This window comes from Ursus americanus, chromosome 13, assembly GCF_024610735.1.
Source record: "Ursus americanus isolate L20-20 chromosome 13, mUrsAme1.1.p, whole genome shotgun sequence".
Lineage (NCBI taxonomy): Eukaryota > Metazoa > Chordata > Mammalia > Carnivora > Ursidae > Ursus > Ursus americanus.
The window spans coordinates 11,368,694-11,512,872 of NC_142139.1; positions in this window are offsets into that span (position 1 = coordinate 11,368,694).

The following is a 144,179-nucleotide window of genomic DNA, read 5'->3' on the forward strand; positions in this document are numbered from 1 at the left end:
TAGAGATACAGTTTCTTTGTTTGTTTGTTGGTTTTTGTTTTCTTTGTTTGTTTTTTTAATAATAATTTTTTTATTATGTTATGTTAGTCACCATACAGTACATCCCCAGTTTTTGATGTAATGTTCCATGATTCATTGTTTGCATATAACACCCAGTGCTCCATGCAATACGTGCCCTCCTTAGTACCCATCACCAGTCTATCCCAATCCCCCACCCGCCTCCCCTCTGAAGCCCTCACTTTGTTTCCCAGAGTCCACAGTCTCTCATGCTTCATTCCCCTTTCTGTTTACCCCCTTCGTTCTTCCCTTCCTTCTCCTACCGATCTTCGTGCTATTTCTTATGTTCCATAAATGAGTGAAACCATATGATAATTGTCTTTCAAGAGATAGAGTTTCAAGTGCACCTTTGCCAAACATTGCCAAATGCTCTGAGGCCAAGAACAACTTTTTAAAAAATAATAAGTATAATCTATAAATATCAGTTCTCCAAATTGTAGACTTGGGCAGCATTGACAGAAATTGCAATATGGAGCATTAAAATTCCTACCTACGTCCAGAAAGCTTTCATACTCTCCCTTCTGAAGTCTCTAATTGGTGCTATGGGCTCTGGCAGCAATCTGAGGCGCAGAGAAAATGATTTTGTGTTTATTTATTTTTTTTGAATATTTTATTTATTCATTTGAGAGAGAGAGACAGAGAGAGCACAAGCAGGGGGAGAAACAGAGGGAGAGGGCAAAGCAGACTCCCTGATGAGCTGACAGCTGAACAAGGGGCTCGATCCCGGGACCTGGAGATCATGACCTGAGCTGAAGGCAGATACTTAACCATCTGAGCCACCCAGGTGCCCCTGATTTTATGTTTAATTCTTAAATCTGTGAAAAAAAATAATTTTTGAGAGAAGAAAGTATGTAAATAAGTATAGTAGAAGTCAAAATGAAAAGTGAGGGAGGAATTAATGCTATTGATTTGAGTTTTTTAGCTACTAATGGTGTATTGTATAAAGGCTGATAGGATGAAATAAATATTCATTGCTGTGTTCCCACAGAGTGGAAGGGGGCTGCAAAACAGTAGGCTTTCAGTGTGCTGTTTACCTGTCAAATGAATTAATAATGAATGAATAAAGGAATAAAGAGCCCTTTTTATATTTAGAAAAATGATTATTTCAAAACACATACTGGAAAGAATGTTGAGCTATAACAATTTGAAAAAAATCTAGCTCTTTTGTGACTTTAAATGAGGGAGAATATCACTCGGAAAACAAAATAACAGATTTAAACATCAATCAGTATCATCTGTAAAATGTACTCAGTTGAAAAAATGTGCTTACATTTTGGCAAATAATTTGAGTTTTTTAAAATTATAAAATAACTTTGCAAATATCAAGTGCTAAACTTTAGCAACAACACTATTACATTATTAGAAATAAAACAATGTTTTTCAAAATACAAACTCTCACTAAAGGCCCCACTCTTGGTCATCATTCTTTTAAATGCTGTAATGTCCTTTCTTGCTTTTTTCCATGTTTGGCAGAACATAGTAATATGCAGTAGCTGGAATGTCTGTTCTCAGTTTGCAGTTTTTTAGATACTGAGCATATTTAATTTTAATATAAAAAAGATTTTAGTATCAAAATGTGATTTGAAATACATTGCTGACATAAGGAATGTATGATAATATTTTAATTAGTTTGCTTGCCTGCTAGAGATTTTTAGGTAAATGAATCCTGTCATTTTCAATTAAGTAAAGCTCTTTTCATAAAAGCATGCTAGATTTACTTGAAATTAATGACCAAGCTATTCAGGATACAATGAAAATTGGGCATGCTCTTCCCTCAACAATTTTTCTTAGAGGTTACAAGTTAAAATAACAGCTAAAAGACAGTATCATGTGAAAGTCTTTAATAGTTTGTAGATGTTCTGTAATATTTCTAAGTAAGAATTAAATGAGTGTTCATGAAATATATTATTGTATATATTATATATTATTGTAGCCAAATAAATAAAGAGCCAAATAAATAAATAAAACATATAGGTCAAATAAATAAAAAATATAATTAACCTAGTGATTTTAAAATTTTACAATTGTGTACCAATTTTAAAAAGAAAGTGTTGTGTACATTGGATTCAACCATTAAGCAAAGAGAAAATATTGTTCAGTTTGTGGCCATACCAAGACCTCAGTCACTCGGTTCTTTCTACCTTACCCAGTCTTCTGCTTGCATTTTGTGACCCAGTCTAAAGCCCTTTGCCATCCCCATGTGTCCATGCCATTCTTCATCTCTGTACCAGTCCCAAGAGGAGGACATCCAGTAATAACTAGAGAGACAAACAGAGGTCTCATCTTTCTCTAAGGTACTTGGTGCAGGCAGCTGAGTCCACTTGGTTGCATATCTGGTCTCTGCCATCTCAGGCTCATGAGGCAGGCTGTGCTAAAGGAGCCTTAATTCCCTAAACAGAAGGCCCCGAATGAAGTCAGTCTTGCTTTGTGACCCATTTGGACTTTATGGTCTACATCTAGTATTTAAGTTTCAATCTTGTTCCCTTTTTCCTGAATTGTGTAGGCACCCATCAGAGGTTCAGTCACCAGGTCTCTGAAGTGTTCTTTATGTCTTCCCTGGCTTTGTCCTATGCCATGCTCCAGTCCTGCCTGGTGTCCTGCTACCTGCTGAAAGAATTACATAATATTTCCTCTCTCAATCTTAGAATACTTTCATATTTCTAAGTATCACCCATGCAAAAAATCGGGGAAATTTAGTTTAAGATCAATCTATGTAAGATCTATATTTAAACATTTTAAATGAGACAGATTTTATCCATTTTATAAGCAAATAAAATGTATTCCACTTAAAATCTTTCAGAGACCTTTCACAATTTAATACATAATTTGGGTTTTGATAGTATAATGCCTTCAACTTATATATAAATTATTTAAATGTCATGCCATATTAAAATAATTCTTAAATAAATTTTAATCTGCCACCATTTGTACATCCCCTACCGTCTATTTCAGTACCAGTGCCATGTTTTTAACGAATCTTATAGTTATTGGATTTCTAAAGAATTTGTGCTATAGGATTTTTGACATTTTATTTCAATAATTCGGTTAATATATCTTGTCTTCTGAAGTAACAGTGTTATTGCATTTATGTAATAAAAATAACAATTTCATTAATCAAATTTCTATTACCTTGATAGCTTATAAAGTCATTTTTCTGTTTTGTTCTAGATGAATATCAGTCTCTCTTATATAATGACGTGTATCTGGCCACCTTGCCAGGCGGTCACTACCATTTCTTACCTCTCCCCAATCACAGCAGCTGTTTTAGGACTTTTCAGTTCCCACATCCTCCTATAAAATGAACTATGTGTGTAATAATCAGAATTTCACTTCAGGAAACACCCTTAGGAAACACATTACCTTAAATATGATTTCATGAATTGATTTTTCCCCGTATACTGTTTGCGTGCGCGCGCACACACACACACACACACACACACACACACAGAGTCATCCTCTGGAGAGCTGTATTTTCTTATATATGTAGTTGTTAAATATGAAATAATGATTCAAATGCCATCACTTTTGGAGAAACCCAGTTGAAAATCAAAGCAACATTACTTTTATCTAGATATAACTTCAAAAGTTACCACAATATGCAAACATTTAGAAAATTTATTTTATATTCATGTAATTGTGAAGGTAAATTCTCTGTATTGTGAGGTTGTTAACCAAGGCATGGATTTCAGTCTCTCCTATTTTTAGGAACTGCAGCATTCTAATGAAAGTGATTTGTTTCCCTTTTATAGTTCAGTGAATCTGCTTAACTTCCTGTCATTGTCATGACATTTGTTTTCAGACTATATTGTATACAAAATATTGAAATATTTAATAGCTTTTTTCATCAATAGAAATTTAATAAGTTTTTTCTTCCTAAAAAATGTGAAATGAAAAAAAGATGTGTTAAAGTAAAATAGTACTTTTAATTACTAGGATGAATTTAAATCAACCCTCCCCCCAAATTAATAAGGATAGTGACAAAGTGATTTATTTAGTAATGATGTTTAATGTGTTACTCTAAGCAGATGAACATTAATTTTTTTCTTTCATAGAATATTAATAAAAATATTTTTTAAGGAAAAATGGCACCATTTTTTGCTTCTTGAAATTGTATTCGTCATAAATTCTCTATTTAGAAAATATTTGATGTACAATCTAGAAAAACAATGCAGTGTTTAATTTTGTAAAGTAACTTAAATATATAAATGTCTAAAAAATGAAATGAAAAAATTCAACTAGGGTCAAAGGCATCATCTACCTAATCATTATACAAGCATTAAGGTTTCTTTGTAGTTATTCAGTAGCTATTCTGCATATAAATTGGCCTGTTAATTTTACCAACATAATTGAATAAAGGAAGAATAGAACAGAGGATGGAGGCTATGAAATCAGTTTTGTTCAGAAATATTTAGTGCTTGTTTTTGACTGAGACCTGAAGTTATAACAACAAACAAAACAAATGCACTATAAACTTTCATGTATCCTACTGTTCAGTGAGAAAATCAAAGAATTATGTGAAGAAATATCCATTGATATACTATACTGCATACTTGAAAGACAAGAATGACATGAGAAGTTGAATGACAACGGGGAGCTAATTTAGAATGGGGTTGGTTTTTTATGTAGAAATGCAGGAAGATTAAAAACCATCAGCACTACAACTTTCATAAAAATCTTTTAGGATTAACTTTTTAATAATGCACATTTTCTACTATTTTATATTTCTCCTATTACAAAATAAGCATTTATTGTCAAATTCAAAAACTCAGAAAAAAACTAAGAATGTATGAATACACACACACACCCACACACCCCTTATAAAACATGGTAATCAGTCTTGTAGAACAGTCAAGCTTCAATTTAGTTTAACTTTTTCTGATGAAGTGATATTTCAGTTAGTTCTCTTTGGTACTGGATGCAAATCTTGGACTAATTTCTGCAGTCATTAACCAAAACTCATGTTAAAGTGGCTTCCTGTTAACATTCTATTTTGACAGCCTAAGAACTGCTGATGTTACCAGTGAAGGGGACTGGGGTCAGAGGAAGGCGTAGTGAACCAAGGAAATGGCTTGGGAAATAGGGAAAGACACACATCTTGTCAAGAGTGGACCAGTAATAATGTAATATCTTCCTCATAGTGGAGAGCTAGCAGATTTGTAAGATATTAGTGAAAAAAAGCAATGGAACAAATAATGACAATAATAGGTAATATTTATTGATATTTATCATGTGTCACGAATTACACTTGTGGCTTTATATTCTTTATTTTATTTGTCATCACTATAAGGTAAATACTTTTATTTTTGGCACTTTATAGAGAAAGATACTAAGATTTAGAGAGTTTGAGTAACTTCTCAAAGTAAGTAAGTAAGTAAGGTGACTTAGGTGGTTAGTGGTTGTGGTAGGCTGAAAAGTGCCACTCCAAAAGATATCTACCTCCCAAGCCCTGGAATCTGTGAATGCTACTTTAAATGGCAAAAAGAAAGGTCTTGGGAGATGTTATTAAGTTAAGGTGTTGACGTGGAGATTATCCTTTATTATCCAAGTGCAATCGCATGTATCCTTACAAGAGGAAGGCAGGGTGATGGTTTATACCCTGACACACAGAAGCAGAGATTGGAGTGATGTGGCCGCAGGTCAAGGAATGCTGGCCTGTGGGAACCGGAAGATACAAGGAACAGATTCTCCCCTAGAACCTCCCCAGGGAGCACAGCCTGTCAACACATTGATTTCAGTCCAGCGATACTAATGTTGGACTTCTGGTCATTAGAACTGTGAAAGAAAAAAGTATTCTGCTGTTTTAAGGTTAGAACGTTGTGGTAATTTGTTGTCATAGCTATAAGAAACTGGTAAGATACAGTTGTGAGATAAACCAGATGATGCTTCCAGAAATAGAGCTTTCAACCACTTACCAGATCGTACATGTACCATAGACATTATCGGTTTTTCCTTAGCACCAAAAGCCAGAAGGAACATAATTAAGGAAAAGAGGTGTGTGTGTGTGTGTGTGTGTGCGCCCCGTATATGTGTATATATAAGTGTGTGTGTATAATATATTATATACATGATAATTTATGAAGTCTCAACGTCTTAAAGGTAACCTTTTTTTTTTTTTTAAAGATTTTATTTATTTATTTGACAGAGATAGAGACAGCCAGCGAGAGAGGGAACACAAGCAGGGAGAGTGGGAGAGGAAGAAGCAGGCTCATAGCGGAGGAGCCTGATGTGGGGCTCGATCCCCATAATGCCGGGATCACGCCCTGAGCCGAAGGCAGACGCTTAACCACTGTGCCACCCAGGCGCCCAAAAGTAACATTTTAATTTAATAATTTATGTACACACATCTGTTCACAAATATTATTTAGTTAATCCAAAGTAAGGGAAATTTCTATTCAGTGCTGTACCATACATTTATTATACTGTATTCCTGAAGATACAGTTAACTTTTATAGTAATTAAAACTAGTTTGAATGTTAATCATTCCCTAAAGAGAAATACTTTCCTCCAAAGTTGGATTGGTACTTGCAAGAATATTAAAATTTATCTTCCCTTAGTCTTGTTACTTTAAGTCTTTCATAGCCCTTTAAAAGATTAGTTAACCTGTTAGCTGAGTATTTTCATTCATTTTCCATGGCTTAAGTCTACTTCCTTTCATCTGCTTCATTATCATTGCACCCCATACTGTACCCTTTGTAGACAAATCCTGCCCTGAAGTTTCCCTGAAACACACTGTGTGTTTGTGCAATTCTAAGTTTGGTTCTTGGATAATACAATTAACCTTGCTCTTTTTTTTTTCCCTCACCCTTCAGAAATACTTGTGGGGTTCCCCTCCCCTCTAATACTACCCAACCCTTTCTCCTAGCAGCGTCGTTGTTGTGTTTTTCCAGGATTATCAGCTATGACTGACTAAGTGAATAGAGTTAACTAAAATAAGAGGGAAAAAGCATTTCAAATAAAGGGAACAATAGATGTAATGGCTGGAGCAGAGACAGGAAGACAATTATTAGAAACTGAGGGTGTGGTGGCTGATGAGACATAGCACATAGATAGGTTGAAACATATCTTGTTATGTGAGAATGTCCGGATTGTAAGTGTCATCCATTTTTCCTGTGTGTCTGAGTGCTTCATACACTTTCCTCCCTTCCTGGTGTCAGGTTCAAAAATAAAGCCAGCCACATTCTTCCAATATTCTACATCAGTTTGTGCAGTTTCTCCAATTCAGTGATTTTTAACAGCAAGACACCTCAGTGGTCTATATATGAGATGGCTCTCTCGATGCACAAAAACCAATATGAGTTAGACTTTCGATGACAATAAAACAATATAAAATAAAGGCTGAAAAATAAAAGGGATCATTCTGAAGAAAAAAAAAAGTATTCATAGAATACTGATAACCACGGGAGTACTTCTTATGGAAAACATGTTCCTTCTCTTTTGCCTGTGTATTTTTTTGTTACACCAAAGAGGATATATGATGGAGCATTTTTGGGGAAGAAAATCAATCAAAAATTATATGAAACTCTTCACCACCACTGTCACAACCACCACCACCACCACAAGAACAGCAAATCATTTTTAATACTTTTAGATACAGCCAGATTTGTTATTTGGAGTGACAGGACCTGATGGGGGTCATACGAATAGAAGCAGCATCATGACACCTGATAATTTATGAGCTTAGAGTGTGTGTAGTTTTGAATTCTTATCAACTGTAATAGTTTTATGGTCACTTTTTTTTTTCAAATTAACTAAATTCTCAGATTATCTGGCACCTTGAGAAACTCCTGCTTTCATTAAGAGAAGGACTTTTCATTCAAAGAAAATTATTCTATGGAATCTGACCACACTATCCAATTTCAAGTTTGTACTTCTCCTGAGTGAGGCAACATTGTTTATTACTGGCCCATATGCTAAGTGATTAACTGAAATGTGATAAACTTGATGGCAAATGGGAGGTGGGCAAAATAAAATTCCATCGGAAAGCCTAGTATACTTGGAGTGTGTTCTGCTTCTCTGGTAGATACTTGTTTAATTTTGTGAGGATTGCATAGGTTTTTTGAAGCAGGTGTTTATCATTTATTCCACTGAAATTCTGAGCAGTGGAAGGAATGTGGGAGCTGAGACAAGGATGTGCTGAATGGGAGATACTTCATTCTCTGAAGTTACTGGGCTTGTTTCCAACATCGAGCCTGTTGGAATATCTATGATGATTCATGAAGTCTAGAGTCTTAAAAGTAACACCTTAAATGTACCATGTAACTAAGTAAGAACTAGATGTATTTACAGTGCGTTTGAAAATCCTGGGGTTGGGGCGCCTGGGTGGCGCAGTCGTTAAGCGTCTGCCTTCGGCTCAGGGCGTGATCCTGGCGTTGTGGGATCAAGCCCCACATCAGGCTCCTCTGCTATGAGCCTGCTTCTTCCTCTCCCACTCCCCCTGCTTGTGTTCCCTCTCTCGCTGGCTGTCTCTATCTCTTCAAATAAATAAAAATAAAATCTTAAAAAAAAAAAAAAGAAAATCCTGGGGTAAAAATAGGGTTACCCTTCGGCTAATGCTGCTCAGTGTTCTGTGGGGCCTCGCTTGCCTGTGGCCCTGACATGTAGGCTGCCTATGCAATAATGATCAGTGAGTGTCCTTTTCACACAGGCCTGGGGAGGGGATTTTGCTGGTGTCATAACCTGGGGAAGATGTGTCTGATGGGAAATTGACCAGACAGAGGAGCCTAGACACTTGGTGCTGCCTTTTGCAAACATTTGCAATGTTTAGAAAATAAAAAACATTAAAAATTTCAACAGTATATTTGAACATATATCAGTTGCAATTGAGTTGTGGTTAGGAGTGTTGTGTGGACAGGAATTAGGGAGAGGATTTTATAGAGAAGAAGCAGCAGCAAAGCTAAGACATTATTTCTTTGGGTATAGCTTAAGGGGGTTGCCTCATTCGGGAAAGCCAAGTTGACTGTAGTGGGTTGTTTCTAAGTTTCACTTTCTTGAATTCAAGTGCATTGACTCTGACTTAGGTTTTGGTTTGCTTACAAAGGATACCAAGGCCTTAGAGCCACCTGGTCTAATGGCCTCCCTGTTTAATTACTTTGGCAGTAATTTCCTATCTTGGATGGAAGCCCTCACGGTAACCATATATGCGTTTGCATACTGATAGTTCAGTCTTACGTCTCAGCAGAATTAACAGTGCTTCCTGAAGGTCACAAGATGACTGCCTCCAGGGGTGGTAAAGAGACAGATAAACCGATGATTAGGCTTTCGAGTTTCCAGAGTTGGCCACATCTTTCCTTTCAAACCTGTGAACCCTGTGTTAGGGAGGGCTTAGTGGTAGTTCTGAGTGCATCAGGAGCTCCCAGCCAGATGTGGGACCAGTAAGCAGTGTACATTCTGGGAGGGCAAAGCAAGGACATGCTCACTCTGTCTGCCTGAGTGATTTACCATGATAATGCAAGACCCTCTTCTTAGGAATTAGTTAACAAAATTCAAGCTTTCACAAGGTATTATCAGTATGATACTGTACCATACTTTCGCAAGATGTTACCCCTGGGGAAAACTAGCTTAAGAGTATAGGAAACATCTCTATTATTTCTTTCAACTGTATGCCAATTGACAATAATCTCAATAACATTTTCAATTAAATAAGTATTATCAGACCATCTGAATGCTCCTTACAAGCTGGCATCAATAAAGTGAGCAGACTCCAGGTGAGATTCTCTATCTGTAGTGAATCTGAAAGCAGTCAGCGGGAAGAAGCAGGATAGCCAAAACCCAGGGAAGATTTGCTAGGTGTCCTTTGTAGTAAAATCATGGTTCTGAGATTGCCTTTTTCCAACTCGGCAAAGCCTAAACAAGGTTTCTATCCTATGATATCACGATTCAGTTAAAGAATTTATCCTAAGGAAAAAGAAGACAGAATGGGGGGATGGGGAACCTGTATAATGTAAATACTGAGTGTTGATTATAACAGTACATCGTAATTAAAATGAAGAAAGAAGATGGAACATCCAACTGTAGGTAACTGTTAACTATATTGCGTTTGGGAAGGTGGACTGAAATGGAGCTGGGAGGCCGTTAAGGGTGTGGGCATTATGCACATCTTCACCAGGTGGGACCATGAACTTCTGAACGGGGCCACATCACAAAAATTCCAAGGATTTAGGAAGAATACCTGCAACTTGCTACAGCAAAAGACTTTTACTTAATGTGAGCTTTAGCAACCAATTACGTTCAGCCAAGATTAGCTTTGAGATACCATCACCAATCAAAATGCTTTGTAAACATACAGATGTTCCCTTTTTGCTTTAAAAACCTTTTGCTCCCTAGTGGCACATGGTTTGTGTTGCTGCTCAAATCTGCCCCAAACTGCAATTCTTTGTTCTCAAATGCTTTTGCTTAATTATTACCTCTTCACAATTTCATTTATTTATTTATTTATTTATTTATTTATTTATTTAAGATTTTATTTATTTATTTGACAGAGATAGAGACAGCCAGCGAGAGAGGGAACACAAGCAGGGGGAGTGGGAGAGGAAGAAGCAGGCTCATAGGGAGGAGCCTGATGTGGGGCTCGATCCCACAACGCCGGGATCACGCCCTGAGCCGAAGGCAGACGCTTAACCGCTGTGCCACCCAGGCGCCCCATCCTCTTCACAATTTTAGGTTGATGTTTGATATATTTGGCAGAATGCTATGCAGAATTTAAAATTTATGGCTAATAATAATTTAGTAATATGAGATAAGGGCATATATTAAATGAAAAAAAATTTAAAACTTGTATATGCAGTAGTATCAAAGTTTTCTCTAAAAATACACATAGACTGAATGCTAGAAAGAAAATCACTAAAAAAAGTACCAGCGGCTATCTGTGGAAGATGGCAGTTGGGCATATTTTTTCTGCTTTTGTGTAGGTTACAACTCTTTTAAATGAGTTTCCATCACTTTTACAATAGGAAAGGAAAGATAACGTCAAAATCATTACACCAGATATTGTGATTAGCAAAGTAGGACCAATCCATAACAATTGTGAATTATTTTTTTCAAACAGTTTAAGTCCATACGGTAAAAAAAGGACTCTAGTTCAACAATACTTTAATACTTAGAATTTATTCTCCTTTCACAAGATTTACTCATTCTAAAATTCCAGTTAAAAAATAAATCACTGATAATATTACCTCATCTATCTATAATTCTGTTTTTGCTACTTCATGGAATGTAGCCTATGCTGAAAAATAAACAAGAAATACCCCTTAAAGAAGGAAGGGAAGTAGAGAAGGAAGAAGAGAACTTCTCATGTATCTTGCAGTGTGCTAGTTACTGTATATCCATTTTTTACTCTAATTGTAACAACTCCACAGGCTGATATACCCTGGCTCTCATCCAGAATCTGTGAAATCTTACTTTTGAAAAGAATTCAGTCCCACTTCGTTTTTGTTTCTATCAGAAAATATATTAAAAGGAGAAAATCAAAAGATAGATATTAAACGAAGAGGGAAGTGGAAGCTGACATAAAAAATCATAAAAGTAGTCTCAAAAATTCACAAATTATCACAGTTTAGAACTAATTTATAAGGGAGATGCAACTCTGAGGTTGTCTTTATGTCTAGTAAATATAATGATATTTGTTTATAATAGTGATTTGTTTTCTTTATACTTTGTGAGAGAAAAGTTTGTAATAGTTAATGTTTAAATGGAGATTTTTTCCCCCACAAAAAATTATTCCTGGCTTTCTCCTCTAGAGGTTTTGGTGGGAGGAAATTTTGGTTGCTGTTTCTTTGCCTCCAGTAGAGAGAAGAAATATGACTTTACAGGTATATGGATTTTAAAATTCCTTTTAACTGAACTGTTTCTTGTAACTATGGTTTAAATGACTGCTAAGATCCCTCTTAAGACACAATATTTGTGATTTAAGTGTAGGATGATCTTTGTGGTTCTCTTATGTATTGGGAAGACAGCATGGCCTTGGTTTTTTTTGTTTGTTTTTTGTTTTTGTTTTAACTACAAAGTTTGGAGACATCCTCAGAGAGCATATCTATCTAGTTCAGTTTTCTAGAGATGAGGAATTGAAATTCTTCAAATTTTTTTATATTAAGAACATATGTCTACTTAGAAAAAGTTGCACTGCTATTTGTAAATCCTTCCTACTATATTTACAAGGATGATTGGGCTTGATGCATTATATATTGTAATACACTATTTTTGTTAATCTCTGAATTAATGAAGTTTATGTTCTTGATTCTTTTTTTAAATTTTTTATTATGTTATGTTAGTCACCATACAGTACATCCTTAGTTTTTGATGTAGTGTTCCATGATTCATTTGCGTATAACACCCAGTGCTCCATGCAATACGTGCCCTCCTTAATGCCCATCACCGGCCTAGCCCCTGATTCTATATCTGCCTGGTTTCTAGTTTTTCTTTGTAAAGTGATCTCAAAAATGCTGTCAGCCTGTTCATGAAGCATTTGTATTTTCAATTAAAATGATACAGACAATTTTGATAGCAATTCACTCACCTAAATATTTGTAGCTTATGCATTTTGTGTGTGTGTTGAAATGCACCTCAACATTTCTTATTGATAAAATATTATGAGTGTTTATATCTTTTGGCTTGGATTTTACTCTAATTTCTGACTTCTCATTGACTCTCAAAAAAGAGTACTTTAAAGTGTAAATTTGGAAAGAAAATATATGAGAAATTTCAAAATCTGATGAAAGCCACAGTTAGCAAGAAGAGCCATGACCCCTTGAGCACAGAATCTCTCTCTTTCCCTCTCTCTCTTTCTCTTTCTCTCTCTGTCTCTCTCTCTCACACACACACACACAGCCTTACGTGAGCACTGGGTATTGTATGGAAGTGTTGAATCACTATATTGTACACCTGAAACTAATACTACACTATATGTTAACTAACTGGAATTTAAATAAAAACTTAAAAAATGTTATAAAAATAATAAATCTAAATAAGGAAATTCAAAAGACAATGGAATTATATATAAAGAGTATTGAAGAAAATATAAACCAAACTAGAATTCTTTTTTTTTTTTAAAGATTTTATTTATTTATGTGACAGAGAGACAGCCAGCGAGAGAGGGAACACAGCAGGGGAGTGGGAGAGGAAGAAGCACGCTCCCAGCGGAGGAGCCCGATGTGGGGCCCAATCCCAGAACCCTGGGATCACGCCCTGAGCCGAAGGCAGACGCTTAACGACTGCGCTACCCAGGCGCCCCAAACTAGAATTCTTTACACAGAAAATAAGTTCTTAAAATGAAGAAGAAATAAAGGCATTTCCACAAATACATAAACATCGAATTTGTCACCATCAGATTCATCTTACAGAAAAAGAGCATTCTTTCGTAGAAGGAAAATGATTTTTATTCAGAAATGTTGATGTAAAGGCATTAAAACCAACCGACAGAGTAATTGTTGCATAAATATAAGTGATATAACCTTACAAAAACATAACAGTAAGGTCTTCTGGGATCAAAGGAATTTGTAAAGAAATCATTACATTTAATAACAGTTCAGCAAGGTGGCTGGATACAAAATTGGTATGTATCAAACAACTATATTATTTTTTACCAGGAACATACAATTTGAAATGAAACAGCATAAGCTACCATATACGTTAATATAAAAATATGAGGTAATTTGAATAAATCTAGCAAAGGTTGTGCAATGTCTTATATGAGAAAAGTTGTAAAAGTTCTCTCAAGATTTACTTAAAAAATACCTAACTTATTAGAAAGATACAGCACATTCATGATTTTGAAAACATTATTCTATAAAAATAGAAATTCTTCCCACAGGTGTAGATTCAGTGTAATTCCAAGTGTTTTTTGTGTGTATGAACATGTGTGTAACATATGAGAAGCTGAGTCCAAAAGTTACATGGAAATGTCGAGGGCAGAAACAGCCAAGAGACTCTTGAAGATTAAGCTCTCAAAACTTGGGTTTATCAGTATAGATGAATTAAAAGATAGATAAATCAATATAGATAGACAAATAGATGATGAGACAGAGACGGGGACACAGAGATAGCTGTGCTGGGACTAGAAAAGGTATCCATGGAGCATAATGCAAAGCCTGGAAGCAATCTCACATGCTTATATACGTTTGATCATCTTTTTGATTGTTGACTTTTTCATGCAAATAAATGACTTGTGCTGAGCGAAAATCTGTGAGGGCATATAGATCCTGATTGTTGATTTTCATTTTATTGCCCAATTCAAGATATATTTTGGTGTTTTCTGGTGAATCCATTAATTTTCCAACATTAATAAAATAATTTTAACTATCATGGGAAAGAAACTGTAAGATTTATATTTATTTAAATGTTATCCAAGAGGGCTGTGATTCTTTATACGTTCAAATTACATTTTATTTATAAAAGTTTTATTGTTTTATTAAGAATGCCTGTGTGTAGGGGTACCTGCGTGGCTCAGTTGGTTAAGCTTCAGATCTTAATTTCGTCTCAGATCATGATCTCAGGGTGGGGGGGATCAAGCCCTGCCTTGGGCTCCACACTGGGCATGGATCCTGCCTAGGATTCTCTCTCCCTGTCCCTCCACCCCTCTCACCACCCATCCTCCCTTCTTCCCAACCCTTTGCATGTGGATGCTCGGTGCTCTCTCTCTCAAAAAAAAAAAAAAAAAAAAAAAAAAAAATTCCAAGTAAATTTTCCTTTCCAAGTAAAAGACCTTATTAGGCACATGGTTGCTAGATACAAAAATCTCAAATGAAAAAGGAACAAAATAAAAGCCAGTAGGACATTTATCCACATGAATTCAGATAAGTGATTGTAAGAGAAGGCTGAGAAAATGTGCCATGAGGTGTAATAGGTAAACCAGTAAGACACTCCTTTCCTATTTCTAGCTTATAAGAGTTGATGAAAAATGCACACGCATTAACAATTAAGTAAAAATTTCTAAGCATTTCGTAAAGCAAAATAAAAAGTACTTTTTGCTATGTATTGCTTATTAATATTCAGAAGCACAGAATTGACTTGAGTTTATGGCATTGTGGTACTACATATCTTTACTCATGATTTTTCTCTGTTAATTTATTCTGTTTTTGTCTTTACCCTTCATCCTTCAACCCCAGTACCATTTCCTCTTCCACATAAGCATCCTTTCTGATGATTTAAATGTTTTCTTTCAATGCATTGCCAAGTTTATTTTCTTATATGTGTATTTATGACAATATGGACCATTAATTTATGTTTTTGGTAAGTTTACAGACACGTTTTGCTATAATTCTCTTTGTTTCTTTTTAAATTCACGATCATGTATTTTGTTCATGTGTCTACATTCAACATCTACAAATAGTTCATTTCTTCTCATCACTGTGTAGTATCCTATAATACATATATAACAAATTCTACTTCAGTGTTGTCCCCATAATAGACATCTAGGTAGCCTTCTGCTATTTATTAAAAAAAGAAGAAAGAAAAAAAAAAAAGAATATTGTAGTAGACATCCTTATGTATATCTCCCATCCCCCTCTAGAAGAGTTTTCTAGAAACATTGCTTAATATTATTTTTTTGAAAACATGCCAACATTTACACAGTTGAGTAATTCTTTACAAAAGTTAAGATATATTCAAAGAAAGGTAGAAGTAATTAGAAAACAAACAAATAAGAAAGAAAAAGATCATGTATACAGACATAATGAGAAAATAGTAAGATAAGACAAGTTGCTAATATACTATTTGGAGTTATCTACAAAGAGCAACAGAGTAAGTAAGTAAACAGTAAGTATCTGTACAGAAAACAAAAACAAAACACATTAAAAAAAATAAGAGGGAAAGATGTTAAAGGATGTCTGTCTATGTAAAATAGTGAAGTATGTGATGGGAGAAGGAAACAATTAGAATACAACAAAAATTCAAATTATAAATTAACTGTATCTGGGGAAATATATTTTTTCTTTCTAAAGTAATTGACATCAAAACAATAAAAATCCCATAGGTTAAATCTAATGATACCCAACAACAAGAGTGGCAGTTTCTCTTAAAAAAAAAAAAAAATCCTGGTGGGGGACAAAAAAGACCCTCATATTCAAATTAGCTATTATAAAAGATTTTATTGCTAATTAGATTCAAATATAATGTGTAAAAGTCAAAGTGGGTCAAAGTTTGTTTAATTCAGCTAAAAGAATATAATTTTTAAAAATTCATACTGTTAAAAATAGAATTTTAAAATGAAATGTTAAAATGAACATTGGCACAAAGATATTCTATTAGGCTAAAATGAAATAAATAATAAAAATGAATTTAATTTTAATTATGTATACAAGAATCTTTTAGAGTCAAATTAATAATATGTTTAATATATAATATACCTACTATAATACAAGCATATCAATATCCATTCTATAATATATTATTAACTTATGGGGTTAAATTAACATTTTAAGTATGTGTAATATGTACTATATTTTGTATTAAGATGAGAAAATAATGAGTTTCTTAAAAATTGAAAACATAAATTGAAAATTAAAAAAAAAAAGGAAATGCAGTATTGGTTTATATGTGTGTTTTCCAAACTATGGTTCATGGTCTACTTAAAGCCTACTGAAATAGTAAAATTAGAAACTTTATCACTGTTAAGAGTTTTTGGGGACATATAATGTTTTTAAAAATCTCCTTCGAACCTAGAATACCTCTTCATAAATGTAGAGGAGAAAGAAAGAACATAATTTTAAAATTGCATAAGCAGTGTGCCAGAATGTCAGGCATATCACTGGTAATCTCCAAAGTATTGCAAAGACAGAGAGAAATCCCACTCCTGAATATAACCAAGGAGATCAGCCCATCACATATATATTCTCAAGATAAACGATAATGAGTTATCAACTAAGAGGACTTGACAGCACCATTTGTCACACAGAGTTCACCCTAAATTAACTTGGTAACTGGGGTGAATATCTATGTTAGCTGATTGGCTTTATCTAAAAGAACAATAAACTTCTCATTTTTGTATGACAGGAGGTAATTTTGCAGTTTAGAGTGAGGTCCCCACTGCATTTAGGTCCCTACCCTCCCACAGAAACTGGGAGAGAGAGACACTATTTTCCTTGATGTTTGTACTTCGAAGAAATGGTTCCCACTCCTAGTGAAAGTTATTCTGGGGTCTGAAAGCTGGTAACAGGCTTATTTAGCTTTTAAAAAGACGTATCAGAGAAATTTCAGTTACAAGGTTTCTAAAGTAAATAAGAAAAAGGAATGTCTCTTTCTTTATTTTCAACAGAGATAATTAAGTTTCTTATTTTTTTTTAAAGATTTTATTTATTTATTCGACAGAGATAGTGACAGCCAGCGAGAGAGGGAACACAAGCAGGGGGAGTGGGAGAGGAAGAAGCAGGCGCATAGTGGAGGAGCCTGATGTGGGGCTCGATCCCATAACGCCGGGATCACGCCCTGAGCTGAAGGCAGACGCTTAACCGCTGTGCCACCCAGGCGCCCCAAGTTTCTTATTTTTAATTTGTATTTGCTGTTATAGAATCTACATTGAATAGACAGAAAATTCAGTGTTTTTTTTTTTTTTGAAAATTATACATTTAAACTTCATATAGAAGAAATCTCACTATGTCTTTCTATATATTTTTTTTCCTGATGAAAACACAGTATAATCAAGTGATATCATTGGAAAACCATTAAAAATAAATTAGTTAAAAATTTAGTCTAATATACTTATAGCAGCCTTGTATTTATATAAGACAATATGTATTTATTATGCACATTATATATAAGTATGTACTGAAAATATATTTATGCTAAAACAATATTAAAGGTCATTTTCTCTTTTTTCTGAAAGAAAACCATCATAATTCAAATTTACTTGGAAATTCATATGCTTCAAGAAATCAGTGTACTTCAAGAAATCGGAACTAATGTTTCTAATTCAAAATATGAATTAAGACTAGCATGAACTTAAAATTAAGACTAAAATACACGTATAATCCCCTGTCCTTTTTACTCAGAGAAAATTTTCAAGTTAAAATGGTACACTTACTAGGTGTGTACTACCAGTTGCTTAAAATTTCAACTCATTTTTTACTCTAGCACTGTGCCAGTGATAGCACCATTAAAAACAGTCTCAGATTTTGATGTGTATAGAATTATGACAAGCGCAGCACAGACTCTGAAACTTCTCCTATTGCTGATTTATGTTAATAGAGAGGAACAGTTATTGTTTGTCAAATCTGAAGTTTTTTTAAGTTGCACAATTGAAAATACTCTGAATTTTCACTGAGACAATTTTGTAAATGGCTATTTCTCTGGGATCATGAATAATGATATCCAAATTGTGACATACACTTACTGAATTCTTTTTTTCTTTTTGTTTTCTCAATAATAAAGCAAATTTTATTAAGTGATTTATATACAATAAAATTGACCCATTGTAAGTATACAGTTTGATGGATTTGGGAAACTGTCTGGAAACATGTACCCACCAACATCACAACTGAGATGTAGACAAATTCCATTTCCCCAAAAAGCGTTCTCCTTCTTTGCGGTGGTTACTTCCTCGCACCCTTGGTGCCGGGGAAGATGACTCTGCTCTCTGTCACTACAGTTTCCCTTTTATAAAATTTTATATAAATGGACTTACATTGTCTTTTATAGTTTACTACTTTCAGTTAGTGTAATGTCTAAGATTTATCCAGGTTGTTGTGTTTATTATTTTTTCTTTCCTTTTCATCACCATGTAATATCCTACAGTATGTTGACCCACAGTCTGTTTTTCCGTTCACTAGTAGATGGACATATGGGTTACTTGCAGCTTTGGTTTATTCTGAATAAAGCAGCTATGAATATTCACGTCTACATCTTTGTAAACGTATACTTGCATCTCTCTTCGATAAGTACCGAAGCATGGAATTGCTGGTTTGTACAGTATGTGTATGTTTTACTCTATGTAATACAGCTATAGTGTTTTCAAAAGTGGCTAACAGTTTGGACGCCCATTAGCATTGTGTGAAAGTTTCCCTTCCTCCCCATCCTCACCATACCTGAGGATTTTAACCATAGCCATTTTAATGTATGCATGTGTAGTTGTATTTCATTATCCTAATTTGTATATTTCCTGATGGCTAGTGATGTTTAGCATCTTTTCACACAAAAATTTGTCATTATTTATCTTCCTTTGTGCATCTTGTTGATTTTTTTTTTTAATTAGCTCATACTATTATTTTTGAGTTGTAAGAGCTCTTTACATATCTTGTATAGAAACCCATTGTTGGATCTGCAAAAAATTTCCCTCAGTCTGTATTTTGCTTTTATCTTTCCTTAGCTTTGTCCTTCAAAAAGCGAACATTTCTAATGTTGATGAAGTTTATTAATTTTTGTACATTTTTCCCCTTGTTTATAAAAAATCTTAGCCTGATCTAATTCTCAAATATTTTCTCCAATTTTTTTCTTACCTTCTACATTGATGTCTGCATATGAGAGTAAGATACATATTCTTTTTTATGTTAAGATATTTTTTATTTTAGAAAATTTTAGGTAAATCCACAGGAATTTAAGTAGACTTATTTTAGGAAAAGGCAGTGTATTGAATTAAATATATTGCCAGTAAGTCTAATCAAGAGTGCCGTTTTGCCTATTACTTTTCTTAAAACAAGTTTTGACCATTTATGTTCTCATAATTGCAAGAAATATATATTCCAGTATAGTTCTCTTTGGGAACTGTGCTAGCCAAAGTGAATTGATGAGAACTGTAATCATGTAAAGAGATTGATAATAACATAAAATCACTTAGGATTAATTTACATAGAAAAATAGCCTTAATAAAACTGTAGGGACTGGTGAGTACTACCTATAGATTACCTCTTCCATATTCTTTTTCCAGAAGTTTTCTGTAGTGCTATATTTTCCCAAAGGTCTCTTTGTAAATAAACTCTAATTTAAATAAATATCCATGCTACTGTGTCTTAACTATGATATTATGTAAGGCTGTTATCACTGAGAATTTATTTGGTGGTTTCTTTTTTCCTACATTTTTGTGACTTGGATCTTTCAAGAAATGGTACCTTAATTTTCTTCCAAATGCATTTATGATCCCTAAGTAGATATGACAGTACATCTCATAACAAGGTAACTTACAGATTTCTTAAATAGTATGATTTACACATCAACACAAGCTGAATTTTTTTTGAAATTAGGTATTTATAAAATATGGAGATTTTATTATTGTCAAATTTTATAATACATATATATTTCCTATAGTAGAGAAGTGATATAGTATATAGGAAATTTGTTAATTAATTATTTGTGACTAATAATAACGGATGAAGAAAAGAGAAGTCCTCCTTTTCTCTGATGAATGGTAAGTTCATAACCATATTTGTAGTATATTGTATTTTCCAGAGATGGCCACATATCCCTTCTCAGTTGCTATTCTTACAATGTGACTGGCACTCTTGAACCCAGGAGGTGGGATTTATGTTCCTTCCTCTTGGATCTGGGTTGGAATAGTGTTTGTCTTCATAGAAAATGATGGAAGCAAATTCTATGTGATTTCAATGCTAGATCTTAAAAATGTTACAGTTTCTATCTGGCTTTCTCTCTGTCAGGACGCATGGAGATGGAACTCAGTCACTACGCTGTGGGGAAGCCTGACCCAGCCTATCTGGAGAGACCACACCGATAGGAACTGAGGTTTTCAGGTGATGGCCACTATCAACCATTAGATTTGTGAGTAAATTATCCTTCAAAATATTTTAGGCCTCGGTATTTGGGTTTCATGCATGAAGCTCCAGACATTGTGGAGCAGAGACAAGCTGTCTCTGCTGTGCTTGTGTGAAATTCTGACCACAGAATCAATGGTTGATTTATGTAATTATGTTTTATTATAATTTCTTATATAGGATTAAGTAACTGGAATGGTATTTTTATATTTTTAAAGAAGTGAGTATATTTTGGAATAATATAGTGCATAATAGATCAGACATTGCTTTTTATCATTCATGAGGCTTGACCGTAAAGTTAATTTATGTCTATGTATTAGTATGTTTCACCTCACTAATAGTCCATTTAGGTCAATTGTATTAGGTTTAAAATTTTTCTAAAGTGGTCTTAGCAGTAGAATTAACAATATGAAAGAAGCTCCTATACCATATAGAAAAGAATTGGGCACCTCCATTCTGTTTTCCAGAGTGGCTGTAGCAGCTTTCATTCCCACCAACAGTGTAAGAGGTTTCCCCTTTCTCCACATCTTCGCCAATGTTTGTTGTTTCCTGTCTTGTTAATTTTAGCCATTCTAACTGGTGTAAGGTGGTATCTCACTGTGGTTTTGATTTGTATTTCCCTGATGCCAAGTGATGTGGAGCATTTTTTCATGTGTCTGTTCACCATTTGTATGTCTTCTTTGGAGAAATGTCAGTTCATTTCTTTTGCCCATTTCTTGACTGGATTATTTGTTTTTTTGTCATTGTTGTTGTTGAATTTGAGAAGTTCTTTAGAGGTCTTGGATACCAGCTCTTTATCTGTAATGTTATTTGCAGATATTATCTCCCATTCCATAGGTTGCCTTTCGTTTTGTTGATTGCTTCCTTTGCTGTGCAAAAGATTTTTATCTTGATGAAGTCTCAGTAGTTCATTTTTGCTTTTGTTTCCCTTGCCTTTAGCGATGTGTCTTGCAAGAAGTTGCTGTGTCCAAGGTCAAAAAGGTTGCTGCCTGTGTTCTCCTCTAGGATTTTGATGGATTCCTGTCTCACATTTAGGTCTTTCATCCATTCTGAGTTTATTTTTGTGTATGGTGTAAGAGAATGGTCCAGTTTCATTCTTCTGCATGTGACTGTCCAATTTCCCCAGCACCATTTATTGAAGAGATTGTCTTTTTTCCATTGGATATTCTTTATTTGCTTTTTCTATAGAGTAGTAATTTCTCAACTTTGGCTGTATATTAGAATTTCTGGGAGGGAATATCTATGAGTGGCACCCAACTAAATGGTTTTAATGTACAGACAAGGATGAGAATCATTGCTTTTCATTTTTTCGTATCTCCGAGTTTTTATAGGTCCCCTGAGTTATTAATATGGCTTTAATGAACAGATAAGAATAAGGATCTTAGAATATTTAAATTGGAATATTCAGTTAGAAATTAATTAGGAATCAATTAGAAATTAAAAATTACCATGATTTATTGTTCACTTTCACTACACTTTTTATACAAATGAAAAATCCTACTTTGGAATTTGCTCAGTACTATTGCAAGTTTCACTGAAGGAGGGATCATGAAGATGCCGGCATAAACAGTAATACTTGTCTGTAACACAGCATTTCATACATAAGCCTCTTAGCAACAATCAGAACTTTATATGATCTCTAACGTTGTTGTTGTTGTTGTTTGGAGCTTTTTGAGAGAGAGAGAGAGAGTGTGTGTGTGTGTGTGTGCACGCGCGCGCGTGCGTGCATGTGGTAGGGGAGGGGCTGAGGGAGAGGTAGAGAGGGAATCTCAAGCAGACTCCATGTTGAGCATGGAGCCCGATGCCAGGCTCAATCTCACAACTCTGGGATCATGACCTGAACTGAAATCAGGAGTCCAGCACTTAACCAACTGAGCCACCCAGGTGCCTTTATGGTCTCTAACATTTTGAAAATTATTTTCTATATTAGTCAATTCATGTGAGTATTTTGAGTGATGAGTCACCAGCAGCTTCTTTATGATCTTTTCATCACCTAACGCAGGTTATTTTCTTAATAAAAAGTAAAATGAATCTCATATACTCAGGCACCAGTAAGCCTGATGAAAATCTTGGTTATTTATTTAGTTATTGAAATAATGTTTGTAAAACAGTCACAGTGGCCACATTTATTCTGTTTTTAAACATTTGGAAAGGTTGCTAGGAAATCTCATGCATAACTTGATTTTTTTCTTTTTGGGGGTTTCTTTTATATGCCATCTGCTAATTGATAACATTAATAGAGTTTTCCTTATTATGTTTTGTCTCAGACTAATCTGTTTACTATTGTCAGCAAAAGCAATCCTAAAAAATCTTAATTTTATTGCTTTGGATTACTTGCTGAAAAATGTTACAAATCTGCTCATTCATTCAAGATTGTAATTCCTGTTTGTTCAGTTGTTGCTTCATTTCTCCTTGTAATGATTCCTTGCTTAAATCATTTATTTATTCTATACTCAACTGTACAGACAGAGCCATACAAGGTGCTTGGAAACATTTCTCTGATAGCTCAAAAATATGAGATCTATTCTGCCAGTACAGTGTTTCAGATTTTACTCCTCTGTCAGACTGGCAAACTGCCAGGTGAAGGCAGTTACTGTAGAAAGATACCAGTTGTATTCAGGACAGGCTGCTATGCCTTGAGTTGATGTCCAGATACTAAATTATTGGTTAGTTATTGAGATATTGCACATATCCAAGGAAAGTTGTATGAAGGAAAGAGTATAAATTTTGTAGTCAGGTAAATCTGAAGCAAGAATCTGTTGCTATCTTTAATATGCTAAATGGGAATAGATGTGATATTAATTCTTCCTCAACCTAAATGGTAGAGTTGTTTTCAGGATTAGGTCTGACAAGTTATTGAAATTTTCCAACACAGTGCTTAAAAACATCACATGGTGTTAGTAGTAACTACTGGTGTTATTATTTGGTTTAAATATCAAAGGATAATCTAGGTAGCTTTTTTTTCCTTTGAATGTTTCTCCTCGTAATAAATATCCAGTCCTCTTGGTGAACTGAAATGGACATCTGTCTTGTTTCCTTTCTCACCCTAGACTTAAAGTACAGTAGTACAAGTCTGCACCCCAATCTCCATTGTCCTTTTTCTGGGTTCAGCATTATATCTGCTTGATTTTCAGACTTTGACTCTAGGTTTGGGAAAAAGAAGGAAAAGAGAACTTCATATCTACTGCTATTGAACAGTTTTCATTTCAACTATACTTAGACCTTACATCCAAATCATGTTTTCTGTGGTTCCAAATCTGTTCTTCAATTTGCTTCCAGCTCACAAACGAAATATGAAAATGACTTATGCCCCACTTCCCCATTCTGAGTAAACAGGTGCCAGAGACTTCTTTATTTCCATAGCTGCTAGGACTTTGGCAAACCATATAAACTGAAAAAGGCATAGGAACCACAAAGGAAATTGGCCTTGAAAGGCATCTATGAGACAAGTACGAAAATTAAATAAAAGGAAGACTAGGGATATATGTTAAAGTGAGAACTCTTTCACTGCACATGCATCTTCTCTGGGGTTGGCTTATCACCTACTCAATACCGAACTCTTTTTATAGTTTTTGTGGTGACTCTACAGTCAAGATTTGGAAGCTGTAGGGTCCTTACTGTCATCTTATCTCATAGTACTCTACCTTAGGTGGAGTATAAACTTATAAACTATAAGGAAAGAGAAGCCGAGAGGTCCTTGCCGTAGGTTTGAGTTTTGACTATTGCTAGAATAACCAAGATTCTAGGAATGATATTAGATATATAAAGATAAAATTAAAAATTTATGAGTCCTGTTCTCATGGACTTTGTAAACTAATAGGAATAGTTGGGTATTAAATATAGATATATAATGTAAATATAAATTTTTAAAAGTCATATTAAACTGATACTTAAAAAAGCAGGATGTTGAATAATTACAAAGACTATCCAAGTTAAGCTAGGAAGCTATTTATAGAATGCTTTTCATAGGACATTTCATTTTTGGCAATTTCTGAAAGATCTTTTAGGTTTACTAGCTGTGAGAGTATGGGGCACATTTAAACAAATGTTGATAATCTTTGTGATGAACTTCTTTTTACTATGAAAAATCATGTTATAGAATAGTACTTAATACTTTTTAAAGCTTTGTTGATATATAGTTTAAATTAAGAAATACATCAATTTAAAGAGTAAATCTTGATGAAACTTGGTAATTGTATACAGTCATGTAAATACCACCATAATACAATGTAGAACAATATCATTCTCCTTAAAAAGAGTCATCATGCCTATTTTCAGGTGATACCATCTCTTAACAACTGGATCTAGACAATACCGATCTTTCTGTCACTACAGAGATTTCATTTCCTAGGCCTTCATATAAAGGTAATTAAAAATAACATAGTCTTTCATGCTTGCTTTTTTTAACTTAGTATCGGTTTTGAGATTCTTATATATTATCCTTGTAATTGTATTCATTTTATTGCTGACTAGTATTTCATAGTTGGAGGAAATCTTATCCATTTACAGCATTTGCTGATAAATGTGAGATACTGTTGTATCCATTCACAACACTTGTTTATATCATGTCAGATTTCTTCTGAAAAACCTTTCAGTATTGGGAAGCCATCAAGCTCACACTTACTATGCTGTCTCAAATAGAGATTGTAAGGAACTGTATAAGGTCTAGATTTTATCTTTTCTGCAAACTAAAATATTAGGCTGCTGTAGTTTAGGGGTGATAGAAGACACAAGACTCATGGGTCAAAGACAGGAGACACAGCATTTTACTGACAATGATAAGAGTAGCCAGAATTTTAGCATATGTACCATCTCCCCAAACTCCAAATCCCGCAAAGCAAAGTGAAGAGGTACAGGGGATACCAGTGCATTTGGCGGGGTATGTTACAGGAAAAGAATACCAAGCATAGGGAACCTGAATCTTACAAGATTGCTAAATCTCACTGACCTTGCTTCAGTGAAAGACATTATCTTCATTAGACAGTGCAGTGAGAAAACTTTCCCACTGGTTCAGAGAAAGATACAATCTTTATCTTCTAAGGCTGTTTGTTCTTGGCTTTTTTTTTTTTTTAAGATTTTATTTATCTATCTATCTATTTATTTATTTATTTATTTTAGAGAGAGAGTGCGAGTGAGGGGAAGGGCAGTGGGAGAAGGAAAGAATCTCCAGCAGACTCTGTGCTGAGCATGGAGCCTGACTCGGGGCTTGATCTCACAATCCTGAGATCATGACCTGAGCCAAAACCAAGAGCTGGACGCTCAACCAACTGATCCACCCAGGTGTCCCTCTTCTAAGGCCATTTGTAAGAAAAGGGCAATTAGTATGTCTTATGGGAAGATATCCAGAACTTTGAGATACCTTGTAGAATTGGCTCTCAGCATTGTTCACCACTAGTTTCTACATCTTTTTTGGCTTCTAGTGAATTTTTCCATGAGTACACAACTTGGTTAACCTCTTTGGTAAATCTAATCAACCAAGGATGGAACCAAATTTGTTCATTTTGTCTTACACAATATTTAATTAATATAAATATCAGTAAGACTCCAAGAAACAGAATAAGACTAATTTATATAATTGAACCCAACTAGACCACCAAGATCCCAGAACCAACCAACTTAACAAATCTCATAAATCATTGGTATGTACCCTAGAAATACAGGCATCTTTCTCTATAATTTAGGTTGGCTTTTTCACTTGGACGAAGGCATTAATTAACACAGGGGGAAGCAAGATATATTAGACATTATACAGACTTTATCTTGGCTTTAAGGAGGACATTTAGGGCAGTTCCATTATATAACAACCCTGGCCAGTGAATTGAGGCTCACATGAATGACTTATATACAGGCTGAAGTGGCATCATCGATCAGCCAAAGTCAGGAGAAATTTTACACCAGTTCTTTCAAGTCTATGGCTCTCAACATAGGAATCACTATCCATATAATGTTATTCTTCTGGAAACCTCCTCAGTTAACCAAGAGTAGCCTCGATTTGGAGACATCTCTATAGTCATCAAGGTACTACACATAGCATTTTGTTCATCTGCTGGTGATCTCATTAAACTCTTTAGGGTATTTTATAACAGCTCCTAGAATGTAAGTCATAATGTTTCTGCGGAGGAGGTCCATTGAAGCTTTGCTTTTACGTAAGAAATACAATACCTTGGGAGTTGTTAATGATCCTGTAAATAAAATGTTGTTTACAATTGGTGGGGACCCCAAAAAGATCTGTATCAATTGGGGGCATAGGTTGACAGCACTGCCATCTTGGCTCCTGACTAGTTAGTAGATCTTGGGGTCACCAGATAGTTCAAATAATTGAGCACAGTTTTTATTTTCGGAAGGAGTTTTTTGGGGGATAATGGCAAACCTTGAGAGTCAGTTAAATTTGAGGTATTGTCAGTACCTTTGGAGAGCGAACCAGAGATTTTTTTCTTCTTGAAAATGGCTCTAGGTATGATAGTGGAAGAGATCATTAATGTTCATTTCCCTTTGTATCTTCTGGTATCTTAAGTTCATCCCCCACCTACTGCTTGGGTTATCTCCTCCCACTGCCATAAATCCCAAAGTGTCCCATTTCAAAATATAACTGTAATTTCACCATTTTTGCATTTTTCTCTGCTTACACCCAGACTTACTGGTAGAAAAAGGAGTCAGGTGCAAGAGGAACAAGGATATTATTGTAAAATTATGGAGAGCTATATATCCCCTACTTCAGCCCACCTAAGCCAGTGTAGCTGTAATATTCAGGGTGTACTCAACCGAGTGGTCATTTTTTTTTTTTTAAAGATTTTATTTATTTATTCGACAGAGATAGAGACAGCCAGCGAGAGAGGGAACACAAGCAGTGGGAGTGGGAGAGGAAGAAGCAGGCTCCCAGCAGAGGAGCCTGATGTGGGGCTCGATCCCAGGACTCCAGGATCACGCCCTGAGCTGAAGGTAGACGCTTAACCGCTGTGCCACCCAGGCGCCCCCGAGTGGTCATTTTTTTATTATCCAAGAACATGTCAACCCAAAAGAATAATCCAAGCAGCTAAATGAAATTGTTTGAATCCCCTACACCCCTGTTAAGGAAGATGGCTATTCAGGAAGGGAAAGGAAAAAAAAAGCCAAGGAGTATCCAGAGAAAATTTAGAATTTCCTAAAAAGGTTTGTATAACTCTTTACCACTTTGATCCTGATCCTTCCTTAGGTGGGGCACAGACAAGATAATTCTTTTCTGGGGACAGCTATATCCAGTGACTAACTAAATTTCCTTGCTGAGGAGTATGGGCCAGGTTGAAGTATGTCAGTAATGTTTTGAGTCCATTTTTGAGCTGTTCCAATGATCAACAATACTAGATGACTGGATGGCAGATAGCATGGAAAATACATTGACCACACTGCTTATGAGTTCATTTTTGAGTGATTTTTACAATAAACGTTATACCGTCATCAGACTACAAATGGTATTCTCCCTGTTCTTTGAATATTCACTTTATATGTTCCTAAGACACTTTCACATGTTACTCAGTAATCTGTTCTTTCCTTTGATACTCATTATTTTCTCCAATATGAGGTGTAAAAATAATCCTTAAGTTCTCTTATTTAATATTTGAGGCACTAAATAGAGGGTTTTAAAGCCAAACATTAAATAGTTATTAATAATTCCTGACAAATATGAAATTATTTTTCATTCAAAATAAGTGGTTTATTTAATATTAATTTAATAAATAAGACTTAACTTTACAATGTAGTAGTGTTTTGCCTTTTTTTTTTTAAGATTTTATTTATTTATTTGAGAGAGAGAGAGAGAGAGACAGCCAGAGAGAGAGGGAACACAGCAGAGGAGTGGGAGAGGAAGAAGCAGGCTCCCAGAGGAGGAGCCTGATGTGGGTCTTGATCCCACAATGCTGGGATCACGCCTTAAGCCCAAGGCAGATGCTTGATGACTGAGCCACCCACTTTTTTCTCCCCCCCACTATAAAAAAATCTGTAATACTTAGTTTAATGCTTAGTGGTTTGGTTAAAAACTTCATTAGGAATCTGAGTACATAGTTAAAATTAGCCAGGAATGCAATGCATAAATTAGAATAAGGAGTCTGCATTAATATGCAAATTCTATTCAGAACAAAGCATTATTTCTCTGTTCCTATTATTGCCTATTGAGGAAAAAAAACTCCAAACCTAATGTCTTAAAACAATTTTATCCCTACTTTGCATGATCCTAGGGACTAACAGATTTAGCTGAAGATTCTTGCATCACATTCTTTGTGATTGTGTCAGATGGTATTGAGGATTCAGTCTTTAATGACCCCACCAGGGTAGATTTCCAAGTAGTATCACTGTCATAGATATGGTTGACAGTTGCTACTGGATATTGATTAGGAGTTCAGCTGTAGTTTTCAAAAAGAACACCTACATGTGGTTTCTTCATGTGGCTTGGGTTTCTACAGCATGGCAACTACGTTTTGAAAGGGAATATTCCAGAAAGGAACATCCTGAAAAAGAGCATTCTGAGGGGCTTGGGTAGAAACTATAACATTTCTTAGGATCTATTATTAGAAGTTCTAGAATATCATTTCTGTATGGTAATAGGTAAAGAAAATCATAAGGATAGTCAAAATTGAATGAAAATTGACCTCCACTTCTTGTTGGGAGAAATAATAAGGGATGTGCAGACATCTTGACCTCTCACAATCCCCTGTGATTTTTCAGAAAATATTTTTAGTGCTGTTTCTGCAAAACTAATTTTCTAAGAGTTCGACAGGAGAACACAAAAGGAAGACTTTACAGTTCTTGAGATTATGTTATGATTCATTCCCTTGAGGGAAGTACAATATTTTCATTATATTCATAATATAAGTTTCTTCCATGGAGGAAGAGTAACAGATTTGTTTTGTTTTATTCCAGAATTCAGGCAGGAGCTAAAATATAATATTCAAATAATTGGACTTCATTTAGCTGAGAAGAAATGATAATAATTAGAGCTTCCCAAACTGTCTCAGGAATTGTCTTTTATTAATACTTATAAGTATCCAAATAAAATTTGAGTTACCATCTGTTAATGAGATGATAAAAGTTCAGATTAGATGACTTTACAAGCTTACTTTATTCATACTACTGCAATAAGATGATGAACTGAAGAAATATATATACCACTTTTTTTTCACTTAAGATGCATTTTTATATAAAGCTAGGCATTTTGAAAGCATTAAAAATATTTATCCAAGTTTCTTTGATACATTTTGGGACACAGAAATTGTAATATTCTGTGGTGCCTGAGTGGCTCAGTCGTTAAATGTCTGCCTTCGGTTCAGGGCGTGATCCCAGGGTCCTGGGATTGAGCCCCCCATCGGGCTCCCTGCCCTGCTGAGAGCTTTCTTCTTTTTCTCCCACTCCCCCTGCTTGTGTTCCCTCTCTCGCTGGCTGTCTCTCTCTCTGTCAAATAAATAAATAAAATCTTAAGAAAAAAAAGAAATTGTAATATTCTGTCTGAGTAATTTGATATTTGGTTTAATGAACAGCAGATAATCTACTTTGAAATTGATATAAAAACAGATATGTAACAGAGGAGTACTAATGTTTATAATTAGAGCAATTACTTCTTAGAGCTAGATGATTTTGCCTTGGGACCTTTATAAACCCATTTTATTATTAAGACTTTAAATGTGAATTTGATAGCTAATGTGACAGAAACCCTGGCCTTAAAAATTATAATAGTTAATTAATCACTTGTGTGGATTCACTTTTATGCTTTTTTAAATTAATAGTCATTAAGATAGTTCTAATATGTCAATCAAAAGGGTCCATAGGGATGACATCAGAAAGAATAGCAAAGACCTCTAAAAATTTTACCTTCCATAAAAGGAATGAGAAAACTAGCCAAAAATTTTTAAAAAGTCAAAAATCAGTTTTTTTAGAACTCGATAAATTAACTGAAGGCATGCAACAATCTGGTACATATTTATTCAACATAAAAAATATTAAAAGGTACGCTAAAAATATCTATTAACACAAAAGAAAGTAGTAACATAAAAAGAGGACCCAAAAAAGTAAGACAAATAGAAAACAAATTGCAAAATAAGAGGCATAACACCTACTATATCAATAATTACACTCAATGAAAATGGATTAGAAATTCCATTCAAAAAGGAGAGATTAATATAAATGTATAAAAAATTGTGATTCAGCTATGTGCTGAGAGAGACACTTTAGATTCAAAGACAAAAATTGGTTGAAGTAAATGTAAAACAAATAGAAAGAAAATGGATTGGTTCTATTGGAATGGGACAGAAAGATACACATGCAAACAGTAATCAGAAGAGAGCTGGATTGGATACTAGTATCAGACAAAGCAAACTTTAGCACAAAAAATTATAACTGGAAACATTTTATAACATTGTGAAAAGTGTTAATGTGTCAGGAAGATATAGAATTATAAATATGTATGCACCTAACAACAAATACATAAAGCAAGAATTAATATAGTGGAAAAATAGACAATATAATAATAAGAATTGAAGAATTCAGTGCCCCATTTTCCATAATGACTGGAGCTCTCAAAATATCAGTAAGGAAATACAGAATTTGAACGGTACTATGAACCAATTGGGCAGACAACTATAGAACACTCCACCCATGATAGCAAAATGCACATTCTTCTCAATTGCATGTGGTACTTCCAGGCTAGACCATATGCTAGGCTATAAAACAAAACTCATTATTTTAAAAGTGTTTAAATCATACAAATTATGTTCTCCAACATAATACAATGAAATCAGTAAACAATAACAAAAATTTGGGAAATTAAAAATAAAGGGAAATAAAAAAAAATAGGAAGACGTAAAATCTCCTAAATAACCAATGAATCAAAGAAGAAATCATAAGAGAATTTCAATACTAATTAAAGGCAATTGAAAATGAAATACAACATACCACAACTTATGGAGTACAGCTTTAAAAACTTACTTGTAAAAGTCTATATTTTAAAAGGGAAATATACCAAATAACTAACCTAAGTTTCTACTTTGAGAAACTAGGAAAAAAACAAACTAAAAGCAAGCAGAAGGAAGGAAACGATAAAGACTAGAACCGAAATAAATGAAGTAGAGGGTAGAAAAATGATGGAGAAAACCAGTGAAACCGAAAGCTCATTCCCTGAAAAGATCAACACATTAACAAACCTTTAGCTGAACATCCAAGAGAAAAATTAGAGAACAATCAGATTACTAAAATCAAGGTTGAAAGAGCATTATTAGAGATCTTACAGAAATATAAAGATGATTACAAGGGAATACCATGAATAATTTAACACAAAATTACATAAGTTTAATGAATTGAAAAAATGCCTATTAAGACTACCAAAACTTACTCAAGAAGAAACTGAAAATATGAATAGACTTGTAACAACAAAAGAGATTGAATTAGTAATAAAAAAGGAAATCTCCAAAAACAGAATAGCCTAGGACCAGAGGCCTTCACTGTGAATTTTATAAATGTTTAATTAAGAATAACACCAATCTTTCACAAACCTTCCAAAAAGTAAAAGAGGAAACACTTTGCAGCTAAGTCTATGAAGCCAATATTATGCTGATAACAGAACCAGACAAAGATATTCCAGGAAAAACAATGTGGAAAGTACAGCCATCAGTAATGTGATGAATATTTCATAAATATTTTGTTCATATAAGAATCTTAACCTACTTCAGTATATCTATCAGCATTTACTTACTTATTTCACCCACCTTATAGACTTTCGATTATATATATATGTAATTATGTATATAGTTTGTGTGTGTATGTATGGTATTTTATGCAATTTTCCATGGTTTTCTTAAACTTTGTAATATGGAAAAAAAATAATAATTTAAAGATGTCTTTAAAGAAATGCATCTGTTTAAAATCAGATATCACTAAGTTTCTCCTAGTGATTCCTTCTATTTTGAATGTCTATTCTTCATGCAGTCTATTTCTAAATACACACGCAATGGCAACATTTATAGTAGCCTTAATTCACTGAGTTTGGTTATATTAGTCCTTTTAAGACCTGAAGAATGAAAGTAAAATATTAGGGCATTTAGATAAGAAATCATTGTCATTAACACTGAAGTCAGACATACCAGGGTTACTTCCTTTATTCCTTGATATCTGCGTGATATGGGTTAATTATTTAATTTTTTATAGCAGGTTCTACATCTGAAACATAGGTATAAGAATATCTACTTCATGTGATTGTTTTGAGCAGTAAAATGAATGAGATTAAGAGGTACTTGCATGCCTGTTAAAGGAGGAGATTTAATAAGCAATAGTAAATCAACATAAAAATATTCTGTTAGTAAACACTCTATTTTACAGAACTACTTTGAGAACCACTTAGTCAGTTTCTGGACTTGCTAAAAATCTGTATTCTTACCCCTACTTCCTGAAATTCTGATTCATATAGAAAAGGAGGAGTAGACTAGAAATTTACATTTTGAATGAATACTTCTGAGACTATTTTTATGTCTATGGTAACACAATTCTTACTGCTTTGAGAACTAAAAATTATCTTTCTAGAGGATGATAGAGAAAATGTTATTTCAAAATGTTTCATTCAGCTATTATATTGAAAAGGACCACTATTTGTTTTATAGTATCTAATATACTCATTTACATGATTTCATCATCAATGAGTTCCTCTAGAATGATGGTTCAGAAATCCTGGAGCATCTAGCTTTTACTTAGCAGTACAGTGTTACCAACATGATTCTTTGGACATCTGAATTTTTTTAAACCCACCAATATTTACAAACCACATGCTTAGGTATGATACTACCTCAGCAATATTTCTAAAATAAGGTCACATTTACCTCCTCTAGGATATCTGTGAAACATTCTACTAAAACTTATTCTTCACAAATTAAATAAGAGAATTAACAAATGTTCAAATCAAGAACAACCAGATTAAAAATTATTTTGTTGCCAAGAAATTGACTGACACAGAACCTTGCATTTATATTTTAAGGTCACAAGACAGGTATCATCTGTTTAAAATTAGCATAAGAAACTCAGCAATATACTGTAGTTCTTTATAAGCAATTTCAAGGGGATAACTATCAAAATTCATTTTTAAAATGATTCTGTTAATATATTAATGAAAGGATTTCAATTTATTTCACCTAACTAGGTCAGAAACACTAGTAGGGTATTAAATTCAGGAGTCATAATAATATTTTATAATGGTTTTATTTTTCAAAGCACTGTGTGCCAAATTAAACCTTGGAAGAAAGTTGATGAACCATTTGATTCTATAATTATTGACTTGGCCGTGGGCAAGCTGCTTACTGTAGATAGTTATGACGGAAATTTGATTGCCCAGCTGTTGCTGGCACATAAAGGGATTCTATAACTGAGCAATAGTTTTAACCCTCACCCCAAGTTCTTTATTCTCAACAGGTATGATAGTTTGGTGATTTTTTTTGCTTTTTCTAAAGAATGAAGAAATTCTTAAATATTGGATACACTACTTCAAAATGAGAAGTACAGGTTATGTAAAACTTGTTATTTTAATAATTTATATTTTTAAAGTATCAAATTATTGAAAATGGTTGATTCATATGGCCAAGAGCTGATAAGCAATCATGATATAATTAATTGAAATAAATGTTACTTGAATTTTGTTTATTTTCATGAATTAAGCTATCAATGTGATATAATATTTCTCATAATAATATGCTTGTATTCTCAAGTAAAATTATTGAAATAGAAGGAATTAAGTCTAAAATACTATAATATCTAATGCACACAGCAGCTTGACATTAGTGAATTTAAAAGTTCACTTTGTGTTATATTATGGCTTAATGTTCATGAAATTATTAATTTAGGGTACATTTTATATTTGATTTAGTGAACTTTCTGTATACCAGTCAACTGAGGAAGAAGGCACCTGTTGTTCTAGGGAGACCTTAGCTGTTTAGACTCATCTTTGTTCCATGACGTCTCTCATTGGCCAGGATGTTAGATTGTTCATATGGTGCCATGTTTCCCAAGATTAACTAGTGAACTTTCCTGAAACACGACCATTTTTAAGCCTATGCTTGTGTTATAGTTGCTTATTACCCTATTGGTAAAGCAAGCAACATGGCCAATCTTCAAGTCATTATGAGAACTTATTACTGGAAGGCATGGAACAAGGGAGAGGAAACTTTTGTAGCCATTTTTACAAACTACTAAACAGTTTTACCTCTGGCCATAAGTTATTCACAATCTTTCCACATAAAAAATGTCCTTAATGCCATTCTAGAACCTCCACAAATGGAATTAAACTGTTGTATCAGCCTCAAAGTCCAGGATTTCATGAGCTTTAATTAAGGAAGTTTCTTGAATACAGAAACTGATGAACTGAAAAGATGTTTTCTGCATCTGACTCACCCAACATACAATGTTGAGACAAGGGATTACCTGCTGTGGACATTTCTATCCCCATAACAGTTGCTGCTCCTTAGCATTCTGAAATCCAACGGGCACATGTTGGAAAGGTTACGTTCTCTGACAACAAATGATATATCTTCTTTTGGCCTAGATTTTCTTCCCTGGAAATGGCTCCTCTGTCATTTTTTCCTCCAATTTTCTCTAGGAATCTACTCCATTCAGCATTCTTTGAATCTTGAGCCTCTGCTGTCAGGTTTATTGACTCTTTTCTCTAGTACTTCCTTTATATTCCCTAACAAATGGTCCATATTTGCTACTAAATAGCTCTACCAATGTGTTTTCTCCTGGGAGACAGTTGAGGCCCTAGTGGCCTTTTCATAGTTTAACTCATACTCTTTTAGTCCCAGCCCTTGGTCCTTTTGCTAGTTCAATTTATATTTAAATTGATAAATCAGTGATGTATGGTGTAAGATTTTGTTCAGCAGCCATTTAATTTTAAGTATCAATTTTTTATGTTAACTCTATAATAAGTTTACCACAAAACAAAGTGGTGTTTTTTGTTTGTTTGTTTTTGTTTTTAAACAATTATTAATCACATCACAAACCACAGGTTAGCCGTTTGGGTTGGGCTCAGTTGGGTGATTCTTCTGTTCATCTTAGCTGGGCTCACTGATATGTGTTTAATCAGTTAACCAGTTGGCTCAGCCTGTTTGATTCAGTGGGGCCCTCCACTGATATAACTCATGTATTCTCCAGATACTGTCTTCTCTTCCAGCAGACTAAACCATGGTTGTTCACATGGTAATGGAATTTTCTGTCTCAGATAGGAGTTTTCTGGAATCATATCTGGAGATGAACTGTGAGGTGCAAGATATTTATTTGTGACCAATACCTATAAAAAGAAGCCAAAAGCAATATAGTTGGAAAGAGAGAAGTCAAACTATGGAACTGCTCTAGTGAATCCTTATTCCAGTCCATCATGGAGTTCTAGAGTGAGTAGTAAATACCAGGTTCACCTCCAACACCATGAATCATTGAAGCAGACTCTGAAAGAGCTGATAACTGTAGGTTTTTCTGAAGTTGGGCAGCAAATTCTTTCTCAAAGGAGGATCTGGGAGATGCTTTTTTAACTCTCCTACATTTCCTAAAGCAACCAGAAAACAAGCTCCAGCTTTTCACATTTGCTAATGTCTTATTGGTCAAAGGAAATCATAACTAAGTGATGCACTAAGAAAGGGGAGGGCCACAGTGAAGGGATAGATACAAGGCAATTTTTGTGTTCTATATATTATGATTCTAGTATAGTGATGATCTTATAGTAACAGCATAAATTAAAAATAACAAAGCATATATTTCTGTCTCTTCATGTTGAAAATTAACTTATGCTCCCCTAAACGTCAATTTAAAAGAAGTCTAGAAGTAAGAAATCCAGTTGAAAAAAATGGAAGAGTAAACCATAAAGAACAACAACAGCAAAAAAACCCAGCCAGGTTACTCATAACACTATTTTAATGAAGCAGGAGAATAATATGATACTTTCTCACAGGATTTAGAGAGCTCAGAAGAATATGCCTCACTAACATATGTTTTAGATGTTCAAATATTTTGGATTAGAAATTACAATGTTGCTTTTTTTCTTGCAATGTTAAGATCATTTAGAGTTGAATATGACCTAAATGTATTTTCCTGCTAAGGACTGACATTTTAAATTTGGCTTCTATTTATTTTTTTCTTTCCAAACAAGAACGCTTCTAAATTCTTGACAGAAGGCTCTGAAGACAGAAGCAGCTTATCTTCCCTTCTGTTTATGAAACTTTTTGAGAAATATATTCATGAGTTGGCAGAGACAGAGCCGACACAGCCTGGCATAGCTGATTATCATGTCTTAGCAAATGAAGAGAGCCGTAAAGCATTAAGGACTCTCAACCATTAATAGTGGTTTTCCCACAAGGTAGTTACATAAAATGACATTTTGGCAAAGGTAGCACATCTTGCTTATCCCTCCACTGATTGACTCTGAAATTTCATTAAAAGTACAAAGAATTCTCATTTACTCACCATTACATTTAAAGTTCCAGGCTTTCATTTTATGTATAAAAATTACAGTTTGGGCTGATGATAACATATTTTTAATTACATTGCAAATCATAAAATTGTATACTTTGGTTTCTAGCTGTGAAAATATAGTGAAATGGGTGGTTTTGTTTCCTAAAAGTATCAGCCATTCAGATTAATCTTTCTTACAAAAATGTCCTATAACTAATATAAATTTTAACATTCATCAATATTATAGGGCAGTTGTTCCAAATTGTCTACAGCCTCATTGTGTAGTGACTGCAAATATTTCTCAGTGATTGTATATATGATTCTCACAGAAGATGTAACCATTGCATGAGAAGCACTACTATAATGACTCTGACATAGAAACTGGGATTTGAGTATTAGCCAGTATAGGAAAACTGTTACCGGGTCTGGGTGACATATCCTTTTTAAATTATTTGACTCAGGAACGTTTTTGGACAGACCTAATATTCTTTTTAATTTTTTTTTTTTTTTTTAATTAGAGAGTGAGACAGAGAGCTAGTGGAGGAGGGGAGGGGCAGAAGAAGAGGGAGAGAGAGAATCTTTTTTTTTTTTTTAAGATTTTTTAAAAATTTATTTATTTGACACAGAGAGACAGCCAGCGAGAGAAGGAACACAAGCAGGGGGAGTGGGAGAGGAAGAAGCAGGCTCCCAGCGGAGGAGCCTGATGTGGGGCTCGATCCCAGAACTCCGGGATCATGCCCTGAGCCAAAGGCAGACGCTTAACGACTGAGCCACCCAGGTGCCCCGGAGAGAGAAAATCTTAAGCAGGCTCCATGCCCAGGGTGGAGCTGATGTGGGGCTCAATCTCATGAGCTCAAATCAAGAGTAGGACACTTAACCAGTTGAGCCACCCAGGTGCTCCTTGGACAGACCTAATATTCTTATGAATTGCCTCAGATCTATGCATATACCCTAGTGCATTTATCCATCATATCTTTATAAGTTCAAACTTTTTTGGAATGGCTTTGGACATAGAAACCAAAGATAACTGATGAAATCATTCCCGGAGTTGGTTGGGTAGGTTGGATAATGGAATTGAGTTTCAAATTAATGTATGTTGTTTAGGATAAATTAAAGGCTGGCCCCAAACTTAAAATACTTGTGTACAAGATGGGAGAAGTACCGCATATCATAGCAGATACAACGTTGGTATATTTGGTATATTGCAATACTCTTATTAATTGAAAGGTAGACTACAACTGTAAGGTAGAAATAAGAAAACTTTTTTTTTCTTTGCTTCCACTTTTTATTTAAATTATTTCTGTAGATCCTTAATCCCTTTTTCCTAGATGAAAGCATAAGTCATTTCTGTAGGATTCCGTGATATGGTTTCCACATATGCTGCCCTGACTCTCCTATGGAATGGAAGACTAAAATCTGGACAGAATGCACGGGGAAGTTATCTAAGGACTGAAAAGTAAATAGAAACTGCTGGACCAGAGAAGAACACCAAGATCTGAAGCACCACTAAACCTGCATGAGCTTATTTTTAATTGTTCTTATTAAGCCCCTTAGTCTCCCGTATAAATTTAGCTGAGCTGGAAATCTGGATTGAGTCTCATGGTACAGATACCTGCCAATGAAGCTTCTGGCTTAAGGAATGGGAACTGAAACATCTAATGCTCAGAGTGAGGGGAGAAAATCCCCTGTAAGTTTTTTTCTTTTACCTTTTTCTCTTCCCTTATGCCCAGATCGTAGACAATTACATGGAGTTGACAGCTGCATTGGCAGCAGAGAGAGAAATATTACCTTAGGAGGATAAGAATTCAAATAATTTTCTTATCTGAATCCATGAAGTCCAAGAAGGAACTGTGACATGCATATTGAAAGTACTAGAGGGAAAAAAAAAAAAAAAGAACACCTGTCAATGCTATATATTCTATACCCACTGAAAATATGGTTCAGAAATGAAGGTGAAATAAAGACATTCTCAGATGAAGAAAAACTAAGACAATTCATAGCCAGCAAATAAGCTCTAAAATTGTTGGTAAAGGGAGTCTTTAGACCGAAGGGAAATTATATCAGCAGGAAACTTAAAATGCTAGAACATCCAGAAGGAAAGATTAGTAATAGAAATTATATACTTGGGGGGCGCCTGGGTGGCTCAGTCGTAAAGCATCTGCCTTCGGCTCAGGGCGTGATCCCGGCGTTCTGGGATCGAGCCCCACATCGGGCTCTTCCGCTGGGAGCCTGCTTCTTCCTCTCCCACTCCCCCTGCTTGTGTTCCCTCTCTCGCTGGCTGTCTCTCTCTGTCAAATAAATAAATAAAAAATCTTTAAAAAAAAAAAGAAAAGAAATTATATACTTGAGTAAATATAATAACTATTCTCCTCTAGAATTCGTTTTTAAACTCTAAATTTTTTTATTTTGACAATTGATATTTTATATTATATTAATTCCAGGTTTACAGTACAGCAATTGGACATTAACATACATGGTAAAATTATTGCTTCATGTCCAGCCATCATCTGTCACCACACAAAGTTACATGTATTTTTCTTCTGATGAAAACCTTCAAGATCCACTGTCTTAACAACTTTCCAGTATGCCATACAGTGTTACTGACTGTACTCACTTGTGTTGTATATTACACACCTTACCTTGTTTATTTTATAAATGGAAGTATAACTCCTTCACCCATTTCATCCACCCCACAGCCCCCATCCTCTGTGGCAAACACTAATTTGTTCTCTGTGTCTATGAGTTTTGTTTTGTTTGTCCCTTTATTTTTTAGGTTACACATATTTTTTAGATTACAGAAATGATGCAGGATTTGTCTATCTCTGTCTGACTTATTTCACTTAGCATAATACCTCCATGATCCATCCATGTTGTTGCCAATGGCAAGGTTTCATTCTTTATTTGGCTGAGTAGCATTTCATTGTGTGTGTGAGTGTGTGTGTGTGTGTGTGTGTGTGTGTGTGTAAATGGATAAAGATTTGGTGTGTGTGTGTGTGTGTGTGTGTGTATACACACACACACACACATACATATATCTCCATTTATCCATTCATCCACTGGTGGAAATTCAGGTTCTTACCATATCCTGACTATTGTAAAATAATGATGCAGTGAATATGGGGGTGCATGTATCTTTTCAATTAGTATTTGCATGTTCTTCAAATAAATTCCTAGACATGTAATTGGGGGATCATATAGAAGTTCTACTTTTTAATTTTTTGAGAAACCTACATGCTCTTTTGCATAGTGGCTATACCAATGTACATTCCCAACAACAGTTCCCTTTTTCCACATGCTCACCAACACTTGTTATTTCTTATCTTTTTGATAATTGCCATTTTAACAAGTATGAAATAAGATCTCGTTGTGGTTTTGATTTGCATTACCCTGATGTTTAGTGATGTTGAGCATCTTTTTTTGTGTTTGTTGGCCATCTGTTTGTCTTCTTTGACTATTGTCTATTCAGATCCTCCACCTGTTTGTTTATTTTTTATTTTTTTAAACTGTATTGCTTTTGTTGTTGTTATTGAGTTGTATGAGCTCTTTATACACACTTTGGGTGTTAACCCTTTATCAGATATATGACTTGCAAATATTTTTTCCTATTCAGTAGTTTGCATTGTCTTGTGCTGTGCAGAAACTTCAGTATCATGTAGTCACACTTGTTTATATTTGCTTTTGTTCCCTTTGCTTTTGGAGTCAGATCTAAAAATCTGCCAAGACTGATATCAAGGAGCTTACCAGCTGCTTTCATCTAGGAGTTTTAGGACTTAAAGTCTTACATTCAAGTTTTTAATCCATTTCTGAGTTAATTTCTGTGTCTGGTGTGAGATAGTGGTTTAGCTTCATTCTTTTGCATGTGACTGTCCAGTTCTCCAAGCACCATTTATTGAAAGGACCATCACTTCCCATTGGCTATATATTTGGCTCCTTTGCATAAATTAATTGACCATTTACACATGGCTTTATTTCTGGGCTTATGTCTCTGTTTTTATGCAGTAACAGACTGTTTTGATTATTATGACTTTGTATTATAGCTTAAATCAGGGAGAGACATTTCTTCAGCTTTTTTGTTTTTTCTCAAAATTGCTTTGGGAGACAAAAAAAAAAAAAAGAGGCTTTGGGTATTCAAGGTCATTTGTGGTTCCATACAAATTTTAAGGCTCTGTGTTCTATTTATGTGAAAAATGCCATTGATATTTTGATAAAGATTCTATCAAATCTGTAGTTTCCTCTGAGTAGTATGAACAATTTAACAATAAAAATTCTTCCAATCCATGAGCAGGGAATATCTTTTTACTTATTTTGTCATCTTCAAATTGTTTCAGTATTGTGTTAGAGTTTTCAGAGCACAGATCTTTCACCTCTTTGGTTAAATTTATTTCCAGGTATTTTTTCTTCTTGATGCAATTGTAAATGAAATTATTTACTTAACTTCTCTTTCTGGTAGTTCACTGTGAGTGTATAAAAATGCAGCCAATTTTTGTATATTGATTTTGGACCCTGAAAATTTACTGATTTCATTTATCAGTTCCAACAACTTTTTGGTGGAGTTTTTAGGGTTTTCTTTTATAGAATTATGTTTTCAGCAAATAGTGAGGATTTTTACCTCTTCTTTTCCAATTTGGATATGTTACTTTTTTTTTTTTCTTAGTGACTAGGACTTCGAATACTATGTTGAATAGAAGTGGCTCTAGTGGCCATTCTTGTCTTATTTCTAATCTTAGAGGAAAACTATTCAGCATTTTTCACTATTGAGTATGATGTTAGGTGTGGGCTTGTCATATATGGTCTTTATTATGTTGAGATGTGTTCCTTCTAAACCAACTTTGTTAACAGTTTTTATCATGAATGGGTATTATATTTTGTCAAATGCATTTTCAGTGCCCTTTGAGATGGGATTTGTTCCTCTTTATCTGTTTCCTTTAGGTGTAAGGTTAAATTGTTTATTTAAGATGTTTCTTGTATTCTGAGGTGGGCCTGTATTGCTGTATGCTTCCCTATCACAACTGCTTTTGCTTGGTCCCAAAGATTTTGGACCTTTATGTTTTCATTTTCATTTATCTTCATGTTTGTTTGTTTTTTTTTAAATTTCTCTTTGAGTTCTTTTTGATGCATTGTTGTTTGGTAGCATGTTGTTTATCCTCAAAGTATTTGTTCTTTTTCCAATTTTTTCCTTTTAAAATTGATTTCTAGTTTTGTATTGTGGTCAGAAAAAAAATGCTTCAACATGATTTCAGTCTTAAGTTTATTGAGAATTGTTTTTTGACCTCGCATGTGATCTGTCCTGGAGAATGTTTCGTATGCACTTGAAAAGAATGTGTATTCTGTTTTGTTTTGTTTTGTTTTTTTGGATGAAATGTTCTATGTATATCTGTTAAGTCCATCTGGCTTAATATGTTGATCAAAGACACTTTTTCCTTGTTTATTTTCTACCTGGGTGGTCTATCCATTGATGTAAGTGGGTGTTAAATTCCCCACTATTATTTTATTACTATCAGTTTCTCCCTTTATGTCTTTTAAAATTTGCTTTATGTATCTAGACGCTCCGATGTTGGGTACATAGATATTTACAATTGTTATAGCCTCTCGTTCGATTGATCTTTTTATCATTATGTAATGCCCTTCTTTGTCTCTTGCTACGGTCTTTGTTTTTTTTTTTTTAATTTTTTTTTGAAGATTTTATTTATTTATTTGACAGAGATAGAGACAGCCAGCGAGAGAGGGAACACAAGCAGGGGGAGTGGGAGAGGAAGAAGCAGGCTCATAGCAGAGGAGCCCGATGTGGGGCTCGATCCCAGAATGCCAGGATCACGCCCTGAGCCAAAGGCAGACGCTCAACGACTGAGCCACCCAGGCGCCCCACGGTCTTTGTTTTAAGGGTTATTTTGTAGTATTGCTGTCCTTATTTTTTTCACTTCTTTTGTATGTAATATCTTTTCCCATTCTTTCGCATTTAATCTGTATGCATCTTTCAATCTGAAGTGAGTCTCTTGTAGGCAGCATGTAGATAGGTCTTGTTTTTTTTTTTTTTTTTTTTTTTTACCATTCAGTCACCATATGTTTTTGATTATAGCATTGGGAATGTTTATATTTAAAGTAATTATTGATAGGTATATACTTACTGCCATTTTGTTAATTGTTTTCTGTTTGTTTTGTATACCTTCTCTGTTCCTTTCTTCTTCTCTTGCTCCTTTCTCTTATAGCTTGATTACTTTCTTTAGTATTATGCTTGGGTTATTTTCTCTTTATTTTTCATATATCTACTATAGGTTTTTGACTTGTGTTTACTATGGGATTCATAAAGAATATCCTGTTTGTATAGCAGTTTCTATTGCATTGATGGTTGCTTAAGTTCGAATACATTCTAAAAGCACTAAATTTTTACTCCCCCCTCCATGTATTATGTACATAATATAATGTTTTATGTCTTTTTATTTTGTGTATGCCTTGACTATTTTTTATGGACGTCATTGATTTTACTACTTTTGTACTGTAACCCTCATACTGGCTTTATAAATGTTTGCTTTTACCACTGAAAAATTCTCCTTTCATTGTTTTCTTACCTCAAGTTATGGCCGTTTTGCCACTTGAACCGACCTGGGGCTTGGCACGGGGCTTGATCACACAACCTTCAGCTCGTGAGCTGAGTTGGACGGTTAACCAACTGAGCCACTCAGGTGCCCCTCAAATAAGTTTTCTGCCACTTTATCTCCTCTCCTTCTGTACCGCTATTATTAACAATGTTATTTCTGCTCTTTGTTGTCTCACAGGTCCCCTAAGTTATCCTCAATTTTTTTTTTTTTTGGGTGTACTTTGGTTAGGTTTCACTGGCTTGTCTTCCAGAACAGTGATTCATTCTTCTGCCTAATCTAGTCTGCTATTGAAGCCCCCCGGTGTATTGTTTTAGTCAGTTATTATATTCTTTAGTTCTGTACTTCTGTTCGGTACTTTCTGATATTTTCTATCTCTTTTTCGAAGTTCTCACTGTGTTCATCTGTTCTTCTCCTGAGTTCTGTGATCATCATTTGTGACCATTACTTTGAACTCTTTATCATGTAAAATATTTACCAGCATATTTATTAAGCTTCTTTTTTTCTTTTTCTTAAGTTTCATCTTATTCTTCCATTTGGAATATATTCCTCTGTTTTCTTATTTTGTTTGGTTCTCTGTTTCTTTCTTTTTTTTTTTTTTTCCTTTTTTTCCCCAAGTTTTTATTTAAATTCCAATTAGTTAACATACAGTGTAATATTGGTTCAGGTATACAATTCTGTTTATTAGGTGAAACAGCTACTCTCCCCGTCTTGAAGAAGTGTCAGAGATGAACCTCATTGTTCAACCTTGCCATAACTCCTGGCTGTCTCTCAAACCTTTGTGATTGTGTAAGCAGCCTGATTTATTCTTGATGCATCCCATTGTTGTGGTATGCCAAAACCTGTCAGCACCTAACTTCAGGATGGTTGGAAGCCAGACATACAGGCAGCAGTTTTTAAAGTGTGCAAATTTAAGCAGTCTTGTGGGACCATATCCAAAACTCTTCTGGCCTCCAGGCCAGGTGATCTGGAAATGTCCCCTGGTGACAGTTGCAGAAATCAGGGCTCCAGACATGGGTATAGGCTCCTTTTTGTGAGGTACCAGTGAGCTGCAACAAGGCCAGGATAGAGGGCAAAGATGGCATTCCTGGCCATTGCTCCCTAAAAGCACCTCTGAAACCTCTAAATATGTGGCAAATGTGAGGTCTAACCCCTCTGACCAAAGCTTTAGGACAAGTAAATAAACCTCTTTCACAGAAATACTAGGAGTGTGTTTTAGGCTGCTGTCTGTGCAGTGTTCTGGGACTTGTAGCCTGCTAAGAAGTATCTTTTCAATTTTATAGTCCCATGGAGCCAGATAAGCAAGCCCCTGGCTACCGGAACCATGTGATCAAGGGGCACCCTTGTGTGGACCTCTTGTACCCTCTAATTTAGCAAGGGAGCTGGAGAGTATAGGGCCAGGGTGTACCTGCTGGCCTTAACGTTTCAGCAGGAGAGCCAAGGACAGGTCACACCTGCCAGCTTTCTCGACGCCGCAGGAGAGTGTTATGACTGTGCACATGCACTGGTGCTAGCAAGGGAGGAGAGTGCAGAAATGATCCTACCAGTACCTCCAGCCCTGGAGAGAGTTCTAACAGAACCCTGCCCCTCTGGCAGGCACTTCAAGATTGGAAAATAAATCTCCTTCATGTATAGCCAAGTGCTTTTCTAACTGCTGCTCTTGTACTGGGTGGGTCCCAGGTTGATTGAATCTGTATGCAAGCCCTTTAAGAGAAGTATCTCAGTTTCCTACATCGTCTTGGGTCTCCTAGATGTAATCCCCATTGATTTGAAAAGCCAGACATTTTGGGGGTTCATCTCTCTGGTGCAGGTCCCAAGAGTTAGTGTGTCTCATGTGGGGCACAAATCCTTCGCTCCTAAGGGAGAAGCTCCATATTTGTGAGTTCCCTCTCTATTAGTGGTTGCCACACCAGGGGTAGGGTTTTTGACAGGATTGTATCTCTGCCTCTCCTAACCATCTTCGTGTGGCCCTTTTGTCCTTTGTTTTGGAAGGACCTGTGCAGCTAATTTTCAAGTATTTTTCTGAAGGAGTTGTTGCATATGTGTGTCCGTGGAAAGCAGTAAGTTCAGTATCTTCCTGTGCTGCCATCTTGAACCCCAGTCTGTCCTCTAGAGTTCTTAAAATGTGTTTGGTAATTGCATTATGTATGTGTGTGTGTGTGTGTGTGTGTGTGTGTGTGTGTGTGTATTTATGCAATTGCAAACATGTTTTAAGAACTCTAGAAGAGAATAGTTAATATGTGCATACACAAATACAGTAAATATATATATACAGACATATATAAAGTATTGATAGGGTTTTCAGTATATGTGGATGTAATATATAATTTAAATATAGCTTATTTAAAGTGGGGCGGGTAAAGGGAACTGTAAAGTTTCTAAACTTTCAACTGAAGTAAAAAATACTGATTTTAAATGGTTTATGAAAAATTAGTATTAATTTTAAATCCTGGGATAACAACTAAAACATTATTCAAAGAGGTACAGTCAAAATTACAAAAGATAAATTAAGTTGGAGCATAAAAATATTCGAATAACACAAAACTAAAGAGAAAAGGGGAAACAAAGGAGCTAACAGGAGGGAAGAAAAAACATAACAAAAAATAGTACTTCATAACATCAGTAATTACATTAGTCTAAATGATCTAGACACATTGTCAAAACATGTTAAGAAATATGACTAAACCATGTACTATTTATAAGAAACTCTCTTTAAAATAATGATATAGGTAGGCTAAGATTAAAAATGATGGAAAAAGTTATGTCACACAAAAGTTAATCATAGCTTGAGTGGCTATATGAACATCCGAAATAGATCTCAAAGAAAATTGCCAACCATGAAAGAGGAGTACTTCATATTGATAAAAGGGTTAGTTTTACCAAAGAGAAATAAGTCTTAAATATTTATACACCTAAAAATAGAACTTCGAAATATACAAACCAAAAACTGAAAGAATTAAAAGAAGAAATATATGAATCCACAATTATAATGAAGTCTTTAACATTTTCCTGTCACTAATAGAACTAGTAAATCAAAAATCAAAAAGGGTATAGAGGACTGGGAAAAAAACAAACACCATCAAGGAACTGGATCTAATTGACATTTATAAAACACTCCACATAATAATAGCAAAACACATATTCTTTTCTTCTCAAATGCTCATTGAACACTTGTCTTGGTCCATGAAATTAAGTTTAGACACATTTAAAAGATTTAGAATAACACAAACTATGTTCTTTTACCATCATGAAATTAATGTAGGAATCAATAATAAAATATAACAGGAAACTCAATGAATACTTCGAAATATACAAAGCAAAGCTGAAAGAACTGAAAGGAGAAATGTATGAGTCCACAATTATAGTTGGGTCTTTTACATTTCTCTATAAATAAAAAGAACTAGTAGGGAGAACATCAGATTGTTCTGCTTTATTTAAGCATTTGAGCACAGGAAGCCTACACATTTTTACCTATATCTGCCACCTCTCTCTCTCTCGTAATGTCACGTAACTTTTTTAAACTTAAATTTCTACTACATTATTTCCATCACTATCCAGATATGCTATATTATTCCCATCTCAGTTAAAACAACATTTGCTTCTCCTCACATCACTCTAGAAACTACCATAATTTTTCCTTTTCGTAGTAAAACCCCAGAAAGAGTTGTCTGTGTTCTCTGTCTTCATTAGTACTCGTGAAATTGCATTTTGAACACAGTTTAATCAGGCTCAAATCCCCATAATTCCACAAAATTGCAGTTATCAAGGTCAACATAGGCCTCGACACCACCTAATCCAACAGTGATTCTTACTTACTCTCTCCTTGGAAGTGTTTTCTAACTCTCCATCCCCCTATCTCACTGGCTGCTGCTGCTTTTCCACCTTTTCTATTCCCTGTCAGATGACTACCTGTGAACAAGGAAAGACTCCATTCCCCCATATCTGCTTTTTCTAAATTTGCTCAGTTTGCTACATATTCTAATTGCTCTGGCCAAAAAACAAACAACAGCCACGGTTCCATCTTGAATGCCTCTATCTCATCTTTCACATGAAATTCATTAGCAAATTCAGTTTGAAGTGCATTCCGAGTGAGGTAACATTTGAATAACTCCACTGTCTAGCCTGTGTTCATAGCACCATCATCTTCACTTAGATTTTTGCATTAGCCTGCTAAGCATTCCTTTCTTTTATCCTGGTATCCATATCCACTACTATATTTTCCACATTTCACTCTGAGACTCATCTTTCAAAAATTGAAGTTAGATCATGTCATCTGTGGTTCTCTTCTCATGATAAAAGCCAAAAAACTTTCATCTCAAGCCAGCCTCTACATAATTCTTCCCCTACTGACAATCTGTCCTCAGTTCCTTCTCCTAGCTCACACTCCAACACCACTCCAGCCACACTGGTTATACTCTTCTTGCAATGCATCAAGAAGGTTCCAGTCTCAGGTCCTTTGTAACGGCTGATCTTCTATCCCACTTGCTATTCCACAGTCATAGCTGTGGCTTTCACTTGCAATCTTATTAAAAACACTATGTGTCATCACTTTATGACCTTTAACCTATTTTTCTCTCATTCTAGTGCTTTATACCACTTGCCATATTATGTATGTATTTATTCATTTCTTGTTTTCTTCCAGTAAAGTGAAGCATTATAAAAACAGGACATTTTTCTCTTTTTCTGTTTTCTTTCTTTCTTTTTTTTATTGAGATGGAATTGGCATATTATATAACTTTCAGGTGTACAACATAATGATTCCATATTTATATATATTACAAAATGATCATAATAAATCTAGTTAACATCCATCACTGTACATAGTTACAATATTTTCCTTATGATAACTTTGAAGATAAGATCTACTCTCTTAGCATCTTTCAAATATACAATGCAGTATTATATTATTAACTATGATCACTATGCTGTGCATTATATTTCTGTGGCTTATTTATTTTATAACTGGAAGTTTATACTGTTGACCATCTGTCTCTTTCGTTGTTGTTATCTGTAGTATCCCCATTATTGAAAGTAAAGACTGGCATGTAATAGATATGACAAATGAATAACAAAATATAAATGTAACCATTGTTGCTGAAACTTAGAGAATGAAGATCAGAAGGAATAGTGGATGAAAGAAGGCAGTGAAAAGCCACTCCTTGACTTGAAGAAGACATATGACGTTAACTGAGTTAGAGTGGCAGGTAATCACTTTGTGTACGTGGGAAGAATGGATTTTAGGAGAAACAAATTAGAGAAAAGTGAAGAGACTAGTGAATGGTTTAATTAAGAGGGAATTTTGGCCTAGGTATGCATAGTAGTGGATTGCAGCATTAGCAACAGAGGGTGTGGTGGTGCAATTCACCGAAAACACAGGTGTCCTCAGGCATCCAAGAAGGCAGTTTAACATGGGCATCTAAAGATCAGTGCTGGCAGTGTCTATGTGGGAGGCTACAGCATGGTGTCTGAAAGCAAAGGATCTGATGAGATTATTTAGGTAAGCATAGATAAGTGCTTGTGACAGTACAACGAATAAACTTAGGTATTTGAACAGGGCCCACTAAACACAGCAACAGCAATAAAAGGAGTAGCCAAAAGTATAAAAATATTAGCCATAATATGGTATAATGGTATTAGCTAGAGGAGAGTGATAAGTCAATAGAAACCAATAGAAGTATAGTGTTTCAAGATGGAGAAGAGCAGTTCCAGAGAGAAAGTATGTTGGTTAAGAGTATAGAAGCAGCTATTAGATAAGCAATGTGAAATTTCATAAAGTTTGCATCGACATGGTGCAAAACAGTGTATTACACTTTGGAGTGCACTAAGTTTTATGAAAGAAGATAAAGTTACCAAGCTGATATATTCTAGTGGGCAACACAGACATTAAGTAATTGATTGCAAATAAATCATTTCATAACTCATATTTTTCAAGGATGCCATTATACAGTCATTTAACCTGGCAGTCTTCATTCAAAGAATTAATTCTACAGATACATTTGTACGTACAAAATATAACAGGGTTATTTATTGCACCATCATTGATTGTATCATTATGTCTGATAGCAAAATAATGTTGAAACAAGATCCTTGTCCACAGGAGACTGGTGAATAAGTTATGTTATGTCAGTAAAGTTTCTATGTAGCTGAAATATGAATGAGGAGTATGGTGATGCACTAATATTAATTGACCACTATGATACACAGACATAAAATATGTATGGATATAAAAAAGCTGAGTACTGAATATCGTTAATAATATGACACCATTAGAATTTCCACATAAAGCTGTGGGGACCTGAGAAATTTCTAGAAGTTTCATGCTTTACTTGACAAATGCATACTCATATATGTATTGTTTTTCTTTCTCTAATTAAATTCTGAGCTCCTTTAAAAAATAATAATAGTAATAATATGACACCAGTAGTGAAAAAGCATAAAAAAAGAGTACACGTTTTGCCTTGAATATATATATTTTTAGAATTTTCTTCAAAACACCGTGATTTTTTAAAAATTTTCATCTAGATACAGGACTAATTATTTGAAGGCACAAGGATGGGGACTGTATTTTTACAGTGTATTGTTTTATGAATTTTAAGTTTGATAACATGAAATATATCCTACAAAATAATATTTTAAAATACAAAATAAATATTTTAAAATTATAATTTTGAGAAGGGGTGCAGAGTACATTGTGTTCATTTATTTTTGTTGTTATTTTGTTTTTATTTATTTTTTTATCTGTGATCTCAACATTGGAGACAATATGAGGCAGTATATAGCCTTGTGGGAGGTAGGAAGAGAACCTCCTGTCATGAATCCTTCCAATTATATGCTCTTCCGCTATCTCATTATTACAGATTTTTTATAATGAATCTCTGGTCACTGATACTAATATAAGTTTTTCATACCCTTATGTAAAAAATAGGCTCAGAAATATCTTTAGAATAAAATACAAATAACTTCTTAAATAGAAGTCAATATTAGTTAACTGCTAAATAAATTATATATTCTGAAGATCATTACTTTGCTTTATATTAAACTCTGTCCTTAGGCAATGTCTTAGAATTTGTTTCACCTGTGAATAATTTAATATCTAGTATCACTCAGTTTGTTATTAAATATGTAGATAAATAAATTCAAAAGTATTAAGTGTAACATAAACCTAGTAGCTATACACATTTAGCAAATTTTAAATGTTGTCTGCAGGATGCAGAAAACTGTATCTTACATTTAAAGCACATATTTTCTAAATTTTAAGTCTTACTCAATTATTCAGTGTAGAAATGTAAAACATCACTGCACTTGCCGTTTAGAGTATAAAAAATATATAAAATGTGATGTTAAAAATATACTAAGGGATACATTATAATACTTTATAAATATTTTTATGCTTTCCTATTTTTTTATCTACATTCTGTTTTGTTTAGAATTCTGTCACCTCTCTGCTAAAAATGACAATAATCAACTAATTCATTTTCCTGCTTCCAAACGTAACCCATCAAATCCATTATCCATCTACCTTCCAGAAGTAACTTTTTATGAAAAAAGTTGTCCCACCAAATCATTGTCCCACCAAGGTTCAAAGTCCCTTCCATGACACACAGAATGTACTACTCGTCTACACCCTCATCTTACCTCTTTCTTGCTTAATCATCATCAACAATAGAGAAAAACTTCTTTCCCATTCACATAATTTTGTTTCATTCTTTTGTATCTTTAAGCTTCCTACATGAGTGAACTATAATTCCTCTTTGACACAGTCTTTATTTTTAATTTTATTCTTGTCACCTATTTCCAGAAATGCTACTTCTTCCAGAAATTTCTATAAATTCTTCTGTATTTTAGCTATATCCAAGCCTCATGTTTTCCCCAAACACTTCACTCAGCTCAGATTGCCTCTCATCTGTTCTCTATAATACCCTACATGTCTGCCCACTTTCTCTCTGTCTCCATCATCTTCTAAAGCAGAGTTGTTAGTTTTCTTTGTATATTCAATACCTGAGATACATACAGCATGCACATACACACACATCATATATATGTATATATATATATGTATACGTATATGTATATATAAATGCATACACATATATAAATAAATATATAATTAAAATACTCCAACATTATTTTATGGTGGTTTTATTACTCATTTAAATGCCACTGAGGAAACTGAGCTAATTAATTTGTCTCTGTTTAGTAATATAAGTACAGGATACAGATTTGAACCCAAGAATACCTGAGTCAAAGCTAATGCTCATTTCACTATGCTTCATGTCTCTAATTGAAATATTAGAATTAAATGTGTTAAACATTCACAAAATAAATGGGTATCATATTTTAAATGGGAACTCATTTCCCAACTTTTTTTTTTACTCTGAAAGCATTTTATATCAAAAGATATATAATTATTATACATTCTAAAAATTAAGTATGTCATTCTGTTTACTTTGAATTATTTAAATTGATATATAATTATGGGGTTGGCAGATAACATCCATAACCTTATAGTGAAAACTAATACATAGTTATTAAAGAGTTCAAACATATTATTAAAATTGAATAAAATTAGGAATTATGAAGCTATTTCTAAACATTAGAGACATTTATTTACTTAAAAAATTTTCTACTTGAGATTTACACACCCATGAATGAAGCGGTCAATTCATATATCCAAATATACACCAGAGTAACTATAAAAACATTTACTGTTTTTAAAGGAAACTTAATTCTTTTTTGTTTAATTGGCATCCATTACATCATCAGATTTTCTTCCATCTGCAGACAACATTATTTGGTGTCATAAATCTAGAGGCATCAAAAAAATGCAAACCTACATAAAGCATCCTACTTATGCAAATAGTGCACCTGCTGCTATTTGAGGAGGCCAAAGACTATTTCCAACTAGACTCAGACATCCAGAATACAGTGAAGATTAAATCAATCAAAACCAAATTATATTAGAAATATTTAAAAGCTTAAATATCATCATGTACAACCTGCTCATAGAGTCACTTCAAATTTCCCAGGAAATTTGGATGTCAGATCATATTTTCACCTACTCATTGTTCCCAACAAAGAAAAGTTTCCTCTGCATTTTAATCAGTGTAATTATCATTTCTAACTATTTTACATTGTTATCATACTGACAATTTATTTTCTGGTTAATATTAAAATCTTTCCAGGATTCACCTATAAAAAGAGGTTAAAGCTAGGGCAAAATAAAATTTTTCTTAGGTTTAAATACTTTATAGATTATTTTCTCTGTATAAGGAAATACTGGTTGGACATTTATGTTTTAATTGCATTACTAATATGTGTTACTGAAATAAAAATAATATTTTATAGTTTCAGAAATATGGTTATATATTAGCTATTAGAGAGTCCAGTTCCAGGCCAAATCGTATGTACAGTGTTTTAAGGCCAACCACAGGCGATCAAGGCTTTGGCTGGCAAGTCTTAAAAGGGAAAGCGGCTTCCCCACATTAGACTTAATGCCTAGCCAGGGCACTACAGTTTTTTTAAAGGGAGGTGCAGACCAGGACCCAACCTCAACTCCCCCCTCCAAATCCCTCCTTCCATGGCCTGTCATGTTCATAAACATGTCACTATTGCTAGCCCTGCTTAGACGTTTTGGGGTGGGGTCTTGACTAAGGTATTTCTCCACTCTGACTCAGTACTTTTCCAGTCCTAGTCCTTTTCTTTCTCCCTCCCTCAGACCCCCCAGGTCCATGAAATGGCAGGAGCTTTTTATTCAATTTCTTCAGCAGTGAGAGGTTACCCCCATTTATACTACATGTCATTTGACTGACACTGTCCCAGTACCGGTACATGGGGGAAAATGAAGCATTCCTACCTCTCTCCTTGGCCTCTTGCTTACTCTATTGCAGTAAATGAATGAAGATTTGATTGTTATGTTCAGTTGGGGGGTCCTTGTCCGAACTGACCACTTCTACACCCAGAAGCTCAAAACTGAGTCTTTTATTTCTTCCAACCACTCTATGAAAAGAGCTGTTCAACTATTGATTGCTCATATATCAAGTAGAAAATCTGTACTCATTGAGAAATATTTTATAGTTTCACCTCGTTTGGGGCTCTCTGTGATTCCCGGACCTGGACGTTTGGTTTCTTCTTCAGGTTAGGGAATTTTTAGCTATTATTTCTTCAGGTAAGTTTTTTGCCCCTTTCTCTCTCTCTTCTCTTCCTGGGACCCATATAATGTGAATGTTAGTTTACTTGATGTTTTCCAAGAGCTCTCTTTACCTAATTTCATTTAAAAACATTTTTTTTTCTTTTTGCTGTTCAGCTTGGGTGCCTTCCATTATACTGTCTTCAGATCACTGATCTGTTCTTCCTTATCCCCTAATCTTCTGTTGCTTCCTCCAGGGTATTTTTCATTTCAATTTTTTTTGTTCTTTATTATTTTTTTAGTCTCTTTGTTGAAATTCTCATTGAGTTCACTCACTCTTTTGTCCAGTCTGGTGATCATCTTCATGACCATTACTTTGAACTCATTATCAGATAGATTTCTTTCTCTGTTTCACTTTTTATTTCTGAGGTTATATCTTTTTTTTTTTTTTCATTTGGAGCATATTCCTCTATCTTCTGATTTTGTTTGACTTTCTATGTTTGTGTCTAGAAATTAAGCAGAATAACTGCTTTAAACTGGAAGGAATGGACTTGTATAGGAAGTCCCTTTGTAGACTGTGTTTGCCTGGAAGCTTTGGTTGCTTGGCTGGAACTGTAATGAGCATAGCCTGGGAGTCCCTCAGTACTCCAAACTGGGGCCACCCTGGTGGGAGAGCTGAAACCGAAGTGGGCACAACTGCGGCAGGAGTCCTGGGGCTCAACACACAGAGGGAACCCTGGAAGAGCAGCTAAAGCTGAAAGTGGTTGCAAGTTGGGGTTTCTGGGCCTTTTTGCAAAGGGGCATCCTGTAGCAGTGGTTGGAGCCAAACGAGGCATAGGCCAGGGGTTCCTTGGGTACTCCATGCTGAGGTTGTTTGGTGCGATGTCTGGAGCTGAATTGGACACAGGCTGGGGAGTCCTGGGGTTCTCTGTGCAGGGGCCCTCTGGCAGCACAGGTGTCACTGAAGCAGGTACAAGTGGGAAGTCCTGGGGCATTTCGTGGAGGGAGTGCCATACCAAGTCATCTGCAGCTCCAGTGGGTGCTGGCCTGGGGTGCCCCAGGGTGTTTTGTACGTCTGTCACCAGGTGAGATGACTGGAACTGTAGTAGGCACTGTCCAGGGTGTCCCAGTATGATCTGTACTGGGGCTGGCTTATGGGGATAGCTGGGACTAGTGTTGGCTAGGGGCTCAGGGTTCACCGAAGCAGCAGGCCAGCTGTGGCATCCAGACCCTGCTCCTCTTGGTGCTATCAAGGTGTAAAGGAAGTGAGAACTATAGCACTCTGGATTGAGTTTCCCTGCAGTTTGGCAGCGGGCTAGTTTCTTTATATTTCTTTATATTCTAGTTACCCTTTTAAACATGTTTTTTTTTCTTCTGTGCCCCAAGGCAGACAAATTTGCTCCCAGTCCCTCAGCGCTCTCTCTCCTCACTGCAGTTTGCAGTATTGCAGGTGAGGGTTCTCTCCGTTTAGGTGACTCTGTCTCTCCTGCTCTGTGTGATTCTCTCTCCTTTGTTGTGCGGATGCTTTTCATTCAGCCCTTAGTTATTCTTCAGGATGAATTGCTCTGTAGAAGTGTAGATTCAGTGTGTTTGTGGAGGAGGTGAGTTCACGCAGACATCTGTATCTTTAACAACCTTGCCAGACGATTTTGATGCACGTATTGAGAACTACCACTTAAAGCAACACATCTGATCTTACTGTGCCTCTGTTCCTCGTCGTCGTATAAACATATTATTACCGATGATCACTGAACATTTTCTGTTTATTTTTTTTAAGATTTTTGAGACCTAATTGACATATAACATTGTGTAAGTTTAAGGTGTATGTACAATATGTTGATTTGATGCATGTGTATATTGCAATATGATTATCACCATAGCATTAGCTAATACCTCTGTCACGTCATGTAATTATTTAATTTTGTGGTGAGAACATTTAAGATTTAGTCTCTTTGCAGTGCTACAGGATTGTTGACTATAATCACAATGCTATGCATTAGATCTCCAGAATCTATTCATCTTCTAACTGCAAGTTTGTATCCTTTGGCCAACATCTCCCCAGTTCCTCTACCCCTTAACCCCTGGGAACCATCACTCTATTCTGTTTCATTTGACTTTTTCAGATTTTGCATATAAGTGATACCATACAGGATTTGTGTTTCTTGGACTTATTTAACTTAGCATAATACCTGCGAATTCTATCCATATAGTCACAAATGTCAGTATTTCCTTTTTTCTCATTTTCTGTATAACTTCTTGGGGATATAAGGTTTGGAAGTTTTTTGTTTGGTTGGTTTTTTGTTTGTTTGTTTTTAAGAGAGGGAGTCAGGGGAAGGGCAGAGGGAGAGGGGAAGAGAGAACCTTAAGCAAGCTTCATGCCCAGCCCGGAACCCAATGTAGGGCTGATCTCACAACCCTGAGATCATGACCTGAGCTGGAATCAAGAGTTGGAAGCTTAACTGACTGAACCACCCAGGTGCCCCGAAGGCTTGGATATATTATGATAGGGCTCTGCAAATAATTTTAAAATATTACGAAGTTAAAGATTATTTTTGGAATTTTAGTTATGATATAAAATTTATTATTTTCAAAACTAGATTTCAGGTAAATCAACTATTAGTTTTGAGTTTTTGTGGGCTTTTTGTTGTTGTTGTTACTCTGAATGATCATGATGGCTCTCTGTGTTCTAAGAATCAGAAGATATTTAGAAATATTCTTTCTAATATTTAATCCTTTCTTACCATGTAAGTGATGGAGTGGGAAATTGTACAGCAGATTATGGATATAGGCGGACAGATTTTTTTCTCCTTTTTTTTTTTTTTTTTAGTGTAGTTGATAATACAATATTACATTAGTTTCAAATGTATTGGGCAGGTAGGTTTTCATTACATGCAGTAATGAAACACATATTTATATAACTAGTGATGAATTCAGTTCCTCCAGAAATTGGTAAGCTAACCAATTCTCTGTAAGGGAATCATTTGTCACCAAATAGTGTCAAAATAAGGGTTAATAATAACTTTCTAATAATTAAGAAAATTTAATGTGAGATTAATAACAGAAAAAAACTATTACATGAAACCAAAGTAATTTCACTGTGTATGTGCATTTATTTTTCATCTTTAGTATTTGTTTTTAAAATTCAGGGCTTTTCGAGATTCAAATTAATTAAATTTACTTAAAGCAAGCCATGTAATATTCATGATGTAAAATGTTATATCATGAATATTATTGATTCTATATATATATCTTATACTTTATATTTGAAAAGGATTTTAACAATTTAAATTTATATTATGAAATTTAAAGGATATTCACCATTTTGCATTTGAAACTATTTGACCCTAAGTCTAACTTACAATTTTTTCTACAAACAAAAATTTTATTAATATTACATGTCTTGTTTTTAGAGATTCAAGTATATATTTATTTTTATATTTTTACACAGATATTTTGGAGCATTTTTTTTCCAGCCCCCCAAATTTTCCCTCAATGGTTAAAAAGGGGATAAATTTATAACTGATATATTTTTACATTTTGTCATGCACACACACACACACACATATACACAAACACACAAATGTTCCCCAAAACAGTCTCACCATTGACAAATGCCAGTCACTCGGACATGCAGCTATTTTTGTTGCTGTGTTTTACCAGACACGTAAACAGCCTTCATTTAGCTATTTCAGAAATGCTTCTGTTGCAGTTGATGTGTTGGTGGCAAGATTAATTTTCCTCTTTAAAACCATAATTGTAACAATCAACTTCCAATAAGCATATGAAATACTAAATATTCTGGGCCAGTGAACACAATATTTTTATGAAGTCCAACTAGTTCCACTGATGGAGAAGTTATCAAAAGGCAAATCTTATGCCAAAGGGTATACATATATATTAGCTTGTTTAAAACATACTTAATCTTTAAAGCATTTCAAAGAATATCACATTTTTTGACCTACAATACTATTTTTGTATTATAATTAGCTTTCAGTAAAAAACACGGTATGGTAAACTTAGGTTAATTTGTTTATTTTTTCCCAATGCCTCTAGCAGAAACGTGTGATAGATGATTATCAGGCAAACAATTATTTGCAAGGGAATACTTTCACTTCTCTTATTGTTCTTACATCCATATGTGGTTGCTTATCACATTGACCCATTCAACCACTGCTGAAAGTTCAAAAAGATTCTTCACTCATCTGCTGTAACTCTAGAATTCATAGGAGAGCATCAATCAATAAATCAAGCAAAATTCCGGCTTGTTTTACCACCTTTTAGATAAACATTGGAATTTTGATCTTAATGTGTTCATGTTGAATATGATAAAATAATGAATAGGTTACGTTGTTACTATTGCATAGTTTAATTCTATACTCAAATATGTCCTAAAAAAGCAAATCTAAGACAATTATCATTGCAAAAAAGTAGCATTTTTATACAAATGCACATCTTAATATACGTAAAGAACTTAATTCGGCTTAAATTTTCTAGGTACTGAAAGATGAATTTTCTTTGTAACAATTTGATGTAGTTTTATCATAGAAAAGCAGTTTTAATTTCAAGGCAGAATAATGAGGTTGGTCAAAACTATGTTTCCACTGTGTTAAAGAAATAGTCTCTAATTATACATGATATGCTAATGAAATATGAATTGTGAAGTCTTCAAAAAGAAAATGCGGAGATTAACCCTCATTATATTATAGGTTACCTTTGAACCACACTGCATAGTCATTTCTGCTTCAGTATATGCAATGCCAAATATAATATCAAAATGAACTGCAGGATAATAAGCTTGAATGAGATTTTCTGTAAAGATTTCCACATTCCTTTGGTGGCAAGTTACATCTGTTAAAGTTATTTTAAAGTCAGTTTTCACCATAATATTTTTCACTTAAATATTTATGTATTGTAAATCAAACATGAATATTTAATTCCATAAAAAGACTTGAAAATGTATTCAAATACATGTACAGACAAGGCTGATGTTTTGAGAAAATAATTAAAGCATTCTAAACAAATGAATTTAATCCCAAAGCATGGATACTACTTGACCCTTATATTCATGAATAAATATAATCATATAAAATCAATGGAAAATAAAAATTTGATAAATTTGTATGTTGTTACTTTTAGTAAATCCTTTTTTTTTTTCCCCTCTCTCTAAATCACTAGACACTTGGATTGGAATTGTAAGGAACTTTTGAGTTTCCACACTCTATCTTTTGCATTAAGCCCTTCTTAGCTAGTATTAGTCTTTTTTCACTAATGATTCAAAGTCAGAAATTAATTGTACACATTTGAGATTGCTTAATGGAAAGAACAAAACGAGTCACTCATATAACCTGATTAATCCGACAAAATTACCTAATATTGGTGTAGAAGTAGCTGAAAATTTTGACACAATTCACCTATTAAAAAAATTGGAATGTGGTTTTATGATTAAAGAAATAAACTGTTCAAAGGAACAGAATTAAATTCACCTCTTATGTCCCTTTAGTGTGATACATCCACTGATATTGATGTATTTTTTAAAACTCTGCTGGCATGACTGTAAGACCAACGGCAGTGAAAAATTTTGCTTGCAGCGTAACTTCCATTTCTCCTACAATTTTGGAGTTTTAATACCTACAATATTGCTTCTAACTCTATCCATCTACTAGCAAATTAAATCACACATGAAAAAAAAATGATGTTATCAAATAGTCTCGGCAGGGAGCTGTTTGTTTTCCTAAAGCGTGACTTTCTGCATTCAAACAAAATGTTAAGTTCCATAATTGTTTTTGCTAGATTAAAATTAGAAATGATAAATACCAAGAAATGCTATTAGTACACTCTCCTATGCAGCTAAGAGCAAAATTAAAAAGACAGTCTTAAAATTTACTGTACTTCTTCCAAACACAGGATACAAGTAGTTAATTTTTAGAATAGAACATTTTCTCTGTCTGCAGTTATTAAACTAGACTCCCGAAAAGTGTATTATTACCGTTCTCATACATAATACCTAATTAGAATAAGAAGCCGTGGTTTCTGTTTAACCTGTGACATGCCTTAATAAAAAGTTCAGGTCTCACTCCTCTAAAGACTCATGTTTAATGGTGACAGACTCATGTTTAATGGTGACCATCAGATACGGTTGTACCCTCCGCATCCTTATTCTTCAGCTTCTATCATCACCACTATCATCCCTAAGAGTTACCGTATATATGATCTGTGTCTTCAGAAAAGCCAAGTGAATAAGTATCATGATTTACGTTTTATATATGAGGAATCTCTGAGAAATTATGCTGTTATATATCTTCTAGATAGAACTTATTCCCGGAACACATGATCTGCAAGATAAGGTTTGACCAACTGAGCATTCGTTGCAACTGCAGAAAGAAGAGCAAAGAACATACTTCTTTATGACCATACTTGTTTAAGAAAAAGAGAAAACAAAATAAACCAAATAGGGGCACCTGGGTGGCTCAGTCAGTTAAGCATCTGCCTTCGGCTCAGGTCATGATCCCAGGGTCCTGGGATCAAGCCCTTTGTGCTCAGCAGGGAGTCTGTTTCTCCCTCTTCCTTGCTCATACTCTCTCTCTTTCTCTCTTAAATTTAACAATCACTCTTAAAAAAAAAATAGGAAAGAAAGAAAATAAGCCAAACCTTCAGGTAATAATGAAAGTCCTGTATCTTGAGCTAGCATTAATGGGTCCATATGAATGGGTTTGTGGGAGGAAGAGAATGTTCTTCAAAGAGTTATCCCCAACTCCGAATGCATGCCAGCCAGCTCTTTAGAAATGCTAGGGCTGTATGAAAGTCCAACACTTGAGGATGTCCAAGAAATATGAATAAAATTCAGTGACAGTTTATTTTCCTTCAGAACAAAACAGCTCAGTATAAACAAGTATTATCAAAAGTTAAACCCACTTTTACCTCAGACCTAGACTTCTCAGGGAGTATAATGTCTCAAGATCTTTTAGAAATGTTGCAAGGACATTAGGAGTAGTAAAAGACTAAATATTGTTGCTAGGTTACAAATAAGATCACTGAGTCTGAATGAAATACATACCTAGAAGCTGAATCTTAGTAATAAAGGAAACTCACTAAAAAAAAAAAAATGTAGCACAAAGTTAAGGTATTAAGCTGTATCCGAATATTGTCTAGCTCAGTTTGAGTCTGTAATAGTAACCCATTCGTGGGCCTGTGGTGTGACCAGCATTACCATAGTCATTAGCTTGGAGCAATGTGATTTTTGGTTGGGAAAGGGTATCTTTACTGATGTCATCTCCTTTTCAGGGAAGAGCTAGCACTGTCTTTGGGTAAGTCCATTGTTGTAAATATTGATGATCTTTTAAGGAAGGAGGAAGCAATGATGATCACCAATGATATTAGTTTGTATCTATTACATCAAAATTTCAAATTTTCTCTTCCTCATATCAAACAACTGTATAGTATATTTCAAATTGAACTTTGAAAAATGAAGGCAGTATTAAGCATGCAGCTCGTCATGCTTTTTGAATTGTCCTCTGTGTGAATCCACAGTTACCAAGTGGATACCATTTTTTAAAAATCTCTTTGAAGAAATTATCTACCATTAAGGCATATTATTGGTTTAATTAACTTAAATATAAAATTAAGAGGAATATATCTTGATAATTAAATAGTTTGTATGAATTTAAATTGATATATGTGGCAAATTCAGATTTTTTGAAAGCCAAGTATGCTATTTAAATTCTGTAATATTATTTTAAACTCTAAAAATTAAGTGGGGAGAACTATACACACAAAACTACATTTGTACACATATAAACACAAAGATTTAAATAGACTTTCCAAATTTATGAAACATATGGGTACACCTATGATGACCATTGTGCTATGTTTAAATTATATTACAAATTGTGTAAAACTGCTGCATGAAAATAAAGAAAAGCAATTATTTGGAGATGTTTCATATTTTGAATGTATTGTGTTACATAGCAGCTTGTGGTTTATTAATAAAATCTAAACAAGAGTGACCTACAATTTAAGTTTTCAACCAAATCTCTGGGGATCTTGTCTGTTTTATATTATATATGGATCACTCACAAAGAAAGCAGAGACATTTGATTCTTAGTCTTTGTACAGTGTCAATTTTGGATAATATCTAGGATCAAATCAGAGAGTAAATTTACTTCTTGTTAACGATGCATTTTTTTTTCCCTCTAGGTATTAAATATCTCTCAACTACTAGTGATGCCAGTTATCGTTGTTAAATAAGCTAAGAATATACTAAATGTTATCAGGTAAGTATGTGAAGACAAAACGAAACACTTCATGTACTCTGGCAACATTTAATCTCTCCCCTTTAACATAATACAAAAAATAATAATAAAGTTATATTTACATTTTCAGCTAATTTTGAAATCCAGTGTTGTTTATGAGCTGAATTAATGGTCCAAACATATTGAATGCTGGGGAAAAAATAAGATATACACAAATTTGTCTACATTTCCATTTTGAAATACATTGAAAACCTTTCAAATTTCTATTCTAATGCTAATACACTGCTGTGTTAGACTATGGTAGTCTGGCCAGTGATGACTTTCTATGCAAACACAATTTTATTCAAAGTAGGCAGTGCCTTTCTTTCTTCAGGTGAATCCGTTCCCTAAAAGTATACAATGTAGGACGCCTGCAGGCACATTTGAGAGGAATTGAACAAATGTAAAGTACTTTATTACCTGCTCATCATCAGGTAGAAATATGTTTATAAATTACAGAAAGACTGAAAAGATACATTTTGAATTCTTTGAGATTTGTTGTAATTCTTAATTCTATTTAAATAATTCAAATTATTTGATCTAATTCTAAGTCACACATTTGGTTGCATCTCAGAAAAGTAACTCCATGGCAGGGAGCCTCTAATCCTGGTTGGAATCTTCATGGTTCTGAGCCCTGAATGTTCAAATTTTCAGTAACTGTTATTGCCATTCCTTGTGCCAGGCACAGGTAATTAACATGATACAATAGGTGGGCATGGCTTTCATTTAAAATGTTTATTGAGTGAGAGAGATGGAAGGAGACATAAAAACATGTCAATAGGTTGCATGTGTAGCAGTAAGGATGTCCTTCAGTTTTATTTAAGCACAAAAGGTTTTTGGAGGAGGTAATGCTGTGGGGAACAGTGTAGTTCTGCTGTGTTCTAGAACCCGTATGTGTGGAAGACAGAACACGAATGCAAAACTACAGTAATATGATGAGTCAAAATCTATCATAGAGATTCAGACAAAGATGATAAGTTCTTAAAAAGGGCTCAGAAGTGGAGAGGGAAGAAATATTTGGGTGGTTAACTGTAAGAACGTGTTAGTGATTTTATTTGTAATAAAGAGTTAAATTCTATTTTGATGGTTGACTGTAAACAGCTTTCAGACCTCATGTTTGGTGCCTCTTGTGCCCCACACCTGGGCAGGGAGATAAGTGAGCCCAAGTGTTTTCCTTCAGCACCTGCAGGAGATTCAAATCACCCAATTTCCTGCCCTTGTATGGGAATCCTCACCCGGACCTACCCCCGACCACAATAAAAGCCCCAGCCCAGGATACTTCCCTTGCTTTCTCGAACTGCTGTGGAACTTCTCAGACTGCTCTGCTCATCTCTGCGACCTCAATTATGTAAGGATAATAATCCTTTTTGTGCTTGTGTGTGTGTGTGTGTGTGTGTGTGTGTGTGGTGTCATGTGTCTCTGTATTCTAACCAAAACTGGGGGGAGGTTCCTCCTGTTTTAAGAAGAGGTCAGGTCACAACAGTGTTGAAGAGAGTTTATTGGTCGTGATTTTCAGAGTTTTGCTCTCAGTTACAAGGTGTCGTTAGAAAGAGCTGGATCATAATGAAATTCATTGGAGGTCACGATGACTTTTCAGTTTTATACCTAATGAATATATGGTGCCTGGCTACATGTTTAGCTCATTTTTGGCTTATGAAATCAAAAGAGGGAACATAGGATTTGGAGCCATTTTAATAAAAAGAATAGCTGAAATCATATGAAAACTAAAGAAAAGTGTTCAGCCAGGAAAAGTGTTCTTGGAGTAAATGAATAGAAATTATCCAGGGTGCCTGGGTGGCTCAGTCAGTTAAGCATCCAACTCTTGATTTTGGTTCAGGTCATGATGTCAGGGTTGGGAGATCAGGCTCTGTGCTCAGTGGGGAGTCTGTTGATTTTTTTTTCCTCTGCCCTTCCCCACTGCTTGGGCCTGCACTCTCTCAGATAAATAATAAAAAATCCTTAAAAAATTATCCATAACTCATAACTTTTTATATAAAATGCACTTCATAAAAATGACAGTGAAATACAATTGTCTACTTTTACATACTAAGTTCAAATGACAGCGCCATCCAGTGTTAGATTAAAAGAAATAAAAAGTCCTAGCAACAAATTCTCTCTGTATTTATATTTAAGTTTTTTAGTCTGTTTTCAGTGTTAAGAAAATTTTAGAAGTAAACCAATAGTGTCTAGTAGTTTCAGAAGCTAAATTCTACAACATGTGCTAATTACAAATATTTGGCATTTACAATGTTTAATAGCATGGGTTTATGCAGAACTAGATACTGGTTTCTTCTAAAATACAGGTATGTATGTGTATACCTATTATTGACATCTAATAAAACATATTTGAGGACTGTTCCCTGATTCATGTCATACCGAGCTTTTATTTTACCATATTACAAGGTGGAAAAACTCAAAATAAAAATTGAGGTAAAACTTTCTTTCCTGATATTGCCCTGCTGTATAAGATGGACTACGTCTGAAATAGCATTTCTTTATGTTGAGTGAAACTCTGCTCAGCTAATCTGATTCTCCTTTATTTTGGCCACTTACAAGTCTTTGGTTTCAGTTACCATTTTATTATTTCTATATCCAAGCATATCATTTTTACACATTCTGTGCATGTGTCCAAAATTCTATGTTCTGATTAACTTTTTCAGATGGATAGGTAATTAAATTTGGGAACTAAAGTCATTTCAGTGACCCAAGGAAGCACAAAACAGCAATCGAAAATGAATCTATCATTTTAATTTTGCTACTTATGAAAAATATTTCTAAAAATCCATAAATATAAAATTGGCTTACTCTGGAAGGCAGGCAGACTTTAAACATAGTTCCCGTCAATTATTATATCTAGATATTTAGTAAAATCCTTAGCCTTATAAAGGACAAAGAACACTTTTCCTATATTTATAAGGTTAGCAGTCATATTTCTCTACTTATCTGTATGTAATTGTCTTGAAGACCAGAGAATTAGACTTAAAATTCTTTCCTCTTCCTTAGACTCACATTTTAATTTCTATAAACTCATTGCCTCTGTTTTAATCTGAAACCTTTAGCATTAGCTTTTCAAAAACAAAATTGTATATAGTAATTAAGCTAGTCGATTGGAATGTTTAACAATTCTTCACTGTTTTCACCTGTATTTCCATAATCTCTGATAGTGAAACATTCCATATATAAGCCCTTACTTTGGTATGAGAGAAAGGTACTTGAGTTTAATTAAGACAATGCACCTGTTACTAATCAATGAACATGATTAATGTACCAGTTGGTATGGGAAGCTGGCACGTGGATCCTGTATGAATTGAAATTAAAGTATCTTGGAAAAAATAGCTTTAGAAACTATTGTATGATATTTTAAATATAATCATCTGGCAATATAGTCAGGAAAAACAGTATGAGGAAAACATCATATAGATATAATAGTTTTATTCTGGTTAGTTTTAAATCCTGAGGGCTGGCCTGATTAAGAACAGTGCTCTGGTGTATTTCATGATGGCTCCTTTTACCCTTTGCCTGCTGGGAGCACAGGATTTTACTCTAATATTTACTCTGAGAACCTAGTAGAGATCCTGGAGATGAAACTCAAGCTTGTGGAGGCTCCCCTGTGACTCAGTTGCGTTTTTGACTGAGTTGTCCATACTGAGCCACAGCAATTTGTCAATTATGGTTCAGGTTTTCTTATCCGGACTGATTGCCTCCAGGCTCCCCATCAGATTCTTAGTAACTATCAAATTCCTTTGTGCTTCCAGCAGGCAGAGATGAAAAGGAACCATTTTGAGATACCTCAGAGCACTGCTCTCCTTAACAAGGTCTGTCCTCAGGACAAACTAACCAGAGCCTAACTTTTTAGGGTTCTATCAGTCTAACTAAACTGGGAGAAGTGATATACCCAACTCCAACCTCCTGTAGCAATCCTGTCTTACCTAAGGGAGGAAAGGAAAAAAATTAGAAATGCTTGTGAAGGTCACAGGCCAGAGGTATAAACTCACTAAAAGACTGAGATAATTCTAGGATTACTGTATCCTTTCCCTCCCCACCCTTCTGCCTCACCACCACAATATTAAAGGCCTACTTAAAGCACCTCTTTTTTTATGAGGTGGCTGGGTGGTTCAGTGGGTTAAAACTCTGACTCTTTAAGTATTTTTTTTTTAAAGATTTTATTTATTTATGTGACAGAGAGACAGCGAGAGAGGGAACAGCAGGGGAGTGAGAGAGGAAGAAGCAGGCTCCCAGCGGAGGAGCCCGATGTGGGACTCGATCCCAGAACGCCGGGATCACGCCCTGAGCCGAAGGCAGATGCTTAACGACTGCACTACCCAGGCGCCCCTAAAACTCTCACTCTTGATTTTTGGCTCAGGTCATGACCTCAGGGTCCTGAGATCTAGTCCTATGGCAGCTCCGCCAAGGAGCCTCTTTAAGATTCTCTTTCTGCCCCTCCCTGTTCCCCCCACACACTCACACACTCTCTCTCAAAAAAAAAAAAAAAAAAGGGAGGGCAGTTCTTTTTGCCTGATACATCATGTCTGACTCTCAGGAGAAAGATTGCAAGGCCTACTAAATGGGGGAAAAAAATCACAATTTTAATAGAATGAGCATTAGAACCAGATAGATCAGGAATGTTGAAATTATCAGAGTAGGCATTTAAAAAAAAGATCAATATGCTGTATTATGAAAGAATTCTATGGATAAGGTAAACATCATGCAAGAACAGGAGGGCAGTGTAAACACATCAAAATCATTAGAATGAAAAAAAACAACAAAAACCCCAAAAATAAAACAAACAAAAAAAACTAAAGGTAAAACAACAATGAAGAATGACTGGGGTTTAATAATACACTGGTCATAGCTGACGAAAGGATCCCTGAGCTTGAAGGTTTGTCAATAGAAACCTCCAAGACTGGAAACCAAAGAACCAAGATGGGGGCAGGGAGAACAAAATACCCAAGGACTGTAGGACAGCTATGAAAGTTGTAACATACACATGATGGGAATACCAGAAGGAGAAAGAAAAAGGAACATAAATACCTGAAACAATGACTGAGTTTCCCCAGTTTAATGTCAGACACCAAACCAGGTCCAGGAGTATCAGAAAACAACACAAATGTCAAAGTACACTTAAGTATATCATTTTATAACTACTAAAAATAAATTATTTAAAAAGCCAGGGGGTAGAAAAAAAACCTAGAGAGGAACAAAGATAGGAATTATATCTGACTTCTCTTCAGAAACCCTACAAGGAAGAAAGTAGAGTGAAATATTAGTCGTCAGAGGAAAAGTCCACTAACCTAGATATCTGTACCCTGTGAGATTCTACTTCAAAATGAAGGAGAAATAAAGATTTTTTTTTAAAGATTTTATTTATTTATTCGACAGAGATAGAGACAGCCAGCGAGAGAGGGAACACAAGCAGGGGGAGTGGGAGAGAAGAAGCAGGCTCATAGCAGAGGAGCCTGATGTGGGGCTCGATCCCATAACGCCGGGATCATGCCCTGAGCCGAAGGCAGAGGCTTAACCGCTGTGCCACCCAGGTGCCCCAGAAATAAAGATTTTCTTAAACGCTGAGGGAATTTGTTGCCTGTGTACCTGCCTTGCTAGGTATGTTAAAAGCAACTCTTTAAAGAGAAAACACTATAGGCCAAACTCTAGATAAGCAACAATATCAAAGAAGGAAGGTAACAGACTTTTTCTTGATTGATCTAACAGACGTTGGTTTAAAAAATAAAAGCAATGATGTTCTTGCTGATATGTTTATATGTCTGTGTCTATAAATGACCGCAATAATACAAGGGCATGGAGGAAGGAACTATTTTGTTACAAGGTACACATACTACCCATGAATTGATAGCGTTATTTGAGACTGGACTTGGATTATCCATATATGTTGATTGCAAACTCTAGGTTAACCATTTTTTTAAAGTAGAAATAAAGTATAGCTTGTATGCTAAAAAATATATAATCTTCAATAAAAATCACAAAAGGCAATGGAAGATAAAAGGAACGAGGAACAAGGGCAGCAAATAGAAAACCATAATAGGTGTATGGTAATCCAGCTGTACCAGTAATGACGGAACATCAATAGTCTAAAAGCCCCAGCTAAGAAGACACATTGTCTTTCTATATAAAGATGCATATTGTAAGTAAATGGATGTTGAAGATATACCATGCTAAGATAATCATAAGAGCAAGAGTAGCTATATTAATTGCACACAGAGTAGACTTAAAAGTATGTAAAGTTCTCAATGATGAAGAAGGGCATTACATAATGATAAATGGCTCAGTTGTCCATGAAGACCAATCAGTCCTTAAAATCTATGTGTCTAACAAAGTGTCAAGACTGTGGTGAGGGAAAAACTGATAGAACTGTAGGAAAAATAGATAAATGCATTATTATAGTTGGAGACTTTGACAACTGACCGTTTTTATCCAGATGAACTCACCTGGCAGGCAGAAAGTCAATGGGACTATTATCTAAAATATATAAACAACTCTTAAGACTCAACAATATAAAACACCTTAACTGAAAAATAGCCCAAAGACCTTAACAGATACCTCAGAAAAGACCTATACAATGTGCCACTGTGGTGGGAAATGTCGATCATGGGGGAGGCCATGCGTGCATGAGAGTAGGGGTTATATTGGGAAGCTCTGTACTTTCCTCTCATTTTTGCTGTGAATGTAAAGCTAGTCAAAAAAAGTCTTAATAGAGACTTTTTTTTTTGAAAATGCTTGCTAATATTATTACAAACTAACTTAAATTTTCACTGAATCAAAGTAGGCCTATGAAAATTGTGCTTTCCCTCTCAAGAAATAGCTGATCAAATTCTCCCTTGGGCAAAAACTGCTATTGTTTGTAAGTGGTTTCTCAAGCTGGTGTTACCTTACGATACTTGGAAATCTGAGACTGAATGTTTCTATTTTGGAGGGAGGCATTATGAGAATTCGCCCCTTTTTTTGCATGGTAAGTCTGATAGCTTTGGTAATCAGGCTGTCAAGAGCTAAATTGTACAGTGGACAATGAGAAATGTCATGAGAGGCTAAAAACCCTCTTCCCAGACAATGTCACCATGAAGGAACTGCTTTGTTGCTGAGTGGTACTTTCTTCTTCCCTGTTGTGACTCAAGAGGGACTTTTTAAAAATTCTACTTAGGATGTAAAAGTTCAGTTTTAGTGTTGCTTTAATAACACCAACACTAAGATTCAGAGAGAGGGTAGCAGAAATATTTTATAGGAAGCCAATACTGGATGAGGCTCAGAAGTAAACATTGATCTCAGGGTATGAAGAAGTTGGTCCAGATACTTGGTCCAGGGAAGTATGTGGCTGATGGATAGCCTTGAGAAGGAATTTTATAAGCCAAATGAATTAAAAGTTTCTAATCAAATTCATAGTAAAATAGAATATTTGAGGACCAAGAATTGTATTATGAGACAACCTAAATTTTGAGTTTAGCAGAGAGCTGCTTTTCTCCTCTCTTCTGGAGCTTTCATGTGTGGGGAGCAAGAGGAAAGCCAACCCTGGTATGAAGAGGAGTGCAGAATAGGATTAGAATACTAAGAATTTTATTGCATAAGTATATGGATTTGTAGGATTGTTTCTGTTCTATCAAATTTGCATCAGTTTGAGTGATCTCTAATCTTATTTACCATGTATATAATTTAAAAGAAATTCCTATATACTTGTGATTAACATTCTGACTTAAAAAATCTATTGCATAAATAGGTCACCTTTTAATTGTTGACTTTATTTCATAGTAAAGATAATATATTTGAGCTTTAACCCTGATGTTTCATTAACATTCAAAGTCGAACATATGTTTTGCATAAATTTATCTAATGGACATATACTAAAACTAAGATGGATTTTTATTTTATTTTTAAATATTTTATTTATTTGAGAGAGAGAGAGAGAGAGAGAGAGAACGCAAGTGGGGTGAGGGACAGAGGGAGAAGCAGACTCTCTGCTGATGAGGGAGCCCACTGTAGGACTCGATCCTGGGACTCCAGGATCATGACCTGAACCAAAGGCAGTCACTTAACTACTGAGCCACCCAGGGACCGCTAAGATGGATTTTTAAATCACATATCAAATACAAAAGGAAATTTAGGAAATAAAGAGTTAACTCCATATCTTTTTCTTTTGGTAGCAGCTATATGGAGTCAACACATTAAATTGTATACAACAAGAAATGAAACTTAGCTTTGAATGTTTTTAAAATTACATGATTCTATGGGTATTCAGATCCTGAAACAACTTTGAAATGATGGGTGAGGTAAGACTACAGACACTATCACCCATGGCAGTGGAGGCTTATAATTCTAACAGTTCCTCAAATATAAATAGAGGTGAGGTGAAAGCATTGAAGTTGTAAATAGTAAAAGTAAAAAGGGATAAGGTCCTTGTTTTCCAGTAAAGCTTTAACAAATACAGCAGAAACAGTAAAAGAGAAAATGCTACAGCTTAGAAGCTACTTTGCCATCGTGCCACTTCATTTCTAGTTGATAATGGATTTTTGTCGTTTCCTTCATAGTAGGTTCATGGTACACCCATTTGAGAGCAAAGTTAGCCAGAGTCTCTTAAAAATGTAAGTTATTTTTCATATGATCTTTTGAGATACTTAAGTCTGACATAAACTAAAAATATCCTAATTCAATATTGAGGAAAAAAAATGTGAGCAAGAATTTTTTTTTACTTTATTTTTTAGTTCATTTAAGTAATCCCTACACCCCTATGGGGCTCAGATTCATGACCCCAAGATCAAGAACCCCAGGCTCTTCTGACTGAGCTAGCTGGGCATTCCTGTGAGCAAGAATTTTAATTCCCTGTTGAAGAAAAATTACCAATACTTAGTTTATTTCCCAACATTTTAAGAATATGCTCTTTTCCGTGTATATCACTGATATGTCCGAGGCAGAAAGACAGTAGCCCTCAAGCAGGTCACCACCAGGCAAAACTTTTCTCTCTTGTGTGTATATTACATCACACACATGCCTGTAAAGATACAAAACAAGTCCATCTGTCAAGTCCAGCCCAGCAAATCCAAACTGTGTAAATGGCTTGTAAAATATGTTCAAAATTTTTCCTTCACCCAAGCAAAGGATAAATTTGATAATACAGATGTGATCTCACTTAATTGGAGGGCCTTAGTTTAGTTAACAATCGCACACCTAGACCTAATGAATGTATGTGGCTAGGAAGTATAAAGTTAGGCCGCCTCTTGGTCCTGTTCATCTGGGGGTTAAAAGGTCTATCTTTTTTACTGTATGTATCAACATTGTGGTTTACTTTCCGTCCAATTAACTCTACGTTTTCGGAGGATGGTGACCCTGTTTCTAATCTATACAATGCCTAGTACATGCCAACTAAGCTCAAAGTGACACTGAAAAAATAGTCCTAGGGTGAGTACACGCGTGAGAGTGCAGCTAAACACACTGAAGACTAGCAGATTGGATGACAATAGAGCAAAGACTACATATTTCATTTGGAAGATACAGACTTCTGAGCTTTGGCTGAAACAGATTATAAAAGTAGTGATTAATTATAAGAAAGTAAAAATAACCAATAGCTTAAGGACGGACTCGTCCCTCTACCCTCACACACATGTATTTTTGTCGTTTTCTCTTTCTTGAATACTTAAAAATATTTTTCTTTAAAACTTATAACTTAATATGTTTTTATTTGAATATCCAATGAAAAAGGTCAACTCATTTATTGTCCTTTTATTTATTATTTTCCAAATTGCTTTGTGTTAGAAATGTGTTTTCCCTACTTCCAGTGTTCATGTGCACAGGTTTTCCTTGACTACGTTCTTAGGCTCTTTTCTCCTTTACCCACTTTATCTCATCTTGCCTGGTAATCTGAGAAGAACATGAAGACATGACTGGCTCACACCCTCCCTCTAGAGCCATTCTGCTTCACAGAGCACAGTCTCCTTCCCCGCTCCGGGTGTTCATTTGTGCAGGAGCTCTACCCTGTTGGGGCTGGCCTCACAGGTTCCTCATGGTCTGTACTCATGAGTATCTATGATTCTGGGTTCAGTAAGAGGCGGACGTGACAAGCTGCCCTGAAGGCTCCATCTCCAGTCTGGTCTTTAACAGGAATAAAGTTGAAATTTTGGGCCATCTGCCCCTGTTTGGATTCATCTGAACTTATTCAAAATCCGACAGAGATGCCTATAGTTACCTGGCTTTACCCAAAGCCCTTTCTTCCATTCCCAAATCACGCACTGCATCCTCTGGAAACTTTTTTTTTTTTTTTTTTTTTTTTTGGTGTATAGGTGTTGAGAAAGCAAATTCTCATCCTAACTTGTCCCTTCCACATACTCTTAGTCACATTATACTGAAACTGGAAAATTCTTCTGCTGTTCTCTCAGTTGAATAGTTGAATAGTTTATTCACCATTACCCATGGCCCTAAAAACAAGGTGGGAGCCTGGACCTGTGTGATATTGCTTACTGCTGCTTGTAAATGCCCCCCAACCCCTGCCCTAAGTAAAATAGTTGTGTTCCACTGAGGCTAAAAACCACAAGCTACAGCACTCTTGACCTGCTCCTGTTTACAGGTAAACTTAAATCATTGTGTTGGTTTTAGAATGTAGAACACACCTTTCTTAAGATTTTTGCTGACTTCTGGTTCTGTTTCTAATATCCCAGATTGTCTAGTATTTTGGTTGCATGATACCCTGCTATCCATTAGGCATCCTTGCATGACTACTTCAAAGCTATATTCTGTTCTTTTTAATAACATTGACTTAATACATCTTTGAAATCTCAGATCCAAATTGCATATTTTTAGGTTATTTTTTCTCATTCAGTTATTCCCGCTATATTCTTTGGCTTTATTGAAAATCCTAATCTTGTAACCTTTGAGTTTTAGAATTTCTTTTTTTTTAAATCCACCTTTTCATTTGTCCTGTCCGCCATCCAGTAAGGTATTATGACCTGTCATTTACTGATTTTATTTATTTATCAGAGAGGGAGAGAGAGAGCAGAAGCAGAGGGAGAAGCAGGCTCCCTGTTGAGCAAGGATCCTGATGTGGGACTTGATTTCAGAACCCTGAGATCATGACCTGAGCCGAAGGCAGACGCTTAACTGATTGAGGCACCCAGGCATCCCATCCCAACAGTCTTTAAACCTCTGTAGTAAAACTGTAGTCTGAGAAACTCCAATTACTCCTTCCCAATGTGAAATCTGATGTGGCCGAATACTCCTGTATGAAATCATAAAAACTCTGCTATTAATTTAGAGCGTTCAACTCAATTGTGCCTTCATTGTTGCAGGACAAGCTTTCATTTCCTCCTAACTTTCACATCAGCTTCAGTAGTTTTCCAACTTCCTTAAATATTTGGCCATTTAACTCCCAGCATAACAGCTCCCAATTTTCTCCGAGAAAAGGGAATCAACATCTTGCCTTACATTGATACTTTGAATAGAGTATGATACTTATGATGGTTATGAACGGAGTTAGAAAAAGTTGCAACATGTCAAATCTGTTAAGATCACTTTCTAACCTAGCAACATATAAAATAGAAAAACACATCACTTAAAGATTTTCGATAGGTAAAAGTTTCAGGTGTCAAAGTTTAACTTTTACTCCCTGTTCAATTTTAAAGAAATTTAATTTCAAGTGAAATTATCAAATAATTATTTCTTAATCATTGTTAACAAAAGATTTACTTTGAATATGGAATTATGCTAATTCCGTGAAGGTATTTAAGTAACTCAGTAACTCCCACTCAACGTGAACTAATAGTGGGAGAGAAGTAGTAAATTATAGCTTTAATAACTGCCTCTGACTTTATTTCTTCGTAAGAGGCAGTAGTTTCCTAAGAAACTACAAGTAGTTTCTTGTTTATTTTTTGTCTCTAGAATTAATAGGAAGAAATTACTTCCTTTTTAGTTTCATTAGAATGTAAAATTAAATGAACTTGTTTATAGATTGAATGTCTAATGAATTATGAGAAAATACTTTCTTTAAACATCTATCTTCACTATGTATATATGGTTTTAATTTAAGTCATGACTTGAAATGACTTCAAGACCTGGTTAAACTTGAAAAGACTTGTGTAGTGAAACCACTAATGAATCTACTTCAGAAATACTTTAGGTATGTATGATACCCAAGGGATTTTTTTTTAAACTTAAGACTTGCTATTCACTACACAGCAAAAAGTGATGAAATACTTGATTTAAAGTTGTTAGTCAAATCAATAAAAAAAATGAATTCCTTCCAGTTAGGTTAAGTTAGTATTTAATCTGCAAATACAATTATCGTTTGTGCTGTGAACTTATTTATTGATAGCAAACCTAGAAATGTGTCACAAAAGTAGAATTCATTTTAGTATTTTGTACATTTTTACCTCAAGAGTTGTAGCTCAAGTTAATCAAATACAGATGCTCGGTGTCTCATTATTAGGTGGTTTAAACCTTTTTACTCTGGATTTGGTCATGGGACCAATGACGTCAAAATCATGGACGTGGCTATTCTTGTTCTATTTTTCTCTTTCCTTGGTCCTGAGATGAGGAAGTGTTAGCCCTAAATACATTAGTTCTTCGAGGCAACCCCAGGAAACCCTTCATTGTCTTCGGAGCACACGATTAGCTACAGGAATTCTCAGCTTCCGTCGGTATGTATATTTTTGTCACAGGGCTCTTGGGTAATGAGCTGTGAGTTTACCAGGAGGGCGCTGACTGTGATGAGCACTGGGTGTTACAGGTAAGTGGTGCATCACTAAATTCTACTCCTGACATTAACCTTGCACTGTATGTTAGCTAACTGGAATTTAAATAAAAACTTGGAATGAAAAATAAACTCTTCCACACTGCCTGATCTCTGCTTCATTTCACTTTTTTAATACAAAGGAAGAACATAATTCTTAACTCGGGAGGAATCTTTTTTTGTGAAGGGAGGGGGATTTATCAAAATATCTGGGCATTTCTGAAGTAGAGCCTCTTACTGAGAAAATTTTATTAGGTTTTAGTTGGCAAAAGGCTAATGTTGGCTTTCATAAAATATTGGTTTGGTTTGGATTTTTTTTTTTTTAAGAAGATTTACTTATTTGACAGAGTGTGTGTGTGTGTGTGTGTGTGCAAGAAACAGGAGAGAGAGAGAGAGAGAGAAAGCACACCTGTGCACAAGCAGAGGGAGCTGTAGGCAGAGGGAGAGAAGCAGGCTCCCTGAGAGAGACTCAGGGATCATGACCTGAGCCGAAGGAGCCACCCAGGCATCCCTGGTTTGGATTTTAAATGTAATTTTTCTATAGAATAAAATATCTAAAAGCATTGATAACTTTAAAATTTCAGATTTGCTAAGATAAATATGTGAACTGGTTTAGCATAATTGCTAATTTTTTCCTTACAGTTCTTTATTTCTGCCACCAATGGTATGTCTCAGTCATATGTTGCTTAATAAAAATCTATATAATAAGTGCCTTGTTTCTTAATCCTTTTAACTTAGATATTTCTGAGCAAATCATTGCTGATTATACTTTCAAGTATCTATTAACTTTAATGAGCTTCTGTCATTCAGAACGTTAATTTTGCCTTCTCCTGGACTTAGTTCATTTATTGATCACTAGTTATATACTAGGGTATCTATTAGAAATTAAAGTTTGTAAATATCCACAGGGAAAAATGGAAGGGAGTGATTTTCAAGGACATCACCCTCCTTCATTTTTCTGTTTTGTTTTAGTTAAATGAAACCTTTCACTGAAGTTTTCCAGAGCATTTAAACTATAGTTCCATAAAGACAAATACCAAAATGCATTTACATTTATTTAGGGGTTTGGGGAATGATCCAGAGCCCCTTTGCTAAGCATAAGGTATGATAGTTAAAACATTGAAGTTGAAGCTGGTAAGTACCTTTAATATTTAGTACTAATAAAGTAATTACTAAGCACATAATATGTGTAAGTTAACTTTCCTTCATGCAAGAACTTGAAAACTTGTCATGGCCAGTGCCCTCACAGTGCGTGCATGCGTGTGCGTGTGCGTGTGTGTGTGTGTGTAAAGTGAGAGACAAAGAGTCAGTATTTGTTCTGTACCGTGCAATCTTATTTACATACATCACCCCACATGTACATGATGAAATGATTATCGCTATTGGAATTATTGCGAAGAAAAATAAAATCTCCTTCTACATTTTGGACAGGTAGAAGAAATAAGGTTAAAAATTTTTGTTACCACATTTTTAAGGAATCTAGTTTGGTTCTTTGTTTTCTCATAGAAAGCATTTTTCCATCTCTTGGGAACATAATGGGAATGATTTCCCTAAATACCTTCAGCTATTCTTCAATTCTAGTATCATTGTCTGGTACAGAAAACTAATCTTCCTTAAAACTTACACAATCTTTCTGTGGTTGCTGAACTGTTCGACACAGTCCTAAGAAGAGGAAATGATATTCCAGTGGGAAGTAACACTCCGAAATGTCTACAGGCAGTGAATGAGTAACGTGAAGGAGAAATTCAGTTGAGAAGGATACTACAAAAAACCTGGAAAAAAATAACTTCGTTAGAAACTAACGTCGTTTCTGAAGACTTAAGTGTTCTTAGTCTCTTAGGTGGGAGTATTAATTTTCAGTTATCAATATGTATTTTTTCCTCAGCATACATGAGACAGTGCTATCTATATCACTAGTCTGTCCTGAACAGACCCTTATATATTCAGAAAGTATTTTAACCTCTCAACAGGGATTCAGAAAGACAAATGAGACTAGGAAAAAACAATGCATAAAAATACTGGAGATGAGCAAGGGAAAGGATGTTATCTAAACTCAAGGGGCGTTTTTGAATATTTCATTCATATGATGCTCTCCATTTATATATATATATATTAGAAGGATAATGGATAAGCATTCTTTTGAATTATTTTCATTCCCCAATTTTTGTTTCAGGATATTTAAATTTTGAAAAAAAAAACTTAATATATGAAAACACCAAATAAACTAAGTGGGAAAAATCAATCAAAACAAGTTTTTTTGGCATCAGCTTATTTTTGTGGCTAAATTTTACATTTCTGAATTGATACTTTGAGAACTAAGTGCAGTGTTCCCTTTGCTCAATTTATTCACATGTTAAAATGTCTTTCTTCTGCAGAAGTTAAATGAGGAACTTTTTTTTTCTCCTAAGTTAACATAGAATTGGACAACTAGTTAATGAGGACAGTGAGGGCTGGGCATCATTATGAATGGAGTGATACATGGTAATTGAAATTTTAAATTGAAAAAAAAAAACCTGCTTAATTTGGAAGTCCATTTTCCTTCCAAATGATAAACTACTCTTAAAATTACATCTAAAGTCAGTTCCAATATATTTATTTAAATTTCTTGTCTCTTTTTGAATCTGTTTATTCTCCATGTTTCTTTTTCATGATAAATGTCAATTTTACCTTAAATTTCGATTCCTACAAAAATGTGCTCCTCTATCAAGTTTATTTACATTTTTAAGAATTTTTTTTTTGTTTTGGTATAATACTCTTCTAGAATCACAACATATATAACTTGTTTTGCTTCATTGTTTCTTCTAGACCATGCTCCTTGTGAGTAGAAAATGAACCAGCACCAGTAGCAGAACTTGGTGACTTAATGCCCTGGGAAATGTAGCTGAAAAATAACTATGAGGTATGCAGTCTAATTAGTTCCTGACTTGATATTAAGCAGAATTCACTAATCTTCTTGTCCCAATTTTTGCCAAGCAAGACCTTGACAGGCTTAAAAATAGTAGCCAGAAATTACCTTTTGTCCTTTCCTCTGAAATACTGAATAATAGATAGGAATATCTATAAGATTGAAAGTTTATTTTGATTTTTTTGTCTAAAATAACTTCATTTACGTAATGCAAACACTCTTTATAAAATTATTTTCTTCATTTGGTGAGATTATTTTATTATAAAGATGTAAGTTTCTTAATTTTTAGATTAAGAAATTTTATACTCTATATTATTGTGTAGTGTGTACCAATTTTTAAGCCAAGAAATGACTTAAACAATTTTGAAATACTGTATTAAAGTTGTACATATTTTTCAATTCCAATATTTATCACATGTAGGAATATACACAGGAAAGCCAAGACTGCCCATAATGAACTGTGTGTGCTAATGACTCAGTGATGTAGCCTTTTAAATTTATAATGTAAGCATTCTCTACAAAACTGTTAAGATGAAATTTATATATCAAATATGTAAATAGCAGGTACTATGACAGCCGGAAACTTCTCTCTCCCTTCCACTAAACAACGCTCAAATCTGATATATTCAAATAAGGATAAAGACATATTTTTGTTTTAATACCTTTGAGTTGTGTTCTGCAGTTGTGATGTATAAAGCATTCACGATATGGAAGTTGAACGTGTTATCTAAATTTTCTCGGTATGGAAGGTTCACAGAATAGTTAGCACTTACAGTAACAAATGGTGACTCGTCTGCATGAGCACTTCATACCTTCACGTGTGGAGAGTGATCATTTTGTTTTGCAAGTCAGAAAAGTAACAGTGCATTTTCAAATGTCTAAATGCCAATGTAGAATTTCTTTACCAAAATGTTGGAGACACAAGAATACATAAAATAATATTTATTTTTTTGTTTTCATTTAAATTTCAGTTAATGTATAGTTCAATATTAATTTCAGGTGTAGAATTTAGTGATTCATCACTTACATACATCACTCAGTGCTCATCACAAAAAGTACTCTCCTTAATCCCCATCACCCATTTAATCCATCTGCCCCCCTCCCACACACACACCTCCCCTCCAGTAAGCTTCAGTTTGTTCTCTGTAGTTAAGTCTGTTTCCTGGTTTGCCCCTTTTTTAATTCTCTCCTATGTTCATCTGTTTGGTTTCTTAAATACCACATACAAGTGGAATCAATTGGGATTTGCCTTTCTCTAGCTGACTTATTTTGCTTGGCATATTGGACGCTAGCTCCATCCTTGTCATTGCAAATGGCAAGACTTCATTCTCTTTGATGGCTGAGTAATACTCCATTGTGTGTATTGATGCCACCTCTTCTTTATCCATTCATTAGTGGATGGACATTTAATCTTTTTCTATAATTTGACTATTGTTGATAATGCTGTAAACATTGGGGTGCATGTGTCCCTTTGAATCTGTATTTTGTATCCCTTGTAGTATTTCAGTTGCTATATCATAGGATAGTTCTATTTTTAACTTTTTGGGGAACCTCCATACTGTTTTCCAGAGTGGCTGCAGCAGTTTGCATTCCCACCCACAGTGTTAGAGGGTTCTCCTTTCTCTGCATCCTCACTAATACCTGTTGTTCCCTGTGTTGTTGATTTTAGCCATTCTGACAGGTGTAAGTTAATATCTCATTGTAGTTTTCATTTGCATTTCCCTTATGATCAGTGAGGTTGAGCGTCTTTTCATATGTCTGTTGGCCATCTGGATGTCACCTTTGGAATAATGTGTATTCTGTCCATTTTAATTGGGTTGTTTTTTTGGGTGTTGAGTTTTATAAGTTCTTTATATTTTGGATACTGACCCTTTATCAAATCATTTGCAAATAGCTTCTTCCATTCTGAAGGTTGCCTATTACTTTTGTTGATTGTTTACTTTGCTGTGCAGAAGCTTTTTATCTTGATGGTGTCCCAATAGCTTTTTTGCTTTTTTTTCCCCCTTGTCTCAGGAGACCCATCTAGAAAGAAGTTGCTACAGGCAATGTCAAAGAGGTTACTGCCTGTATTCTCTTCTAGGTTTTTTATGGTTTTAAGTCTCACATTTAGGTCTTTAATCCATTTTGAATTTATTTTTGTCTATGGTGTAAGAAAGTGGTTCAGTTTCTTTTCCATGTTGCCGTCCAGTTTTCTCAACACCATTTGTTGAAGAAACCATTTTTTTCCCATTGAAGATAAAAAATAAGGCTATTAACCATAAGGAAAGTTCTTTCTTAAAAGTATCAATGTTAATGTAATATATACTAATATATACACATAAGGATAATTGAAAGGAAAAAAATCATAGTTCTAACATGTATCTAAGATCTTATTTAACTTATTAATTTAGATTGTAATCAAAATATTAAAAACACACAAATCCATATAATCCAAATATTAAAAATGCACATAAAATGAGTCAAAGCTTTGTACACAGAACAGAATTAGATTATTTTTTATAAAGCAGTTTGGAGTTTTATTTACCTCGAAGTTCTTTCTTCAGAGATGCCATGCCATTGTTTCACTATGAAGGGGAGTTTTGATTAAAAAAATACTGATGAAATAATAGTAAGAGACAATATTGTGAATTAATTTTTTCTCAAAAGGGCAGGCTTCTCCATGCTGCCAAATGAGATCTGATAAAAAAGAGACAACAGATAACTAAACTACGTCACTAGAGAGAGTTTTGAACTGTGTGTGCTCTGTGCCATCTTTGAGTGACAACATGAATAAATACACCTCAAATACAGCTAGTAGGAGAAAGCATTTTCATGTCTGCAGTAAACATAAAAACCTGAGAGAATGGTTCCTGGGTTCATCTCAATTTGGATACTACCATAAAGATAAATGCAGTTGACTTTCTGGACATTAAAAGTATGTCAGTCACACATATAGTTAAATGACAAATATTTGGTAAGAAATACTTGTGTTCCTGATGTAGCAATCAAAGTGATTAATTTGCATCATCTAAAATATTGTAAATTAGGGTTTATCTCAAATACTTAATATTTTCAGTATGTTTTCTAACTTGTTTCTCTCAGGGGTCACTGTTCTTCTTTTATACCAATGTATGTATATATTCCAAGAATATTCTAAGCGCCAGACCAGGAGATTTGCTTGTGGGAATAATTTCTCTTTTGATAACCTAGATAGGATTGAGTCCAGGGGGAGACTGAGGAAAACTGAATAAAGATGGAAGAACAAATACAGTTGTCTGGTTTGCAGAAAAAGGATTTTCTCTTGTAGTGGATCAAAGAGAAGAGTTTATAACAAAACAGATACTTGAAATTTAGTTTTGTGTATGATGTAACTTAAGGACCCATTTATCTTCTAGTTATGTATTGGTGCCAATACCTTTGTTCAAATAATATATTCATGATCTCTGTATTAAACCAACATCTTTATAATAGTTGAATTCTCTTATCTGCTTGATTTCCCATATGTATCCTGCGATCTATTTTTTTTTTGTCACCCTTAGGGCATATTGATCACATAGATTCGATCATGTACTCTGCTAGCTGGTAAGGCAGGATCCCTAACCTAATCTTAGTTTTAGTTCACTTCATAATCAGATTATTTTAAGAAAAGTTTTCATTTAAATTCCAGTTTGTTAACATACAGTATAATACTAGTTTCAGGTATGCAGTATAGTGATTCAGTACTTCTACCCGACACCCAGTGGTCCTCACAAGTGTACTCCAGATTTTAAGATTTTTTCCTGAGACTGAGAAACAAAATTCTATTTAGAGTCAATTAAATTTGTCACTTGAAAGAAATGCACAGAGAATACATAAACATGTTATATCTCACCACTTGTTCAGTATCACTTCATATTCTTCATATAGGTCCTGATATATTCTTCTAATATTTCTAAGTACGTAGACTTATTCTCGTTTTCATTTCTAAGTACTATTTGTTCAAGTAGACCTGTTTTTTGTAGAATGTATCTGTATCCAGCCACCTTTTCACATTTTAAAAAAATAATTCGTAAAAGTCTGTTGGATTGGTCAGGTATAAAAACAGATCAAAAATTGATTATTTCTTTTAGTGGTTATTTTGTGTATGTTTGCATAAATTTTCCAGAAACTTAGTGTTAAATGATAGCGATACATAGTATTTATCCCAAGTGAAATGGTTTAATTTTCTGTCAGCCTTTAGTAACCTCTCAAATATCACATTATACATAGGATTCTACTTATTCTTTATATAACATAATATATTTTAAATGCTACTAGATATCATATATAACTTCTTAATACAGATTGATGTTATTAAAAGTCCCATCAGTTTGGAATGATATACTGTCTTCATTATTGCTTTTATTTCACTTATTTCATTGTTTTACATGATCTTATTCTTCAGTTAAAACATTTTTGCTTAGCTTATATTGTGTTAGTATTATTCCTATCAGTTTCCGCTATAATCAGAAGAAAATTTTATGCCCTAAAGTAAAATTGACTTTGTTTTACCATCCTGGGCGATCCCATAGTCTGCAGGGCCCAGGCACCTGGGCACCCCAGGAGGAGCTCCAGTCTTTCTCACTCTAGCCATCCTCATCCAGGCCATACAATGGACTTAATTTTGAATTTTTGGTTAGCTTTCCATTTCCTACATGAAAATTGGCCTCAGTCCTTGAATCTCAATCTGATTTTCTGGAATCTCAGTGCATTGGAACTTGACTTTGCCTGTGCCCCACCTTCATGCCCCCCCCACCCTGCCCCTGGAAGCTGATGTTTTAACAGCAGTGAATATCTCCTGTGATACCTAAGTTGGGAGAAGAGGGCATATTAGACATGTAAACAGATAAATTGACATTTCAGATAGTGATAAATGCTATGAGAACATAAAAACATGGAAAATGATAGTGATGATGGAAATTTTTAATTGGTCTACTCAAGGTTGGTCTCTACAAAGAAGTGACATTAGAACTGATACCACGAAACCGCCAAACACATGTAGATACGAGAAAGAATTCAAGGAAGAGGGATATCCAGGTTTAGAAGAAATATAATCATATTGCAATGAAAAACAAAATGACCCCTGGCTAGAGCATAGAAAAGAGGGGGAACAGGTCCACCCCTGTCAGGACACACAGGTCATAACAGGGAGTTTCAGTGTTTTTAGAAATCTAATAGGTATTCCTTAGCTAATACAGAGTTCTTTTATATCTTAGTGTTAACTTTATTTGGAAAAATACAATATAAGGGAGTATCACATGAATTGTTTCCATATTATGCTAAAGGTACTATTTTTTTTTACCTTAGACTTGATGTTTTTTATATAAACAATTACATATTCTCCATTAGTTACTGCGTACATCTATTTATCGCTATTTTCAACATACTCAATTTACACAGACCTTGTATATCCTGACAAAAATTTTCTCAGTGGGACTCTTACCTTTTCAGTTGTATGTATCTTTGACATATACAACACAAGTTTTGGACATTGAGTCTTCATAGGAGGCTGGTAGGTTAATCTTTGCTGTTGGGCTTCCCCAGGACAGAATAATGTAATACAGAACTTCTGTTAACCCTCTCCTTCCTATATTCCATTGCCATCATTGAGATTAGGTGATCAATAGTGATGTCATCCTAACTTGTCTTTAGAGAACAGTCTCTGCAGAACATTCCAGGGGTGCTGATATTTTGGTAACCAGCGAATGATGCAATACCTTACAAACTAGGTCTTACGGATGAGGTTGAAGTAAGTCAAATAAAATACAGACTCTTTAATATCCCTGTCTTTGTAGAACTTTGCATTTCTTTGTATATACTATACAAAGTAAGAACTGATATTTTAAATATACACTGAGTAACTTTCAGTCAACCAAGCAGCTATTAGTCACTTCACACTTTTTTTTTTTTTAAAGATTTTATTTATTTGAGAGAAAGTAGGGGGGAGAGCAGAGGGAGAGGGACAAGCAGACTGCTGAGTGCAGAGCCCCATGTGGGCTCAAAACTGAGATCATGACCTGAGCGGAAATCAAGAGTTGGATGCATAACCTACTGAGCCACCAAGGGCCCCAGTGACTTCACTCTTTCAGTATCATACATTGAATTCAGAAGTTCTATTTTGTGTACTCCTAAAAAATTAGATATATTCTACCAATATTTTCTTTTGTTCTTTGTCTATCACGATCAGCTTCCTCATACATTCCTAAGGTAGCCAGAAGTATAAATTGATTAATTTTGCAATTGTTTTATTGAGTATGAGTACCTTCATCCTGAAAGGATAGTCCATATGGCTCCTGGGTCAGGATAGAAGGATAGAAGTGTGAGTCTGGAACAATGAAATTTGGTCAAAGTGGGTCCCAATAGGAATTGGCATCTCATACAAGTAAACAATCAGATGAGATGTGTGATTTTTAAAGTATAATTAATGTATAATGTTATATTTCAGATATATATCATAGTGATTGAACAGTTCTATATATTAATGCTCACAGTGTCACCATACAATGTTATATTTTCAATTATATTTCCTATGCTGTACTTTACATCTCCATGACTTATTTTATAATTGGAAAATCGTACCTCTTAATCTTCTTCCCATTTCTCACCCACCTTCATTCTGGCAACCACCAGTTCTCTGTATTCAAGAGTCTGTTTTTTTGTTTATTTCTTTTTTAGATGCCACATATAAATCATATGGTATTTGTCTTTAATGTATTTCACTTAGCGTAATACTCTAAAGGTCCATTCATATTGTAGCAAATGTCATCTCATTTTTTATAGCTGAATAATATTCCATTGGATATATATGTATATATCCATATACATACAGCACTTTTTAAAGAAGATTTTATTTATTTGACTGACAGAGCACAAGCAGGGGGAGGGGCAGAGGAAGAGGGAGAAGCAGACTCCCCACTGAGCAGGGAGCCCAACAGGGGGCTCGATCCCAGGATCCTGAGGTCATGACCTGAGCTAAAGGCAGACCCCTAACCAACTGAGCCACGCAGGTGCTACTTACAGCACTTCTTTACTCATCTGTCAATGCACACTTGAGTTGCTTCCATCTTTTGGCTATTGTAAATAATGCTACAATGAATATAGGAAATACAAAAATTTTCAAATTTGTGTTTTTATTTTCCTTGGGTAAATAACAAGTGGTGCAATTACTGGATCATATAGTATTTCTATTAACTTTTTGGGAAAATTCCATACTGTTTCCACAGTGGCTGCACCAATTTACATTCCCACCAATAGTGTACCAGGGTTCCTTCTTCTCTACCTTCTCACCGAGATTTGTTATTTGTTGTCTTTTGGTACTAGTAATTTTGTCTGGGGTGAGGTGATATCTCATTTTGATTTGTATTTCCCTGATGCCTAGTGATTTTGAGTGTCTGTTATGTGTCTGTGGACCATCTGTATGTTTTCTTTGGAAGAGTGTCTATTCAGGTCCTCTGCACGTTTTTGATCAGACTGATTTTTTGAGGGGTGTGTTAAGATGTGTAAGTTATTTATATATCTTGGATATTAACATCTTATCAGATATATCATTTGCAAGCATCTTTTTCCATTCAGTAGGTTTTCTTTTTTTTTTCCTTTTTTTCTTCATTTGTCAATGGCGTAGTTGCCTATGGTGTAGTCTCAGTAGTTTATTTTTGCTTTTTGTTTCCCTTGTCTTAGTAGATCTATCTACAAAATATTGCTAAGGCCAATGTCTAAGAGATTACGGTTTATGTTTTCTTTAGGATTTTTATGTTTTCAGGTCTCATATTTAGTCAGTCCTTAATTCATTTTGAGTTAATTTTGTGTATGATGTAAGAAAGTGATAGGGTTTCATTCTTTTGCATTTAGCTGTCCAGTTTTTTCAGCACTGTTTGTCCAGAAGGCTGTTTTCCCCATTGAATAGTCTTGCTTTGTCATATGTTAACTAGCCAAATGGATGGCTTTCATACTGGACTTTCAGGTTCTGTTGATCTATTTGGGTCTTTGTTTTTTTGTTATTATTGTTTTCTTCTTCTTTTTCTTTTTTTCTTTCTTCCTCCACACCCTACCCCCCACTGTGGCCAGTACCATATTGGTTTTGATTACTGTAGCTTTGTAGTACATCTTGAAACCTGAGATTGTGACACCTGCAGCTTTGCTCTTCCTTCTCCAGTTTACTTTGGCTTTTCAGGGTCTTCTCTGGTTCCTTACAAATTTTAGAATCATTTTAGTTCTGTGAAAAATTCTATTGGTATTTCGATAGAGAGTACATAGAAACGGTAGATTGCTCTGGGTAGAATGCGCATTTTAACATTCTTCCAATCCATGAGTATGGCGTATCCTTCTATTTGTTTTTTGATAACTGATTCAATTTTATTACAAGTCACCAGTCTGTTCAAATTTTCTACTCATTCCTATATCAATTTTGGAAGATTGTTTCTAGGAATTTATCCAGTTCTTCTAGTTTGTATAATTTGTTGGCATATCATTGTTTATGGTATTCCCTTATAGTATTATATATTATAGTCTCACAGTTCTGTGTATTATTGTTTATTATTTCCCCTCTATTTCTGACTTTGAGTTCTTTTTTTTCCCTAGATGAATCTGTCTAAAGCGTAATTAAATTTATTTATTTTTTCAAATAACCAGCTTTATTTCATTGATCTTTTCTACTTTTTTAATGACCATGTCATTTATTTTTGCTCTAACCTTTATTTCCTTTTTTTTTTTTTTCTTCTGCTAGTTTTAGGCTCTGCTTATTCTTTTTGTTCTAGTTGTTTTAGGTATAAGGTTAGATTGTTCATTTCAGATTTTTCTTGTTTCTTTAGGTACTCCTGTATTTCTGTTAACTTTCTTATTGAACTGCTTTTGCTGCATCTCAAATTTTGAAATGTGTTTTCGTATTTGTTTCTCTCCATGTATTTTTTTTTAATTTCCTATTTGATTTCTTTATTGATTTACTGATTTGTCTACTAGCCTCCATGTTTAGCCTCCATGTGTTTGTGTTTTATTCCAGACTTTTTCTTATAATTGATTTCTAGTTTTATATCACTGTGGTTGGGGAAAAAAAACCTTGATATGATTTCAGTCTTCTTAAATTCATTGAGACTTGTTTTGTGGCCCAACATGTGATCTATCCTGGAGTATGTTTCATGCACACTTGAAACAAAAGTGTATATCCTGCTATTTTGGGAGGGAATGTTCTCTCTATATCTGTTAGGTCCATCTAGTCTAATGTGTCATTCAAAGCCATTGTTTTGTTGTTGATTTTCTGTCTGGATGATCTATCCATTGATGTAAGTAGGGTGTTAAAGTTCCCTACTACTATCATATTACTGTCAATTTCCCCTTTTTAAGTCTTTTAATATTTGCTTTATGTGTTTTGGTGCTCCTATGCTGACTGCGTAGATATTTACAATTGTTATATTCTCTTGGCGGATTGAGCTGTTTATCATTATGTAATTCCTTTCTTTGTCTCTTGCAGTAGTCTTTTATAGTCTATTTTGTCTGATACAATTATTGCTACACTTTTTTTTTGTCACTTCCTTTTGCATGGAATATTTTTTCTATCCTTTCATTTTGAGTATTTATGTGTCTTTTGATCTGAAGTCTCTTGTAGGCAGCATGTAGATGGTCTTGCTTTTCTATCCATTTTATCACCCTTTGTCTGTCTTTTGATTGGAGCATTTGGTCAATTTACATTTAAAGTAATTATTGATACATAGGTACTTACTGTCACTTTAATTGTTATTGTTTGTTTTTTTGTAGTGCTTTTCTGTTCCTTTGTTTTTCTCTTGCTCTTTGTGATTCGATGACTTTAGTGTTATGCTCAAAATCATTTCTTTTTCATTTTTTGTGTATTATAAATTTTTGATATTTGGTAACCTTTGGTTTCATATATAACATCCTATGTTTAAATCGGTCTTTATTGACATTTGCTTAAGTTCATACCCATTTTAAAAACACATTTTTTTTACTCATCCATTATTTTATGTACATCACGTCATATTTTTTTAGTTATGTATCACTTGACTAACATTTTAGATATAATTGTTTTTTACTACCTTTGACACAGGTAGTAAACGATAATGAGTAAAATGATAAGCAGAACCATACTGGCTCTATAAGTAATTAATCTACTACCTTTACTGTATGTTTGCATTTGTCTGTGAATTTTTTCCTTCTATAATTTTCTTCTAGTTATGGACTTTTCATTCTACTTTTAAAATTCCCTTAACATTTCTTATAGGGCTGATTTGGTGGTAGTGAGCTCCTTTAACTTTTGTCTGGGAAACTCTTTTTCTCTCCGTTTCTGAATGCTAACCTTGGCATGTAGAGTTTTCTTGGTTGTAGGTCCCTCCCCCCATCACTTTGAATATTATCTTGCCTTGTCAAAGCTTCTGTGAAAAATCAGCTGATGGCCTTATGGGGTTTCCCTTGTACTTAAATAATTGTTTCTCACTTCTGCTTCTAAGATTCTCTTTACTTTAATCTTGGGCATTTTAAGACATTATTATGTGCCTTGGTGTGGGCCTCCTCAGGTTTATGTTTGGGTCCTCTCTGCTTCCTGGACTTGGATGTCTGTTTTCTTCCCTGGGTTAGGGAAGTTTTCAGCTATTATTTCGTCAAGTACATTTTCTGCTTCTCCATCTCTACTTCTGGGACCTCTATAATACAAATGTTAGTTTGCTCAATGCTGTCCCAGAGATCCTTTAATGCATTCTCACTTTTTAAAATTCCTTGTTTCTCTTACCTGTTCAGACTGGGGACTTTACATTGCTGTGCCTTCCAGATTGCTGATACAGTCTTCTGCCTCCGCTAATCTGCCTTGATTCCATCTAATGGATTTTTCATTTCAGTTATTGTATTTTTCAACTTTTACTGGTTCTTCATTAAAGTTTTCATTGAGTTTATCCACATGTCTCAAGTTTTCTGAGTGTCTTTATGGCCATTACTTTGAACTCTTTATCAGGCATATTGCTTATCTCTATTTCATTTAGCTCTTTTTTCCGTGATTTTGTCTTGTTCTTGCATTTGGGACATATTCCTCTATCTCTTCATTTGATTGAACTCTGTGTTTGTTTCTATGTATTAAGTTAGGCCAGCTATGTCTCCTGGTCTAGAAAGTAGCAGCCCTGTGTGGAAGAGCTCCGTGGTGCCCTATAGCACAATCCCTCCTCATCACCAGAACCAGGTACTCTTGGGGTGTCCCCATGTGGGCTGCATGTGCCCTCCTGTTTTGGTGAATGACAGTTGCTTTCAGTTCAACCTGTAATGACCTGTTTTGCCTCTCTGGGTGCACTGGGCAGGGTTTTCTTCCTGTCCTCTTGAGAGGCCTGACTGCGGTGACCACTGTCCTCTTGGTGGATGGGGCTAGCACTCAACATAGCTGCCTGCAGTTTGCTTTTAACACAGTTGGAAGCATACAGGAGCATTGGGCTTGCCTCCCTGTGCAGTCAGCTAAGAAACCAAGTTGCAGGACTTGTAAGTGTGTTGGTGTGTGGAGATCTCCCCCCCCCCCCAACCGCCATTTACCCAGGGCAGGAATCTCTTTGTAATGGTGCAGGTCCTGACTGAAGCTGCCTACTGGGTAGGTGTTCCTTGGAGGGATGCCTGCTGAGGTGGGCAGATTGAGTGGGGCAGATCTGCAGGGGAATGCCTGAGTGGGGCACACAGTAATGCAAAATGTTAGAACTGGCTTCTATATGTGTCCAGCTATTTAGCCTGAGTGATGGCAAGAAAATGACACCAGTCATCTTTTGTTCCTAGAGAGATCTCCTGCAAATCCCTGCCCCTTGAGCACAGGTTCTAAGATTAGTCTATAAATCTACTTCATGCATACCCCAGGCACTTTTCAAACTGTTGTTTCTGTGTTGTTTTGGTTTCAGCTATTCAGTTTTCTCGCTTTTTAAGGGAAGCACTCAATTTTCTATCACTCCGGATCTCTAGGAGTTAAGTCCCACTGATTTTCAAAGCTAGACATTATAGGGACTTGCTACCAGTGACAGTCCCCATGGTCAGGGGTGTTTGGTGTGGAGTATGATCCCCTTATTCCTCTGTTCTTGGGATGTCTCTCCTGTTTGTGGTTAGTCATGTGAGAAGTGTGGATTCTGACCACTTCTCTGCCCCTCCTATCCTTTTTAAGGTGGCCTTTTCTGTATAACTAGTTATGGAAAATCTGTTCTGCCATTCTTCAGGTCATTTTCAGAGTTGGTTACACAGATGTAGGTGTTGCCTCGGTGTGTCTGTGGGACCAGTGAGCTCAAAATTCTTATATTCCACTAGCTTCTCTAGCTGTTTTTTGAGGATGGCATTTTTGATCCGAAAACACTTATTGTAAATATCAATTGTGTACTAAAAGTAAAATATGGTTCTGGGGGAAGATATTCTTCTATAGCATCATCAAATCAAAATAATGAATCCTGTTGTAACCAACAGGTTGTTGTAAAAATTCAGAGGGGAATTTACTATTAATGATTTCTATAACATGTTTTAAAAGTTGAGACTTGTCAAAAAATATTCGGATAGTATAGCATAAATCTACCAGTAGGCTATAAAGTTAGTCATAACAAACTCACTATATGGAAATTTATTCCTTCTTTACTATGCCAGCTGGAAAAATCTTACAATCCTGGTTTAGAACAACTTTTCTGCCAGAAATAATTTCCTGTTACCTGTGAATAAAAATGAATCTCCTGGATAATTTAAACAAAGCATATGTTTCATAATATTAAATTCTAGCCAGAAATATTGAATACATTAAGGTTTCATCTATATCAATTTACATGTTTAACGTTTTCTGTATAATTTTAGAAGGAACCTATTGTATATAATGCATTGTATCAGATCACTGAAACAGGTAGATTTTGGCGGAAAATATGTATACTGACGTACAATTTTTGAGTACTAAAATATGTCCAACTAGCAGTCTTTAGGGTTAGTTCATAATGCCAGGGCCTATCATCAACATTCATCCAGAAATGTTTTGTTCTTGCACAAATGTTAACTTAAAAGTCATTCGTAGCCAGCTATGTGGTTGAAACTTGCTTGTATTAATAAATGGAACATGGATGGAGCACCTGGCTGGCTTAGTCAGTAGAGCATGTGACTCGATCTCATGGTCATGAGTTCAAGCCCCATATTGGGTGTAGAACTTACTTAAAAAAAAAAAAAAGGGCATGAAAACAGATTATACTATAAATAGAATTAAGGAGCATATATCAATTAGCTGAAATAATTGAATTATTTTTAGTCTAGTTGTAAATTAGATAAAGAATTGTGAACTTTAAAGAAGCTTGTAATAGCAAGATAATTCATATTTTTAAAGCTTGAAAATGGAAGAACTATAAAAATAGAAAAACAAAAGAACTGAAAAGGTCTTTGTCTTGAGAAAAGAGACTACTATTTTATTGTGTAAATAATGAGCTCTTACCACTATACTTTCTCAGGCCTGCAGCCTTAATGAATTGAGTAGAAGGATATTTGTGTGTATGTATGTAGCTACCCACCTACCTATACATGACCATAGAGAAATGAACACCTGAATACATATGTGTATATATGTGTCCAGTATAAATTCCCAAACCTGAACACCAAAATCTGTAAGCTTTACCCACTCACCACCTCTCTTCATGCCACAAAGGAAACACAGTTTCCTTAACACAGTTAAGGGAAGAAATGAAGGAAAATTTTTCTGTGTGAATTTAATCAGATATTCCAAACTCTAGGAAGATAATGGATACTGGAAATTAGAAACTGGGCCTCTATTTGCAATAGCAGAAGAAAAAAGTCTTAAAGATTAAGCTAGTAGCATAAAGCTGGACCAGCCTTCTTCTGGAATAAAACAATTCAGTCAACTTCTGTTTTTGACACTGCAGACAAACAATTAAGACAGAGGCTTTGCCCTCAAGAAACTCTACCTTAGCAGTTTTAAAAGCACTGCAGTTTCCTGGAATAATAGTGTAACTTTCTACTTTTCTTCCAAAAAATAAACTCTAGAAATATACCTTTCTACTTTTCTTCCAGAAAATCAACTCTAGAATTTTTCTTGGGAAACCACTCCTCACTGTTACCTCATTTCTTTTGAGTGGAATTGACCACTTCCTTCTTATTTCTAAGTATATCTCATATTTTCTTAATATATGTTACATACACTGAGCCATGATGGATGACTTAAAGATAAAGGGGTGTGAACTAAGTTGATCTGATTTGAGTGAAGCTAAAGGTTTTTCATTATAAAAGAAGGTAAAGTTCTATCTTCCCTTTGGACTTGTTGGCATGACGCAGAAGTTTTAAGTTGTCATGCCTAAAGACAAGAAGACTTACACCTCATGATATGTAAGAAGGGAGCCTGCTTCAAGGATATAGAGCCGATAAGGACTTTGGTATTACAAGGTGAGCCCAACTATTGTCTCTGCTAAAAGTATTGACTTTCCTGTGCAATATTCATTCCTTGAACAAATGAATTTTAAGCTACTAGTTGGATATCTAGTATGTATGTCTATAAGAATATTGACAAAATAAATTTTCAGCTGGGAGCCTGAAGAAGTGAAACATGTATAAAATAAGCAATTGAATCACCACCCTACATGGGAAAAAGTAGGGTCTAGGATCAATGAGCAAATGGAAAATATATGCTGTTATAAAATAAACTTAAAATTTAGATAGAAAACAACATTGACAATTCTTAGGCTCTTGTTAAAAAAATTCAACTGAGTCAATTTTAAAGATTGCATTAGCTTTATTTAATGATTCATGAATTGTGCAGCATCCCATCTGACAGATAAAAAGTAGCCCTGAAAAGCTATACAAAATGAAAGGCAGAAAGGAGTGACACAAGGAATTTACTAGCAAAAAGTGGATTTTTTTATTGGAAGGTCAACTTCCTTTAGGGAACAACAGAAGTCTATCAGGCAGATTGTTTTACTAGTGCTGACCAGGGAGAGTTTGAAACCGTTCTGTTAGGTATTAAGCTTTGATTTAATGATGGGGGCTTAACACAAGTGACTCTATTTTGTGTTTGTTGTTTCCTTTTTAATACATCAACATACAACTGGATAGATAGAAAAACAACGAAAGAATTTCTGCCACTGGTGCTATAAATACAAGAAAGAAAGGAATGATGGGAAATTTAACAAAAATCAAGAAATAAACCATGCCCAAGAAGATCTAGAGCACAATGCACAAGTATATTTTGTTATTGAAATATAGTACAATATCTTTTACAAGAGAAATACACATATATATATTCAGAGAAAATTTCAAATTTGGAAACATCATACAAAACATTGATACTAGTAATATATGTAGAGGAGGAAAAATAATTATCCCTCTAGCCTTCTGGGTTCTTGGCGGAGACCTATCATCCCACCCCCAACCCCTAGATTTATAGGAAAAAAAAATTAATAGCGTGTATACTTCCTATATGTAGGAGGTCATTTATGGGAAGTTACCAAAAAACATAGTAAAAAGTGGTATAGTTGTTATGAAGATTTAATTCTATGTCTTCTCCATTGATAAGAGTTTCTACAGTTTTAGTCATCCTTTTCTTCCTGGTAAAGAAAGGAAGATCCCCTTACAAATGGAGACTACCTTTGTAAATCTTGAAAGTAACTACTATTTTTCAGTGCTTTTTTTGTGTCTGTGTGCTATTTCTTAAAAATAATATGCTCAAAATAATCCTTATGCCAAAGAGGTATATTTGGGATGGCATATTCTGTTCCTCTTCATGTATTTTAGAAACTCCAACTGAAATGGGGAGAGAGTTAATGATTTTATTTAATAGGAGTCCATGGTATACACAGGGATTGGGGCAAAATTAAAAGGTTATTTGAAGGTACATTTTGAGATAACTAAGTGAAGCTGAGATATTTATATAAATATATATATTTAAATATAAATATAAATATATTTATAAATATAAATATATAAATATAATTAATATATATATTTACATATATAATATATAACTACAGTTTGTTTTTAGGGAAGGTGTGATGAGTACTATTCTTGAAGTATTTAATGCAAGTATTTTGAAGAGCTTCCATGGTCTTTAAGAGGAGATATGCTTATATGGTTGTCTCGGGCAAAAAGTTAAGTAACAGGCACAAATTCTGTGTGTGTGTTTGTATTTATGGGAGTAATTATCTTTTAGAGGGATGAAATTTTAACCATGAGTAAAATACAGGGAAAGAAATGAGAGATGAGTGCAAAATGCTGCTTCAGAGGACACTAACAAGGAAGAGATGGATAGAAACAAAGACCTGTAAATAAAAATAGAAAATATCAAAACTTAGGAAGAAAAATAGTTGTGCTGTTTCAAGCAGATGTTGGTTAATATATTTTCTTATTTAATTTCAACACATAGAAATGCAATTCAAATATGTGGCTATAACATAATTGCCAATGTGCTTGTTTATGAACTGCCTAACTCTAAAATACCCTTTCAGAAAGCTCTGTAGGCAACTCTGTAGAGAGAGATTCTAGTGAGGTATGTCCTATATTATTATTGACTGAGATAATAGGGAAAATTATAATTTCAGATACAAAATCTGTCCTAGAATTTTAGGAAAATTTAATTGGAAAATTGTAAAGATTCAGAGATTTATCAAATCACAATTATGTTTGTAAAATATCACATGGACACTGCGTAATAATTACTGCAAGTAGTTTGGAGTCTGATTATTAGTTACAATAGCACTAAATTCACTACCATCCAGAGCATAATTTTGATCTGACTTTTTATTAGAATTATAAGGCACTTAATATAAAATATACTCTCAAAATGCTGTATTATACATTTAATATTTTAATTATATGCACAATGTTGTAAAACAGATCTCTAAAATGTGTTCCTCTTATGTAATTGAAACTTCATAGCCCTTGTAAAGCAACTCCCCATTTCTTTCTATCAACAGCCCCTAGCAAGCAACCACCATTCTATTCTCTGCTTATATGAGCCTGACTATTTTAGATAACTCATGTAAATTTCTTTTTCTGTGACTGTTTTGTTGCTTTTCAATAACATAATGTCTTGCACTTAACATAATGTCTTCCAGGTTCAACCATTCTGTCACATATTATAGAAATCCTTTCTTCTTAGGCCTAATAATATTCTATTGTATGTATTTATCATATTTTCTTTACCCATTCATTTGTTGATGAATATTTAGATTGGCTAACTATTTTGGCAATTAGAATAATGCTTCAATGAACACAGATATGCAAATGTTTTCAAGATCTTGTCAGTTTTTAAAGTGGGATTGCTAGATTATGTGGTAGTTCTATTTTTTCAATTTTTTGTTTCAAGTTTTCATTTAAATTCTAGTTATTTAACATATAGTGTAATATTGGTATCAGGAGAATTTAGTGATTCATCACTTATATATAACACCCAGTACTTACCACATCAAGTGCTCTCCTTGATATTTATCGCTCATTTAGCCCATCCATCCACCCGCCTTCCATCAACCCTGTTTGTTCTCTACTGTTAAGAGTCTTTTATGGTTTGTTTCCCTCTCTCCTTTCTCCCCCTTTCCACTGTGTTTGTCTGTTTTATTTCTTAAGTTCCACATATGAGTGAAATCAAATGGTATTTGTCTTTGTCTGACTTAGTTTGCTTAGCATAATACACTCTAGCTCCCTCCAAGTCATTGCAGGTGGCAAGATTTCATTCTTTTTAATGGTTGAGTAATATTACATTGTGTGTGTGTGTGTGTGTGTGTGTGTGTACATGTACCATATTTTCTCCATCCATTCATTAGTTGATGGATATTTGGGCTCTTTCCATAATTTGGCTATTGTTGATAATGCTGCTATAAATATTGGGGTGCAGGTATCCCTTTGAATCAGCATTTTTGTAACCTTTGGGTAAATAGTAAAGCTATGCTGGGTTATAAGATAGTTCTATTTTTAACTTTCTGAGGAACCTCCATACTGTCTTCCAGAGTGGCTGAACTTTCCCACCAACAATTTTGCATTCCCACCAACAGTACAAGAGGGTTCCCTTTCTCTGGTCAACATCTCGTTTCCTGTATTGTTGGTTTTAGCCATTCTGATAGGTGTGAGGTGACCTCTCATTGTAGTTTTGATTTGTATTTCCCTGATGATGAGTGATGTTGAGCATCTTTTCATGTGCCTGTTGGGCATTTGTATGTCTTCTCAGGAGAAATGTCTTCTGACTATTTTTAATTGGATTATTTGTGGGGGGTTGGTGTCAAGTTGTATAAGTTCTTTATATATTTAGGATATTAATATATTATTGGCTATATCTTTGCAAACATCTTCTCAAATTCACTAGGTTGCATTTATGTTTTGTTGGTGGTTTCCTGTGAAAAAAGCTTTTTAGTTTAGTATAGTTGCAATAGTTTATTTGCTTTTGTTTCCTTTGTCTGAGGAGTCCTATCCATAATACATTACTAAGAGTAAGAGATGATGCTTATGTTTTCTTTTAGGAGTTTTATAGTTTCAGGTCTCAAAATTAGGTTGGTAATCCATTTTGAGTTTTTTTGTATTGTGTAAAAAGTGGTCCAGTTTCATTCTTTTCCATGTACCTGTCCTGTTTTCCATAAGCCGTGTATTGAAAAGACTGTCTTTTTGCCCTTGTATATTCTTGCCTCCTTTGTCATACGTTAGTTGCTTATATAGGTGTGAATTTACTTCCGGGCTGTCTATCCTGTTGTATTAATCTATTGCTGTAGTATAGTACTGTTTGGATTATTAACAGCTTTGTAGTATATCTTGAAATCTGGGATTGTGTTACCTCCAGGCTTGTTCTTTCTCAAGATTGCTTTGACTATTCAAGTTCTCTTGTGGTTCCTTACAAATTTTAGGATTATTCTAATTCTGTGGAAAATGATATTGTATTTTGATGGGTAGTGCATTGAATTCATAGATTGCTTTGGGTAGTATGGATATTTTAACAGTATTATTCTAATTAATGAGCAAGATATATATTTAAATTTGTTTCTGTCATCCTCAATTTCATTCATCAATGTCTTACAGGTTTTAGTATATAGGTCTTTCACCTCCTTTGTTAAATTTATTCCTAGACATCCCATTCTTTTTGGTATAATTGTAAATGTGGTCGTTTGCTTAATTTGGCTTGCTGATGTTATTATTAGCACATAGAAATGCAAATAAATTCTGTATGTTTATTTTATATCCTGAAACTTTATTGATTTCCTTCATCAGTTCTCATATTTTTTTCCTCCTGTGGATTCTTTAGGGTTTCTATATATATAGTATCATGTCATCTGCAAATAGTGACAGTTTTAATACTTTGCTAAACTGGATGACTTTTACTTCTTGTTTGATTGCTGCATCTAGACTTCCAGTACAATGTTGAATAAAAGTGGCAAAAATGGACATGCTTGTCTTGTTTCTGATCTTAGAAGAAAAGCTTTCAGTTTTTCACCATTAAGTATGACATTAGTTCTTGATTTTTCATATATGGTTTTTATTATGTTGAAGAATATTCCTTCTAAACCCACTTTGTTGAGATTTTTTTTATCATGAACAGATAATGAATTTTGTCAAATGGTTTTTCTACATCTATTGAGATGATCATATGATTTTTTATCTTTGTTGTGTTAATATGGCCTGTCCTGTTGATTGATTTGTAAATATTGAACCAGTCTTGTATCCCTGAAATAAATCCCTTTTGATCCTGGTGAATGATCTTTTTAATGTATTGAATGCAGTTTGCTTTTATATATATATATATATATATATATATATATATATATATATATATATATACACATACATACACACACACACACACATACATATATATATTTTTGAGGATTTTTGAATCTATTTCCATCAGATATATTGGCCTGTGGTTTTCCTTATTTTTTTTTTTTATTTTTATTTTTTTGGTGTCTTTGGTTTTAGCATCAGGGTAATGCTGGCATAACAGAATGAATTGGGGTTTTTCTTCCTCTTTTTTCTTTTTTTTTCTTTCTTTCTTTCTTTGTTTTTTTGGAATAGGTTTAAGAGAATAGATATTAACTCTTCTTTAAATGTTAGATTCTCTTGTGAAGCCAGCTGGTCCTGGTCTTCTGTCTGTTGGTAGATTTTTGATTACTGATTCAATTTCATTAGTAGTAATTGTAGTAATTAGTAGTAATTTTCTATTTCTTTCCAACTCGGTTGTGGAAGATTGTCATTTTGTAGGGATTTATCCATTTCTTATAGATTATCCATTTTGTTGTCATATAGTCTTTCATAATATTGTCTTACAATCCTTTGTCTTTCTTGGGTATTGGTTATATTTCTCCTCCTTCATTTCTGATTTTGCGTCTTTTTTCTTGGTAAGTTGACTAAAGGCTTATTAATTTTATCTTTTCAAAGAACCAGCTCTTGCTTTCATTGATCTTTTCTATTGTGTTTTTAGTTTCTATTTCTGCTCTAATCTTCATTACTTCCTTCCTTCCACTAGCTTTGGACTGTATTCTTCTTTTCCTGCCTTCTTTAGGTTGAGGTAATGTTTGAGATTATTCTTGTTTCTTGAGGTAGGCTTGTATCACTATTAACTCTCCTCTTAGAATTCTTTTACTGAATTCTGAAGATTTTGGACCATTACATATTTGCCTTTATGTATTTTTTATTTCCTCTTTGATTTTTTTTTGGTTGACTCATTCAATGTTTAGTAGTATGTTGTTTAAGCTGCATGTACTTATGTTTTTTTCCAGATATTTTTCTTGTAATTTCTAGTTTTATAACTGTGATCTGAAAGGATACTTCATATGATTTTAGTCATCTTAGTACATTGAGATTTGTTTTGTGGCATAATATGTGATCTATCCTGGAGAGTGTTTCACGTAGACTTGAAAAAAAAAATGTGGATGTGTATTTTGTGTGTGGGTGTGTATTTTGTGTGTGTGTAATATTCTGTGCGTATTTGTAATGTCCATATTGTCTGTCAGTCAAAGCCACTCTTTCCTTGTTAATTTGCTATCTTGATGATCTAGCTATTAAGTGGAGTGTTAAAGTCCCCTACTATTATTGTATTACTGTCTGTTTTTCCCTTATGTCTGTTGATATTTACTTTATGTATGTGCTCCTATGTTGGGTGCAGAGATATTTACAATTGTTATATCCTCTGGTTGGATTGATCGCTTTATTATTATGTAATGCCTTTTTGACTCTTGCTACTGTTATTGTTTTAAAGTCTATTTTGTCTGTTATGAGCATGTTACCCTGGCTTTTCTTTTCTTTTCTTTTCTTTTTTTCATTTCCATTTGCATGGCATATATTTTTCCATCCCTTCACTTTCAGTCAAGATGTGCTTTAAGGTCTGAAGTGAGTCTCTTGGAGACAGCATAATGATGGATCTGGTTTTAGTATCTGTTTAGTCACCACATGTCTTTAGATTAAAACAGTCCATTTATATTTAAAATAATTATCAATGGATTTATGGTACATCCTGGATGTGTAGTTGGACATGCACATCTTGAATGCCCTTGCTAATCATTATCTTTAGAATGTACAGATTCTGTCTTCTCTCTGTATTCCCATCAAGCAGAATATGTAGAGAAACATTTGTTCAGCATTCAAGGTCAGGGGCTCTGGTGGTGACCAACCTGAGTATCTCCTTTGTAATGAAGAATGTCTGGATGGAGGGACTTGAACTTTGGAATGCTGGCAGACAAGGAGGAAAAAGGCTGCAGAGAGTTGCTCGCTCAGTTTCTACACTATAAATGCCTGTGTCGGTTCCAGCAATGGATGTCTTGTCTGTCTTGCTTCTCCTGAACTCCCTATATGTAAGTTCTTCCAAGAAACCCATGTCTCAATCTCTGTCCTTGGTCATTTCTTTGGTCTTACTGGGTTATCACCCACCCTTGGCTCTGAACCTTACACAACAGCTAGGTACTTATTGCTATTGTGTTCATTGTTTTCTGGTTGTTTTTGTATTGCTTCTCTGTTCTGTTCTTCTCTTGTGGTTTGATGGCTGCTTTTAGTATAATGCTTGGATTCCTTCCTCTATGTTACATGAATCTATCATAGGTTTTTGATTTGTGGTTACCTTTGGGTTCATATATCTAAGTGTATAGCAGTCTATATTATGTTAATGGTACTTAAGTTTGGACATATTCTAAAAGCAGTAAATTTTTACTCCCTTTCCATGTTTTATGAATATGATGTCATATTTTACATGCTTTTGTTTTGCGTATCCCTTGATTAGTTTTTGTATCTAATTGATTTTATTACTTTTGGGTTTTAACCTCAAAACTGGCTTTACAAGTGATTAATCTACCTCTACTATATGTTTGTTTTCACCAATGAAATCTTTTTCTATCATAATTTTAGATAGATTTGGATTTTTCTTTCCACTTAGAGAATTTTTTTTTTTTTTTTAACATTTCTTGTAATGCTGGTCTGGTGATGATGAACTCCTTTAATTTTGGGAAACTTTATCTCTTCTTCAATTCTCAATGGTGACTTTTCTGGGTGGAGTATTCTTGGTTGTATGATTTTTTTTTTTTCCTTCAGCATTTTGAATATGTTCTGCTATTCTCTTTTGGGCCTGCAGTTTCTGCTGAAAAATCAGCTGATAGCTTTCTGGAGTTTCCTTTGTAAACTTTTCCTTTACTGCTTTTAAAATTCTCTCTTGATCACTATTTTTGTTGTCATAGTGATTATTGTATTTCAGTGTGGACCTCCTTGGGTTCGTCTTATTTGGGACTCTGATTCTTGGACGTGGATATCTATTTCCCTCCACAGATAGGGAAGTTTTTAGCTATTCTTTTCTAATAAGTTTTCTGCCCTCTTCTCTCTCTCTCCTCTTTTTAGGATCCCTATAATGCAAATGTTATTATGCTTTATGATATTACTGAGTTTTCCCTTAACTTATCCTCATTTTTATTCTATTTATTTGGCTTGATTGCTTTCTATTACCCTGTCTTCCAGATCATTGATCTATTTTGCATTCTCTAACCTGATGTTGATTCCTTCTAGTGTATTTTTGTTAATTTCTTCAGGTCTTACTGGTACTTTTTAATATTTTCTCTTTGTTGAAGTTCTCACTGAGTTTATCCTTTTTTCTCAAGTTCATTGACTATCTTTATGACCATTACTTTGAGTTCTTTATTAAGCATAGTATTTATCTCTGTGTTTTTTTTTTTTTATCTCTTTCACTATGATTTTGTCTTATTCTTTCATTTGGGACATATTCGTTTTCCCTCCTTTTGTCTAACTCTGTTTTTGTTTCTATGTATTAAGTAGTCAGTTACATCTCTTTGTCTTAAAAGTAGTAGCTCTGTGTCAGAGAGATCCCATGTGCCCTCTAGTCCCCAGAACCAGGCACCCCACGCATGTCCTCTGTGTGGGCTGCATATGCTTTACTGTTGTGGCTTACTGTGATTGCCTTCAGCTCAGCTGGCTGCAGTTACGCGCTTTGCCTGCTGTGGATACACTGGGCAAGGTTTAGCTCCTACACAGTTGAGAGGCCTGTATGAGGCCACCTCAGGTTTGTTGGATGGGGCCGGTGGTCAGAATAGCTGTCTGCAGTTAGTCTCTTTGCATAGTTGTGAGTGCACCATAGGGCAGGACTTGCCAACTGTGCAGCCAACTGAGAGGCTTTTGTTGGTGAAACTGGCATTCAGACTAGGTGTCTACAATTAGCCTCTCTGCCACAGCCGTAGGTGTACCAAACAGCAGGGCTTACTCCTTTTGCAGCCATCTAAGGGGACAGTTTGCTGGAACTTTAAGTGTGCTGGTGTATGGGGTTATCTCTTTTCCTCCCCAGGGCAGGAGTCACATTTGAGTGACACCAGTCCCTGCTAGGGATGCCTGCAAAGTGTGGCAGGACAGGAGCTGCTTTGGAGGGATGCTTGCCAAGGCAGGCAGGTTGGGTGACAGGGGTCTGCAGGGGAATGCTAGGCTAGGGCACACTGAGCTAGCAGGGTAGATGGAGAGTGTTTCCATTGGCTCCTGCAAGCATCTGGCTTTAGAAGAAGAAAAACAGCACCCATCAGCATTTTTTTTCTCAGATCTGAAGGTCCCTGCCACTTCAGCACAGGTTATAAGACTTTATTTTTATTTGTCTTAGATTATTTTTAATTTCCCTTTTGATTTCTTCTTTGACCCTATGGTTATTCAATAGTGTGTTGTTTAATTTCCACATTTTTTTTTAAATTTTCCTGTTTCCCTTTATATTAATTTCTGGTTTCATTCTATTGCAGTTAGAGAAGATACTTTGATTTCATTTTCCTAAATTTGTCGATATAATTTTTTGTGACCTAACGTGTGATCTATCCTGAATGTTCTGTGTGCATGTGAGAATATGTATTCAGTTCCTTTTGGGTGGCATGTTCTCTCTCTATCTCTCTCTTTTTTCTATCTGTTTTTTCTATCCATTTTTGGAAATGGGGTATTGAAATCTAGTATTGTGTTGCTCTCTATTTCTTCCTTCAATTCTGTCAATATTTGGTCATATGTTTGGGCACACTCATGATGAATGTATATCTATAAATTGTTATATCTTCCTGGTGATTTTTCTCTATTATTATTAATGGTCTTTGTTTCTTCAGAGATATTATGACACTGAGTCTATTTTGTCTTATGTAAATATTGCCACCTCTGATCTATTTTGGTTATAATTTGCCTGAAATATTTTGTTCCAGTCTTTTTTACTCTTAGCCTATGTGTGTCTTTAAATCTAAAGCAAGTCTCCTAGGGTGCCTGGGTGGCTCAGTTGATTAAGTGTCTGACTCTTGATTTCAGCTCAGGTCCTTAGGTCATGATCTCAGAGTCCTGGGATAGAGCCCTATGTCAAGCTCCGCTCACAGTAGGGAGCCTGCTTAAGATTCCCTCCCTCCCTCTGCCCCTACCTCCACTCAGCTCTCTGTCTCCCTAAAATAAATAATTCTTTAAAAAACATTAATAAAACAAGCTTCCTGTAGACATCATATAGTTTCATCTTTTTTTTTTTTTTAAACCATTAAACCACTCTATATCTTCTGATGGGGGAGTTTAATTTCTTTATATTTCTGTTTATTACTAGATAGGGAATTATTTTCATTTTGCTAATTATTTTCTGGCTATCTTGTAGTTATTTTGTCCCCCCTTTCCTCTCTTGATACATTCCTTTCTGTTTTATTGATTTTTTTTTAATTGACATGCTTTGATGCCTTTTGAATTGTCTTTTGTGTGTCTACTCTAGGGGTGTGTGTGTGTGTGATTGCCTTGGGACTTACATAAAACATCTTATTGTTATAATAACCCATTTGAACAGATAACAACCTAACCTCAACTATTTCTACTCTTTTATAGTTCCCTATCCCAAATTTATTTTACTGATGTTACAAATTGTATCCTTATATATTGTGTATCCGTTAACAATTTTATAACTCTTATTCTTCAAATTCTATACCAAAATAAATAGTGCCTTATACACTACCATTATAGTCTCACATTATTTATTTGTCTAAATACTCACCTTTACCAGTAAGCATTATGTCTTCATATGGCTTTGGTTGCTCTCTAGAATTTTTTTCATTTCACTATGTAGAGCTCCTTTTAATTCTTCTACAGAAGGCCTAGTAGTGATGAACTCCTTGCTTTTTTATTATTTAAATTCAATTAGCCAACATATAGTACATCATTAGTTTTTGATGTAGTGTTCAATGAATCATTAGTTGCGTATAACACCCAGTGCTCATCACATCACATGCCCTCCTTAATGCCCATCACCCAGTTAACCCATTCCCCCACCCACCTCCCTTTCCACAACCCTCGGTTTGTTTCCCGGAGTAAAAAGTCTCTCATGGTTTGTCTCCCTCTCTGATTTCTTCACATTCAGTTTTCCCTCCCTTCCCCCATGGTCCTCTGCACTATTCCTTATATTCCACATATGAGTAAAACCATATGATAATTGTCTTTCTCTAATTGACTTATTTCACTTAGCTTAATACCCTCCAGTTCCATCCATGTTGATATAAATAGTAGATATTGATCTTTTCTGATGGATGAGTGATATTCCATTGTATGTATGAACCACATCTTCTTTAACCATTCATCTGTGGTTAAGGACATCTCGGCATAACAGATAAAGGGCTGGTGTCCAAGATCTATAAAGAACTTCTCGAACTCAACACCCAAAAAACAAATAATCCAGTCAAGAAATGGGCAGAAGACATGAACAGACACTTCTCCAAAGAAAACAAACGGCCAACATACATATGAAAAACTCCACATTACTTGTCATTAGGGAAATAACAAATCAAAACCACAATGAGATACCACCTTCACACTAGTTAGAATGGCTAAAATTAACAAGACAGGAACAACAAATGTTGGCGAGGATATGGAGAAAAGGGAAGCCTCTTACCCTGTTGGTGGGAATGCAAGCTGGTACAGCCACTCTGGAAAACAGTATGGCCATTCCCCAAGAAGTTATAAATAGAGCTACTCTAAGACCCAGAAGTTGCTACTGTGAGTTCATCCTGCTTGAAACCTTTTGAATTTCTTAAATTTTTATGTCCATTTTCTTCAGATTAGCAGATGTTTTGACCGCCAATTCTTCAAGTAAGCTATCCCTTTCTTTTTCTCTTCTCTTTCTGGAACTCTCATAATACACAATTATCCACTTGTTTTGCTGTAAGTCCCTTTGGCCTTCATTTCTTCTTCATTCTTCATCCTCTGCTTTTCTGACTAGATAAATTTAAGTTACTTACTGATGAGTTGACTGATTAGTACATCTGCTTCATTAAGTTTGTTATTGAACCTCTCTAGTAAATTTTTTCAATTCAGTTATTCTATTTTTCTCCTCCAGAATTTTTTGGTTCTTTTTTTTTTAAATATAGTTTCTATCTCTTTGTTGATATTCTCATTTTGTTCATATCATTAATCTGATTTCATTTGCTGTTTTCTCTTTATTTAGTTATTTTTTGAAGACTGTATCTCCCACTCCCCTTCAGCCATTTTGCCCATTTCCTGACCCAGTTACGCTCTGGTAACTATCAGACATTTTGTCTGTATTTATGGGTCTGTTACTGCTATTCATATATTTGTTTTGTTTTTTAGATTTCACATACCAGTGAATTCATATGGTATTTGTCTTTCTCTGACTTATTTCACTTAGCATAATACACTCTAGGTCCATCCATGTTATCACAAATGGCAAGAACCCATTCTTCTTTATGGCTAAGAAATATGCTATTGTGTGTATACACGCACACTACATCATTTTTATCCATTAATCTATTCATGGACACACAGGATGCTTCCATATCTTGTCTATTGTAAATAGTACTGCAACAAACATGGGGGTGCATGTACCTTTGCAAATTAGTGTTTTTGTTTTCTTTGGGTAAATACCCAGTAGTGGACTTGTTGGATCGTGAGGTATTTCTATTGGTAATTTTTTGAGAAACTTCCATACTGTTTTCTAGAGTGGCTGAATTGATTTACCTTCCAGCAAAGTGCCAAAGAGTTCATTTTTCTGCACATCCTCACCAACAATTGTTATTACTTATATTTTGATAGTAGCCATTTTAAAAGGTACAAGGTGATATATCATTGTGGTTTTGATTTGCATTTCCCAGATGATTGTGATGTTGATCATCCTTTCTCGTGTCAGTTGGCCATCTGTGAGTTTTCTTTAGAAAAAACCTCTGCCCATTTTTAATAGCATTATTTGCGTGTGTGTGTGTGTTGAGCTGTGTAAATTCTTTATGTAGTTTAGATATTAACCCCTTATTGGATATATCATTTGCGAATATCTCCTCTGATTCTGTAAATTGCCTCCTTGTTAATGATTGTTTCCTTTGGTATTCAAAAGCTTTTAAGTTTAGTGTAATCCCAATCGTTCATGTTTGCTTTTGTTTCCCTTGCCTGAGGAGACTTACTTAGAGAAATGTTGCTAAGTCCAATGTCCAAGAGTAAATTACTGCCTATGTTTTCTTCTACGAGTTTTATGGTTTCAGGTCTCACATTTAGGTCTTTGATCCATTTTGAGTTCATTTTTGTATGATGTAACAAAGTGCTCCGGTTTCATGTTTCTGAATGTAGCTTTTCAGTCCTCCTAGCACCATTTATTGAAGAGACAGTTTTCCCGCAATTGTATATTTGCCTCATTTGTCATAGACTAATGACTTTATAAGCTTGGGTTATTTCTGGGCTCTCTCTTCTGTTCCATTGATCACTGTGTCCATTTTTTGCCACTACCATAGTGTTTTGATGACTGTAGCTTTGTAGTATGTCTTAAAATCTGGGGTTTTGATACCTCCAGCTTTTTTTTTTTTTTTTCAAGTTTGTTTTGGCTATTTGGGGTCTTTTGTGAATCCTTACATCTTTTAAGATTATTTTAGTTCTGTGAAATTTTCTTTTGGTATTTTGATAGAGATTACACTTAATCTGTAGATTCCTTTGGGTAAGAGGGGCATTTTAACAATACTTTTCCAATCCATAAGTGTGGAGTGTCTTTATGGTGTTTGTGTTATCTTCAATTTCATGCATCAGTGTTTTATAGTTTTCAGAGTACAGGTTTTTCACCACTTTGGCTAAGTTTATTTTTAAGTATTCTTTTTGATGCAATTATAAATGAATTTTTAAAAAATTTTCTGCTACCTTAATATTAGTGTATTAAAATGCAACCATTCTGTGTATTAATTTTTATACTGCAATTTTACCGAATTTATTACTTCTAATGGTTATTTGTTGCAGTCTTTAGTGTTTTCTGTGTATGGCATCATATCTTCTGCAAATAATACCATTTTAAGTTTTTTTCTTACCAATTTGGGTGTTTTTTTATTTCTTGTCTAATTGCTATAACCAAGCCTTTCAGTACTAAACTGAATAAAAATGCTGAGAGTGGAAACTCTTATCTTGTTACTGATCTTAAAGGAAAAGCTTTCAGTTTCTCATCGAGTATGATGTATGTTAGCTATGGGTTTTTCATGTATGGCTTTTATTACATTGAGGTATGTTCCCTGTAAACCTACTTTGTTGGGAATTGTGTTTTTCTTTGTTTATCATGAACAGATGTTGAATTTTTTCAGATGGTTTTCCTGGATCTATTGAGATAATCATGATTTTTATCAATTCTTATGTTAATATGGCATATAATATTGGTTAATTTGCAAATATTGAACCATATTTGCATGCTTGGAATAAAATCCCACTTGATCGTTTTGAATGAGTCTTTTAATGTATGGTTGAATGTGGTATGTTGAAGATACTTGCATTCGTGTTCATCGGACATACTGGCTCATAGTTTTCTGTATTGTTTTTGTCTGGTTTTGGTGTCAGGATAATGCTGGCCTCATAGAATATATTTGGAGGTTTTCTTTCCTTTTCTATTTTGTAATAGTTTGAAGAGAATAGGTATAAACTCTTCTTTAAATGTTTGGTAAAATTTATCTGTGAATCTATCTAGTCTGGACTTTTATTGATTGAGAATTTTTGATTACTGATTCAATTTTGTTACTATTAATTGGTCTGTTCAGATTTTCTATTTCTTCCTGATTCTGTTTTAGAAGATTGTGTATTTCTAGAAAATTATTAATGTCTTTTAGATTGTTCAATTTGTTGGCATATAATTTTTTGTAGTGGTCTTTAATAATGCTTTGTGTTTCTGTGGTGTTTTTCTCATTTTTGATTTTGTGTCTTTTTATCTTTTTTTCTTGATGAGTCTAGCTAAAGATTTATCAATTTTGTTTATCTTTAAAAAAAAACAGATCTTGTTTTCATTTACCTTCTCTATTTTTTATTCTTAATTTCATTTTTTTCTGCTCTTATCTTTTTATTTCTTTCCTTTTACTAACCTGGGATTTGTTCTTTTCTTTTTAGTTCCTTTAGGTATAAGGGCAGCTTGTTTGAGATTCTCCTTCTTTCTTGAGGTAGGCTTGTATTGCTATAAATTGAACACTGCATCTGAAACTAATGATGTACTATATGTTGGCTAATTGAATTTAGATTTAAAAAAATCCCTTTTAAAACTGCTTTTGCAGCATTGCAGTGATTTTGTACCATTGAGTTTTCATTTTCATTTGTTTCCATGTATATTTTGATTTCCTGTTTGATTTCATTGACCTATTGGTTATAGTAGTATTTTGTTTAGCCTCCGTGTGTTTTTATTTTGATCAATTTTTTCCTTATGATTGATTTCTAGTTTCATACTATGTGGTTGGAAAAGATGCATGAAATGATTGGTGTTCTCAGGCTACAGAACAAGTCTTAATAAATTTATCATGTGATCTGTCCTGGAGAATGTTCCATGTGCATTTTAAAAGAATGTTTATTGTCGAATAAAATATTCTTAATATATCTTAAGTCTGTCTGGCATAATGTGTCATTTAAAGATACTGTTTCCTCTATGGCCTGGATTATCTATTTATGCAAATGGGATATGAAAATCCCATACGGTTACGGTTAGTTTCTCCTTTTATGTATGATAGTATTTGCTTTATGTATTTAGGTGCTCCAGTGTTAGGTGCAGAGATATTTACAGTTGTATCATCTTGTTGGATTGATCCCTTTATCGTTATGTAATGCTCTTCTTTATCTCTTGTAGTTTTTGTTTTCAAGTCTATTTTATCTAATATGAGTATTGCTACTCTGGCTCTTTGTTGTTGTTGCTTCAATTTGCACGGTATATGATTTCCATCCCTTCACTTTCAGTCTGTAATCGTCTTTAGGTCTGAGGTAAGTCTCTTGTAGGTAGCATATAGATGAGTGTTATTCTTTCTGCCATCCTATGTCTTTTGATTGGAGCATTTAGACCATTTACGTTTAACTATTGATAGGTATGTACTTATTGCCATTTTACTTATTGGTTGTTTCTGTAGTTCTTCACTGTTCCTTTCTCTCTTGCTGTCTTATAATTGATGACTTGTTTTCTTTTTAGAACCTTGAGCTCCTTTAAAACTGTTGAATTCTTTGTCATGGAATCATAGATCTTCATTTTGTTGGAGTTAGTTTCTGGATTATTTTGTCCCTTTGTATGGGTCATGTTTCCCTGTTTTTTTTCCTTGTGTTTTGTGATATGTGTGTGTTTTATGCATTTGTAAAAACAGTCATCTATCCGAGTTTTTGTAGACCAGTTTAATATAGGGTAAGAACTTTCTTAATTATCCTAACTAGAAATTCTCGTGGCCTCTGAAAACTTTTTTTGGGGGGGGTGGGGGAAGTTGAGACTTCTCTGAGCTCATGAATGTAATTTCCCAAATAGAGGGGTTTGCCAGTTTCTTTTTCAGGAGCTCACAGTCTCTTGCTCCCTCTAATACCTGTCTGTGCTACTGGCAGTTTTCTGATGCTACAGCAGCAAGTTGCCATGCTTTCTTTGTTCTCAGCAGCCCCCAGATTTCCACAGTATGCCAGCTTCCCATCAGGATAGGTGAGATAAATACCAGTCCTTTGGGAAGCTTTCTGAAAAGCTGAAACTCAAGGTGTCCACTCTACTCTTCTCCCTCCCGTCTAAATTTGAAGCCAAAAGTTGAGTGCCTTCTGATCATGCCAAAGCCCATCAGCCTGTGTTTGTGGCACCAAAGGCTCTCTTGTCCTATAGCAAGCTGTCCCTGCTCGTGTGTGTGTGTGTGTGTGTGTGTGTGTGTGTGTGTGTGTATTAAGCTACGTTATTTTTGTCTTTATTTTTGAAATTTTATACCACTGAAAATTAATTTTGTGTTATTAATAACTCTTTTGTATGCTATTCTGTAGATTTTTAACAGAGCATCGGGAACACTATTGGCGTTGAACAAAACATGCAATAAAAAAGGCATGAAATAGAGGTTTATTTAGAGAACAACTGTTAGTCAAAATTTAGCATTCTGATCTTGATTCCTTGTTGAATTAAAAAGTGAACATGAACGTAAAGATGTTGATACCATCTTGTTCACAAAATCTCCAGTTTTGTAAATGAGAGATGAGAAATGTCACAAGCTAGATAATATTGATATATTTCTGTGATTGCGTGTTGTTTCTCAAGCATCATATTTCTAGGATATTGCCAGGATTTGAGTACTTGAACCTATCACTTCGGGGCCAAAATAGAATATTTTTGTAGCTGAGAATAATATTACTTCTTAAAGTGTGATTGTATAAATACTCCAATCCTGATGATTCAAAACATGGATCCCAGTACTTGATAATTAATTTTAATACATGGGGACTATGAAATGATGATGTTTGGGGTTTATTTAAAAAAAAAAAAAAAACTTCCAAAAAATTCTAATGGATATGAACAGTATATTGCAAGCTCTATTTTAGAAAAGATTATAAAAATAATCCATCTGCCACTGCCACTCAGGGTAAAAAAATGCTGTGTTTTAACTCATGAGAATGACAGCTTATGAACTTGGCTTCTTAGTATAGTGCGGAAAGTAGTCCTCAATGAAAAATTTCTTCATACTCTCCAGATCTGTATTCAGTTCATATATAGAGAATGTATAAGCTGTCAAACATTTGCCAACATTCTTATGGTACACACTTATGAGTTAGAATATTCCAGTTTAATAGAAATGATAATTGAAAAAAACCACAAAGTTAATGGTTGTAGAGCCTTCCTTATAACTTTTTTTTTTTAAGATTTTATTTATTTATTTGACAGAGACAGATGGCACAAGGAGGGGGAGTGAGAGGAAGAGGGAGAAGCAGGCTCCGAGCCTGGCATGGGGCTCCATCCCAGGACCCTGGCATCATGACCTAACCAAAGGCAGACACTTAACTGACTGAGCCACCAGGCGCCCATGAATCATAAACCATATTTCTTGTCTGTTGATTGCAAACAACTCTTTCTCTTATTGATATGACTTAAGTTTGTTTTTCCAATCTTTATAAAATTTCAGCAAATTATGAGCCTATCAGTACATGAATTCAAATTGAGTGTTCTGTGGATGCCAAAATCTAAAGAGATAATGCATTACTTTGTGAATTATAATACTTGAGGAGAGCAGGGTTCATTCCGTTCAAAAAGCTGACAATATATTTTTGGCATGTGGTACTTTTTAAGTGTTGCTTGGCATGAATCTGATTGATTTGACTAGAAATCTAATTTGACTAGAAAGGCTGAGGCATATTTCCAAGAAAATAAGTTTAAAAGAATACTTCAGTAATATAAAATACATGTGAGAGTTTATGCCATCGTGCATGCAAAAAGATAGAAAGCCTTTGGCCTTAGGCAAAGTTGCTAAAATTATCAAACTGAAGCAGATATGTACAGACAAGTAATGGAAACCTATATAATATACATAATAAATATATAATCCCATATAGATTATAAGATGTGATGGAATGATATTTCACAAAGACTTGTCTTTGCATAGAAAAAAAACAAAACAAAACACAGTGATGGTCCTCACTGCCAGAGAGTGAGGACCAGGTCAATAAAGATTTTTGGCAGATAAAGACTTTGGCATGCTCACACCTTTGTGCGACCAAGGTATTAACTTAGTGTATCCTTTTTGCTGGTGGAATCAGGTATCCAAGTCTTGACTGTTTACCTGACTATGACAGACCACCATAAGACACTGATTACATACTCTCCATTCTCAGAAGAAACATTGAATGAATAATCTGAAAGATTTATCTAACACTGAATAGGTCATAAAGATAAATATTTTCAATGGAGTACTTCAATAAACCAATAGGATGATTTACAAATACATTGGAGTTTTAAGTTGTTTGAATAAATATGTGTTTTATAAATACAATAAACACAAAAATAGAATTTAGCAATATAATTACTCATATCATGTAAAACCTTGAATTGTAATTCTTTTTTTTTTTTTTAAAGATTTTATTTATTTATTCGACAGAGATAGAGACAGCCAGCGAGAGAGGGAACACAAGCAGGGGGAGTGGGAGAGGAAGAAGCAGGCTCATAGCGGAAGAGCCTGATGTGGGGCTCGATCCCATAACGCCAGGATCACGCCCTGAGCTGAAGGCAGGCGCTTAACCGCTGTGCCACCCAGGCGCCCCTTGAATTGTAATTCTTAATCTTTTAAAAGTAACATGCTCACCACAAAACAAAATGAAATGCAAAGGTGGATGAAGAAAACTTGTAATAATGGCCACTCATTCCTATGCAGTCTCATCCCATCCAGCAACTTCTACACACCAAACAAATACATAAAAATATGCAACCCAAACGATGATGATGAAACTGAAGGAAAAAGAAAAAAGAAATTTACCTAACAGCATGCAGTTAATAGAGCTGGCGTGTGAATCAGGGCAGTTTTCTTCAAGAATTATGTTCTTTATTATAAATCTCATTTTTTTAGCTGAACAATATGTCTGAGTCTGGTATGCATTTTATATCTCAATAGATACTAGAAATGTATAACTCCGCCAGAAGTGCCAACTTCTCCTCCCTGTATCTGTTGATGTGGTCTATTCAAAATCATCAACTATAGGACCAATGATTGTAAAACACAGAATTTAAGTATTTAAAATTTATAGAAATTTAGACGACTCAATAGAAAAACTGACTAAGAAAAGGGCAGAAATCTTTGATTCTTTCATCTGCAAATTTTAATAGCTAGAGCTTATATGAGAGATACTCTGAAAACTGAAAACAATGAGATATGGCTTTTATTCTTTGGGATTAGTAAAGATGAAAAGATCAGTAATGGAGTCTCAGGAAATGTAGACTAAATAATTTGCTCATACATTATTGGTACAAATATAAAAATTTTCCCCTGGCATATGCAATAATTCTTTTCTAACCTCTGCCTTCATAACATATGCAATTACATGCAAAACAATGCCATAGAAACTTTAAGAGAAAAATTGATGTATGCGTATAGACCAATACACCACCTTTTTTTTTTTTTTCTTAAAATTTACTCAAGTTGGACAATGATGTCTTTTCCTGCTATGACAATAAACTTTCAGGTTATTTCAACATTTTTCAGGAGAGAAATGATTGAATTCAGAAGGGGAGCTAACCTCAATGCAACCCCTCAATTAATTTATATTAATACTAGCCCAGAGGAATATTTCAAAGTTGTTTAGAATATAATAAAGAGAACAAAAATAAATGGATGATATTTTTGTCCACCTTTCATGACAAGAATTCATTTATTTTAATGGCCCCAGAGATATGATATATTGAATGCAATAGGTAGATATAGTTGTGATATTTTTAATAGGTAAAGATCTTTACTAATGGCAAATGTGGAACTTGATTTCCTGGCAAATACTTCTACAAATATTTAACTAAAAATTTATGTTTTATGAAGTAATAATTCTTGGGATAAATAAGTATACAAATCCAAACATCTAAGTATGAACTTTTTATTTAATCTTAAAGGTTTTGAAGTTTGAAAATCAATTTTAACATTGATAATTCAAAACCTTCCCTTCAGGTTATATATTAAGTATAGATTAGTTTTTTCATTGAATTTATTTCAGTCAATTAGTGGCATAATATGTATCCTCATCAATGTCGTAAAATAATTTGAAAATGTCAAACATTCATTAGGGAGTTCTCTAAGTCTGTTTTTGCTATGTTTTTCCTATACCTTTTCAATTGTTTTCTCATTCTGCTCCCCTTAAATTTCCTTGGGTTTCTGACTAAAATCCAGCCAGCTGTAGGAAATAGTTGACAGAGCTGAATTGGAATGTAACAAAAACAAGTTGGAATGCAGAATGACAAATCTTTGAAAATAAGACTTCTACTCTGGTCCACAGTAATAAACAAACTGGACTCAACAACAGATTATTTATAGACATTGCTTTTTTAGCATAGAATGTGATGTGTTTATTATCTGATAAAAACGATGTAGAAATTGCCCTATAAGTGATTATAACCAATTAATACAAAATTGATTTGACATTTGTGAAAATAATATAATTCAATATAAACATATTTAAATTCAAAAGTTTGTCAAAAGTATCCCTAAAATAATTCAATATTAGTTGCATCTTTCTCTTTAAGATGACTATTAAACATAATTAAAAACCCACTTTTGAAAAAACAATGTGATACCATTTAAATTATTTTGTAGACTCCTTTTAATACATAATTTAGCTCTTCATCTAATAAATACACAAACTTAAATTCATTACTTATGTTTTCATTACACAAGTACTACCAATTCTGGTGATGTCATTCTGAAGTTTCCTACATACTCATTTTTATGTAATTGTTAGGATGATATTGAGAAATGAGGTAGAAGCTAGTTCATGAAGTTCTTCTTTCTCATCTTTTCTTTTCTTTTTTTTTTTAATGTTTTTTTTATTATGTTAGTCACCATACAGTACATCCCTGGTTTCTGATGTAAAGTTTGATGATTCATTAGTTGTGTATAACACCCAGTGCACCATGCAATACGTGCCCTCCTTACTACCCATCACCAGTCTATCCCATTCCCCAACCCCCTCCTCTCTGAAGCCCTCAGTTTATTTCTCAGAGTCCATATTCTCTCCTGCTTCATTCCCCCTTCTGATTACCTCCCCTTTCTTTATCCCTTTCTTCCCCTACCTGATCTTCCTAGTTCTTATGTTCCATAGATGAGAGAAGTCATATAATTGTCTTTCTCTGCTTGACTTATTTCACTTAGCATTATCTCCTCCAGTGCCACCCATGTTGCAGCAAATGTTGAGAATTCGTTCTGATAGCTGAGTAATATTCCATTGTATATATGGACCACAACTTCTTAATCCAGTCATCCTTTGAAGGGCATCTCGGTTCCTTCCACGATTTAGCTATTGTGGACAATGCTGCTATGAACATTGGGGTGCATATGGCCATTCTCTTCACTATGTCTGTATCTTTGGGGTAAATACCCAGTAGTGCAATGGCTGGGTCATAGGGTAGCTCAATTTTTAACTTTTTAAGGGACCTCCGCACTGTTTTCCAGAGTGGCTGTACCAACTTGCATTCCCACCAACAATGTAGGAGGGATCCCCTTTCTCCACATCCTCTCCAGCAATTGTTTCTTGCCTTGTCAATTTTTGCCATTCTAACTGGCGTAAGGTGGTATCTTAGTGTGGTTTTGATTTGAATTTCCCTGATGGCTAATGATTTTGAACATTTTTTCATGTGTCTGTTACCCATTTGTATGTCGTCATTGGAAAAGTGTTCATATCTTCTGCCCATTTTATGATTTGTTTCTCGCCTTTCACTGAATTTTTGTCCTATATCTTCCTGCCATTTGAGAAGAGACAGTGGTTTTAGTTAAGGATTGACCTGAAATTGAATAACTTCAGAGAGAAATTTGATTAGTCTATAATGAGCATGTTGGTTAACTAGAAGACATTGAGGTCTATGTATATGATAACTTGGCACAAGGAAACTTCATCTATTTGATTAGAAGTTATAAAATGACTGGCACATGTAAATACCTGCTCACAGAACCTGGATCAAAATGAGTAAGGTTTTATTTTGTTGTATTCCATCCCCCTTACTCACATTCTCCCAAGCTTCTGTTGCCTCTGTCTGACATTGCAAGCCTATTGCTTTCTGATAAAATTCGTTTCACATCCACAAACTTACTCCACTCACTCTGTTTTCAAAGGACTGAAAAGTTTGTATCTAAAACTTTTTATATCTAGTCTCTTCCAAAATCAAGATTCTCAATTCGTTTGTGTTTAATATTCACAAGTTGTATATCTGATTATTTTATTAAAGTTACACAAAGTGTGAATGCAGGCTAATCCTCCTTGGGTCTATCAGAATGCTTCATGTTTCAAAGATGTGCTTTTAGTGAAATGTGGGGAGTGAGGATTAATAGGCATAAAGATGGCAGCTCATGATTTCTTCTGATTTGTCTCTTAAATATTTCATTTAGCAGAAAAGTATGTGGAATGTGTATATTATTTCAGAGTTTGCAAGTATACGTCATTCCTTTCATGGGCCTCTCATTAATGTCCTAGTAACCTGAATCCCAGGGAGTCTTGGAGATAAAGCACTGTGTAATAACTAATAACAGTTAAATCTAACTAATATAAGGGACAACCAACTTTTCATTTCTTAGCTATGATTATAATGTCTTTTCCATCATTATTTCACTTTTAACTGTGAACTATTAAAAAAAAATCTTTAACATAACCTGAGAAAATAATAAGCAAAAGAAATAAGATACTCTGGGCTTTCTCAGAAGGACTGTTTCAGAAGCTATTCACTACTTAAAGTTTAACTTGGATTTTAAGTTCTCAATGAAGACCAAAACAGGAGAATCAAATCCATAGTTCATTGAAAACTATCAACTAATGACAGGACTTTTGGGAAAACTTTTAGATGCATGAAATTGAATGATAGTAAATCTTTCCCCTTGAAGGAGAACAAAATCTGACAATAGCAATTTATTACTCCATTTGGAAGTTGCAGAAATGTGTGTTTGTTTTTTTAAATAAGATCATTTTAGTTTCAGAAAGTTAATAAAAAATATAAAGTTTGCCTGTGTTCTAAAAAATATTGATAAATTATCATCGTTCATTAAGATAAATTATTAGTAGTCCCACATTTATATCCAAGATCCCAAGATTTAATTTAAAAAATTGCAAAAAGTCTTAAATTAAATCCCCTTAAACTTTTCAAGGAATGTGTCACTAAAAAACAAAACAAAACAAAACAAAAAACCTAATACTGTAGACATTCCATGAATAACAAGGATTTAAATATTTAAATTTTTGATTTTTTAACTATACTGACTGGCTATTAATATGGCTACGTGGAATTGGACCCATGCAATTAACATTTTGCACATTTGGTAACCTCCAAATATCCTAATGACCTGGAACATTCTATACATTTTGGGGCGCATTGGGCCATCTATTTCCACCCATTGATCCTGATTTTGCCTTATTATGCTTTAAATTTTTGAAACAGTCACTTCCTATGTGTTTAGAATTTCCCTCCTAGCTCAAGATTGCTTTTTAGTGTCCTCTGCTAGCCGCTTATTTGACCATTTCATAAATATATCTGTGTTCTGCTAAGTTTGATAGGTCATTGTCTTCTAACCTTAAATTCTTTCCAATGAATTAAACTGCCTTCTCTGTGCTCAAATTTTTCCAGTTTCCATTTCTAGTGCATAATGCTTTCTTGAGTCCTGGACCTTAGATCATTATGTCTTACTGTCACCTAAGCATATATGCTGTGAGATTCCACAGGCAAATGTCTAATATACCATCTTTTTTATCTTGTTTTTCTCAACCTCTCGCCCTGTTTCTTAGAAACATGAATTGATTCACATGAAACCAAAGCCACTAGTCTTGCTATCACCCTTGATCACTTTCTTTTCCTTAGACCTAGGATTTAAACAGTATTTACCAAGTAGAATTAATTATAAATTGTGGAGGTATTTTGTGAAATACTGCCACTGCTATGATCCGTATTCAGTGCCTATCTACCCTTTTGGGAAAATGTGGGAGAAAAACATGAAGCCAAACTAAAAATTCTTATTTTAAGTTCTTGCCTACAAACATCAAGTCGATCCTTTAAACTGCACAACAGGCACACTAGAAGTTGCTAGTCCACTCGCTATACCACTCTCCTACATGATCGTTTTATACTTCCTCCTCTCCTCTCACACCGCATTAGCTGTTTTATTATTGTCACTCACCAATTGCTTTTCTTCCTACTTCACTGAGAAAATTGAAGCCATAAGAATTTTTGCAGACTCTAATAACTACAACTATCCAATTACCAGCACAGGCAACTATATTCTCTGCTTTATAGCCTTTCGCTGCACACGCGATTATCATTCTCTAATGAAAAATATCTCTCCTTGTGCATGAGAGTCAGTCTTCTCTTATTTAAAGACAATGCTTTAGGACATCTTCCTTCTCTTTACTACAGTATGAAATTTTCATGTTCTACTATAAGCACATAACCTCTTTTTTCTTTTAAAGATTTTATTTATTTGAGAAAGTGAGAGTATGAATGGAGAGGCAGAGGGAGAGGGAGAAGCAGACTCCCCACTGAGCGGGGAGCCTGATGCAGGGCTCGATTGATCTCAGGACCCCAAGATCATGACCTGAGCTGAAGGCAGATGCTTAACTGATTGAGCCACCCAGGCGTCCCAGCACATAAGCTCTTGATAACATTCTCCTGTGAGTTACTGTGCAGTTTTCTGGCTCTTTTAGCACACTCTTCAGGTGAGTTTTTATACATTCTTCCTCAAGATCCTCTCATCTCCTGCTCTCAAACCCAATTTACTTCATTGGTCTACAGAGACTGTTTTTGTCAAGGTCAATAATTATCTCTATTTTAGAAAATCTAACAGTCAATTTTCAGTTCACAGATTGTTTGAAGTACAGGCAGCACTCAACAAAGTTGAGCATTCCCTCCTCTTTCATCTGTTTCCCCTCTTGACTTCACTTTGTCTAAGTGTTCACTCTGTTCCCATTTCCTTCATGGATTCTCCCCTTTGCCCAGATATATTTCATTTTTTGTGTATTTTCTATAAATATATTTTTTCTTATATGCTAATAAGGCATTTTCATGAAGTATCCTGTGAATATTTATATGATTAATATGTCAAAAGTGACATTTATTGAATGAAAACATGTCAAGGTTAATGAGGAATTAAAAACTAAATGTGATCTTAGAAAAGGAATTTCTATGACTTTCTGTCATTGCCCTAAATAAAAAGTTAATTTTGTAACATTATAATCATGAAGTTATTCAGAGTTGCTCCTTTAACACATCAAAGCCATTCAATCAAATATATGCCAGAACTATTTCCAGTATAAACTGGACTGAATTGATAAATTAGAGTTTGAATGCCTTGCTTTTTATTACCAAATCAATGAATTTTCCCAAGCTTCACCAACAATAAAATCACATTCTCAAAACATTATATGAGTGGGAAATATATTTGAACTTCACCCACTCATAACATGCTTCTCTTTATGCCATTGGACATCATTTACTGGTATTTGCATAATTCACTTAAAATACATTCCATCTAAGCATCCATATTTAAAGATGAAATAGGAAACGTATTCAACTCTTGACCATTTATAAAATTTTTCAGTGATATGATTCATCCATGAAAATTAGATGTGTTTCCAAATGTGTTCAGCAATTCACTCCCAAAATTCTGGAACATACTGTGTAGTGGACTTCCAGGTATTTGAGATTCAGGCATAACTCCTCACTAGTCAAGAACACATCCCATGGTGAAATAGTCTCCATTTTGAAAAATTCTTTAGGGAAATATTGAAAAATATTAGCATTATCTTGGCATAGTATCAGTTCTGTATGATGGAAATCTTCTGGGGAAAAAAGGTCCCATTAAGGTCTTTGACTGCCTTTTTATATTCTTTACTTGTAGGATATACAACTTCTACTCTGCAGTCTCCAGATATTTTTCATGCAGTGCAGAAATCTAGTATTTTCTGAGGTTTTGCAGCTCCAGCATAGGGCACTTTTGCAGGAACTCTCCAATAACCGGATTCCTGTTTGTAAGTGGTGATTCAGCAGATTGTACCTCACACACCTGCGAGGCCCAGGACCAATATGCGCAGTGTTTGGACCAAGCTTGCCATCCCACCTCCTTCCTGCCTTTTGAAGGTGACTTCTGGCAGAGAAACCTTAGATATCCATGATTTTTTAATGTTGAGGTGCCTCATGTCTCCGTCTTTCTCCATTCCCGTAGTTGATCGTAGCCAGACCCGTATCTTCAGTATATGTGCAGACAGACTCCTAAATTTATATCCTTTGCCAAAATGTCTCTCTTAAACTTCATACTCATACGTCAAACTATTTGACTTCTCTTCTAGACTGTGAAATAGACATTCAAATTTATCATATCCAAAACTAAACCTATGATTTCTCCCCAAAACATATTTCACACGGCACCTTACTCACTTCCATTGGAATCTACAGTTTTCTAGTTGCAGAAGCAAGTAAAGCCAGTTTCAACTACTCTTTTCCATATCATCCAAGACATTAGAAATATTTGTTGCCCCTACATTCAATTTAAGCACTGTTTACTACCTCTATTGTTGTCACCCCAAACTACTGATTAGGGTTACTATAATAGTTTCTTAACAGATCTTGCTGCTATTACATCTGCCCTCTCATTTTCTTCTCAAAATACTTGGGTGATTTTTTTTTTTTTTATACCAGTTTCCCAGTCCTCTGCTTAGAACAGCAATTCTTCCTTTTCACTGAGACTAAAAGCCAAAGTCCATACAGTCAGTGGCCTCCAGGCTTCATACTGTCTGCCTCAGCCTGAAACCCTGACCTATTCTAGTGTCTCCATTCGCTCACTCATTCCAGCCTCATAACCTCCTTGTTCTTCCTTGAACACTTTAGGCAAGCTCTCACCTTATAACCTTGCTCTAGCTGTTTGTTCTTATTCTTTCTGTAGTGCTTATGTGTTTTCCAACAGAATATGCAATTTATCAATTAACTGTATCTCTGAAAATTCCTGAAGAAATGGATGGTAGATCTTCTCTCCTAGTTAATATGTAAGATCGAGGTACTATTAGACATAATTAATTTCAGTTAATTTGATATAAATTACTTCAGCACTGACAAAGCTAACATATGTAAGATAGAAGAACCTCATTTCTGAATAGTCAAAGCTAACTTTCTTTTTTCCCTTCTTTCCAAAAGAAAGAAAGCACATAAGCATATAAACTCTTGGTAACATCCTCCTGTCAGTTACTTTGCTGTTTCTGTCAGTGCCTGCTTTCTCTACAGCTCTACCCAGCCTATGTCCCTCCATACCTCTGCCTGACTGCTCCTTTTCCAACTCCCCCCAAAAGTCTATTTTGAGTTAAATAGGGATTTGAGGAGGTATAGGTTTTTTAAAAAGGAAAAATCAGGGCAAAGAAGATAAAGCAACAGAATTTTAGAGTTAATAGGAAAGGTAGAGGGCTTAACCCCAAATTCAAAAGCAATTCTACGTTATCATACCTATAGGAAGGGAAAGAGAAGATATAGTCCTAAAAGTGCAGGTTGAAAAGACAGTGTTTTTGTATTTTGTTTCAGAAAGGGAAACAGATGAAAAGAGAAACTTACACAGAGCTGCCAAGAGTGTTGAAATGGATGAAAGGTAAAATAGGATCTTTTAAAATGCTGTTGTTGACTATGGAGTTGGATCCCTTTCAAGGAGTTCTTAAAATACAAGTAAGGATTATAATAATGTAGCATAATTTTGAGTTGTAACATTTATTTTTGTATTTTCAGCAATTTCTTGATATCTTGGAATATAGAGGGATTAATTCATCTCATAGTTCAGCTAGTGAAATTTTATCAGCAATTAGTATAGATTCTCACTCAGGTTTTATTTACTTATTTTAACTTTTATTTATTTTACTCACGATTCATATAGCTGGAAATCCTTCTATCATATATGTGCTTAAAAGAAGGAACAGATTGTTGTGTATTGCGTAAAAGAGATTTCTGTATGGATATTACACAGCCAATGAGCAAAATGTGGCCATATAATCTTTCTGTATATCATCTATTATGCATATTACATATGTATTTTATATTATATATGAATGTATATGCATTATATATAGCATATTAATATATATTATATCATATATAATTATATATTATTATACATTTTTCATCAACAAAAATGCTCTGATTTGCATTGTCTGTTTTCTTTTTAAGCAGATTACCCTGGAATCTGTTTGCTTTTTTTCTGTCCCTATGCTTTTTCGGGACAGTCTTTCACGTTCAAGAGCGTCTCTTTCAGTCACTGTAGTGAGTACAGTTTCTTTATTGAACAATTTCAGTGGTAAGTAGTGAGAGAATGGCTTGGCCTGTATTGCTCTATATCTTTTATATTTTTGCAGGATGCTTACATTCTCTTCATCCTTCATTCTTTTTCATCTTATGTAATTCATCTGTCATTCTTTTTCTACTTATGTAATTATTCTCCAGAATAATTACATAAATAATAAAGTTTCTATCAGGCTACCACCTTCATTCCTGGGCACGTGGAAGCCCCTTTTCTTATACCAAGTCCTACTATCTTCATCTGACATTTAATCCTCATCTTTGTCTTACTGGAGTTGGGTTTTCTGGTCTTTTTGAATTCACTCTCCAGCCTTAACCCCTCCCCCCTTTAAAAACTGATTCTCTTAAGCCTCCCTTTCCCCATCTGATATACAGTAGGACTAGAAACTCTGTTAGAATTTAGGGCTATTTTTCCATATATAGGTAATTTTGAAGTTTTTGGTATTATGTCTCTACCATTGCTGAAGTTATAATTCCTGTGTGCACTTACTTGTATTACTCTCAAGTTTAAATATTTTGAGGGATGGACACCTAGAGTAAGTTCTATTTAAGCAGCTACCATTAAACTCTAGAAATTATTTTCACAATGGTGTATGTCAATATTTAAAGGTTTCAATGTGACAAATGAGCTCATTTCTTGTTAAATTATCCACTTTAGCCTAGATTAATGGCAAAATGACTCAGAGAGGATGATACACATGTTATGGATTGAATATTTGTGACCCTCCAAAATTAAGCTGAATCCCTAACCCCAGTGTGGCTATATTTGGAAATGGGGTCTCTGAAGAAGTCATTAAGGTTTAGTGTGGTCATAAGGGTGGAGCCTTAATCTAATTGGATTAGTGTCCTGATAAGAAGAGACACCAGAGCTCACTCTTGCAATTTCTCTCTCTGTGTACCTGCACAAAAAATAAACAAAAACAAACAAAATACCCCCGCCCCCCCCCCCACACACAAAACAAGGAAATCACAAGAAGGCAGCTATCTACGAGTCAGGAAGAGTTCTCATTAGGAATTTATCTGGCCAGAATACTGATCTTGGACTTTTAGACTTCAAGACTATGAAAAAATAAGTTTCCGAATTTTGTTTCAGAAGCCCTAGTAATTAATAAAATATCTAAACTATATCTTTATTTTAATAACAGCTTGAGAAACCATTCTTAAGATGTATATTGAAATGAACAAAAGAGATTTTAAAGAAAATCAAGATCATGATGTTTATATTTAATTACTACTCAAAATACAGCATGTGATGCCAGATTTTCAATACTCATTTGCAATCGTTCATCACTTGCTACTTCTAAATATTTATTTTCTAAAGGTATAGCTAAAAGTAAATGACAATCCAGTAAGATAAAGGGATTCCAAACCCAGAAATTTTCAATGCACGTATCTTCTTCATATAGAAATTAAATAAATTTATAAAATTTGTAAGTTGTTACTTGATCTTTTTTTTGTAAATGAGAATAATCAAGGTTATCACCTATCACATTAATAATTGTTGCTAAATTACAGATGGTATCATATAACATCAGTAGAAGATAGAAACATTTTTCCCAGGCTTCTTTTTTTTTCTTTAATTTTTGTACTGACACTGAAAAACATGTTGTATTTCTTCTTTTCATACAGTGTTAAGATTATTTTCTGATGTTTTTGAAATTATTATTTGTGCTGTTCATGTTACACTTTTTGAAAACTGGGACCAAACTGACTTCTTATGTAGCAGTACAATTATCTCCTTCTCTAAAAAGAAACAAGTATTCTTCTAAATGTTAAAAACGTGTGCTTGAGGGGCGTCCGGGTAGCTCAGGCGTTTAAGCATCTGTCTTGATTTTGGCTCAGTTCATGATCTCAGGGTCATCATATCAAGCCTCTTGATGGGCTCTGTGCTGGACATGGAACTTGCTTTAGATTCTTTTCCTCTCCCTCTACCCCTCCCCCGAACTCTCTCCCTCTCTCTGTCTCAAAAAAAAAAAAAAAAAAAAAAAAAAACAACGCTGGTGTTTAAGCAATAATATTTTTTCCATTTCATTTCTTACTGAACAGCTCTGTTACTCTGAGTGTTAGATTTAGGCATTTTAATCAGTAACTCTGTCTTTTTGGGTCTTTGGAAGAACATTTAAAGAAGCCCATATGAGAATATAATTTGAAATATTCACATTTACACAAGAAAATATATTAATTAATCCAAAATTGTTTTTTTAAAAATCCAATATTTGATATCAGTGTCTTGAGGAATTTTTTTTATGAAAGTAACTTTATATAAAAAAATAACTTTGAATAATGACACCAAGCTTAATGTCAATATGTCACCAAGGTTGACATGTTTACAGAGACCTATACTCCTGTACTTCACTATGCAGCTATTCTCTGTAAACATGTCAACCTATCACAAAACATAATGAAGAGCTTTTAATATTTACTTTTTTCTTAAAACATCTCTCCCCTTATCTTTGTTCACCCAGGTGACATATTGCCGTTTAGCTTGTGAGTACATAATGTATTGATTTCAAGTCACCCTTCCATAACTTATTTCTTAGGTGAGTGAGTATATTCTATAAGTAAGATCTAGCATTACTTGGTTTTTCTTTCAGCTCTTATCCTCTTCAGAGTCCTTTTATTAATCCAATTTCAAAGTAAAATACTCTATTATAATTGAATTTATCTTTTATATACAGACTTTTAGATGGCATTGCTTTATAACTTGGTGGGTTGGAGAGGTGTTTTGAAATGTATAAAAATAGGTAAGAGGGATGCAGAGAAAACAAGCACTCGTTAATATAGGTCAGGACAAAGAGCTCCCTTTATTTTTTTCTCTCTCTCAGGTAATGTAAAATATGAGAAAAATTTGAGAAAAAAAATCTGACAAAACCAAAGTTCTGATGGATTCTTTAAGGTGTTCATGAGGAAAATGTTCTGAGTTCTCTTTATCTTTTCCTGCCATATGATAAACCTTCTCTTGATATATTAGAGCAAGAGAAGACATTTATTACTAAAGATTTTTAAATATAATTTGTATTGCTTTTTAAAGGAAGAACATTAAGCAAAATCACAAAAATAGAAATAGAAAATTATTTTTTATACTCTCTCACGGCGTGGAAAAAATATTTATGAAGCCCTTGCCATTCTTTTAGGTACACCATTGGGTTGGCTATATTATAATAAATAAAACAATCACATTGTGTATGGATTCCACAGTCTATGGGGAGAAATATAGATATATTTAAATTTGCAGTAGACTGGAACATTGTAAGCAAACATCTACAATGTAGTAATTCACAGGAGAAGGATCCAAAAATAACCTGATAGCTGAGTGGAGGATTATTATTTGAGTTCAAATATCAAATCTTCAAAATGGCCTTCCTCAAACACTAACTTATTTAAACCCGCACCTCACATTAACAACTCCAGTAACTCTCTAAGGCCTGGCTTATTTTCTTTTTAGTCTTTAATAGAACAGAAATTGATAAATTGTTTATTGTCACTCTCTACTAGATTTTGAGCTCCAAAGGGTAGCTCCCTCGTTTGTCTTAACAAAAATTCTCTCCATGACCAAAGTGTAGTCAGTATCCTCCCAGCACTCTTTTTGACTAGGCCTCATCTTGAGACCTTGTCTTCACCCGTCTCCTCCAGTTTTAGTAAGAATTCTGCTAGGCCAGCTTAGCAGGTATCCCCCTACCTTGATCTCTGACCACTATTACAATAGTCTTAAATAAAGTCTGTATTATAATTCTAACAAGTGTTAGAATGTAATGATCTTCTCCACCACTTTATACTCAGCATCTGTTATAGTCCCTGGCATGCTGAAAGTCACAATGTGCATTTCCTAAAGGCATGGATGATTCCATGATTAATGGTGATGTTAAGTATGTGAAAGAGGTGTGTGTGTGTGTGTGTGTGTGTGTGTGTGTGTGTGTGTGTAACACACTGAAGAGATGCAAACTTATAAGAGGGTATAACAAAGACATCAGGACCTCAGGCTCTGGAGCCCAGTTTCATGAGTTTGACTCATGATAGGACCACAGATGAGTTGTGTGACTTTAGACAAGTTATCAATCTCATGGATCTTCATTTTCCTCAGTTGTAGAATGTGGTTAATAAAAGTACAGAATAATAGGGTTGTGAAGGCAGTAATGAACGCGTTAATACATCTGAATTTGTGAAAAATAACAGGTAAAATATACAGTCAGTAAACAGTGATTATCATTAAGGACTGTGCTAGCATTAGTAATACCTCTGACTCAGTACGTATTGCACACATAACCCCATTTAGAGAGATTTAGTCTGGGGAGAAAATGCCATCTATTCACTTGAAATGTTGGTACATTACGGGTTTTTATTTGCTCTCTCTTCCTGCTAGTTTATATATTTTTGCTTACATTGTAACTGAAATTTCAAGACCTGACCATTCTGTGACTGTAGAACCTAAAATCTGGGTGAACACAATTCCCTTCATGCTCGGTCATGTTTGATGTCGTGGTCACCAATCATGACTTATTTTTCCCCAGTTTAATTGAAATGTAATTGACGTAGCATTGTAGCAGTTTGAGGTGTACAGGCTAACAGATTTATGTTGTGAAGTGATTATGGCAGTAAGTTTAGTTAGCATCAACCATCTGCTATATTTTTTCCTTGTGACGAGGACTCGGTATTTAACAACGTTCATAGATGTCACCCAGCGGTGTTAACCGTAGTCCTCATGTTGTGCAGCTCTAGTATGGGATTTTGTACATTTTATCATCTTCCTTCAGTTCTCCCGCCCCTCAGCCTGATGCCTCTCGTAAACACAAATCTGATTTTTTTTTTCTTATGAACTCAGGTTTTTTTAAACGTACATAGACGTGAGATGATAAAATATGTCTTTCTCCAACTTACTTCACTTAGCATAATGCCCCCAAGTCCATCTGTATTGTCACAAATGGCAGATGTCCTCTTTTGTTATGGCTGAATAAGATCCCATTGTATATAAATACAGCTTCTTTATTCATCTATCGATGGACACAGGTTGCTTTCATGTCTTGGCTATTTTTTAAAAATTTTTTTTATTATATTATGTTAGTCACCATACAGTACATCCCTAGTTTTTGATGTAAAGTTCCATGATTCATTACTTGTGTATAACACCCAGTGCACCTAATTCTCCTAGGAGTGCAAATAGCTTTCAAAATATTCCCAGATGTGGAATTGCTGTGTCATAGAATAGTTCTACATTTAATATTTTGAGAATTCTCCATAATGATTTCCATAGTGGCTGTGCCAGCTTAAAATCCCACAGTGCACAAGAGTAAACTTTTTTCATATCCTTGCCACTATTTGTTATTTTTTGCCTTTTTGATAATAACCATTTTTAAAGGCACGATGTAATATCTCATTGTGGTTTTGATTTGTATTTTGTTAATGACTAGCAATGTTGAGCATCTTTCTGTACACTTGTTGGACATGCATACATCTTCTTTGAAAAGTGTCTGTTCAGGTCTTTTGCCAGGTTTAGTTGGATTCTTAGGTTTGTTTTTGGTTTGGTTTGTTTTTTTGTTGTTTTTTTTTGTGTTTTTTTTTTTTTTTTGCTATTGAGTTGTAGGAATTATTTATATATGTTGGACATTAACCCCTTATCAGATATAGGGTTTGCAAATATTTTTCCTATTTTATAGGTGGTCTTTTGACTTTTTTTTTTTTTTTTTTCTGGGCAGTCCCACTTGTTTGTTGTAGTCATGCTTTTTTTTTTTTTTAATTTATTGATTGCGCTTTAGGTGTCATATTAAAAAAATGATTAAAAAGATCCATGTCGAGATTTTTTTTTTTTCTTGTAGGTTTTCGTCTAAGTATTTCATGATTTCAGGTCTTAAATTTAAGTCTTTAATCCGTTTTAAGTTAATTTTTCTGAGTGTTGTAGGATAGGGGTCTGTTTTCATTCTTTTTCATGTGAATGTCCAATTTTCCAGGCAACCTTTATTGAAGAAAACGTCTTTTCTCCGTTTAGTATTCTTAGCTCACTTGTCAAATATTAGGTGACCAAATGTACGTGACTTTACTTTCGGGATCTCAGTTCTGTTCCGTTGATGTGTTTTGCTGCCTTTATGCTGGCACCACACTGTTTTGATTGCTATCGCATTACAGGATAGCTTGCAATCAGGAAGTGTGATGCCTTCCACTTTGTTTCTCTTAGGATTCCTTTGGCTGTTCAAGGTCCTTTGTGGGTCCATATAAATTTAAGAATCGTTTTCTCTACTTCTATAAAAACTGCCTTTGGAATCTTGATAGGAATTGCACTGAATCTATAGATGTCTTTGGGTAGTAGTGACATTTTAGTAGTACTGATTTTTCTCATCCATGAACATGGGGTGCCTTTGTATTTATTTTTTGTCTTTGGTGTATTTCATCAATGATGTGTTTCATCAGTGTTTTCAGAGTAAAAAGTTTTCACCTCCTTGGTAAGTTTTTTCCTAAGTATTTTATTATTTTTGGAGCTACTGTAAATGGTATCATTTTATTTTTCCCAGATAATTCATTGTATAGAAATGCTACTAATTTCTTTATATTAGCTTTGTATCTTGCAATATTACTGATTTAATCGATTAGATCTAATGGTTTTTGGGTAGAGTCTTAGGATTTTCTTTATATAAAATCATGTCATCTGTAAATAAACATTTTCACTTCTTCCTTTCCAATTCTGATGCCTTGTATCTCTGTTTCTTGCCTGATTGCTCTGGGAAGGACTTCCAATACTATATTGAATACAGGCAGTGAGAAGTGGGCATCCTTGTCGTGTTCCTGATCTAAGAAGAAAATTTTTCAACTTTTCATCATTGAATATGATATTAGCTATTGGCTTGTCATATATGTTGAGGAAAGTTTCATCTACACATAATTATTAGATTTTTATTATGAATGGGTGTTGAATTTTGTCACTTTTCCTGTGTATACTGAGTTTTTTTTTTTTTAACTAATGTGATGTATTACATTAATTCATTTACATCAAACCATCCTTTCATCCCGGGTATAAATACCACTCAATCATGCTAAATGATTTTTTTTTCAACGTGCTGAATTCAGTTTGCTAATATTTTGAGAACTTTTGCATGTATATGCATCAGAGATACAGAACTACAGTTTTCTTTTCTGGTGTGTCCTTTTCTTGCTTTGATATGAAGGATAATGCTGGCCTCATAAAATGAATTTGGGAGTGTTTCCCCCTTTTTGAGTTCTTGGAAGAATTTGTGAAAGATTGGTATTAATCCTTCTTTAAATGTTCAGTAAAATTAACCAATGAAGCCATCTCGTCCTGGGTGTTTTTGTTGTTGGAAGATTTTTGATTACCAACTGAATCGCCTTATTAGTAATTGGTCTATTTGGACTTTTTTTTTTTTTTTAAGATTTTATTTATTTATTTGACAGAGATAGAGACAGCCAGCGAGAGAGGGAACACAAGCAGGGGGAGTGAGAGAGGAAGAAGCAGGCTCATAGCGGAGGAGCCTGATGTGGGGCCCGATCCCATAACACCGGGATCACGCCCTGAGCCGAAGGCAGAGGCTTAACCGTTGTGCCACCCAGGCGCCCCTATTTGGACTTTCTATTACTTCTTGATTTAATATTGGTAAATTGTATGTTTCTAAGAATTTTTCCATTTCTTCTAGGTATGCAGTTTATTGGGGTATAGCTATTAATAGTAACCTTCTCTAGGGGCGCCTGGGTGGCACAGCGGTTAAGCGTCTGCCTTCAGCTCAGGGCGTGATCCCCGCATTATGGGATCGGGCCCCACATCAGGCTCCTCCGCTATGAGCCTGCTTCTTCCTCTCCCACTCCCCCTGCTTGTGTTCCCTCTCTCGCTGGCTGTCTCTCTGTCAAATAAATAAATAAAATCTTTAAAAAAAAAAAATAGTAACCTCCTCTAATCTTTTGCATTTCTGCGGTGTCGGTTGTAATGTTCCCATACAATTTCATTTATAATTTTGTTGATTTGGATTTTTTTTTCTTTAGTTAATCTAGGTAGAGGTTTGTCATTTTTTTCCCTTTTTTCAAGAACCAACTCTAGGGTTGGTTAATCTTTTCTATTGTTTCCCTGTTCTCTGTTTCACTTATTTCTGCTCTATCCTTTCTTATTCCCCTCCTTCTGATTACTTTTGGCTCAGTTTATTCTTTTTCTAGTTTCTTAAAGAGTAGAGTTAGTTTATTTGGGATTTTTCTTGTTTCTTAATGTAGGTGTTTATTGCTATGTGTCTCTTTTGCTGCATCCTATAAATTTTATGAGTTTTATGAGTTTTTTCCATTTTTGCTGTTTCAGTATACTTCTATTTTCTTCTTTGATCTGTTGGCTGTTCAGCAGAGTGCTTGATTTTCATGTGTTCATGAATTTTCCAGTTCCCTCGTTATGTTTAGTTTCATACTATTGTGGTCAGAATATTTACTTCGTATAATTTCAGTCATCTTGAATTTGCTAACTTGTTCTGTGGCCTAACAAATGGTTTGTCCTAGAAAATGTTTCATGTGCTCTTTAGAATTTGTATTCTGCTTTTATTAGATGGAATGTTCTGTATATATCTGTTAGGTCCATTTAGACTATTGTGTTGTTCAAATCTCCTATTTCTTTGAATGTCTGGATGATCTGTATATTGTAGAGAGTAAGATATTAAAGTTCCCAATTATTGTATTGTTTAGATCTCCTTTTAGTTCCATTAGTTTTTGCTTTATATATGTACGTACTCCAATGTTGGGCACAAAATTATTTACGATTGTTAAATCTTCTTGATGTATTGATCCCTTCATTATAATATAATGAACTTTTTTTTTTTTACCATTTTTAAGTATTATGTCTAAGTATAGCTACCCATTTTTTAAAAATTATTATCATTTTCTTAAAATATCTACTTCATCCCTTCACTCTTGGTTTGCTTGTGTCTTTAAGGCTTGCCTGAGTCTCTTAGAGGTAGCAAATTGTTGGACCTTGTTTTATATCCATTTAGCCATTCTGTGTCTTTTGGAGAATTTAGTTCATTTATATTTGAAGTCATTATCGATAGTTAAGGACTTACTATTGCTATTTTTTGCATTGTTTTCTAGTTGTGTCTTGAGCCTTCTCACCCTACTGTCTTTTTGTGTGTGTTCTGATGTATTTTGGTATTATGTTTTGGCTTCTTTATCACGTCCTTTTGTGTAATTGCTACAGATTTTTTCCATGTGGTTACCAGGAGGCTTACATAAAATATATTTTAAACTTGTAACACTATTTTAAACTAATAACAACTAAATTTAATAGAATTCTTAACCTTTACACTTCTCCTTTCCCTCATTTTTTTAGTTTGTGCAACTAATAACAGATTATTATAGTTATGGATATGTTTACTACATTCGTTTAACTTTAAAACTAGAGTTGTAAGTGAATTATGTACCACTATTACCATATTACAGAATCCAACTTGGACTGTATATTTATCATTACTAGTAATACTTATGTTACCTTAAGTTTTTATGATAATTAACCACCTTTTATTTCTACCGAAAGAATCCCGTTAGCATATCCTGTAAGACTAATCTAGTGGTAATGAATTTTCTCAGCTTTTGTTTTTTTGGGATAGTCTTTATCCTTTCTTTGTTTATGAAGGATACCTTCATCTAATATTTTTGTTTGACATTTCTTTAATATTTTAGATGTCATCCCATTCTCTCCTGGCTTAAAGTTTCTGTTAAGAAATCTGATTGTCGGCAACCCTGTTGCCACCCCTCTCGCTCCTGAGAGCTTTTTCTGTATCCTCAGTTAATAAAACTCTCTTTAAAAAAAAAGGAAAGAAAAAGAAATCTGTCTTGTGGTGTTTCGCTTGCATATAACTTCGCTTTAATTTTGCTTTAAAAAAGTTTTTGTCTTTGACTTTTGACAACTTAATATTGTATGCCAGTGTAGTCTTATTCAACTTATTTGGGGTCCTTTGCACCTCTAGTATCTGGATGTCTCTTTCTCTCCCCAGATTTGGGGAGTTTTCACCCATTATTGCTTTAAAGATATTTTACATCCTTTTTATTCCTCTTCTCCTTTTGGAATTTCTATAATGTGAATAAGTTTCTTTTCATTGTGTCTCATAAACATTATAGATTTTCGTCACTCTTTAATTCTTTTGTCATTTGCTCCTCTGACTGGATAATATCAAATGTCCCATCTTCCAGTTTGCTGATTTATTCTTCTGCATGGTTGAGGCTGCTTTTGCAGCTCTTTATTGAATTCTTGAGTTATGGTATTTTTTTAGCTCTAGAATTCATTAGTTTTTTTATGCTATATCTTTGTTGAACTTCTCATTTTGTTCTTGTAATTGTTTTCCTAATTCCATTCAATTGTCTGTGTGTTCTTGTAGTTCATTAAGCTTCTTTAAAAGGACTATTCTGAATTCTTGAATGATTCATAGATCTTCACTTCTCTAGGGTCTGTTGTAGCCTTATTAGTTTCTTTCACTGGTGTCATGTTCACCTGATTTTTTTTGTGAACCTGATTCCTCATGTTGGAATCTGTGCATATGAGTAATAGGGCTCCTCTTTCAAACTTCACAGGTTTACTTTGGCAGAGATGGTTCATCACCAGTCAGCCCAGTTTGTGTTTTTGGACATGTCTGCTGGGATGTCATTGGGCAGGTTGGGCTTGCTATTAGGACCTATTTTTAAGTGAGGCAACTGTTCCAGGTAAGGGGTAAAAGGGGGGGTGTAAAACTGGCTAAGAACTGCTGGATAGGACTTCTGACGTTGTTCTCTGCCCAACTGAAACAGTAGGATTGGTTCTACAGATCCCTGGATTCTCTGGTTAGGCTTACTAGATGATCGGGACTGGGTACTTTATGGAGAGGTACTGGAGCTATGAATTAGCTTTCCTTCCCTGGCAGGGCAGCATGACGAGTCCCAGGGCCTGCACAGCTAAATGTTTGAGGACCTAAATCAGGCAGGTGTGTGCATTGAATATCCTAGTCAAGTGTAGCCAACAGTTTTGCTCTGCAGACAAGAGAAGCTATGGGCTGTGTTCTCTTTTCAAGTTCCAATGTAAGCAGGGATGTTGGATGGGCTATATAGCTTCCCCTGTGCTCTGGTAAGGTTCCATGGTTGTGCAGGCTGAAGGCTTTATTCCACAGTGAGTGGGGCTACAAATCAGTTTTCCTGCCCAGGTACAACAGAAACTGCTCTAAGGTCAGGAAGGCTTATTATTTGTGGTCTTGACTCAAGCTGACCTGTGCCCCACAGTCCTTGGCAAAACACTGCTTTGTTTGGGGGGCAATCAGGTATACCCACCCACCTTTTTGCTTAAGCATTGCAGAATTAGGAGGCAGCTTCCAGGTGTTCTCATCAACTCCGCCTGCCAGAAGGGGTTCAGAGCCAAGTTCCTCAGCTCATGGGACTAAGATTCCATTCTCCTGCCTGGGTAGGACTGGCAGGGTCCCCTTCAGACAACCCCAAATTTTCCTGGCTTTCTGGCCAGGAAGTGCTAGGTGCTACTCTCACAAAGTGAACATTTCTATAAATGAAGCCTGCACACCTGGTACTGGCTTTGCTCTGGGGGCAGCCAGCTTTGCCCATTCAAGGCTGACTTATGCAGTTTCCAGATGTCCTTGCTAGTCCTTGCTGTGAAATGAGGCTGGGATGTATGGTCCTCAGTGGGTGAGGCTATGTCTCAGTGTCTCTGCCTGGGAAGACTACTTTATAGGAGTAGCAAGACTCCTCATGTGGGGACTCAAATCAGGCAGACCTTCACACTTTCAGACTCCCTGGTCAGGTTGTGTCACTGACTTGGTTCTCCAGCTGTGCAAAGCCACTGGTTGGGACTAGACTCAGGCTTTGAAAGTAAGAATTTGTTCTGCCAAGACCCAAGTGCAGGTTTTTGGAAACCCCTCTCCACCACAATTTGATTCCCAGTGATTGAACCCCACAGATTTTTATGTGCTAACGATGGGGTTAGATCAGAGTAGGAGCTCCCACAAAGTGACCCACAATACTGGAGTAAGGCTAGATGTCACTACTGGCTGATTCTCACTAGAGGAATTTTAGGTTCAGAGGAGACCTGTGTGGTGCTGTACTAGCCTGGGGGAGGGGCACTGTAATCAATGTGCGGTTTTTCCTCTTACCCTTCCAGTACAGTCCATTTTGGGCTCTGTAGTACGGGGGTTTGCTTCAGCCTCACGCCCATATTCTAGGATTCTCTCAGTTGTGTCTTGTTCATGAATAGTTGTTGGGAGGGGGATGTCACCATCTTCGTGACATCATTCATTCTCCATGACTTTCTTATATGGGAGTTCTTGTAATGAAGTTTAAAAGTGTTTTAATATATTAGGAAATACTTCAAATATATTGAATGTTTTCATAATACAAAGAAAATAATTGTGTCAGCCCAGCTTAGTTTCCATATTACATGGCATAACGTGCATTTATCAATGAGTATGAGTTAATACATGTCAGGAATTGCTTTATGTGATAGAAACACAGCAATGAATGAGTGTCAGCTCAAACAACAGACATCTTCGCTGACCAAAGTACCTAAAGTAGAATCATTTTCCAACCATTTACTGACTTTTCATTTTGCCTTATTTGTATTCACAGATGTTATAACAAAGTATAAATATATTTAACTGTTTTTTACTCCCACACCGAAATCTTTAGGCAGGGATTCAGGTTTTTATTCATTTTTTTCTTTCTAAAGTTTAAATGGAATCCTAAAATCAACTCATTTAGAAATGGTATTAAAATTATTACCAGATATTATTGATTGGGATGGAAAAATTACTTAGTGGTTTAGTTACATAAATGAAGACTAGCTTTTAGAAATAAAAATAGTTGAAGATTTAATTAAGATGTTAAATTGTAGAAATAAGTCATAATCATAAAATTTAATCAAAGAGACTGAATTGTACTGTAATGTTCTTTTCACTTTATAGTGCCTGATATTTAAGGGAAAAATAGGTATCACTTCATTTGTGATTTATCTATATGTAGCATACTACCTTCCAGTCTTATTAGTGGAGCATTTTGGCGGGGAGGAAGTGCCTGGGTGGCACAGTCAGTTAAGCGTTCAACTCAGGTCATGATCTCAGGATCATGGGATCAAGCCCTATGTCAGGGCTCCACGCTCAGTGCAGAGTCTTCTTGAGTTTTCTATCCCTCTCTCTCTGCCCCTCATGCCTGCTTTCTTGTTCTCTAAAATAAATACATCTTTTTAAAAAAAGCATTTTTGGACTAATTCAGTGTTAGTGCCTAGTGTATTAAAATGTTTTACATTATTAACTATTCTTTTTTACCACTAATTTATAAGATCACTTTTCAGAGCCTTAAGTTTCTGATCATGTATGCATCTAATAGGTGCTATCCTCATTGCATCTTAGAATATATAAAACATCACATTAGCAATTGAGTTCTGTACAGAATATGCATTTGAGAACTAGGGCGTGGCTGTCTGATGCTGGTTTATACTTCTGGGATGAGGAAGGAAACTAAGGGAAAGAGTGTTTCATTGGGAAACTCAAAGTAGGTTTCTAGAAAGATATCAGAAAACCTTTTGCGGCTATGGTTTCCCCACTGATAAAAGACTAGCAGTCAGTATGGATCTTTAATTTTTATTTTTTCTGAGTAGTACAAGAAATTGGAGGAATTGTGAAATTACTTTTACTTGTTCCTTTGTATGTTGGCATTGAAGAAAGTTATTTCTACCATTAGAATTGAGACTAGATGCTTTTACACAATCATGTCTTAGAGAAAATTAGAATATTGGAGAATGTAATGTATTTTAAAATTTTAGGATTCAGGATGGAAATTTTGAATTTGAAATGATAGAATTCATGGTAATGATAAAATTTTTGAAAATTATTGAAATACCTATACTCCTTTGTATATATCATTTTTAAATATTTTGATAATTTACAATACCTGTGAATACAGACTATTCATTCTAAAATACTTGCTGCATATTGTGCTGTGCTATAATTGAACTGCTCCTCCTTCCTTAAAGTGAATCTGTTTCTACCTTTATTCCTGAAATTCAAACATTTTCTGGGGATTTTTTTTTTTTTTTGGCTATTTTAGGTGATAGTGACCAACCTCAGTCATTAATCATTTATATCAGGAAAAAAAATAACAACCTCTCCACTACATACCTTTTTTCAGTCCAGAGTCATTTCAGTTCATTTCTGATGCTAAAATACCAAGATGTACCATATTCATGAATAGCTGACAGCACTGTTACATTTTCCCCATAGAATTATTGTAAATAAGTATATTTGAGGCTTTTAGTAACAAAGCTTACTTTTTGATCACAGTTTTCCTGACAGTAAAATATATGGCATTTGAAATGATTATTCTTTGCAAGCAGCACTTTTTGTATTTGCTAGAGTAACTACTTCTGGGTTAATTGTGCCTGTTATGAAAAGAAGATCCTTAAATTATAAAGTCTCAGTCTCACACTTTTCAGAAATAAATCATGTTAAATGACAGCCATTGAAAACCCAGAAATGTAGAATTCAGATTGTTACATGTAACGCTGAAAATATATTCCCATTAAAACCCTAAGTCATGTATTCCTATTCTGTTCATTTGTTTTTTCTCACTTGTGCTTAGTCAGGAGTCCCATATATTAAAAAAAAAAAAAAAAAAAGTAATGTAGACCTAATTTCTCTTTGAAATGCATGATTCTTTTTATTATGTTCAGTTATCCACTGTATAGTACATCATTTGTTTTTGATGTAGTGTTCAATGACCTTAACACATTGTATTGCATTCACAGAGTAATGCTCTAAGAGTTGCTGGAGGGCACATTTCCTCATTTTAAAAGTAATGAATATTTAGATCAGTTTCTTTCATATTTGTAAGTATCCAAAACTGGAAGGAGAAGCAAAATAAACAGCATTGGAAATGTAAAATTAATGACTTTAATTAAAACATTTTGCAATCCTTATGTATAATCTTAAGTATTATGATTATTGTTACTAGCTTTTACATATAGCTAGCCTTTACAAATAAAAGTGTTGGTGCTAGTTCTAAAACCACTTTCCAAGATAAGATTATATACCTGCATACCAGAAAAGGATAATGAAAATGTTTAACATTTGAATATGGAAACAAATACGTAGACATTGCATGTTTATAGCAATATAGAAAATTAGTGAAGCAGAAATACTGGAAGTATATGACAAAATCTGTGAAAACACAGAGGAGCCTAACCCTTTGATTATAAATATGTATACTGAAAATTAAAGTAGGTTATGTGGGAAGGAAAAAAAAAAGCCCTTGAAACTTAAATAGTTTCACCTGTAAAACTTTGTATGACACCAGGCTTGATTGATAGCAGCATCTTTTGTTCATAGAACCAAATGGCTAACTGACAAATGGTTGTATTCCAAACTTCTATTTATAGGTCAGATGTTAGTTTCTCTACAGCTCCCCAAAGAAACAAATGGTTGGCTTATAACAACTCTAGTTATGTATACAGATGAGGAAATATTATGCATTTGTAAAAGAGGATTTGGTTAATCTTTTTAATCTGCATTAACATTATTACATAGTATTTATAATTCTTATTGAAAACAATATCTTGATACTATTCTTTCTCTTTCAGGTTCTAAAACTATGCAGACTTCAAAACACTACCTCAGAACACTGAGCAGACCAAAAATAAGAATGAAATTATTGGTAATCAGATTATTCTGTTGGTCGTCTCATTAAAGATTTAAGATTTCAATACATGCATATATTGATATTGTATGACAGTCATGCTTTTAAATTTTTTAAGTTATTTTTGACAGTTTTAAATGTTTTATCAATATATCTGAATGGATCACCTTCTAGTCAATTAAATCATTGGATATTGCCTGAGAAATACACCTTATAAGCCACTGAAGCCCAAGTACACCTCTTTGTTTCTGAAGTGCATCTCCAATTTAAATAGAACTTAGTATAAATTACCATAACTTAATCTATGTTTGTATGTGCCTTTCATTCCCATTTCTGTAATGCCCAAACTATGTATTTCTTCCTTTTTAAATATTACTTATGATTCTCCCCAAAACTTTCTCCTTTAAGAAGCCCTCTACATTACTCTTCAGAATGGAGAATTTCATTCCTCTAAGCCACCACTTCACTTTATTTCCACTCATTTATCACAATTAGTTTTTTGTTTAACCACTGCTACTCAAATTACCTCTCTTAATAAAAAATGCTATCAATTATATTACCTTTCACCTCATTGCAGGAATAAGATCTAAGGTAATAATTTATATACACTATGATATATATTTATAATGTTAAAAATTATAATTATTTTTATAGTATTTTTTTAAATTTTTTATATTTTTTTGTTAGTCACCATACAGTACATCCCTAGTTTTTGATGTAAAATATATATATAATTATGATTAAATTTGAAAACTGATTTGTTGTATAATTTTTTGAGACTTTTAAAAACTGCTTTACAACTTTGGTGTCTTTATACAAATTTATTATTTTACTGTTCTATAGATCAGACATGAAAAAATGAGTTTCCCTGGGTTAAAACTTAAGTACTGGCTTGGCTCCATTCCTCCTATCTGGAGGCTTTTGGGGAGAATCATTTCATTGCCTCTTCCAGCTTTTTGAGGCTGGCCATATTCCTAAAATCCTGGCCCCTTCCTCCATTTTTAAGGCCAGCAATATAAGATCTTTATAAATATTCAGCCATAGTCACATGTCTCAATTATAGCCAGGGACATTCCTTTTAATGATCTATAATTAAATTGGGCCCAACTGGATAATGCAAATAATCCCCAGATTCTTACTTTTTTAATTATTTTAGAGAGAGAGAGGAGGGACAGAGAAATTCAAGCAGACTCTGCACTGAGCATGGAGCCCCATGACCCTGAAATTATGACCTGAGCTGAAACCAGGAGTTGTACCTTTAACAACTGTGTGACCCAGGTGCCCCCCCAAATCCTTATTCTTAAAACATATCTGTCATGTAAGATAAAACAGTCACAAATTCCTGGGATTGGGGATAGGATATCTTTAGGAGGCTAATATTTTGCCCACCACAAGTAAATTTACTCACTATATATCAGTTGATGAAAAGTCAACAACTACTTGAAAAACAAAAAACAAAACTTGAAAAATACAATATTTAAAAAAAACTGAAGGAATTCATTAATAAATGGACTCTGTCCTTAGGGAGCTTTTTATTTTAGTAGGTTAGAGTGTGAACCATAAATAAATGCATACTGTGTGAAAAGTGGTATAGAAATACACAGCTGTGTAAGAGTATAGTGAATGTTTTATCCAAGGGAGTAGTAATTTAAATAGGGTACTTACACAAGGTGTCCATGAAAAACTGAAGTTGAAAGAAAAAGTACAATGAAGTCAGTCATCAGATGAGCCTTCAGAAGATATGAACAAAAATATTCTGCAAGATGAAATGAAACAATATTTAAAGAAATACCAAAAAAAACCATTGTTCCTGAAGCATAGTAAGCAAGAAGATATAACATGTGCAAAAATTTATCTAAGATTTTATTTATTTGACAGAGAGAGACAGCGAGGGAGGGAACACAAGCAGGGGGAGTGGAAGTGGGAGAAGCAGGCTTCCTGCCAAGCAGAGAGCCCGTTGAGGGGCTCGATCCGAGGACCCCGGGATCATGACTTGAGCTGACCGCAGACGCTTAACAACTGAGCCACCCAGGCGCCCCTCTATCTATCTATATGAGGTCAGATCAGAAGCAGATATAACATGTCAGGGATCAGAGTTGGAGATGGTCTCCAGCAACAGGTTGTTAGTGCGAACCCTGGAACGCAGTGTTCCAGAGGGATCCACAAGTGGAAGCCAAGTTGGAGGGTAAATGAGGTAAAATAATAAACAAGATAGTGCTATATCTAGAAAGCAAGGTGAATAAGTGTCAAGGAGTGATCAACTGTATTTACACGGGTGATTTACCAACACTTAAAATAAGAGATTCTAAAAATTGATACAAATATACTTTAAACATTTTAGGTTTACTTAAACATCCACTGATGTGGTAGACAAGCCTTTTTATTTCCATCCAGTTCATTAATAAAAGTGGAATGTAAATGGGAAAATATTCATGATTTTTCTCTGGCAGAAAGCTCTTTTTTACAGTTGTCATATTCACACCTAATGCTATAATGTATATTTTCTAGTGGCTTTTCCAAACTATTTGCATTAATGCAAAAACTCTTTTCTTCTTTACAGTCATATTTTACCACTTTATTTAATAAGTATAATGGACATGAACAGGTTTGAAATATAACTTGATAGTTAATGAAAGCAGACATGTAAGGATATAGGTTTTATAGACTAATAATGCCCTATGAGCTGTTGTCAACGGGTTGGTTTTATAAGAACTTTAGAGTGTTTGTTAATGAAATGAGTAGGTAAATGAAGGGTAAGAAGACCTGTAATACCTACCAGATGTTAGTGTTAAATGAATACAACATTGCAGGGTGCTTTGAAATGGTTATACCTAGTTATCACCTAAAACTAGTAAAGTCAATCAAGTTACTGTTTAAAAAAAAAAAAAAAAGTCAGCAGAGGGATTAAGTAAATTGCCAAAGTCAAATTTGTCATAGTATTGGGATGCCTGGGTGGCTCAGTTAAACATCTGCTTTTGGCTCAGATCATGATCCCAGGGTCCTAGGATCAAGTCCCACATCAGGCACCTTGCTCAGCAGAGAGCCTGTTTTTCCCTCTGCCTGCTGCTCCCCCTGCTTGTGCTCGCTCGCTCTGACAAATAAAATCTTTTGAAAAAAAGTGGGGCGCCTGGGTGGCTCAGTTGTTAAGTGTCTGCCTTCGGCTCAGGGCGTGATCCCAGCATTCTGGGATCGAGCCCCACATCAGGCTTCTCCTCTGGGAGTCTGCTTCTTCCTCTCCCCTCCCCCTGCTTGTGTTCCCTCTCTCGCTGGCTGTCTCTCTGTCAAATAAATAAATTAAAAAATCTTTAAAAAAAAATTGACACAGTATTGACAATATTTGAACACACAAAGGTGGAACCCAAATTCCAACCTTTTCTCTATGAAATATCTCTATAAAAGTTTTACCTTAATTTGAAACAGTCTTAAAGGACAGTTTTTATGATTGGAAAATCTTATTTTGAATCAAATGTAAACAGTTTAAAACATTTTAAAGTATATATTAAATGACAATATTTTTTAATGGATCCCATCTAAGATGGTACAGTATCTTACAGGCAATAAATTCAAATATTTGGCATATATAATGACTTTTCCTGTCTGAAAACAATTTAATGAAAATAATTTTAGTCTTTACATTTATAAAAATGTAACTACGATTTGTTTTTTAGTTGGCACTTTTTATGAAACTGCAGTGCCATCTTCATTTGATAAAGTTTTAGCTGCAGACTAAAATGAATTGATAGCAGTTAGCAAGGAGAAAATCAATGAAGTAGAAAAAGGCATCTTAATCATGGGAAAACACATTTTCCTTGGAAAAGAGTCATTATATTATAAGGCATCTTTTTAATTTTCCTCAGTAAGCTTTTCAAAGAACATTGAAGGTCATATAAAAATGTAAGCTATATTCTTACATCTTTTTGTTAATAAAAATGTTTCAAACCCACTTTAAATAGCACTTTTCTTTCCAATACGGTTAACATTTGTCCTGTAACCCCCTCTTCTCCTTTGTTTCTATGTTCTAATACTATTCTTTACCCTTTTCTTTTGATAACTACTGTGACCTAGTGCTGGGCTACTGACATAATCCAGAAAAATTTATGCTGATATTTTAAGAATTTGTTTAGAATCTATTTGAACTAGAGTTTTCTTTGTATTTTCACTGATATAATTAACAAAGAATAAGCTGCATATGTACCTGGGAAGCCATCACCACAATCAAGTTAATCAGCATCTCCTTTATTCTCAAAAGTTCCTTGTTCCAGAGAAAGGCTGGAAGATGGCTGCAGAAGGACTGTAGGCTCACCTCATTACATGAATACAACTAGATAACTATCAAATCATCCCATATATCCCAGAAATTGACCTGAAGACGGGCAGAACAAACTCCACAACTAAAGGGAGAGAAGAGGCCATATGGAAGAAGGTAGGAAGTGTGAAATGCATCATGGCCACTGCTGTGGGGGATAGAGAGCCATGGTCACAAAGAAGGGTGAAAGACTAACACACAGAGGAGTACACAGGAAAAACAAATTCCTGTAGCAATTGGCTTGGAAAGTGAGAGGAGCTGAATTTTGTGAGTTCTTGTAACCAATGGGGCGTAAGACCTGAAATTTTAAAAGTCAGTGTGCTTGGCTCAGGGAGAGCTCAGAGGGTATTGAGGCTGCTGTTGAAAAAGCAGGGCCATAGCCTGGGAACATATAGCATTGAAACAGTGACCTGAAGAGCTCCTGGGGTACACACTTCAGTCATCTCAGAGCACACCAGAGAGACAGTGTTCATGGAGAGAACCCTCTGTGAATAAAGGAACTTGCTGGTCCCATTTTCCCCTCCCACCCCTCAGCCTAAGCACAGGGCCACCTGCAGGAACACGTACAGTGGCCATACTTGCAACTCTAAGCCCTCCCTGAAGAAGAACCTCCCTTTCCAGTCACACTTGCTTCAGTCCCAGCTTGGTGGGCCCTACCCCCAGAAGAATGGCCCAAATCCCTGCTCATACCATGTCTTCCAACATGGGAGTTTTCTGGAGCCTCGGTTCCAGTGAAAGTGGCAATAGGTCTCATTTCACAAATAGACAAGAGGACACCTGGTTAAAACATGCCACACGTGTGGGTAGTGTTTGGTTCCTGGGCTAACAGGCAGAGAGAGGCTCTGCAGATAACTGGTCTGAAGGATAAAGTGGCCAAGACAAAACAGCAGACCATAAACAGCACACCCTGGAGACACTTCTGCAAGTGCCAGTTCCTGGGGAACAGGGAATACTATACTGTGGGGCACTACAGGACCTCTTCTTCCTAACATATAGAAATAGGCACAGAGTCTTACCTCTCTGGCTATGGCCTTGTCCCGTCTTTCATTTGGGATAAATTCCTCAGTTTCCTCATTTTATGCAAGCGCAACAGATATAAGCAGAGGAATGAATTAATGAGCTAGAAGATAAAGTAATCAAACTGAATTAAAAAAAAAGAATTACATAAAATAAAATTAGGTAGGGAACTCAGTGATTCCATCAAACATAGTAGTAATATTTGTATTTATAGGAGTCCCAGAAGAAGAAAGGAGAGAAAAGGGGGCAGAGAATTTATTGGAAGAAATAATAGCTGAAAACTTCCCTGACCTGGGGAAGGAACAGATAACCACATTTAAAAAAAAAAAAAAAATCCCATCAAAATCAACAAAAGTAGACCCACACTAAGACACATTGTATTTAAATAGGCAAAATATAAAGAGAAATTTTTTAAAGCAGAAAGACAAAAGACAGTATCTTACAAGGGAAAATCTAGAAGGCTGGCAACAGCTTCTTCAATAGCAACTTTATAAGCCAGGATGCAGTGGCATGATATATTCAGTGATCTGAAAGGGGAAAAAAATGCAGTCAAGAATAGTCTATCTAGCAAAGCTATCAGTCTGAATAGAAGGAGATATAAAGAGCTTCCCAAAAAACTAAAGGAGTTCATGATCAGTAAACCAGCCCTGTATGAAATATTAAAGGGGACTCTTAGAGTGGGAAGCAGAGACACAAAGTCACAGTATAAATGTAGGAAACACAAAAGCCATAAAAATATTTCTATAAAAATGAGCCTATAAATGCACAAAATAAAAAGATATATAACATTCACCTAAAACATGGAGAGTAGAGGAATAAGAATGGGTTCAAACTTAATGTAGACTGCTATGTGCAGAAGAGGTTTTATACAAACCGACTGGTAATCATATCAAAACTAATACACATGCAAAGAAAAAAAAGAAAAATTCAAATAAATCACTTAAAATCAGAACATGAGAGAAAGACAACGGGTCAGAGAAAATCTTCAGAAACAACCACAAACAAATGACAGTAAATACAATCTATTAATAACTACTTTGAATGTAAAGGAACTAAATGCTCCAATCAAAAGACATATGGTGACAGAATGGGTAAAAAGCAAGACCCATCTATGTGCTGCTTACAAGACACATATTGCAAACCTAAAGACACCTGCAGATGGAAAGTGAGGGGATGGGGAAACATTTATCATACAGCTGGATGTCAAAAGAAAGCCAGAGTAGCAATACTTATATCAGACAAAGTAGACTTTAAACCAAAGACTGTAACGAGACAAAGAAAGACGCTATATAATAATAAAGGGGATAATCCAACAAGCAGCTTTAATAATTGTGAATATTTATGTGTCCATCATAGGAGCACTCAAATACATAAAAACAGTAACAAACATAAAATAAGTAATCAATAGTAGTACAATAATAGTAAGGGACTTTAACACCTCACTTATATCAATGGACAGATCATCTAAGTGGAAAACCAACAAAGAAACCATGGCTTTGAATGACATACTAGAACAGATGGATTTAACAGATACATTCAGAAAAGTCCGTCCTAAAACATTGGAATACATATCCCTTTCAAGTGCACATGGGACACTCTCCAGAATAGATCACTTATTAATTAGCCACAAAATAAACCTCAATGAATTCAATGAATTCAAGAATATCAAAACATAGCATGAATCTCTTCTGACCACAACACTATTAAACTAGAAGTCAGCCACAAGGAAAAATCTGGAAAGAGCACAAATACATGGAAGTTAAATAACATGCCACCAGATAAAGAAATTTA